Source organism: Muscardinus avellanarius, assembly GCF_963383645.1.
Source record: "Muscardinus avellanarius genome assembly, chromosome: 4".
Taxonomy (NCBI): Eukaryota; Metazoa; Chordata; class Mammalia; order Rodentia; family Gliridae; genus Muscardinus; species Muscardinus avellanarius.
Window position 1 is genome coordinate 118,998,716 of NC_137789.1, and position 108,396 is coordinate 119,107,111.

Here is a 108,396-nt window from a genome sequence, read left to right on the forward strand (position 1 = left end):
CAATCATAAAGTCTCAGCAGACATTTCTCAGTTGAAATCCATAACCTGTCTTAAAATATAAATGAAGCCAAGCATGGTGGCACATGCCTATAATCCCAGTATTTGGAAAGCTGCGAGAGAAGGATCACCGGTTTGAAGCCAGCCTGGACAATTTAGAGAGACCTTGTTTCAAAATAAATAAAATAGGACTGAGGCTGTAGCTCCAAGATAGAACATTCATGATTTGAATCTCCACTTTCATACTCACCAGAAAAAAGAAAAAAAGAAAAAAAAAGAAGTGCATGGAAATGTAAAGGACTAAGAATAGGCACAAAATACTTAGGAATAAAATAGGCTGGATGTGATGGCATACGCTTGTGATCTCAGTACTTGGAAGGCTAAAACAGGAGGATCACAGGTTCGAAGCCAGCCTCAGAAATGTAGTGAGGCTCTCGGCAATTTAGCAAGACCCTGTTTCTAAATAAGAAAAAAAAAAAATAGGTCAAGGAGTGTTGCCAGGGGGTAGAAGGTCCTGGGTTTCATGCTTAGTAACACACACACACACACACACACACACACACACACACACACACACACGTTTATTTAGCTCACAGTTTTGGAAGCTGCAAGTTCAAAGGGCATGGCACAGGCTCTTTGTTGTGAACTAGGAGCTCAGGCAGGAGCAAGAGATTATTCCTCCCAATAGCGGTCAAAGGAGGGAGGAGCCAGGTTTACTCCTTTGCTGCCCTCTGGGGAAACCTCCCAAGGGAATTTCAGAGAGTTTCCTTAAGAGAGCAGCAGCTAGAACCCCCAGTAGCCCCAGTACCTCCCAGTGCCTCCACCCTGAAGAGCAGGCCTTTGCTCACAGAAACGTTGAGAGGACACACAAGTAAGCCAAGCTGTAGCAAATAGCATGCCAGTATTTAAAACTTTAAAAAACATACATAGCCACTGTCAGGTATGGTGGCACACACCTATAATCCTAGTATTTGGAAAGCTGAGACAGGGGGTTGCTGGTTTGAGGCCAACCTCAGCAATTCAGTGAGACTGTTTCAAAAATTAAAGATAAAAGAAAAAGGCTGGGGGTTTAGCTCAGAGGCAAAATGCCCCTGGATTCAAGGATTCAATCCCCCATAACAAAGAAACGACAAATATGTATATAAAATATAGTCCTGGGATTCTATTCCAAATATTTACTGAAGGGAAATAAAAGCATCTAGCCACATAAGGACTTGTACAGAAATGTTCATGGCAGTTATATAGTAACCCCAAGCTGGAAACAACCCCAATGCCCACCAATAGGTAAACGGGTTAACAAATTGTGATCCGTCCATCCAATATATTACTACTCCACAAGACTACGTAAGTAAGCATTAACTACTGGCACACAGGGCAACATGAATGAATCTCAAAAGAAGTCTGCTGAGTGAAAGAGACCAGGTGAAAGAAGAGTTCATATTTCCTGGTCCGTGTTCATAAAATTCTGGAAATTGCAAACTCACGCGCGGTGACAGAAAGAAGACCAGTGTCTGCTTGGCAGGGACTGAGAGGGTGGCAAAGGGTGAGCGAGAGAGATCACTGTGGGACGGGGGACACCTACAAACGATGGATATGTTTACCATCTTGATTGGCGATTTTGCAGTGTATACATATCTAAAATTTAGCAAATTATAACATGTTAAATATGTGCAGTTGATCACAGTCCATTACATTTCAATAAAGCTATTCATATTTTTAAGTATGTGCTGTGGTACATATGTACAATGGATGCTTAAATTCACACTGGTAATTTATCCTGTGTTTTATTACTCAAAAGTAACTATCTAGCCGGGCGTAGGGGTGCACGCCTATAATCCCTGTAATTGGGAGGCTGAGACAGAAGGATCGCAGGTCCGAGGACAGCCTCAGCAAGTAGTGAGACTGCATCAACCAAACAAGACCTTGTTTCCAAATAAATAAAAATCAGGCTGAGGTGTAGCTCAGAGGTAGAATGCCTCGGTGCGTAATCCCCAGTATCACAAAAAAGTAACTATATTTTCTATTTGTGTAATATTGTTTTATAATATATTAAATAATTGTCTTTATCATAGAAGAAAAAACTGATTTGTGTGTGTTTGGTGGTAGGGATTGAACCCAGGGGCCTTCTACCTCTAAGCTACACCCTATACCCACAGTCCTTTACATTATTTATTTGGAAACAGTCCTTTACATTTTTTATTTAGCCTTACTATGTTGCTCAGGCTAGCTTGAAATCTGGGATCCTCCTATCTCAGCCTCCCAAGTACTGGGATTAAAAGCGTGCACCACCAGGCCCGGTTTCAAAGTAGCTTTCAAGACAAGAACTATTAACAGCAATAAAGAGGGACATAAAAATAAATGGTCAATTTATCAAGACGACATGACATTCTAAAGCTCTATGTTCTTAATAATGGAGGCTTAAGTATATAAAGTAAATATTCACAGAATAGAAGAAATATTATGTTTGGAAATTTTAATGGTGATTTTTCAGTATTTGATGGAATAAGTAGATTTAAAATTTTGTAAGGGTATAGAAGATTTGAACAAAACCATCAATTTGTTTTCAACTAGCAAACTACCTAATTGACATTTATAGAATACTATACTTGATTTCAAAATACAGTTGCACGTGCACTTAAAATATATTACTTACATATGCACACATCAAAATAGATCATATATGTTCATGCAGAAAACAAATTCTAACAAATTTTAAAAGATTGAAGTCATGCAAGGTTTGTTCTGTGATCATACTAAGGTAAATTAGATATCAATAGCCGGACATGGTGGTACACGCTTGTAATCCCCGCGCTTGGGAGGCTGAGACAGGAGGATCGCACAGGTTCGAAGCCAGCCTCAGCTACTTAGTGAGGCTCTCAGCAACTTAGTGAGACAGTTTCCAAATAAAATATAAAATAGGTCTGGGAGTATAGCCCAGAGGTAGAAAGCCTCTGGGTTCCACCCCAACACCACCAAAAAAAAAAAAAAATCAGATATCAATAACAAAAATATATCTGTGAAATGCCACATATTAGAAAATTAAATACTTGTAAGTAATTTGTGGGTCAAACTAAGTTAAATTATTTGAGACCTTCTCTTTCTTTTTCAGTGTAAATGACTCAGTGTCATAAATTTCCCTCAGTACTGCTTAAACTACATCTCATGTGAAATTTGCATCTCATACATTTTGATGTATTTTCATTACCATTCAGTTCTAAGTAATTTTTTTTCTTTTGAGACTTCCAGTTTGACTCATGGATTTTTAAATACTTATTCCCACATGTTAGGAGCTTTTCCTGTTATTTTCCTGATATTGATTTTCAGTTTGATTCCATTATGATCAAAGGATGGCTGCTTTACCATCTCAATTCTTTAATTTGTTGTTATTTGCTTTCTAGCCCAGGATCTGTTCTATTTTTGTACATTTCCCATGAGCACTAGAAAGAAGAGCACACTGTGCTGTTGTTGGATAGAATATTCTGAAAACCTTCAATTGTTGGCCGATGCCGTTGCTGATCCATGTTGATTTTCTGCCTACTACTTCTACCCGTTAAGAGGGAGGCGACAGTCTCCAACTAATTGCAGATTCGTTTGTCGCCATATCTCCTTTCAGCTGTATTCAGTATTTGCTTCGTGTGATTTTAAGCTCTAAACGCACATGTGTGTTTCTGTATTTCCCTGGTGTACTCTCCCTTACCATTGTTATCTAATGTTCCTCTTCATTCCTGCTACTTTTCTTTGCTCTGAAGTCTACTTTACCCAATATTAATGTAGCCATTGCTGCCTTTTTAAAAAGATGAATGTTTGCACGGTATATTTCCTCATTTTTTTAACTTTCTACTTACCCATATTGCTATATTCAAAGTGAATTTTTTTGTAGACAGCATATAGTTAGATGACTTTTTATATACCCTGACAATATGTTTTTAATTGGTATATTCAGATTATTTATATTTAAATTAATGATTGGAGGTTGGGCATGTGGCTCATTGGTTGAGTACTTGCCTACGTGTATAAAGTCCTGGGTTCAATCCGCAGTACTGCGGAGGGGAGAGGAATGATTAGGATATCTTAAGTCTGCCATTTTATTGTTGTTTTATTTGTTCATTCTGTCTCAATCTTTTTTGTCCTTTTGTAGGTTATTTGAATGAATTAAATAAAATTAAAAACAAAACATATCAAAATTTATAGGGCATAAGTGATTCTAAAAAGAAATTATAATAAGCCAGGCATGGTGGCGCACTTCTGTAATCTTAGTATTTGAGAGGCTGAGAGAGGATCACAGGGTCAAGGCCAGCCTCAGCAATTTAGCAAGACTTTCAGCAACCTTGCAAGACCCTGTTTCCAAATTAAAACAGAGGGCTAGGAGTTTATCTTAGAGATAGAATTCATCTGGGTTCAACCTCTAGTGTAAGAAAAGAAAGAAAGAAAGAAAGAAAGAAAGAAAGAAAGAAAGAAAGAAAGAAAGAAGAGGGAGAGAGGAGGGAGGGAAAAGGAAGGTAGGAAATAATTTAAAATACTTAGATAAGAATAAAAACTTAATATCAATATTCAATCATCTACATTTAGAAATAAGAAAAAGAGGGTCAGATTTACCCCCTTGGTAAGTGGAAGAAAATAATTTTAAAAGAGTGAAAAACATGAATATAGAAAATAGAGAGATAATAGAAAAATGCATCAAAGACCAATTTGATTGTTTGGAAAATTCAATACCATTGATAAACTCTTAACTAGATTAAACAAAGGGAAAAAAGAAAAAAAGCAATAGGAAGTTCAAATTCCCAAATCAGAAAGAAAGGTGTGATATCACTGTAGGTCCCAGACATTGTAAAATTTTGTGTGTGTGTGTACATGCACTCGTGTGTGTATGTCTTGAGATAAAATGGATATATTCCATCCAAAACTAATCCAAGAAGAAATGGATAATACTAATAGTTCAGATAGTTCAAATAATACTAATAGTTTATTAAAGAATTGACTTCATAATTAAAATCTTCCATACAGAAACAATAGTCCCAACTTGCATCCTCTGTAAGGAAGAAGTAATACCAATCTTAGACAAACTTTCCAAAACTAGAAAAGAAGGAAACGCGTCTCTACTTGTTTTATAATTCCAACAGACCCCATACCAAAGCTTTACAAAAACATTATGGAGAAAAAATAATAGATGATATATATCCCTCATGAACATGGTTGCAAATAGCCTCAGAAAAATATTAGCAAATTGAATCCAGAAATACAGGGAATGCTGCATCCACAGCCCAGTTGTGCCAGGACAGAGGATAGGCTATGGGAAAGCCAAAGAAAGGGTCCAGAGACAGCATGGGAGGCTTATGGTGTATTAGGGGAGCTTACAAAAGATCAGTGACTGCTCCAAGAATTCAGCAGTAACAGTCTGACAGACAGAACCTCTATCCCTCTGGGTGGTTTGCCAGGCAGCGCCCCCCTCCCTCACAGTGTTTTGTCCAGTGGCAGCCGGCTGGACAAGTGGCACGTCTCCCTTCCACAGTGCCCTCAGTCCCACGCCTGTCCCCACTCAGAGCGGGGCCGCGTATGTGAGGCTGCAGAGGCAGTAATGTCACCAGCATCGGCTTGTTTAGTTTGCTTTAGTTTAGACCACCATCTCCAGGAGCAACTGTCCTGTGCACATGTAAGAAAGTAGCTTCCTGCAGACAACACGAACTTGCCCCGGTTCCCAGGGTGCAGAGGAGGAAGCTTTCAAGATAATATGAATTGGACTTCTCAGCCCAGGTTATGCTCACTGTTCCCTTAACTTGGCTGGGTTTCTGGGAAAAGAAAGGGGGCATTCGGGGACATGGTGTTTTACTGTCCTCCTTTACTTCAAAGATAATACAAAGACAATATATCATAACTAAGTGTGGTTTATCTTAGGAATGAAGGCTAGTTTCATGTTTGGAAATCAGTGTAATTTATCACATATACAAAAGACATTCAGGTGTGGTGGTGCAGCCTAGTACTTGAGAGGCTGAGCCAGGAGGAACATAGGTTCAAAGCCAGTCTCCACAACTTAGCAAGGCTGTCAGCAATTTAGCAAGACCCTATTTACAATAATAATAATGATAATGATAATAATAATAATAATAATAATAATAATAATAATAGGGTTGGGTGTATAGCTCAGAGGCAGAATGCCCCTGAGTTCAATACCCATTACCACACCAAAAAAAAAAAAAAATTAGAAATGGATAACAGACTTATACATACGGCTAATTACTATAAAACTTTTGGAACAAAATGTAGAAGAACATTTTTACAGCATAAAAGAAATACTTAACAAACTGTTCTTAATCAAAATGTAAGACTTTAGCTCTTTGAAAGACACTGTAAGCAAAATGAAAAAGCAGATTACAGACGAGGAAGAGAACATTCATGGTGCATATATCTGACAGGATGTATATTCAGAAAATTTAAGGTGCTCCTACAACCCTATAATAAAAAGAAAGACAACCCAATTAAAACCGGGCAGTAGGTTTGAACAGATCCTTCATATAAAAGATTATCAAATGGGTAATAAGCCCACGAGAAGATGCTCAGCATCCCTAACCATCAGAGAAATACCAAATAAAACCTCACATCCTCTGGTCATGGTAGTGCACACTATCATCTCAGTACCTGGGAAGCTGAGACAGGAGGATTGCAGGTTTGAGGACAGCCTCAGCAAGTAGTGAGATTCCCATCAATCTAGCAAGACCCTGTTTCGCCGGGCGTGGTGGCGCACGCTTGTAATCCCCACGCTTGGGAGGCAGAGACAGGAGGATCGTGCAGGTTCGAAGCCAGGCTTGCTGGCTTAGGAGACCCTGTTTCCAAATAAAAATATATTTAAAAAAAAAAAAGGTCTGGGAGTGTAGCCCGGAGGTAGAAGGGTTTCCAGGAACCCTGGTACCATCAGAGAGAGAGAGAGAGAGAGAGAGAGAGAGAGAGAGAGAGAGACCCTGTTTCAAAATAAAAATAAAATTGGGTCGGGAGTGTTGCTTGGAGGTAGAATGCTCCTGAGTTCAATCCCCAGTACCACACACATACACATACACACACACACACCAACCCAAACTTCACACTCACTGTGACATCACTTCACACCTACTGGCCAACACAAAACAAGACTGATAATATGAAATGCTGGCGAGGACATGGAGCAACTGCGTGCTCAGACATCTGAGAGAATAAAATGCTAGAGCAACATCAGAAAACAGTTTTGACAATTTCTACAAAGCTACATAGATACTGTCCCAATGACCCAGCTGCTTTACTTGTAGGTATCCACTGCAGAGAAGTGAAAACCTGTGTCTACATAAAAATATTTGTTCAAGTGTATTCACTGGAGTTTTTTCATCCTAGACTAAAATGGAAAACAACTCAAAGGTCTATAATGAAAGAATGGATAAGCAAATTACAGTGTATTCAACTAATTAATATAATTCAGTAATAACAATGAATGAACTTGCATTATTCCCAACAACCTGGATGAATGTGTTATAATGCTGAGAGAAGGAAGCTTGTCACAGAAAATGGCATATTATCTGATTCTGCTTATTCGAGAATAAACAAAACTCACCCGTGGTGTTAGAAATCAGAATAGCAGCTGCCTCTGCAGGGCAAGGCTCGCCGGGGCAGGAGCACGGGGGATCTTCTGAGATGATGGAAATGTTTCTCTCGAGTGTGTTCACTTGTCAGATATCATAGAACTTTAGAGACTTCAAATAAGTGTGGTTCACTGTATATAAATTACAACTCAATCAATAATTTTATTTATTTATTTATTTTGCAGTACTGGGGATGGAACCCAGGGGCATTATAGCTCGGAGTGACGCTCCCAGCCCTATTTTTTATCCCTTATTTTGAAACAGGGTCTCACTGAGTTGCACAGGGCCTCACTAAGTAGCTGAGGCTGGCCACGAACCGAACCATGATCCTCCTGTCTCAGCCTCCCAAATGCTGGGATTACAAGCGTGCGCTACCATGCCCGGCTTCAATCAACAATTTTAAAAGAGAAAGAGAAGAGGAAGCACCAGGCAGTAACATGGGTGTGCTAGTTCTTGAGCCTTCTTTTCCTTGACCTTGACCTTCTCCACCACTGAGCTCTCCTGGCCCCGGCAGATGTCACCAGCCAACGACCGGCCAGCCTGAGTCTTGGTCCTCCTTCGTTCACATGTCCTTGGTGACAGTGCTCTGGGCAGTGGGTATTAATATTTTCATGGCTCTCTTAGTTTGGAGCAGAAGTCTTCACTTGTTAAAAATATATATATATATATATATATATTACTTCACACAACTGACCAAGCTGACTGAGAGAATAGTACCATTTCGAAAGGCTTAGCCACATTCAGAGAGAACACATGTCTCTGTACAGACACACATAACTGAACACAAGTCCTGCTTAAAGATACCAGCAGTGAGAAACAGAAATCAGGAACAGCACAGCCAGAAGCAGCCAATGGAAACCTAGACAGGACCAACCTCAAAGACCAGGCAGAAGAAATTTTATGGCAAAAGAGCAAAGCCAAGAGCAATCTAAATATTCAGAATCAGAAGAGCTGACTGCTGAAATTTCGATGAGGCTAGGAATGCCCCTGATATGGCCTTTCCTCAAGGGCTCAGAATACAACAGAAAGAAAAGTTTTTCACTCTTCCCCACACACATGTGTGCATGCATGTGCGCACACACATAAAGTCCACACACAACACGCATGTATATAACACATAAAACACACAGCATACACAATATCATACCTGAAAATGTGCACACACATACACATAGCACATCATACACACAACATACACGGCACACAACACATACACATACACATTCATAACACACGCATGCGCATATGCTCTACTTTGTCTTGAGGTTTCTTTCCTGGACCTCTTCATCCAAACAGTATATAATGTCACTGAACTGTCCACTTAAAATGACTATGTTTTGTTATGTATGTTTTATCAAAATAATAATAAGAGGGTAAGCCAGGTGTGGTGGCACACGCCTATAATCCCAGTATTTGGGAAGCTGAGACAGGAGGATCACAGATTTGAAGCCAGCCTCAGCAACTTAGTGAGACCCTGTTTCCAAATAAAAAATAAAATGGGGCTGGGGATGTAGTTCAGAGGTAGGATGTCTCTGGGTTCAATCCCCAGTACTATTAAAAAAAAAAAAAAAAGTCAGCTGGCCATGGTGGTGCATGCTTGTAATCCCCGCGCTTGGGAGGCGGAAACAGGAGGATCTCGCAGGTTCGAAGCCAGCCGTGCTGGCTTAAGAGACCCTGTTTCAAAAATTAAAAAAAAAATAGGTCTGGGCCGGGCGTGGTGGCGCACGCTTGTAATCCCCGCGCTTGGGAGGCAGAGACAGGAAGATCGCGCAGGTTCGAAGCCAGCCGTGCGTGCTGGCTTAAGGAGACCCTGTTTCCAAATAAAAAAATGTAAAAATAGGTAGCCCGGAGGTAGAAGGGCTTCCAGGAACCCCAGCACCACCAAAAAAAAAAAAAAAAAAAAAAGTCTCTGTAACCATGCACCCAAAGAGGACAGTTCACAACACAAGAACCTTTTTTTCTCCTTCCCTTTCAGAAAGCACAGATGAATTGGCTCAAGAGTGCTCCCCCTGCAGGGTTTCCTTGGCGCTTCTTCCCAAAACGATAGTGACTTCTTCAGCACTGGCTTAGCCTTCAAAAGAACTTCCAGCAATACCAAGAATCCAGAATCATGAGAAATGCAGAGATGTTGTCTCTGCCAAATCCATTTCGAATCATCTCTCATTTTCAGTTTAAAGAACTGCTCTACCTTAAGTGATAATACTTTTGCCTAAATGAAAGTTTTACAGATTTATATTTCTCTATTTACCATTGTGTAGATGTAGTTGTTTTAAATATGAATCTCGTCAAATGAATTATTTACAGTACCTTGTACTCTCTGGATAATATAAATATTCTGTTTAATTTGATTAACAGCTCATTATTATGTGAACTGTATTGCAAACATTGTGTGAACAATACTGAAATTGGGCATACTTGAAATGGCAAAAGGCATTTTTATGTGCCAAGAGCTGTATTATTACTGTAGCTTTAAGACAAATGTGAAGTGGTGTGATATTTTTATTAGAGAAAATCACTTGCTGTTCACAATGTGAATGCTGTGTGCATGTGTGTGTTACTGGGGACTGAACCCAGGAGCATTCTACCTCTGAAATATACTTCCAGTTTTATTTGTTGTTGTTGTTGCTTTTGTTTGTTTTGTGGTTTTTTTTTTTTTGTTGTTGTTGTTGTTTTTTTTGGGGGGGTTTGGTGTGTGTGTGTGGTACTGGGGTTCCTGGAAGCCCTTTTACCTCCGGGCTACAATCACAGACCTACTTTTTTTTTTTTTTAACAGGGTCTCCTAAGCCAACGCAGCTGGCTTTGAACCTGCGTGATCCTCCTGTCTCCGCCACCCAAGTGCGGGGATTACAAGCGTGCGCCATCACGCCCGGCTTGTTATTGTTTTGAAGTAGGGTCTTGCTAGGTTGCTGAAAGTATCCCTAAATTACTAAGGCTGATCTTGAACCTGCAATCCTCCTGTCTGAGCCTGCAAAGTACTGGGATTACAGGCATGCACCACCACACCCAGCTATTTTTTGTTTTGAAAAAGAGTCTTGCTAGATTGCTGAAAGTTTCAGTACATTGCTTGAGGCTGTCCTCGAACCTGTTATCCTTCTATCTCAGCCTCCTCAATACTGGGATTACAGGTAGGGACTAACACACCAGGTTCACCTGAGTGCATTTAAATTGGAATGTTTAAAACAATACAGTATGAGAAAGTTTAAGGGGTCTCTCTTGTTATTTTTAAACCTCTCCTATTCTTCTTACCCCTACCAAAATAACTTCTGGTCTGCAACACAGTGTAAACTGAGAAAGGACCACTCATCAGAACACAGTCTAAATCCTTCAGAGTCCTACTCACCTGCCGACCTTAGACAAGTCCTTTGCCTTTGAAACCTTGGTTTCCGTTTTAATATGGCCACAATTAACATGCAACTCCAAGAAGAACGGAGAGGACCAAAGCGAAATTTGGCTCCTAAAATGGAAGAACTACAGGAGCGCATCTAGAGTGGCAGCGTGTTACATTTGCTAGGTTACACATGTGGACTGTGAACCCAGCTGCCTGGATTTGAATCTGGCCTCTGTCTCTCTAGCTAGGAGGGGAAACTTGAGTCTCAGTTGTCCCAGCTTTAAAATGAAGATGATCAACCAGGCATGGTGGTGCATGCCTGCAATCCCAGCACTTGGAAGGCTGAGATAGGAGGATTGCAGAGCCATAATTTAGCGAAATCCTCAGAAACTTAGAATTGTTTCAACAGAAAGAAAGAAAAATAGGGTTGTGGGCGTAGCTTGGGTTTAATCCCTAGTACCAAAAAAATAAAAAATAAAAATAAATAAATGGGGATGATCACAAGTTCTACCTCCTGGGATGTCACCAAGGTTGATGAAGCTAATTCATGCTAATTCACAGGTAGCTCTCAGCACAGTGTCTGACTTGCTTTAATTGCTCAGAAGGCACCAGCCGGCCGGCACTGTTATTTTTTAAGGTGGTAACTGCTGCTGCAAGCATGCCAGTCCTGTGTTCACAGCTTACCACATCCACCCCGTTTCACCACCTCTCACCAGCCCCCTTCCCCTCATTTTACTGCCTCTTCCCTTGCAGCTCCCACACCCACACCCAAGTCTCTAGCTCCCCTTCTCTACCCAAGTCCCCATGCTCCAAGACGCACAAAGTCCAGAGATTGCTCTTTTTCTCTGCAGGACCCCCTGTCCCCACCCCAAGTCCTAGGCCAGGGTCCCATTGTCCGAAGACTACACATGGCCACCTTGATGACCGTCCCCTCAAAAGAAGCATCCTGATGGGGCCTCTCTCACACTAGGTCAACACCCAGGACTCCCTGCTTTCTACAGAATCAGGTCTCTAGCTCATCAGGCCCTGCCCTGGCTGAGTGGATTCCTCCTCCTGTCTTTTCAGACTCTCCTTACCCTGGGTATCTGGGTAGGTTGTTGAGTCCAAGGACCAGGAGCTGGCAGCTTCCTGACCACACCATCACACTCCTGCCCCTGGGCTTTTGCTCATATTCTTCCTCTGTCTGGGGCCCCCCTTCCGTCCTCTTCAATGCCTATGGTTGGTTCCCTTTTCAGCTCTGTATCTAGCTCACCTCAGAGCAGTGAGGCCCCAGGTCATATCAATGCCCACTGGCTCAGCCTGCTGCAGGCACCACCTCAGGTCATCCTGCCCACCCCTCTCCACCAAACCGGAAACCAGACCCATTCACAATTTTCAGGGCCCTCTAGAAAAAGAAATCAGTGCCTCTTATTAAAAATTATTATACATGTTGAGATGGATGAGTCCCAGTTGAGGGATACTCCACAAAATACCTTCCCAATAATCCTCTAAACTGTCAATTACATCAGAATCCAGGGAAGGCTGAGAAACTACCCCAGCCAAGAGGAGCCTGCAGAGACAGGACGCTATTAGCTGCATGGTGTCCTGGTTTGGGATCCCAGAAGAGAAGAAGGGCATTACGCAAAAACCAAGCAAGTCTTAATTAACTCTGGCTCATAATAACGCATGTTGGCCCATTAATGGTAGTAAACACACCACATTAATGTCAGATATAATAAAGGAAACTGCATGAAGGTTATATGGAAACTTTCTGTACTATGTAATTTTTCTGTAAATCTAAAACTGTTCTAAAATAAAAAGGGTTACTTTTAATATAAATTAACAACAATAAAATGATCTTGAGAAAGTGGTAACAGAGATGAGTAGATTGTTCAAGAAAGACAGGACTGGATGTGCCTGTCCTCAAAGCCTTAGAGACTAAGTGCTCAGTGCCCTGAGAAGGCCCTCCTCAGGGGGGCAGAGGGAAGACGGGGTGGGGAGCATGATGGAGGAATGTTGTTGCGGAACTTAGAGGTTATCAGTCCAAGTTGAATGACCCAGGCCACATACTGGATGCTTCCATTTATATACAATATCCAGAATAGGCAAATCCATGGAGACAGAAAATGGATCAGTGGTTGCCAGGGGCTGGGGAAGGAGGAGTAGGAAGTGACTACTTAACCGTGTGGGTTTTTTTTTTCAGGGGGGGTGCGATAAATAGCTTTTCCAATTAGATATTGGTGATGGTTGCACATCACAAATACACGAAAAATCACTGAACTGTAATGTACACTTTAAAATGGCAAATTTTATGTGATATGAGTTTTACCTTAATTTTTCTAGAATGAATACCAGCAAAAGATCCATTCTCTTTGGATATGAGAGTGTCCACTGCACTATTAGCTGTATGTGGCCTCGGACAAGCCATCTTTCTGAGCCTTCTTTCGTTCATCTGGTATATGGGGGTAAGAACAGTTCCTATCACAGATGTCAACTTGTGAAGGCCTTAGGGCAGCACTAGACAGTGCTCTTCCAAAGGCCTTCCACCTTGGGCTCCTCCCCTCTGCAGGGTCCAGGCATCTGGGATTTGGGGGTGGGACCTGGAACTCTGTCCCAAACCTTCCCACCTAAGATCCTGAAGCATTGCCTGAGAACTCTCTTCCCATGACTACCCATGGCAGAAACCTCTACCAGGCGGCCTCCAGGTGGGCCGGGAAGGGGACCGGTCTGCCCAGACCTACTGCCTTTGGAACAACCAACAGACAAGCCCAGACCGCGGCCGCTTTGGGGAGGTGTCAGTAGTCGCGCGCCGCCTAGCGGCACTGGTAAGCACATTGGGTCGGTCAGTCTGTCTGGGAGGGGGGTGAGGAGCCCAAGGGCAGGCATGCCGCTCCTGCAGAGAGCCCCTAGATCTGCTTTCAAATCATAATTGTTATAAAATAGGCAGCTTTTATTCAGCTAGATTAGAGGATTTATGCATATTCTCTTTAATCCTAGGAGGTAGTTATTATTTCTCTTCTTACAATGAGGGAACTGATGCTTGGAAAGGCTGAATAACTGGCCTTGGGTCTTCCTGCAGGTGAGATCAGCCCTGGGTGAGGGCCATGTCCAGCAGTGTCACTCCAGGTTCCAGGTCACAGTTTCCTGCACTCTCTTCTGGTTTGGGCGAAATGAAGGCAGCCCCTGGAAGCATCTGCAGTGTCCGCTAAGGGGCTAAAAGCTGGTTCTGCAACTGATTTCTAAGCAGCTGTATCCCACATAGTCAGCCTGGCCTCCAGACCCCCAAGAAATGAAGAGGGGCTTTCTGAGGCCCCCTCACTTGGCAAGTCTGCAGGCCCTTAAACAATTCATATGACCCATGTAGTAATGCACTCACTCATCCAATTTCAGTTCTTCCCTACTATGTGCCAGAAAAGTAGTCTGGGATACATCATGGTGACAGGCAGGACAGAGCCTGCTTGCTTGGCTTCCTTTTCTCGACCCACAGCAGGGCCTCTTTGCAGTGAGTCCCATGGCACAGGGTGTGGGAACACCTTGGTGAGTAAATGCAGGCATTCCAAAGTGTCACCCGAGGGACAGGGGAGGGGACTGCCCACCCTTGGTCCACAGGGGCAGAGGTGTGGCTCAGGGCGGTCTGGCTCCCTGTGGAGCCTTTTTCCTGGTCCCAGCTGAGGGCCAGGACTGGGATGCTGCCCACCTACAGTGGTCACCCAGCTTCCAGTGGTTGGAGAAGGGAAAGCCCCACTTAGTGAAGAGATTCCCAAAGTACTAAGGACCATACCCAAAGCTGTGGTCCCAGAGGGAGAGCCAAGCCCAGGGTTTCCCGTAAGCTTATGTAAAGGGTAGAGAGGGTTCTTAAGCTGAGGAGGGAAGTGGGACAGGAGAGGGGGAAATGACTGCCTTCCTTTTGCTTGCCCCCCCAAAAAACTCCCAGTCCCCTTTCCCCCAGGCAGGAATTAAAGCCATGAAGCCTGAAGCTGGGGCTAGCTGGGCCTGGTTGGAAGAAGGGGGAGGGTAAAAGTTACTACCTAACAGCAGAGTTACAAGGACTGCAACTTTGGTAGAAAAACTTGCAGTATCCCACTGGGAGAAAGAAAGAGAGAGAGAGAAAGAGAATGAATATGAGTGGGTGGTTCCTGCGGGCCATGTGTCTGCTGGGGTCCCTTCTGAGCTCTCCAGCATAGTGTCCTTGACCCTGTGCCTGGGTCCAAGGGAAGTCTTGGCACACATGTGCCTGTATGTGTTTCCTGGCACTACTTAGGGGTATTGAACCTAGGGGCATTCTACTTTTGAGCGACACCTCAGCCCTTCTTATTCTTTTATTTTGAAATGTTGTCTTGCTAAGTTGTCGAGGCTAGCCTTGAACCTGCAGTCCTTCTAGCTCAGCCTCTCAAGTACTGGGATTACAGGTGGGTACCACCACACCTGGCCAGATTTGTCTTTAGAATCATCTGCCTACTTATGTTTTTAGATGCGTGCACCTGTGTGAGTCTTTGCTTTTTTTAGCCACGGATCCTTAGTCCACAGGTGTCTCTGAGATTGGCTGTCTGTGTATACATGGGATGGGTCTAGGAGGGAGGATTATATTGTACCTGCCTGTCTCTGCTGTGTGTTTACTTGTGTGTAGCTTCGTGGGGATGTATGGGGGTGTGCCTGTAACTGTGTCTGGTGGTGTGCAGATACCTGTGCTTGTGGTTAGTGGACAGGTGGAGCTGCTGGGTGTGATCAGCTATTGACTCTCGTCCACTGATCTTGCCCTGTGTTGTTCCAGGCCAAACTAAAAATAACCCACTTACCTTTGCCTACAGAGGCCTTTCTCAGCTGGCCAAAGTCCTTCCCTAGAGGATTCTACTCCACCCATATCCACCCTCGGGTACCCAGCCAGCGAGGGCTGGGGAGGCTGGCAGATCACAAGCACCACTCCCCTGGATGCTCTGGACCCTTCTGTGGGGGCTGGGCCGGCCTCTTTCATGGGTTCCCTGGGGTCCTTTGTCCTCCAATCGATGGAGCCCCTCTAGGCACACTTGGTTCTGTTGCAGCTCACCCTCAGTCCACGTTTGGGCCTGGCTGGGCCTCTCACTTCCCTCGCCTTCCTGAAGCAGCATGCTGCGTCAGTATCAAGAAGTGACTCCAGATCCAGTCCCCAGAAAGAAGAAAAGTCCTAAGCAGTGAATAGATCAGGGCCAGGTGGCAAGGTCATTCCTGCTGGCTGCCAGCCCTTCTCATAGCCAACCCAGCCCCAACAAAGGCGTCCAGGAGGATGGTCCCCAGCGCAGAGGATTTCTTTCCAATCCCTTCTCCTCTTTATTCATCACTCAGTCACTCAGAACTGTGCGATCTTGGGCAAATTAGCTTTACATCTCTGTACCTCAGTCCTCTCATCTGTAAAATGGAGATATAATTGGTACTTAACTTCAGAGTTGTAAAACTTAACTGAGATGCGATGTATAAACTGCTCAGCCCTGTGCCTGGCTCTCTGGCGGTCTCTGTCATTAGCTGTCTTAGGCAGTCTGCTGTCTCTGGATTTCAATCCTAGGACACTGGAAAGAGAGATTACTGGCATTTGTGCTAGTTTCCATATACATATATTCCACAGATGTATTTCCCATTCAATTCTATAGTCCCTTATGGAATAGTTAATATCACTATTCCCTATTTTTACAGATGAGGATGGCGATAGGAGCATCAAAATAGTTCAGTAACTCATTCCAGGCCACACAAGGAAAGGGTAGAGACTGTTTGCACCGAGCTGAAAACAACAACCCTCCACTTTGCCCCTTGTCACTATAAGGATCTGATTTTAGGACCAGAGTATGGGAGGGAAGGAGGGGTTCCCAGGGGTCTTCTGTAACCCCAGAATTTGGGAGGCTGAGACAGGAGGATCGCAGCTCCCAGACAGCCTCAGCTACTTAGGGAGGCCCTCTGCAACTCAGTAAGACTCTGTTTCAAAACTAAAGAATAAAAAATAGGGCTGGGGGTGTAGAATGCCCCTGGGTTCTATCCCCAGTACTGAAAAAAAAAAAAAAGTTCTGCCAGTCATACCAGCAAGTAGCGCCAACCAGAGTGATCTAAAAAAATAGGTGTTCAAAGTCACACAGCTGTAGTAAGCACTAGCTTAACCAGGGCTTGGGTATTTGAGATTTTTCTCATTTAGGGAACCTTATTTTGTAGAGCAGGCCCAAAGAGAGAGTTCGGAGATAAAGGCTCACATAGCCAAGCCGAAGGAGAGCTCGAAGATATATTTTCTTCGTTTTTAGAAACGAAAATTAGGGGCACTCCACTTCCAAGCATCCTCCAGCGGCCGGGTTTTCCAACGTGCTGGGCCCAGCGTTCCTCGAGACCCCCCTCTTGAGCCCCCAAATCTGCCTGGGCTGCGCCCGTGCGGCCCTCCGGGCCCCCCTCGAGGGCCCCTGCAGGCTCCGCCCCCACCCGCAGGCCCCGCCCCGTCCTCGCGAGTCCCCGCCTCCGCGGAGGACTCTGTCGGGCTAGCGAGCCGCGGAGCTTGGCATTGTGGCAGGCGGCGGAGCCGGCTGGGGCTCCGGGGCCGCGGGGAGCGGCTGGGCGCGGAGAGGCGCGCTCCGGGACTCGGACAGCGCGGCTCCGGGCGCTGCGAGCGACACTGAGCGCACTCCCCTTGGGTCTTGCAACTTCGCAGCCAAGGCGCGGGAGCCCGGGGGGCGCTCAGAACCCCGGCGCCGCGGGAGCGCAGAGGGGCGCGCCGGAGCCTGGCTCCCGAGCAGGCGCCCGCACCCATCGCCCCGAGCGCCCGGCGGCCCTCCGCGCAGCGTGGCTGCCGCTGCCCCCACGGAGGGCACGGGCTGGCGCGGCCGGGCGCCCGGGAGGACGGCGAGGAAGAGGCGGCGGCGGCGGAGACGGCGGCGGCGAGGCTGGGGCCAGGGAGAGAGCCCCGGGGGAGAGGCGCCCGACCCGGGCTGCGGGAGCATGTGGGCCCGGAGCGGAGCGCGGGGCGCGCTGCTGCTGGCGCTGCTGCTGTGCTGGGACCCGAGACTGAGCCGAGCAGGTAGGCAGCGATCGGGCATCGGGGTGGGGACGAGAGACCCCTGCTGCTCCCTGCGCCCAATCCCAAAGTTGGGGTGGTTCTCGGCCGAGTCGGTGCGCACGAGGAAAGCTGCAGGGTGCCGGAGTTAGGAGGTAGGTTTCTCTGTCCCATCAAAGTGGGCGATGCCGCAGCCGACTCACCGGGGCACTGGCCATGGGGTTTAGCGTAAGCTGGAGGCTCCCTGCTCCCGCCTGGAAGGGATCGCTTCTTTTCCTTTGAATCGGTGTCTGATTCGGGGCTGACCCTCTGCGAGCATCCGCCTTCAGGGTACCCCTGTGTCCCAGCGTGTGCTTGGTGAGGGCAAGAGGAAGAACTGTCGCTCCATGGGCCAGGTGTGCGCTCGCCGCCGTTCGCCTACAACTTCCTAGTCCAGGTCCCAGCTCGCCCAGGCTCCTACGCGCTGCACCGACAGGAATCTGCGGACCAGAGGGAGGCCGCGAGAGTCCTAGGGAACTCGGGTAGCGCTGGTCCTGCCGGGCCACAGAGGGAGGCCGGATTGGGTTTGGGCTATTAAGGAAGGAGGGGCCGAAACTGCACGTGCGGCTTTCGGGAGATGTGGGGCTCGAGGTTCGGAAGGTTGCTGTTTTATTTTTTCCTTTTTCCTGAATGTTGAAGTATGTGTTGGAAGAGGTCTGGGGTGTGCTGTGCCCCTGCCGAGTTTTCTTTTAAATGGGTCACTAACATTCTTGCTGTCAGGGAGCACACCAGACCAGGTGCGCTTGCCTCCGTACGGCACCTATTCCAGAACCAGGAGGATGGCTGAAGGATTGGTGGGCTCCTGATTTAAAAATCTCTAACCTGCCTCTCCCGCGTGGATGCATACATGTCTCGCTCGCCCTGTGGCTGGTCAAGGCATCGCTGAGCCGCGTTTTGCGGTTTTGCGCGTATTGAAGCAAACCTCTGTAGTACCTTATGGAAAGCAGGTGGACTGACCCGGCCGCCGGGCACCTGGACTCCCGGAGCGCGGTGGGGGCGGAGTGGGCAACCTGCTACGAGTCCTCTTTGAGTTGAGTCTGAGAATCGGCAGGAAAACTGGAGCAAAAAGTGGACGAGATGACGCAGGCCCCCTCCCCCCTTCCGCTGCGATGTTGACATCCGCTCCTCTTCCCTCTCCCCCTCCAGAAGCCGAAGATCCCTCACTCTGGAATTAATGATTCCCACGGCCAGGAGTGAGAGCTTGGTTCGAGCACATCCTCCACTTTTTTTTTTCTTCCAAGCTGTACTGTAAAGTTACGACACAATCATTTGATCCGAGTTAATTATGATTTGGGCAGACTCTGGTATTTAAAGCAGTGTTTTGAAGTTGGAAGGTAATGATGGGGAAGGGGGAGGAAGGCTGCTGAATGACCAACCTTGCTTTAAAGAGTGCATTTAGGTGTGGGAGTGCTGGATTGGGGTGTTGGCTTCTGGTTTGAGGGTGTTTGAGCAGGTGATTGAAGGGTAGGGTGAAGTCTCTGTAAATGGCAGTTGGGCAGGGTTCCGTCTTGGGAAGCTTTTTCTGTACCAGCAGGGCAGTAGGATCAGGAATAAATACCAAGGTTACTGAGGGTGGGGACTCAGTTAGGAGAAAGACAATACTGGTGGGCCTGGAGTTCTCCGGGTGGGTGGGCTGGGCCGGGAAGACTAGGGTTAGCCTGCTTTTCCAGTTTAACAAAGCATCCAGCCCCCACCTTCCCCAGAAGAAACCCCAGGCCCAGGGCTTTGATGGATTTGGGCATGAACGATGCCCAGCCAGAAATGGCCTTTAATACCGGGCTTTGATTTCTCACCAGCGAGCAGAAGCAGTGTTAGAATTGTGCTCATTACTTAGCACAGCAGGGGCTGCCTGCCCACCAGCCTGGAGAGGGGCCAACTAGTGAGGTGGGCCTGCAGCCTTCCCTGTGCCGGGAATGTGCTGCCCTCTCTTTGGGGAGGAGAACATGCTCCTTCCTCCCACACAACCATTCTCTTCAATGCCATGGCACAGAGCATCTTTCTTTCAGAATGTTCTTTTTTTTTTCCCCCAATGGAACTCTAATGAGTCCCATTTCACTGATGGGGAAAACCAAGGCCAGAGTGTTGGCTTTCCCCAAATCCTGCCACACAGATCACAGACTTGTGTGCAGGGCTTCTGTCTAGTACCCAGACTGATTTAAGCCACACTAGACCCCTTCTTCCATCCTCATCTACCCAGCTGCCATGAGTGTCCTGCCCAGATGCGGCAGGGGAAGCTGTCCCTATAGAGGGCTCTTTCCTGGGGATGTATGTCCAAGCTCCCTTGAAATGGCAGGTACCTCTCTCCTCTCTTTCCCACCCATCCCCAGAGAATATGGCAGCAAGCTCCTTTTACAGCAGGGAGAATTTTTTTAACCATAAAGTTTGGTGGTGGAGAAATCAAAACAGGAACCATAAAACCTCAGACCCTTAGAAGAGGATGTCAGCAAGTGACTGACTAAGTGGGGGCCACTTCAAAGGCTCTGGGTGGCCCTGGGAATCTCTTTTCCCCCACCCCCTTCCTGAAGTTTTTAATGAGCCCTTCCCTGGCCTCTGGCCTGGATGGTTGAAAAGGAGCTAAAGTGTCTTGATCATACTTCTTTTAAGGTGCAATTAAAATCAAAATCGGATCTTTGCTAGTGTCTCTGCTTAGTGTGCGTGTATGTGTGTGCAGGGCCAGTCCTCATCTCCCTCTACACTAGAGCAAGCACCCATCTCACTTAAACAAATGGAAAATCAAGTGTCTTAATGGGTTTTCTCATTAATAGGAAAGTACCAGGCAGGGAAGGAATTTCTCTTGTAATCCCTATCCTCAGGCTCCGTCCCCTCCCCCTCACCCAGCAGGGAATTTTGTGGCTCAAGACAAAACAATTCCCCTGTTTCCAATCCACTTGCTTAACTCAGAAGCTTTGGGACAGGCCCAAGGTCACTTTGGGATTCTGGGGCAGAATCAGAGTTTGAACTCAGACCTCGCACACATCAGTCTAGGGCTTCTTTCCTCTTCCTTCCCGTCTGAAGACGCTTAGTCCTTGATTTGGGCTGAGATGCTGAAATTGAGACACCACCTAAGGCAGGCAGCTAAAGATAAAGATTGCTTTGCTGGCTGGGTTTGACTAGGACTTATAGCAGGGTGGGGGAAGGAGGGTCCTTTGGGAGCTGGCACCCACTAGGGTGGAACAGGGCAAGGCCAAAGGTCAGGCACAGGCCAGGCTGAGACCTGGCAAGTTTCCAAAGGTGGATCCACCCTCCCCACCCCACCCTCTCCCCAGCATTGATCTTAGCAGTTGTCCGGACCTGGGGAGGGTAAAACCAGTGGTAAGCCAAGCTTTCTGGGTGGGCGGGGCTAGACCTTCGAATTTTAGACGTCTGCCCATTTGTATATTTGGACTTTTACTTGCTATCTTGACACTTTGGGGGCTCATGCCTTCTCCTGCCCACTTTCATGTGGAGTTTCTACTGGACAGAAAGGACTGTGGCCCCTTTCCTGTCTATCAGATCCAAGATGAGGTCTGCCCTCCACGCTTCCCCAGAGACACAGAGGTTTCCAGGGAATGTTACAGTGAGGATGGGTTTGGGGCACACTGGACCCCTTCCATCTCCATCTCCAGAGTTGGAGAGCATAGTTAGTGATTCTGAATGGACCCTCCCACCCCCGCTGCTGGCTATAATACTGTACACAGCTTGCATGGACCCCACTGAGCCTAGCAGGAAAGGGCTAGGTCCTGGACTGGGCCTTGGGATTGGTGGCCCTGGGCCCTGAGAATCTGCTGCCTGGGCAGATGACCCTCAAGGGAAAGGGAGGAGAAAGGCTGCCCAGGCCTGAGCTGGCAGGCACCTCTGCCGCGCTCCTTCTCTCCCTCCCCCTCCACTAGTATCCTAAACAGCTTCCACAAATGGAGTCATTAAAGCTGCGAAGGCAAAATGAAACCAAACAAGTGCATTCTGTGCTTCTGGGTTTTTTTTTTTTTTTTTTTTTTTTTTTTTTTTTTAGGGAATTTGAAATACCCTAATTAGAATAATACAAGGAGAGAGTCAGGGCTCCTGGAGTCCGGGCTGGGTCGGCCCTCCAGCTTCTTCTGACCTGCCTTCGCTCTAGGTGGGGGGCTCCGGAATTTCCCTGGCCCGAGGCGTGTTGTGGGGCGGGGCCAGCAGGGGAGCACCACCTTCGGCTTTCCGGGAGGGTACTGAAGTTGGACGGGAGCTGAAGCTCTTCGCTGGGAGTTGGCTGACTCGCGGGATGGGAACTCCAGCCCAGAGCCGCGCAGTCGCTGCGCCCCAGGGCCGACAAGCCCGGGCGAGCCACAGGTCCCCGCGGCGCCCCTTTCTCTGGGCTCCGGTCTTCGGCGATGCTAATGGCAGCGAAAACATTTGCTGAAGTGCAGGCATTAATCAGCCGCTTCCCCCGCCCCCACCGCTTTTGTTTCCTCTCGCTTCTCTCGCGAAGCGCCAGGCTGCTAGAAGCTCCCGAATGTGCCCTTCCCGACAAAGCCGCCTGATTAGCATCTCCTGCGCAGCCTGGGGGCTGGATTGGGCGCCGCGCACCGCGCAGTCACCTGGTGTCGGTGGCGACGCGGCGCTCTCGGTGCCCGGCTCCCGCCCCTCTCTTCTTCGCCACCTTCCAGCCCCAGCCCAGCTAAATCGGTCCCGCTGCAGCCCGGGGAACTCTAGCGCCACGGAGGAGCGAGTGAGACCCCTCCTCTTTCTCTCTGAACTGGCGCCCCCCACCCACCCGCCCTTGCAACTTCCCCAGCGCGACTCTGGGCTCTTGGGAAAGGAGACCTTGTGGGTGTGTGTACTAAGGAGTGTGTGGTGGGGGCGGGGGGGGGGGTTGAGGATGCCTCTTAGGAGATGGGAGGAGCAGAGAGCTATCTGGCTTTGGGTGCCAGTGTGTGTGTGTGTGTGTGTGTGTGTGCGTGTGTGTGTGTGTGTGTAAGTGTGCAGGGGATGTTGCAAGGTGGCTGTGTCAGGGTTTGAGGTTCTGCATATGAGGATGTCTGGTGTATGCAGCTGTGTGTGTGTCTGTGTGTGTGTTTGGGTATGTGGGGGTGTGCAGGGTATGGTTCTGTTTGGGTATAAATAGGTGCGTGTAATTCGGGGACACTGAGTCACCACCAGGCTTGGGAGGCTCCATGATTCCTCCTCTGGATGGGACCCCCCCCCCCCAGCCATTTGCCCTTGGGCACCAGGGCTGTGAGCAGGGCTTGGCCCAGGAGTTCAGGTGCTGCTGTTGGGATGGCAGTATGCCTTCCCCTGCCGAGAACCCATGGGACAGGCCCTCCAGCAGGTGTGTCTTGGTGCTTTAGAGAAACAAGGAAGGTTGGCCACAAGTTCCTTAAGCCCTTCCAGGAATCCAGGCTACAGCCCCAGAAGGACAGGGGTCCCAGGCCCTGTGTCCCTGCAGTCTGCACCCAGCTTTTCCAGAGCAGCTGCAGGGGCTGTGATTTGGAAGTCTGCTCCCTGACCTGAGTCCTCTCAGGCTTCACCTCCTCTCCCCTGGAAAGGAGGGAGGTGGGGGTGAGGGCACCTGGAATTTCCTGGTAAAGGGGCCAGCAGAGTCTGAGTTAGTGGTCTCTATAGAAAAGCAGCATTCAGGCAGGTGTGCTGGGCCTGGGCTCTCAGTGGAAGCCACTGAAAGAGGACACACACATTGGACTCTACTGCCCTTTGGTCACAAAGGTCCTGCCCATACTAAGGACCTACAGGAAGGTCCTGGCCCCACCCATGTGCATACTGTCTTAGAGTTAGAAGCCATGTGGAAGTGGGACTCACTGGTCCCTGTAAGAGCACCACCAGGAGGAGGAGTAGAAGCCCACCTAGGAGGCCACACTGGGGCCCAGGGCAGCGGCCAGCCCTGGTCCTCTAGGAAGTCAGTATTTGTGGAGACGCTGATATCCTCCAGAAGAGCCTTCATGCCACACAAGGGTAACCGTGCATGCAGGGAAGCGCACAGGGGGAGTAAACTTCTCACCCTTGGGACTTCCTGGAGGCTGTGACATGAGCCAGGCCTTTTCAGTTTTTCTAAGAACATTTTCCTGGAGAGGATGGGATGGGGTTACCTGGCTGGCTGGGGCAAATGGACAGGGAACCGGTCCCAAGCTTTCACTCTTGGGAAATATGGCCCTATCAGCATCCACTCTGACTCCACCTTAGGGCAGTCACTGGACCCTCAGGCCACATTCGCTCCCAGCTTTTGGGTCCCACTGAATGGCTGTGTCCTCTCAGTTCCTGCTGGCCTGGGGACTAGGACCAGGGGCAAGAGTTTGAGACAGAAAGGATTCTTATTCTTAGATCCCTCTCAGTGGCTCCTGAAAATGGAGTGGGCCCAGCAAATACTTCTAAAGTACTAGGGGGTATCACATAGAGGTGGGGCCGTGGGAAGCCTTTCCTTGCCTTCTTCCAGCTCCTGAGCAGAGAAAGCAGCATGGGGGATGGCCTCCTCAGCCACTCTGTGCCAACCAAAGGGGGCTCATTTATCACAGCCCCTCTACAGACCCCTCCTCAAATAGGCCAATCAATCCCCAGGGCCCCAGCTGCCACTGCAGAGTGGTGCATGGTGTGACCAGCTGGGATTTTGAGGTTTGAGATTAGTGTAGACTCCGGTCACCACTAACTCAGTAGCCAGGGGTGGGGGGATGGCTCACCTAACTGCGATGTGCCTCAGTTTCCTTGTCTGTCAAATGAGGGTAATAACATCTTCATAGGGTTTCTTTGAGGATCGTGTGACTAATGTACAATAAAGCCCTTCGAACAGTGCCCAGCACACAGTGACCACTCGGGCTGTGGCCACGCACCTATTCTGTACCTGAGGTGCAGAATCCTCTTCCTCCAGAGAAGCAGGGGTGGCCAGTGGTGGTGAAGGAGGGGCAGGGAGGCTCAGGCCCAGTGGCCCAGCAGCTCCTAGCCTAAGAGTTGAGACTGATTCTTGCCCCTCCCTTGCAGTGTGACCTTGGGCAAGTGCCTTGCCTCCTCTGGGTCCAGGTTGGTTGGTTTCCCTCTCTATAAGTTGAACCTTGGAAGGCTGAGCCTTGAGGGGAGGTAAGAGGCCAATGATCCTTAAGAGCTGCAGGCTTTCTGTCTGGTTCTATCCGGTGAGGCCCCAGCAGCCACACAGAGGTAGCTGAGGCCCAGAATCACTTGTGTTTACCGAGGCCCTTCCGGAAAGTCAATATATCGACTGGAATGCCCTTGTGCACATTACGTGGCCCTGGTCTCTCTCTCTCTCAAGCCATAAATCACCCTCTGAGACTTCAGTCCCTTTTTCCTGCTCCATAAGCATCTCCTGCTTCAGAGAGCAAGAGCCCCAGATGCCAGGTGGAGCCCAGAGGCAGAGAAGGACCCTTGGGCAGAGGCAGCTCGGTCTCCCCACCAAAGCGTGAGGGGGCCCTGCAGAGGGTGTGGTTGAACAGGCTGCCCAGGCCCGCCCTCGTGCCACTCAGGGATGAGGGAAGGCTGATTTCAGGGTGGGAGCTGAGCATTCCTGTCCTCACATGGGATATTGGAACCCCAGCCCGGTTCTAAAACTCACTGGCCCCAGAAGTCTTGTTTTACCAGATGATGGACCAGATGGCACACACGCATTCCTTCACTCTGCACAAGTGCTGGGCTCTGGGGTCAGAGATGGATAGAGCTTTGGTTCCACCCTTGAAGGATTGACGGGCTTTGTGTCCCTTCTTGAGTGAGCCTTGGCAGTCAGAGGACTTGAGTTCAAATGTTGCCTGCACCACTGTCTGGCTGTGTGTCTCAGAGCAAGCTGCTGAGCCTCTCTGAGCTTTCGTTTCTTTACCTGTGAAATGCAGTAGTAATAGCATCCGTCTCATCAGATTGTTGTAGGGATGAACGGGATAATGCATGATGTGCTCAGATCCTAAGGTGCTCAGTAACACTGGCTGTCATCACCATTATCATGAGTACCAAGTGGGACAACACTGCTGTTCACAGGAGACTCCGGCGGTCAGGGAAGGCTTCCTGGAGGAGGGAAGGATAGCGCTTGACCAGCCCTTGCAGGATAAGCAGAGGTTGGGCAAACAGAGAGGGAGGGCGGGGTTGGCAGGGGCGGGTCCGTGAAGGTGTGGGTGGGAGGTCTGGTACTTCTACCCAGGACATGAACTCCATTTTCAGCTGCTGGCCCGGATCTGATCATCTAGTAAAATAAGACTTCTGGGCCCAGGGCTTTCTTCTCAATACTGGAAAGAGCCTGAAGTTTTGGAATTGAAAGGACTTGAATCTTCCCCAGTACCTGGGTCAGGTATCTCCACCTTTCGCCCCTCAGCTTTCCTCCAGAGACAGGCCTGCGGGACCACCTTTCTGTAGGCGTGGTGACACCTGAGTGGGGTTCCATGAGTGGGGCTCCATTGATTACCACCGTCCTCCCTCCTCCTACCCCATCCGCTGACCCCTGCCATGGCTGGGCCTAGCTCTCCCCCTGCACTTTTCTGGTCAGGAGAACAAGAGGACAGAGGGTCCCCCTTGGCAGCTTCCAGGTTGGCCAGAGGACCAGGGGAAGGGGCAGGAAGAGGAGAGGGGCTGTGTTTTCTGTTCCCTGTCCCCACCCTGGCCGCTTGGTCCCTAGGAATCACCAGGTCTGGGAGGAGCATTTGCTGCTGCCTTCCCAGGAGCCTGCGACCCCCCAGAAGCCCCAAGCGGTGTCTGGAGGCTGCAGGAGACACAACCCAGGGAAAGCAACCCTGTAATGTGATCAGAGGCACCCACGCGCATCCGCCCAGCCTAGGGCCTGGGCACTGGGCACCCATGCAAGATGCAGAGCTTACAAGAAGTTGAGTCAGAAATGCCAGGAAAGTTGTTCCCGGCCCCTCCCCCACCCCACCTTCCCCTGTTCTGGGACACAGCAGGGCAGAGGGAAATTCAGAGATAGAGAGACCTGGAGTGGGCTGGGGTCTGTCATATGGGGTCGCCTGGCACCCTTTTCCGTCCTTGTCATAAGCCAGGGTCCTAGGGATGGGAGGCAGAAAGGGTGGAAACCACCAGGTTGTAGGAGAAGAAAAGGGGAGGGACACCCAGTGACTATTGAGGCAGGGTCTGATTTTGCTCTCCTGCATGTCTGGCTTCAGCACAATGCCACGCACAGGGAAGATGCTCTGGAGATGCAGGAGGATGAGTCAGAGCCCCCCAGGTAGTAAAGTCTTTGTTCCTTAAATCTAGGGGAGCCACAAGGAATTAACCAAGTTTTATAGTCAAACATCCTCTACCCCTTTGTGTGAAGAAAGCAGGCCGTGACGTGACACTTGCTGGGCTGCTATACTTTGTACTTAAATTGCAAGGTGGCCCTGCATGGTCCAGGCCCCTTTAAAATGTTTGTTTCCTACTTGCATGCCCAAGACAGCTGATCATTGCTAGTGTTCCAAAGAGTACCCTGCAACCAGTAAGCAGGTGTGGGCTGCAAGGGTATATTTGAGGCCTGTGGCCAGGGCTGACTGCAGGCCCCTGCCCTCCACGGCAACAGCCACCAGGTCCTCAGCAGAAACAGGGCTTGGTGTAAGAGAACCGTTCTGGCCTCAGGGTCTGGCTGCACCAGGCTCCACATCTAACATGAGTGTTCAGGAAGCATCCCCAGGCCCTTGGCAGGAGCGGCACTCAGCCTGGCCCTGCTACTGCCCTCACAGCTGGGCACCTGCTGGTCCTGCCAGGAGCCCCTGCCACACGCTGATATGGAATTCCTGCCTGGCAGCCTGCTGGGCACAGTGACCCCCGCTGCAAATTTGATCTGGCCCCACAGTTTCCAGCTGGTTCCTCTCACTTCTGTACACATGCACCCACGCACGCACACACGAAAAAGTTAAGAGTTGAGAATTGGGGAATTGCGGAGCCTGGAATCTGATCCCAGCCAGGAAGCTAATTATGCTGGGTGGCACTGGGCTGGTCTCCCTCTCCCTCTCTGAGCTCTATCTGTTCAAATGAACAGAGTCCACCCTGGAACTGTGTGGTTACGTGTATAGGGATAGTTGCTTCTCACCCAGGAAGGGAATCTACCCACAGATGGCTTTCCCCCTTCTAATTCTGCTTGACATGGGAGCAGAAGACATGAGGTGGCATGGGTCATCCCAGGACTCCTGAGAGTCCTTCCAGCCACCAGAGACCACACAGGCACTGTGGGGTGGTTCAGGATGGCCGAGAAGGTTATCTGGGGGTTATCAGCGAGAGGAGAACCTGCAATGTCATAGGAATTTGGAAAGATCTCTGGACTAGGTGGCCGGAAGCTTTGGCTTTCAAGCCAAGTTTGTCTCTATGGGATAGGCAAAACCATCATCCTCTTCGAACCTCAGTTTACCTATCAACAAAAGAAACCTATGAAGCTGAATACCAGGCAGGGCCAAAGGGGAAAACACCCAGAGAGGGCTTTGAAAACTGCCCTCCAAACTCCTGGTGCTGAGATCTGACATGGCCAGAGGCTGATGGAGCGGGGCCGTCACCCCAGGGGCCGTGCCAGCCTTCTGAGTCCTGGTGGCCGGGGCTGTGAGGAGGGGCTCCTGCGGTCCTCTCCCTGGCTGGAGCCAGCGCCCTGGTGGGTGGGCCCTGGCTTCTCCTGTGCCTGGCTGGCCTTGGCTTGTTTAGCCAACTGACGATTTGGGCCACGTCCCATCCCTCCCTGTGCTCCTGTCCCCTACCGTGTGCCCTGCACTCCAGGGCAGAGGAGGCCCGGGCGCCACGTCAGGGAAGGTTAGTGTCAGAGCCTGTTGGACCCTGGCTGAGCATGCACACCATCTGCTGTGCCCAGTAGAAGTTACATAAGCCTCGGCCTGCTGCCCGTTCTTAGAAAACGGAGCAGGGCGGATCAGAAGGCAGGGCAGAGCTTGAGTCTCTGTGCTTTCTTTTCTCCTGCCCCACCAGGTCCCTGAACAAGTTTTCATTCTTCAGGTTGCTCACACTCCCTCCAGAGCCTGAGACACTCTAGGGCTGAGGCAGTGAGGCTGAAGTGGGAGGGTTTGTGATGGGCCTGCAGGCTCCAGGTCATCCACAGAGTTGGCTTGCTGACAGTACACCTGGCCAGCAGCATCTTACCGGCCCCTCACACCATTTCTGTGTTGAGTCCGGGAAGGGCTAAGGACCACTCATGCCTCTGCAAAGTAAGGATAGAGACCCTTCCTTACTCCTAGTTCCTAGAGAGGTAGTCCCCTTCCCATGTCTGGTCAGCATTTGGATGACTTTAAAAACCAGCCAGATCATGCTGTTCACATATCATTAGGGTTCCTGGAATCACTGAGACTCAAGGTCCAGTCCCACCTCTTCATTTGCTAGCAGTGTGTTGACCAGGCTGCCTCACCATCCTTGTTCTCAGTTTCCTCATCTGAGAAATGGGAGTGGCAAAGCCGACTTTGCCTAGCCCTCTGTGGACTGAATCACGTCATTCCTATAGAGGACAGAGAAAAGCTTCCGCAGTCGTGGCTCTGATCATTGGTATCTAATTCCTTTTTCTCTCAAATACTACATCCTCATAAAATATCTGATTTATTCCAGGTGTGCAAGGCTGGCTCAAAATTAATCCATCCATATTGATAACAAAGGCCATATTAATATCACAAGCCATTATTAATGAGCCTAAGGAAATAAAATCATAATTATTTCCAAATAGGCTGAAAAAATTCTATACCCATCTCGGGCTACATTCTATACCCATCCATTGTGTAAGCACTCAAGAAGTTAAGGAATGCTTTTTAGCACGATGAATATAGCCCTCATACCAGCAGTGTCTTATCTAAGGGGGAAACACTACAGGTATTTCCATTAAGATCAGAAATAGATGGATACACACCATCTCTCCTAGAGGCATTAAACAGGAAGAATCAATTAGAAGCATAAACAAAGCTTAAAGAACAAGTAAAACTATGCCTACCAGATAGTAAAACATTTTATACAGCCTCTGTGATTTAAACCATGGGGCATGGTTCATAAGTTGCCAAGTGGGCCAAAGATAGTAGAAAGTCCAGAGTCAGACCCAAACCTGTGTGGAAATGTAGCATATGACACAGGCAGTGTGTCAGATCACTGGGGCGAAAAGAGCTTTTAATAGATGGTGCGGCCATTTGGAAAAAGGTAAAATTTGGTGCATAGCTCACACCATACGGAGAAGTAAGCTCCATGTGGATTAGCGAACATAACTGTCAACAGCGACACAGCTGCTGAGTGAAAACATGGGTGCGTTCTTCTTTCACTTTGGGTAGCAAGAGGCTTTCTACTGATGACTCAAAATCCAGACAGGAAGATGAAAGATTGATCACTTTTACATAAACTTAAAATATATACATATATATTTTTACCAAAAAATAAAAAAAACCCACACTAAATACCTTAAACAAAGTCAAAAGACTGGACTGGGAATGTAGCTCAGTGGTAGACCACATGCTTAGCATATGTGAGGCCCTGGGTTCAGTCCCTAGCACCACCAAAAAAAAAAAAAAAAAAAAAGTTAAAACATTATGTATTTGAAAACAGGCTGGTATCTCTGATGTATAAAGTATTCTTAAACATTAAGGAACAAAGGATTAAAACCTAATAAGGTGGGGTGGGGAAGCAGCCAATTCGCAAAATAAGATGTAACGATGACTTTCACACTCAGAATTAGAGAAATGCAAATCCTAAACACTCTGAGACACCATTTCTCACTTAGACTGGAAGACATTATACACCGTGACCAGGTGGTTCTTCAGCTGGGGAGGAGCAGGTGACGGGCACCCCAGACATCACTGGTGGGAAGGCAAATGGGTAGAACCCTTTGGTCAGAAGACTTGGCAGTAACAAAACTACATACCTACTTACCTTTCAACTCCGCAGCCCCACTGCTAGCATTCTTCCCTGAAGATTTCTCTTTCTTCAACACAAAAATACATCTACATGTAGTTATTCACTGTAGTATTGGGAATCACCCAATACTACATACAGGAGTGCCTCAGACAGGAGTGGTACCGTGCAGTGGTTAAAAAAAAGGAATCCTGAAGCTCTCCAGGCACTGATGCACTGATACAGAGAGACGGACTTGCAGGACATGCTGACCAGGGGAAGAAGCAAGGCACACACACACATTGCCTCTCCTGTGAGAAAGATGGGGCTAGAAGATAGCCCTTCCCAGTTGCTGTTAATGGCAACATTCACAAAACAATTCGCTTATTCCCCCTCCCCCCAGTGCTAGAGATCAAAACCAAGGCTTAATAAATGCCAGGCAAGCACCACACCACTGAGCTACCCTGCCCCCTGCCCTGTTAGTGGCCTCTTGAAAGCATCCCACTTCCTCCTGGGATGTCCCTCCCCACTCTGCTCATAAATGGAAACCTAGGGGCAGGTTCTCCATGCCGCCCCCGCAGGAGCCTCCCTGCCCATCCTGTGTGCTGGTGCCTGCTTCGTGGTTGAGCACATTCCTTCCACCCCCTGAAGTCAATTTCCTCTTCTGTAAAATGGGAATAACAAGTCCCATGTCAGTCACTTCACGGATGGGAAGGGAGATTGATATCACAATTAATCCATGTGGGTGAGAAGGCTTTGCTCAATGTGGAATAAAATTTGAATTGTCATTTACCTAGGGGGTCTGCAGGCTGCCTGTTGGGCCTGCAAGAAGTCTTAGATCCTGCTTTTCCAGTCCTTCCTATCTCTATTATAATACAGCCATTTCCATTAAGATCAATAATAGATTCTCTCTCACACATGCACACACATATGCACACACATGCACTGGCATGTGTGCTGCTGCTCTATAGAGCTGGAGATGATGCTGAAGTGGGCACTTCATAGCTAGCCTCTTGACCCTGAGGGTCTATCCACCTGTCTCCACCTGTGTGCCAGGTGTGTCGCGGGCCCTCCAGGGCCTGGCTCCCTCCCACTGGAGCTTGAACACAAAAGGGACACCTGCCAGGCCTGCTCTGCCCACGTGGGCCATTTCACACTTAGTGTCTCATATAGTCCTTGGGAAGAGGTTAAGTCTTAACAGACAGAGCAAAGCAGGGCTCAGGAAAGTGAAACAAACTATTCCAGTCTCCCAGCTTTTGGCTCCAGAGCCCAGTCCAGGCTTAACCTTGATCTGGGACTCCACATTCAAGTGCTCCTTCCACCAGCCAACCCTGTGTCCACTCCCTGAGGCAGGGGCCAGGTCTTCTTCCCCATGTGCCTACCTCCATGTCCTAGGAAGTGCTAGATTGTGGGTGGTTACTTGTGGAATTATCAGGTGCTACATGAACAGAATAACTTGGAATTGTCTTGTGAAATGCAGACTCCTGCATGGTGCAGTTGTGGCTTCAGTAAAGAGCTTTCTATTGGTGGATGAAAAGGGTTCCCACTGGCTGATCCCAACCAGCATCAGTCAGCCTCTTTGCCATTTTAAGGATTGGTCATTTGAGAGTGTATGTTCCCTCGGGTGTGTGGGGGGCAATCTTAGCCTTGGGGCTGGGTCAGCGGGGCCAGGAGGGAAGGGCTAAGCAAGACCTCAGCACCTATACAGGCCTGCTGAGGGCATGGCTGCTGGAGGTCCAGCTCCATGTCTGAGAACTCTGTCTACCAGTCAGTAAGTCGTTTATTACACCCTGGACAGTGTCCTCCACCCCCGCCCTGGGTTCTGGGAGCTTGCAGAGGGAGGGGCAGGGCCACTGAGGGTATATCCTCTTGATGGAGAGGGCCCACTGGAAGCCTGGAGTCTACCACTCTCCCTCTTTCCCACATTGCCCACTGGACCGGAGCATCGCCCCATGCCCCCACGGCCCTGATTTCTGCTGGAACTAGTGGGTGGAACAGCAACTCCCATTTGGGGCATGTCTGTCTCACTTCCCTGGACTTCCTTTCCAAGGTTCCTTCTAGGAAATTATAGTACTTATGGGCAGGTCTTGGAGCCTCCTGGAACCATTGCCTGGCCCATCCAAGCAAGGGGTACTTGAAGGCCCTCTTCCCCTTGGCTTGGGTAAGAACTGGCATGAGAATCAGTAAGTTTAGCCTATAGGGGATTATGAGGAGCCTTGGGGCTGTAGCTCTGATCTTTCAGAGTGGGGGCAAATGGCTCAGAGCCGGAAGCTGGCAACCCCACTGTTCAGCAAAGTGGAGGCCAGGCAGGCTGGAACCCCACCCTGGGTTGCACCATGAAGGTGGAAATTGGAGCTGAGCCAGAGCAGACTAGTGGGCATGTTAGCAATCAATTTCAGTGGTCCGTCCACTGAGCGACCTGGTCACCCAGCTTGCCCCTTCTGGACATGAACACTGCAAAGGTGGCCAGCCACTGTCTCTCTACCAACTCTGGCCTCTGTGCACATCAGGTGTCTGACCCTGGGTCTGTGGGCCACCCGTTCCATCCCCAGAGTTTGTCAGTCTCTCCCATGGGATGCTCACATGGGTAGACAGCCGGGACCCAGCCTTCCCTATAGGGGAAATTCCAGATCCCACCAAATCCCAGATTGCATGGCCTTATCTGGCACCATTCTGTCTGGCTTTTGATGGGCTTCTCCTATAAGAGGAAAAGCCTCCCCACCCTCAGAGACTGTGAAGGGAGGTGGTGGGGTTCCCCCACCTTCCCACCACCCCAGCTCCCTGGGTGTGTTGCAGGCCTGTACCCTGGCTGGAACACAGGTTGTTTACACAGAGCAGCTAGAGTCAGGGATGGGGGGGAGGGATAGAAAACAATGGGCATGACCTCAGCAAGCAGCAATGACCATGACACCATCCTGTTTAACCCTTTCAGAGCTGAGTTCCCTCATCAAAGCTGATCAGTTCCTCTCTGAGCCTCAGTTTCTCCAACTGTTGAAGGAGAGAATTGGACTAGCAAACTCAGGTTCCTTCCAGCTTTCCAGCTGGACACTACTAAGCCCAGCATCTTATAGAATTTCCTAGGAATAGAGGAAGAAGTGACCATGATGCCCGCTGGCCTCTCCTGAGCATCTCTTGTCCACCCAGGCACCCTGTAATTATGGCAAAGAAGCAGCAGGTGGCAAGAGTGTGGGCTTCACTTGTGGAGAGAGGTCCTCCACATGGGTGAAAATGCCGGTGTGGGTGCTCTCCCAGTAAACCTGTCATGGCTGGCTCCTTATCATCCAGGTCTCAGCTCAGAGCTCCCTCCTGAGAGAGGACCTCCCGGGGGGCTCCTGCCTCCTTCACTTCCCTCCTCGAATTACTTCCATCTGGAATCATGTTTGCAGACTTATCCTGGCTCCCGCTCTGGGAGAGCAGGGCCATGTCACTCATTTGGTAATGTATCCTGATACCCTGAGCAGTGTCCAGCTCAGAGTGGGCTCTATGAGCAGGTGCCCGGGCCATGTGTTCTCCAGAAGAGTCTCCTAGAGTCTGTGCACAATTCACATGCCCAGCCTTCTTCAAATGCTTCTGGATTTGGAGGTCTGGGCCAGGTTCCGGCCTGGGGATTTTAACAAAGCACCCCCTGGTAATTCTCTACATTAGGTGAGCAACTGGACCACCTGGCACCTAGGTTCACCCAGAGATTCTGATTTAACTGGTGGTGAGGTTGGGCCTGGGTGTTGGGGCCTCTCAAGAGTTCCTTCCGTGGTCTTGTTGGGCAGCTGAGGCCGAGGACCCCAGAGTTGTGTGATTCTCAGAAAGCCCCACAAAGTTAAGTCACCTTGTTCTACATGGCCAGCTGGATTCCCCAGTAGGGTAACCTCTTTGCCAAACTCTCTTAGGAAACTGCCCCACTTGACCTTTGTAGATGAGTAGTGAGTGTCACCAGGGCCCAGTGGCTCCTCTCATGACTTCCCAGGAATGGCTGGGCACCAGCCTCCCAGCACCTCCTTTTCCTGGCAAGATAGCTGAGCTGTGTTGGAACCTGTCTCTTCTCCTCCCCTGATAGCACACGGTTTTAAATAAGATCTTCATTTACCAGAAGTTCACACCACAGCGTATGTGTTATATGAGAAGCAGCAATCTCGTGTTCATGGGGGATGCTGTTGTGAGCCGCAGTTGGGGAGCTGGAGAAGAAGCCATTGCAGGGGTGCACGAGGAAGGAGGAGCTTGCAGAACCTGAGCTGGCAGCCCGGCCCAGCCCTGGCAGTGCCAGGCTCCTCTTGGCTCAGCATGTGGCTGATGGGGGAGGTGCCACCGCGCTGTGAGCTGACCTCAGGCTGCTGGAAGGCTTGGAGCCTGGAGCCGGATGGGCCTATGATGTCACCATGAGTTCCGCCAGTTGGCTCCCCCAGCATTGCTCTGGGTCATTTACATGTCTTCAGCTGGTTAACAAGGGGCTCTTGCTGCTGATTTATTAGTTGCCTCCCGCCTTGCCTTGGAAACCATGATAAGGAAGGGATTTGGTGAACATGGATGGATCTCAGTCCCTGTCCTGCCTGTCTTCTTTCCACTCAGCCCTGCACAGTCCAGTCACACAGGACTTACAGTTCCCCCAGGACTCTGCAGTTTGCCAACCAGGCTGTGAAGTAGACATGATCACCTTGCTGTGCAAAAGAGGAAACTGAGGCAGGAGGAATTGGAGTATCTCGGACACAGAGCGGTGACGTCACAGCAGTATATCTGCCAGCTTTGCCTGCATCTGGTTGGGGACTGTGGACAGGTCACAGTCACTTCTGAATGTGTTCTGGGGTGTTTTCTCTCCCTGCTATTTATCTGTTCCAATGGCCTACGAGCAGAGAGATGATGGATGGAGGACTAGTGTGCCCTGTGACTTTGAGCTAGGCCATTTCTGCCTTCGACCTCAGTTTACCCAAAGGTAAATCAAAACCTGGCTTTGGTTATCTTTCAGAAAAGGAGAGCCCTTCATCTTCTCTTTGTAGGTTTTCGAGAGTATGTCCTGGTACTGAGAATATGGGGGAAGGGGACCCCGTGGCAGCCCCAACTCAGGGTCCGTAGTATAAGGCTGATGCATCAGTAATAAATATTGAGCTGACAGGTGCTAAGCCACATCCCCAACCTCTGAATAAGTAAAAAGTCAAACCTCTAAATAAATAAAAAGTTGCCCAGAATAATAGCCCGGAAAATGCTGGCAGCTTCAGCCAGCTCTCCCCCTTTGCCCCTCCCACTGGGCAAACCTATCCACCCCACCCTTCCCCCACCTCTACCCCTCCCCTACTCCACCTCCCTCTCCTAGACCCCAAGGCCACACTGTTAGTTCATGGCTCTGTACCCCCACCCCTTATCTGCCACAGCAGATGACCACTGGGTTAGACTGGCTATGCCCTCCAGGGGTACATGCCTTTAAGCCCCAGCCCAGCCAGCCAGAAATCTTCCCCTCCCCTTTTTTGTAATACCGGGGGATTGAACCCAGGAGCAGTTTACAAACTCTGAGCTATATCCCCAGACCTATTTTATTTTTTATTTTGGAACAGGGTCTCACCAAGTTGTGGAGGGCTTGGAAAGGTTGCTGAGGCTGGCCGTGAACCTAGCTAGATCCTTCTGTCTCAGCCTCCCAAGGACTGAGATTGCAGGCATGCCACACCACACCCTACTAAGCCTTCCCTTCTTGGTCAGGATCCTCTCTGGCATTTTCTCCTCAGCCTTCTCCCTGGGAGATAAACTAGCCACTGCTCCTTGCTGAGGCCACCAGAAATCGGGACCAGGGTTAGAATAGGTGGCCTGGGATGCCCAGAATACACTTTAACCTTTATTTTCCTTCCTTCCTTCCTCCCTCCCTCCCTCCCTCTCTCCCCCTCTCCCTTCCTTCCTTCTTGCTTTTTTCCTTCCTTTTTTTCTTGTACATAGGATTGAACCCAGCAGCATTCTACCTCCTAACTATACCCCAGCCCTATTTTATTTTTTTATTTTGAAATAGGGTCTCATTAAGTTGTGGAGGGCTTTGCTAAGTTGCTGAGGCCTGCAGTAAAACCATGAAATCCTCCTATTATAGCCTCTCAAGTATTGGGATTATAGGTGTGCACACTCCCCCCCAGTTGTTTTGACTTTTTTTTTGGTACTGGGGATGGAACCCAGGGACATTCTACCTCCAAGCTACGCCCCAGCCCTGTGTTTTCTTTACTTTAAACCAGGGTTTCACTGAGTTGCAAAGTATGTAGCTGAGGCTGTCCTTGAACCTCATCCTCCTGACCTCCTCAGCCTCCTGAATGCTGGGATTACTAGCGTGAGCCACCATGCCTAGCCTTGACATTTCTTTGATGTTTTGTGAGGGTGTGTGTGTGTGTGTGTGTATGTATGTCTGTTTCCTGGTTCTCTTGTTGCAGTTCAGTTTTCTCAACTGTTAGGTCAAGTGTAAAGTCATGGGCCATTAGAGTCCAAAAGACATCTCCTCTGTTTTACAGATGAGGATAATGAGGCCCAGGGAGGTGGGCCACATTTGTCCTGGGTCACATAGCCGGAAAGTGGTAGAGCCTGGGTTTCAACCCAGACCTGCAGCCAGCCTATGTCCCTGACCTCCACTTAAACTGCCCGTATCAGGGGCTTTTGCTGGGGCCACACAGGGATATTGCCTGTTCCTCCAGATTTAGCCCAACCTAAGGAAGTCCAGGCCAGGAAATCAGCACTGCTCCATCCCATGGCTTAGGAAGCACCCTGGGGAAATAGCACCCCATTAGAAAAGCTTTCCACGGATGGACCACCACCAAGTTATGGGGGTCATGGAAAGTGCTTTGGGAGTCAGTGCCAGTCGATCCCCTGCAGCTCTTTTGTGGCCCTCCTTGGGGCCCCCAGACTGTGCAGAGCAGCAGGGACCCTGGGGTGGCAGGTGCTAAGACCCAGGTAAGGGGCACACCATCCCTTTGCATGGCATTTTCTGGATGATTTCTGCAGGGGGGTCTCTGTCTTCATATCGAGGTGCAGGCTCAGTGTGGGGTTTCACCTGGTTTTCCCAACTAGCAGAAGCTCGGAGATGCAGCTAGTCAGAGAACTTGGCTGCAGTCTTGTGGCTCAGGCAGGCTGCCTCCTTGGGGACTTGGGGACCTCAGGCCCCCTCCCTCCTTGTTCTCTCAGTGGAAGCCTCAGGGCCAGTCTGAGCACACTGGGGAGACCCATGCATAAAGCTGGGCCAGCGAGGGCAGAATTTGGCATCCAGATCCCTTCCCCCACCGGCCAGATTCCTGCCCATCTGGCCCAGAACAGGCCCCCTCCCCCTACCCACCCCAGGGGCCAGGCGGGCCCCTTCCCCCTCCCGGGCTGGCTGCAGACAAGGGAGTCCTGGGGCCTCCCTCTGGTCTCCCTGCCCTGCTGCCGCTGCCCTGACATTCCGCCCAGAAGATAAGGATCCTGTCTGGCGCCTGAGTGCTTTTTTTCCCTCCCTCTTTCCGAATCTGTTCCCTGATTATCTGCAGACAGCCCCTCACCAGGGGGGCCACCCGGGGAGGGGGCCCAGACCTTGGAGAGGGGTGGGACCCAGAGGCCTGCAGGAACCAAACCTTCTGGGAGCCTCCCACCCATCACCCATCTGTGCCAGAGCCCCCAGCCCGGCAGAGAGCTGAGGCCTGGTTCCCGGGTGGGACTGACCCACGGCAGTGGGAAGAAGAGCTATGCGGCTGGGGCCGCGCCAGAGTGGGCTGGGATGGGGACTGAGGGTGGGGTCACTTCCGTGGTCAGGGTTCCTCAGCACTGGGCCTGGACAGTGCCCAGAGGGGATGTGGTGGAGGCTGCAGCCAGCCAGACGGCCACATCCTGTGTCTATACTGGCCCTTTCCAAGCCAGATGGGGGCCCGAGGACTCTTGGGGCTGGGGAGGGAGTGCTGGAGGCCCCCAGAGCCCAGCCTACTGCTCAGGGGGCCAGTCTTAGAGGATGGTGGGGCTGGTGAGGCCCCTGGTCTCGGCCTGAAAAGGAGAGCTGCTCCCTGCCAGCTGGGCTTAGGACAGGCACCATCTCATAGAATCCCAACCCAGAGCCCTGGAGAGTACCTGACCTCCTCCCACAGAGAATAGACTTCGAGACCAGTTCCAACCAGTTCCAACTGGAAGGAACCCCCCCCCACCCCTTGCCGTTGGCACATCAACATGCCCTCTGTCTCCTGGAAGTCTCATCAAGGGCCCTGCCACACTGGGAGTTGGGAGCCAGGTCCAGGCCCACTTTCTATCACGACCATGTATATGACTTTGGGCAAGTTCCTTTCCCTCTCTGGGACTCATGTGTCAGCTATAAACTAAGGAGGCCTGGTGAAGACAAGAGGGACAGTGGAGACTGGAGCTCACGGACATCACCTTTGCAAACTTCTCATGGTTGTTGGGAAGGTTGAATGAGATGTCACAGGTAACATCCTGGCTTGCAGTAGTTGCTCAATAAAAGCAAGTCTAACCAATCATAGCAGCTTGGGCTTTGGAACCTGGGACTGGGCAGAGCCTGTCATCAGGAGCCTGGATGGTGAGGGTCATCAGTTTCTCTCCATGAGTACTTACTTGTACAGGTGTTTTTTGTTTTTGTTTTTGTTTTTTAACCCAAAGGCATTCTAACTCTGAGCTATACTCTCAGCCCCTTAGTTATTTTTTGTTTTGAAACAGGGTCTTGCTAGGTTGCTGAAAGTCTCACTAAATTGCTGAGACTGGTCCTGAACCTGTGATTCTCCTGTTTCAGCTTCCCTATTACTAGGATTACAGGCTTGCATTACCATGCTCAGCTTTGTGCAGGCTTTGAAAAAGACCCTACCCCCAATCTCTACTGCCACTGCCCCCCCCCCCCAAAAAAAACAACCATTTGGTGGAAGGGAAGCAACACAAGATCATTTTTTATGGCTTCCTGGCCCCAGAGTTAGAGGGCTGAGGATCAGGTGATGTGGGCTGGATTCCTGAGCCTCCCCCTCAGAGCCTTTCAGGTCTTAAATATACAGCCTGGGGCTGGGAGGAGCGGGCGGTGAAGCCATCCATCCACAGTGCACCCACTTAGCTGTCTATAACCGTCTGTAAAGTGATTCTCTCAGTTTCTCAGAGCGGGGCCCAGGGCTTTTCCACCCCACTGTGACCAGAGGTGGCTTCCTCACTTCTGGGTCTCCCTGCCAGAGCTCTTACCATTACTCACACATCCTCTGGGCTTCCGCCATTAGCTGTGCCTTGGTTTCTCTTTGTGCAAAGAAGTCTGCACAAAGGGAAGCCCTTTGCCAAGACGGATAGGGAGGACCAGATACAGGGGACCTGAAGCTGTGTGGGAGGCCTTGAGAGGCCATGGGGAGCCCTGTTCCCAAGAACACTATTCCCCACTTAGGTGTATATCTCTTATTCCTCTGCAGAACTCTGTGAGCTTCTTGGGGACAGCTGTGGATCCCCCTGGAGCTAGGCACAGAGAAGGGGATTATGAAGAGTGTTCTTTAACTCAGAGAAGGAGGGGTCTCCTTGGCCCGGGGCTTCTGGGAGGAGGCAAAGGATGTGGGTCAGGTTCAAGGAGGTTCAGAATTTGAAGAGAAGGTGGAAGAAGGGGTGGCTGTCCACAGGCCTGTCCAGGGTGGAGGAGAGCCTGCAGCCCAGAATAGATGTGGAGCAGCCCAGGGCCGAAGAGCCAGGACTCGACCTCTTGGGTGTGAGAGCCAAGAAGTCTTGTGAGCAGGAGCCACCTGGGACAAGTAGGACTTGTGCTTATGTGGATAAACTCTGGCAACAGACTGGGCTCAATGCCCACCCTCCCCACTTCTGAGACAAGTTATTTAGCCCACCTGAGCCTCATCTTCAGCCACAAAATGCAGTGAATAGCCATCTATCCTATAATGCCATCATGAAGTTCAAATAAGATTTTACAGAGAGAGCAATCTCATTCAGTGCTTACGGGTCTCTGAGGTCGGTAGCCTGGATCTCAAACTCATTCTTCCCTTTACTTCACATCCCAAGGTCTCAGTTTTCTCATCTGTCAGCTGGGCCTAAGAGCAGCAAGAACCAGTGAGTGGATACACAGAGAGCCCTTAGTACAAAGCCCTGCACATCCTGAACGCCAGTTATTGTGTTAGTTGTGACTGTGTAACGTCACACCCACCCAGTGCAAAGTAGGTGTGTAATAAAGTCTATGTTGGAGGCCCCTGCCTTCATCCTCAGCCCGTGGCTCTGCAGGGTCAGGAAGGAGCAGCTTCGTGAGGAGCAGAAACGGTCCTTCTTAGGACTTGACAAGACTCCTTTTCTGTCTTAGGAAACCTTCAATAAGTAAAAACAACTCCCCAGCCCCCGTCTATCTTCTCTATGGCCCCAACCCTGTGGGTCTGAGGGGCAGAGGTTTGGTAACCTGAGCGGGCAAGGGGAGAACAGCAGGAGGGGGACAGGCCCTTGTAAGCAAGTAATTTGGGGACCTCCTCCTCTGACTTCCCACCAGGATGGGGGAGGCGGCTTCCACTGAGTAGCCTCATTAATTTCAGCACAAACAGTGCCTGCCTGTGAAACCCTCAGGCAGGAATATGGGGCCTTCAGAAACAGAATAAATAGTAGTGTAACCATTAAAAGCAAGAAGGCACCAGTGGTCCCCAAGCTCGTGGAGAGCAGGCTTCTCGTTGGAGATCCCAGCCTGCCTCCCTGCCAGGCAGAACTCTAGGCAGGATGGATGGAAGACTCAGGGTAAGCTGTCCTGGAGCGCGCCCCAGGGAAGCCAGGCCTGGAGGGGCAGGGACACAGAGCTGTGCGTGGGTCATTTCCCCAGGGCTGTCTACTCTTGCACGCTCCACGAACTACATCTCCCCACTCAGAATGCCAGGGCTTGGCAGTGCACATAGACCTGGTGGAAGGTATCCCATATGTTCATGGCTTTGGAGAGAAGGGTTTGGGCCTCCCCAGAGTCAGGCTCACAAAGGCTACTAACCCCTCACCGAGTGCCTTCCTTTGAGCTGCCCTGGGGTGATGGAGGGGAGGGTGAGGTTAGGCTTGAGCACCCAAGGAGCCCCCTAATCCACCCTCTGCTCCCAGGGTGCCTGTGACCCAAGAGAAGGCCAACTGCTCCCCATCCTCCAGGTGCTGAAACCTTTTCTAGCAGATGCTATCTAGATTCCTGTTACAGGTAGTAGGAGGCTTTGGGGGCAGTGGGGTGGGGTTCAGGAGCAGCCATGAGAAGGGGGACATCTCCCATAAATGAATGTCTACTCAGACAATGCCCCCCACCCCCAAGAAAGCCTGGTTATGGGGAAGGGTTTCCTGCATGTCAGAGAGCCAGGCACAGAGAATTAATATGACTTGACAAGATGGGCAGAATGAGAGATGGGTAGCAGGCTGTGACCCTAGCAGTTAGGGTCTTCTTGGGTGGTTCATTGGCACATCCCTTAACCTCATAGTTCCCCTTGGACTTCATGGGAGGCTGCAAGGGTCAGCAGGAGGGCCCTGGAACCATGCTCACGAAGTGCATGCCCTGTTCTTCCCTGTGCCGATGGTAGGAATTGGTGCTTAGCTGGGTTAGCCAGGGTTGTCTACACCACTTAGGGTCAGAGCAGGTGTCCCCCAGAGCTGGGCAGGTGGTAGCTGGTGCCACACGCTTCCAATTCTTCAGGACAGCATCCTAAAGTTCTATCCCGTTGTCTTCATATGAGCGGGCACAGCTCCAGGCTGGCATTCAGTGTGAACGGTGCACATAGAAACCACTGGGCTGCCTTCAGGGAGCTGCGATCCCTGGGGCTCTGTGGAAAGACGAGGGTGGAGGGAGCTCAGGCAGGTAGGAGAAAGCGTGGCCCCGTAGATGCTGCCCCAGGAAAGAGCCACAGAGATTGCAAGCTGCACTTCTCGTGTGCTACCCTCTGCTCCCTGCCTGCCCAGAGCACTCTCGCTCGCCTGTCAAGAGGCCTGCTGCACTTTTGGGTGGCTTGGGAGGCTGTTAGTATCCAGCCCAAATCTGCATCCCTGCTTGTACACCGGCCTGCTTGTACACCTGCTTGTAAACTGGCCAGCCAGTTACCACCAAGGACACATCAATTTCTCTCTGATGAAACCTTCTGAGTCCCCACTAAGGGGGACCCAAGAACCCCAGGAAGGACTCTCAGGGTAGGGTGGTTGGTGCCCCAGGACCAGTGGCCAGGCGGTGGAGGGTGGTCTATAAGCCATGGGCCTGGGGCCAGCAGGGCATGTGTGGGCGGCAAGGCCTGGAGGGCCCAGGCTCTTTCTCTCATCCTGCTTTCTGCACCTCCAGACTCCAGTCTCCCAAGGGCCCACGCGATCGCTTCCTGTTAGGGTCACAGCTAAGCAGAGGCCAGCAGCAATGATTTCCTCTGGCCCAATGGACGCCTACCCCCCCCCCCCCGACTCCCTACTACTCTGTCTCATTTCTAAGAGACCAAGGGGAGGATGGGAGCGGGGGGTTGGGGAGAAGCAGAGGCGTGTTTGATATTTCTGGCTGGCTGTCTAGCCTGAAATGCCTGTGGCTGAAAAGCCAGAAGTTTTCTTAGACAGCCCTTAGGGGAAAGATGAGGCTCTTGAGTACCAGTTCTCAAGGACCAAGACAAAGATTCTGGTGGGGAGTCCTGCCTGGAGGGCGAAGTTTGGCGATTGTCCTCTAAGCCTGTCTTTGTTTAATAGGTTGGGAGTCTGAGATTCTGTGATTTTTCTTTGGTTTTGAACTTAGTGGATCTAAGAGTCCATCATCAGGGCAGCCCACCTGAGTGCCAGGAATAGCTCTGAGCATACTATATTGACTCCATTAATCTTCAAAGCCTCCTTAGGCAGGAACTATATTCCCATTTTACAGATGTGGAAAGTGAGGCTCAGAGAAGTCCAGCAACCGGCTGGGACTTTGCATCCTGTCTCCAGACTCCCAAGGCTCCTGTGTGTTGACCCATGTGATCCACTGCAGCTGGGGGGAAGGTCACCATGCAGGTCACCTGGGAAGCTCCGTGAGGCACAGATGCCATAAGTCCCTAGAGGGACTGTGACTAAGGCACTGAGCCACCACTGCAAGAGCCCCCCACAGATGTCCTGCACAAGCCCAGCATGTCACAAAGGCATCTGAAGGCCTCTCAAGCACTCCCTGTCCCCATTGCAGCTCAGCCCTGTGGAGTCAGAAAACCAACTTGTGTTGAACCCCGTGGCTGACCATATCCAAGGTGGGGTAAAGCTGGTCCAGAATGAGCCAGAGGCTGTAGAGAGCACCAGGGCCAGGAGCTGGGCCTTGGGACTGGCCTTGCTGTCCTTCCCCTGCATAGAGCTCCCAGGGGCCATCGAGGGGGAAACGCTTACCTCACTTTGTCCCTGGGAGGATGGGCTGCTTGTGAACAGTGGTCACTGGCACCAAGACAGCAGGCCTGCTTCTCCTTGGCCTGGCACCTCACCAGGAGATCTCTATCTGTAAATCACAGACTGACTGAGCTGGAAGGAGCCTCCTGCTACCATGCCCAAGGCTAGGTCCCGAGCTGCTAAGTGCCGCCCAAGGACAAGATGACGGTGGTGCTCCCGGGCCGTTAGTGTGGGTGAAAGCCAGGTTTGTAATAATCATAAGCTTCTGACCATGGGAATAATGATGGCCTAGACTGTAGCCCGTCATCCCGTGCGTCACTTGGGATGTGATCGCAGTCTGGAGGGGCTGCCACTGGCCCGGAGTCCCCAGGCACAGAGGTGAGAATTGCTGGCTGGCAGTGAAATGCTCATGTGCTGCCTGTGCTCGGGGAGGCTGCAGAGAGGTCCAACCTACCCATCTGCTTGGTGAGGCCTGAGTCCCCTTCCTGGGCCAAACCCAGCTCCGTGGAGGGGGAGAGGGTGTCAGTTAGCCAGCTGGTCTTAGGGCTCCTCTGCCTCCCTCCTGGATAGCATTTATTCACTAGTGCCAGACCCTGAGCTTTTTGATTCTCGCACATGAGTGTGCCCCTTATTGCCCCTTTGTATGGCCAAGGAAGCCGAGGCTCAGGGTGCTCCAAATGACATGGCCAGGAAATAGTGGAATCCACCGTGAGATAATCTGAGGTTCAGTTAGCTAGTTTAGCCCGAAGAGGGAAGCCCACCAAGGGAGAGGAGATGCTTGCACAGTCAAGCAGGGTCAGGACTCTTCTCCTGGGGGACAGGGGACGGTGCCAGGAACTACTCTTTCTCCTTCCAGCCCTCTGAGAGACAGCATGTGGCACCAGCTCCCAGGGAATCTCCGCATCTGGAATATGGTGGCTCTGCAGTTGAGGTCCTTGTGTGCTGCCGTCCCCTGCAAGGTCCCAGCTGTCCCTACGGCAGATCCGGGCTCCAGCATGGGCGGCCAAGAGTACCTGCTTTTTCTGCATGCTACATCTGTTCCTGTTGACCTGGGTCTGAGTTTGTGGCTAGCACCTCCAGAATCACACACACAAGACAGGAGGCACATCAGTGAGGCCAGGGAGAGGATTCAGGGGCCACACGCGCCACCTTTCCTGCCCTGAGCTTGGCCCTGCCCACAGTGGAGCACCAGGTATGGCTCTGCCTTCCAGCAGGTGGGCCATGGGACACTTGATGAGCCTCCAGGTCATCCCCTGACCAGTTGCGGCCACTGTGATACTGAGCAGAGGCAGAGAAAGCCTGGGCTTCGGGCTCAGTTTCCTCATCTGTGCAGTGGGGCTGTTAAACCATCTTGGAGGCCATGCTGATCTGCAGGACTTCTCATTATGATGGCATGTTCTTCAGTATGGTGGCCCCCAGCCTTGCACAGCTGCTGAGCATGGGGGCTGCGCTAGTGCAAGGAGGTGGGGAGGTTTACATTTGAAGTAAGGTTTAGTAACAACATGTGGCCAGTGACCATCACGTTGAACCATGCAGTTCAGGCTCTGGGAATGATGCCGTCCATTGCATGTCCAGCACAGAGCAGCTGCTCAGCTGCCTTTCCCTCTCCCCTGAAGGCTTGGGAGTCCTTCTTCAACCCCCCAGCCCCTGACTATCCACCTGAATGGTCAAGGTTGGAGAGAGCAGACAGTCCAAGGTGGACTGAAAGGCCTCTCTGCTTGTCCCAAGAAGACCTTCTACAAAGGGGAGAAATGTAACACAGCAGTGGTGACCACCTAAGTCACAGGATGGGGACCACTTTCAAAGACTGTGGCTCATGATATTAACATTTTCTAAGTTCTAAGCAAGAGCTAGGAACTGTATGAAGGACCTTACAGGTTATGCTACTTAAATTAACCCTTGGAGCTAAGAATTGTTCTTCTCATAGTTGAAGACACTATGGCCTAGAAAGCTGAAGCAGCTTTCCCATCACACTAGTTGTGTAACTAGTGACTTGCTCGGGGTCTGCACCTGAGTGTCTATCTTCAGAGTCAGTACTTTTTTCACAGACCTCTGTCATTCTACTTATTTACCCACCACCTATACTGCTATGCCTAGTGCTGGGGACATGGAGAGAGAGAGAGAGAGAGAGAGAGAGAGAGAGAGAGAGAGAGAGAGAGTGTGTGTGTGTGTGTGTGTGTGTGTGTTACTGGGGATTGAACCCAGAGGCTACTACCTCTGAGCTACAACCCCAGCCCTATTTATTTTGAAACATGTTCTCACTAAGTGCCTTGCTAAATTGCTGAGGCTAGTCTTGGACCTGTGATCCTCTTGTCTTAGCCTCTCAAGTACTGGGATTACAGGCATGAACCACCATGCCTGGCTGGGGACATGGAATTTATAACCACAAGGTCCCTGCCTTCGTTGGAGGAAACCTCTGTATACCACTTTGCCATACAGAAATGATGAAGAATGTGCCCTGGTGCACAATTAGTGATGCTTTAAGCCTCTGTCACCATAAGTCTGTACCTGCAGCTTGGAACGGTGTCCACTGGGGGAGAGTGGCTCCCCACCCCAGGGCCATGCAGGCATTAGACTGAGGGTTTGATCATAATCTCCTAAAAGGACACCTAGCCCACCCCGCCCTGTAGAGTGCTTGCAGTAGATACCAGCTGGATGAATGCTCTCCAGGGTCTCCTGAAAGTCAGGCAGAGGAGGAAGCAGAGACGTTTCTAGGTCTGCCCCAGCTTTCCTGATGCTTCCTGGCTATCTTGCACTTCCCTTAACCAGGGAGCAGGTGGAAGGAAAACACTCAGCCTGTGTACTCAGAGTGGAGAGTCATAAATACAATGGCATTTAGGAGCAGGGAAGGATGTCCGTTTCCCAGTGTGCGTGTTCTCCGGCCGCTGTGCATGCTCATTCGGTGCTGTGTGGGGGTGGGGGCGCGCTGGCGTGGCAGCGTGTCACTGTGGGTGACCGTGGCACGCAGACTGGCTCCGGCTCTTTCTGGCCCTCCCCTCCCCGCTTCCAGCTCTCCAGCAGCCAGATGTCTCCCAGATGTTGCTCACTTCCTGCCTGGCTCCGTGCAGTGCATGTGTGTGTTTATTTTGGACGGCCCACTAAATAATAACCATTTTAAGAAAAGCTTTTCATAACCCCGTTCCCACGAGGAGTCAGAGTTCAGGAAATAATCCCGGCTCTATTCACTATTGTCCCTGGGCTCCCTTCTCTCTGACCTCCATCCGCCCACCCTATGGGACCACTTTTGAAAAGACTTCTTCTTTTTATCCTACGTGATGTGGGCTCTGTCTGAGAGACTGGCTCTCCGGGAAGCTCAGAGCTGGGAGCCCCACAGAGCTTTGCTACCATCCCCACCTGGGAATGTGTTAGCAGTGTGAAGATCCAATGCTGTCCCAGACCTAGTCTTGGAGGCTTCAGTCTGATGGGACCCCAAGGGATTGATTCCTGCCTAGCTTTAGGTTTAAGGGCTCAGCTCTGCCTTGTTGATGGGGCCGAGCCCGTGGGCCCCCATCAGGCCATCCCTAGCAGAACCCAGTGAGGGCCTGACGGTGCAGACTCAGAGGAGGTCTTGCACCCACAGAGGTTGGGGTCTGAACTGGGTGGGCTGAGGGAGGAAAGGAAGTGTTGTCTGAGGAGTACAGGCAGTAGGGCAGCAGGCCAGGTACCACGCCAGCCCAGCCATGCAGTGTGGTAAAGAGGATCTGGGCAGCCCTACGCCTGCTTCTTGCGCTCCCTTGGTCCCTGCCGCCCTTAGCTGCCCTCTAGAGACTGGTCTGGCTCCCTCTGTCTGTCTGCAGGCGTCCCCGGCTCCCAGGGCCCCTCTGTTCATGCGGTGCTATGCAGTTTGTATTCTCCGTCCCTGTGTGACCCTGCCGTGGCCCTGCCTCCTTTAACAGTAGAGCAGTCATGTTGGCTCGAGCAGTCGTGTTGGCTCTGCACTCGTCACGGGGGACCGGAGGATCCCAGGCTGTGGCCGTTCCATAAACAGTCCAGTACCCACCACATAACTGTGGTTTATGCCCCCACCCCTGGCTCAGTGCGGGTGTGTGGAAAGCATGGCAGCCCTGGCTTGGGTGGGGAACAGTAGAGTCCTGAAAGGACAGAGACCAGGCCAGACTTCAGCCAGCTTGTGGCTTAACTTGGAGAAAAAAATAAGGTGGAGGGTGAGTGAGATTGCTCCGTAGGGTGGGCCTGACAGGGCATACTTGGTCAAGGTGGTGGGTGGAGAGTGTGTGTGTGTGTGTGTGTGTGTGTGTGTGCGCGCGTGGGTGCAGAGGTGTGTATGTATTGCTACCCAGGAGAGGGGAAGGAGGGGGCAGGGAAAGGTCTCAGCAGGACAGAAAACCCCAAGGGGAGAGGATCTTTCGCTTCCTCGAGGGGTGGCTTCGGAGAGTCACAGGTAGCTGAGATCACAGGGGTGGGGCTTCAGAATGGTGGGAGCCCTCGGATGGTAGGGCTGCCCTGTGCTCTGAGCTCCTCTCCCTACAGTAGGCAGCCTGGTGATGTGTGGGCGCAGGTTCACATCCAGCCTCTGTTTGTCAGTAATCAGCACTTAATGACTGGGTGAGTGGCTGAGGAAGGAAGGGAGAGAAGGAGGGAGGACAGGTTGGTGGATGGATGGATGGATGGATTGGTAGATTATGGACGGAAAGGGGGGAGGGGGAGTGAACAGATTCATCCCAGCCTTCTACGATTATCAGAGCTTTGATGCCACGTCCTTCTGACCCTGCCCTCTTGCTCAGACAGAGATAAAACCAAAAGACTAAGACCCAGGCCCAGAGAGAGGCCTGAAGCCAGCAAGCAGCGGCAGCTCCCTCTACCGCTCCAGTTCCACTGTGCTCCTTGCAGCGGGGAGGGCTCACCTGAGTCATTCACACTGCCCAGCCATCCCTGTGTGACCAGGGACCGCCCTGCAGGCCACCCTGCCTGATCCTGTCCCTGCTGCTTGAAGCTGGGTGCCAGCAGCCTCTCAGCCCTGAGCCTTTGCCTGGATTCTAGCACAGACCAAGTGGAGAAATTAGTGGCCTCAATTGTCCACGGGGCAAGTCCAGGCCCAGCACGTTGTCCAGGATGCTCAGTTATTAGGCTGTTAGACAGAGGTGCCTTGAGACAATAAGGAGAGTAAAGATGACTCCCTGCCCCAAAGGCACTGCCATTGTCAGAGGGCAGAGAGGTCAGAATGACAGAGGTGGGTTATGCTGCTGAGTGAATGTCTCGGGTATCTTGGAGCAGGTGCCAGGGTAGCTGCCTGGAAAGGGTCTCAGGGTGCAGGGAGAAGGCACCGCTCCACTGGCTAGCCATACAGTGTCCTCCCGCCCCTACCTGGCCAATGTGCGGGATGGGAGAGGTGACTGACAGGCACGACCTCTTTCCCTCTTAGAGGTTACAGACACCATGAGCTGGAGGCCTCGCCCTCTGAGCACCCTAACCTGGCATCTGCTTTCCAGCGGTCAGGCTGTCTCGGGGGCCCTTGTGTGGGCCTTCCTCACCTTCACATCTTCAGGTCCTGGCCAAGTCATGAGAAGTGACCACGCCCCCATACCGGCACCTTTGCATGGTCAGGAGCTCTGTGCCGTAGACCCTCATGAAAACAGGCTGTAGGTTGCACAGAAGTCAGAGGGCCCAAGGAGGGGCCTCCTTCCTTCTCTCTTTTGCCCTGGCAATTGGGACCCAGGTGGAGTGAGTCTCCTTAGTGGTTTGGGGGATCTTCCTTGTGTCCTGGGAAGCCCAACACCCAGGAAACCCTTCTGAGACCTAGGGGAGAGGAAGAGAGGAAGGGAACTCCTGTTTGCTTTTGGCTTGTGCTGACACCTCCTCTTCATGGCCTTTCCTTTCCTCCCCTGTGCAGCGTTGGGGGAGGGGGGCTTGGCGATGCCCCCACTTCCTTATCTAGCACCGCAGTGAAGGAGGATTTGCAAGCACCCAGGCCTCTGGCAGCAGCTCTCAGCTCCCTGTGGCAGCATCCTCGGTCCTCCTTGGGTCCCGCCTCCAAGGGCAGAGGCGGTAGAGGCCTCCACTCACTTGCTCCCATCCCTCATGCAGGCCGCCTTGTCCATGGCCTCATGCTTACCCAAGCAGGAAAGCCCTCCCAGGAGGCTGCGTAGCCAGGAGGGAGGTGATGCAGACAAGAGCCCAGGGTCGGAAGTCCTGGGGCAGGAGGCCAGAAGGAGGCCACCTTGCCTGCCTTCCCCTGAGCGGGCACTTTCGTCCCTGGGTGTTAAACTCAGCTCTTCCTCCTCTCTTCTCCTGTTCCTGACTGCCTGCTAAATAATTTAGGTATTTGGGCCTAAAGGACTTCAATTATCCTTTAATTTACATTAGTAATTTATGTATTAGGCAGAATGGACACGCGGTTAGTGTAACAGCCCCCAGAAGACCCACTGATATCTGCTGCGCTCAATGTTCCTGAGAATCTCGTCATTTTCTCTGTAGCCCAGGTCTTTGTCTTAAAAGTGGCTCCTGAACATGGACATTTACACAGACAGGGGTACGGGCTCAGGGCACACACAAGAGGGTGTCTACACACAGCAGCAGCTGACACGTGCCCAGTTACCTGCAGGCGTATTGAAGCAGTAGAGACCCCCCCATACACCCATCAAACGCATCTCTACTCCCGCCTGCATCCTTTTCTCACCCCACAGGCCATGTGCACACACATGCTTGTATTTGCACCTGTTGTCCTGGTGGTCCTAAACGTGGCTCCCTCTGTCAAGAGGCCAGTGGGCACCGGCATGGCATTTGGATGGGCCATCTTGTGTCTGAGCTTTCGTTCCCTCCTCCTGCAGCCTCGCGGGCGCCTGACTCTAGGATTGAACATGCCATGAGAACACGGGGTGGCCGCATGTCCATCCTGTGCACGTGCCTCAGGCCGCTCCACCTGTGAGCTCCTCCTGTGTTTCTCAGGCAAGCTGCCTACTCCGGACCTTGGCACTGGAGCCTCAAAGCCTGGCACCGGAGCCTGGCACAGCCGGAGCTCTTGCCCCGACCCATCCCTGCTGTCAGAAGGAGCCCATTTGGAATTGCCAGCTCCCAGCTGCCCCCTGAATCCTGGCCCGGCTGCCCCAGCACCAGCTTGCAAGGGCTGAGGGCTTCCCAGGGAGTGGAGACAATGGTGACTGAGAGTGATGTCCCTGTGAGTCTGTTTCTGAGCTTGTTCAGCTCACATGGCCCCTGGCCCTGAAGGCAGGCACCCTGATTCCATGCTGTCCAGGCAAGGCCTTTGATCTGGAGCAGTCCCTGAGGATGCAGCTTCCCAGCTGTCAGTCCTAGCTCAGGAGAGCCACTGGCACAGTCTCTGACCCCTCCTACCTCCCATCTCCCCCTGACACCCTGCCGAGAACAAGGAGGACAGGAGGCAGGTGGCCCCGTGGGCAATGCAGCCATCTAGTTGGTGGGATAATCCATTATATGGTAGTAAACCAGAGCTGTAGGGGGGTTGGCTTGCAGGGAAGGATGTTCACTGAATCCTCTGGAAGTTTCTTTGTATGATATTGGTCTCCTATCCCAGTGCCCATAGTGCCTTTTGGAGCCCAGATTTCCCTCACCCCACTTGGGTGCTCTGCCTAGGTGGGGTGGGGAAGCACGAATCCACATTCAGAACAACCTATGGGAGCAGGTGCAAAGAGTGTAAGCCACAGGTGCCCATCTTCCTATTCCCTTGGTGACGGCTGTGGCACCAGGCATCCTGGACCAGAGCCACCCAACTGCTGAGGCCAGAGCCACCCAACTATTGTGGCCTCTTACCATGAGACCCAGCCCTGCTCCTCAGGTTTCCTTTAATGAGGAGCTCTGCCCGTGGCCAGATGTCAGAACCTTTGCCCTCTGGGCCCCAGCAGGGACCCTGAGGTCTCTGCAATCCTGCTGAACCCAAACAGGATGCTCCCCTGCTCAGCCACACACTCCAGCCCTGGCCTAAGAATCCCTGCCCTGGCCCTCACCAGCCTTCACCTCTCTCTTTCTTCTCCTCCTCTGATTGGCCTGGCTCAGTTGTCCGAGGCCCAGCCTAATCCTGACTCTCTCTAACCCCAGCCTCCCCAGGCCATATGGTGTGTACCTCCAAACTAGGGCATCACTGCAGAAATGGGTCGCCCTCAGGTGGTTTGAAAGCCCGAGGGCAGCTGCCTGGTAGGCCATGTGAGGATTCTTGGGCCACATCTAGACTCATTTGCAAAGATCAACATCAGTGATCTCCCTGTGATGTTGGGTGGGGACGTGGTGGCACACATGCCAGGCGTTTGCCACTGCAAATCCTGGTGCAAATGACAAAGTCTTGTTATTGCTTTATATTGGTTTCCTGAAGGATTGTCCCCCTTCTAGTTCCCAGCACCCCAAAGTAGATTATGTGTTTTTGTTTTTGTAGTACTAGGGTTCCTGGAAACCCTTCTACCTCTGGGCTACACTCCCAGACCTATTTTTTAAATATATTTTTTTTATTTGGAAGAAGGGTCTCCTAAGGCAGCAAGCCTGGCTACAAACCTGCGCGATCCTCCTGTCTCCGCCTCCCAAGCGCGGGAATTTTGAGTGTGCGCCACCACGCCTGGCTAGAGTGTGTTTTTTATGAGAAGGAACATTCTTCTCCAGCCCACAGATTCTAACATGAGTCTAAAGCCACAGTACAAACCAAAGAGGTGTATATTTCTGCTAGAAGCAGAAGAAACATTAGAGATCATTGAAATCAGGGATGGCGAATAGGTGTGCTCTTGCCTACCAACTCTGAACCCATAGCTGTGCTCAACAGGCCAATAGTCTCAGAATTGGCCTGTTGTAAAGAGTGCTACAGTTGTCTGTGTGTGTGTGTGTGTGTGTGTGTGTGTGTGTGTTACTTGGGGTAGAACCCAGGGGCTTTTCTACCTCCAGGCTATACTCCCAGACCTATTTTATACTTTTATTTGGAAACAGGGTCTCACTATGTTGCTAAGAGCCTCACTAAGTAGCTGAGACTGGCTTTGAACCTGTGCAATCCTCCTGTCTCAGCCTGTCAAGCGCTGGGATTACAAGCGTGCGCCACCACGCCCAGCTACAGTTGATTAATGATGTCTGTTATAGGCTCAGCCATGTCAGCAGGGGTGCCATGGTATTGCTGACTCTGTTGTATTTCAGACTTCTAAATACACTCAGTATGGAAACTAGGACCCAGCGATGGGTAATCTGTCAGAGTCACTCCACTATTTGCTTGAATAATTAGCTCCTACAAAAAAAGAAGAAGAAAAAACCTTCTGGGGGGGATCAAAGTAAGAAAGGCAGAAGCTTCTTCAGCACATGCTCCTAGGTGTTCACTTATGCTTAATACCCACCCTCAGTACCCCCAGGGTACAGTCCAATGTCCCCAGCTGATGCCTGAAATGGCAGATAACACGGAACCTTATGCAATACACACACACACAAACACACACACACACACACACACGCACACACATACACAATCTATGACAAAGTTTAATTTGTAAATTAGGCATAGTAAGATACTAAGAACAATAACTTATTGTAGGTCTTAGCAACCTCTGCATTTGATTTTTTTTCTTTTTCAGTTGATAACTTCCAACCTTTTTACTTAAAAGAAGCACTTTACAGCTTCTCATTGATTTATCTAAATTCCCAGCATCACTACTGTTGGTCTTTGCAGCCATAATTAAGTAAAATATGGAACTATGGTAGTCTATCTAATAATGGAGATAGCTAAGTAACTAATAGGCAGACAGCATATACAGCACAGATACACTGGATAAAGGGACACCTTCAACAGGATGGTGTGAGATTGTACCATGCTGCTCAGAATGGTGTTCAATTTAGAATTTATGAACAAGCCAGGTGTGTTGGAGCACACTTGTAATCCCAGCATTTGGGAGGCTAAGACAAGAGGGTTGGGGTTCGAGGACAGCCTCAGCTACTACTTAGTGAGGCCCTTTGCAACTCAGTGAGACCCTGTTTTAAAATAAAGAATAAAAAGCTGGGCGTGGCGGCACATGCTTGTAATCCCAGTGCTTGGGAGGCTGAGACAGGAGGATTGTACAGGTTCAAAGCCAGCCTCAGCTACTTAGTGAGGCTTCTCAGCAACTTAGTGAGACCCTGTTTCCAAATAAGTATAAAATAGGTCTGGGAATGTAGCCTGGAGGTAGCAAAGCCCCTGGGTTCCACCCTGAGTAGCACAATAAATAAATAAATAATAAAAAATAAGGCTGAGTGTATCACTCGGAGGTAGAATGCCCCTGGATTCTATCACCAGTATGGCCAAAAAAAAAAAAAAAGTATGTATTTCTGGAATTTTCCATTTAATATTTTTTGTGGGTCTGGGGATGGAACCCAGGGTCATTAGACCTCCGAGCTAACCCCCCTGCCCTATTTTGTATTTTTTATTTTGAAACAAGGTCTCACTAAGTTTCAGAGGGCCTCACTAAGTAGCTGAGGCTGTCCATGAACCACGATCCTCCTGTCTCAGCCTCCATTTAATATTTTTGGACCACCATTGACTATGGTGATTGAAACCATGTAAAGCAAAACCATAGATAAGAGAATCTACCATACTCACACCCATTGGAACACGTATGCCCACATTATATATATGTGTGTGTGTATGTGTGTATGTATGTGTATATATATACACACATACATACATACATACACACACGCGTGCACACTCTATTGCTTTCTCCTTCAGTGAACTTCATCCTTCTAGCCAGTCTGTGGGACCCCAGGACAGCTCAAGGAAACCTGGGCAGATGCACTGTTGATATGTTGTCTAAGACCCATCCATACGGTTATAGTCATCTCAGGTCTTTGTGCAGTTTTTAAACTTTTACTCTTTCATCTTGTAAGTAGTTAGGGTGTTAAAAACACTCTAAATGGCATTTAAGGGCAAATTGGATTTCTCCTGGCAGCTGCCCTGCACTTCGGATTTGCAGGCCACTTAGTACAGTTTACTTACCCATCTTCAAGGGCGATTTTCCATTTGCCCCGTGATGGGAAATGAGAATCCTTCGTGCCACGGAGGTGGCCTCCACTTTAATAAGTTTGCTTTGAACTGCTGCCTGTCTCTTGAGACTGTTTCCCACATGCCTGCAGACAAAGTGATTAAAATTACAGAGTGTAGCTGGGCATGGTGGCACACGCCTGTAATCCCAGTACTTAGGAGAGAGAAGAAACATAGGTTCGAGGCCAACCTCAGCAAGTTAGCGAGATCCTGTTTCAAAATAAGAAGGTCTGGGGCTGTAGATGAGTGGTAGAATGCTCCTGGGTTCAATCCCCAGTATCAAACAGAAAGATAGAAAAATTTCAGACTGTACATGTGCATGGTCCTTACAAAGATTCTGAGCTGATCTGAACCACACAGTCATTCTTGGGCAGGTGAAAGAATGATCGAATCAAGATATAAGTCATGTCCTTTGAAAATCTCACAGCTCACGCTGCGGGGCGCAGGGGGCAATGAATTGAGCATGATATTTATTTTTCAAGATCTTTTTTGTTGTGAAGAAATTCAGACTGGGGATGTTTATTTTCAGCCACTCATTCATTTCCTTTCAAATGGATCATACTTGTACTAGGTGTGACAGCTTTGATAAGTAAATACAGTGCCATGAAGCACTTCCTCCAACCCCCAACACAAAAGTGACTTTAAGTCCTGGTTAAAATAATTATCCTTTGTATCACAGTATTTCCCCATAGTATTTTTTAAAAGTCTGTGCTTTTTTAAAAAGATGTAGTGAGCCGGGTGCTGTGGCACACACCTGTAATCCCAATACTTGGGAGGCTGAGACAAGATGATCATAGGTTCGAGGCCAGCATCAAAAAGGCCATTTCAAAATATAAAGGCTGGGGGGTGTAACTCAGAGACAGAATTGAACCCAGGGGTTCAATTCCCAGGACCAAAAACAGGGTAGGGAAGACACAATCACGACCCTCTTTTGTGGTATCCAAGTCTTGGGTTTTATCTTTCCAGATCTAACCCCTTAAGAATTTCTTACTCATTGTGGGACTGTGGGTGGATCTATTGTCCTCTCTGGGTCTCAGTTTTTCATCTGTCATATGGAACTACTTTGGATCTGGGGTAGTAGACACCTCCATAGAGCAGCAGGCCACAAAGGCATTGCCATTTTGTGGCCCTGTGCCAAGGCAGGAAGGGTTTGACCTGCTGCCTTCCAGGTGGTCCAGCACCACCATCCACCGCTATTCCAGAGGGCTTTCAGATCTCTCATCTGATCTCACAATTGCCCTGTGGAGGCAGGACTGGTATTGCATGGTACAAAAGAGGAAATCGAGGCATGGTGAGGTTGCTGATAGTGATGCCAGTAGCAGTTTCTTAGCTCTTATTAATGTGCCAGGCTTGTCTGATCCTTCGCCTAATTTAATCTGCAGAACAACCCTATGAGATGGGTGACACTTCTCCCATTTTGGAGTGAAGGACCGAGGGTTCACTGGAGAACTCGGGAGAAAGGAGGAGAGAAGGCTGTTCCCATTGAAGACCCCAGCCTCAGGGGGCTCCAAAGACCCGGCCTAGCCTAGCACTGAGTATCAAAAGCGCCATGGTCCTGCCATCACAGTTCCCTTGCCCCTTTCCCCCATAGCGTGGTCTTGGCCCTGCTGGCCATGCCACTGCAAAGCCAGGCACCGGAGCCCACAGTACCCGGAGTTTCAGATCCCGCCCTTCCCCAGACGCCATGCCCAGGAGATCCTGATGCAAGGCGCAGCAAGAGCAGAGCTCCTCAGGAATGAGGTTTTCTTCTCACTTCCTCCCCTACCATGGCCCAGAAATGCCTGTAGCAGGTGGGCAGGCTTGCAGGCCAGGCCAGCAGGCAGACGTCAGGGTGATGGCCTGGTGTTGCTGTTGTTTCAATCCAGGCTATGGGTGGTGGGTGGGCGTGTTTACGCCATGCGTGTTGAGTCCACTCAGACCTAGAACAGCCTCTGGAGCCTTGCCTCCTGCTCCCTGGGGGCCTGCCACGCTCCCTGACACCCGGCTGAAAGCATTTCCAGGGAGTCAGAGCTGCCAGGTTCCCCAGGGCTGCCTGGGGAGGAGGGGCAGAGACAGGTATCTCCACAGCCTGGGGGCTAGAGATGGGTGCCCCTCGCATGGATGGGGAAGGATGCACAGGAGACCATACAGTCTGGCTTGCAGATGCCTCCCAGGAAGTGTTCAGAGAGCACCCGCCTTGTCACCTCGGCTCCAGCCATCGCCCCAGCCAGGTGCAGACTTACACACCAACAGTCCAGCTCCCCATTTCCGCAGGGGGGAAACTGACACCTGGGAGGACAGAGATTTGCTTAAGCTTACGGCAAGTAAGTCAGGTGGTTGGGACTGGACTCCAAGGTCTGACTCTTGGTTCAGTGCTCTTTCCACTGTGGCAGGTGGTTATGCAAATTAATGTGAATTCTATGCAAATGTTTATGGGTTCCCACACCTAGCATGAGGGGGCCCATGCATCCTAGCAGAGCTGACAGGGTCTCCTCCCTTCACTGACCGCCAGACCCCAGAGGCCTGTGGCGATCTTCTTACTTATGGCCCACACCAGGGCCTGGGCTCTGGTAGTCTGTGGCCACCAGGGAGGACTATACTTTGGGCCTGGGACTGAGCGCCTGGTGTCCTGCTGCTGTGGGGGCGAAGGGCTGACAATGCCAGGAAGCATAGAGGAAGCCTCTGGGATGGCCCCCAGAGCCTCCAAGACGCCGGGCGCTGGGGCAGGGAGGTTTTCTCACGAGTCCTGGGAAGGCAGTTCACAGCCCCCAGCCCCCCTGGGTCTCCATCAATAAGCTGACCTGAATGGAGACGCTGGGTTGGGAGAAGATTTATTTCCTGGCTTTGGAGCCAGCCATTCTCCCTGCCCCCACTTTCCTCCTGGCCTGAGAACAATAAGGGATCCCCAGAGAGCCTTCCTGCTGCAACAGGTGCACAGAGCAGGGTTGATGGCCGCCACAGCCCCAGGCTTGCTCTGTGCGCCACCAGCCGGGACTTCATTCTGCCAACCATGCAGCAGCTTGAGGCTCACTTGCCAGAATCCCCAGTGTCCTTTGACACCGGGCTCTGACATTCTCCCCGTACCTCTAGGTCCAAGAAGTGACTGGTTTGCATATATAGTCCAGATAATGTTGCCACTGTTCTCCAAATGACGGGAGACCAAGATATGAAATCACCCATAATCTCCCCCAGCCCCAGCCCCAAGCACCGCTTGCACCACCGTGTTAGTATGCTTCCTTTCAGGCGCATGCCTGGCTTCGTTTTATGGTGTAATCATGGGTGTTTCATTGCACGCTCTGGCCTCCTCACGTAACATTATTCCAGGAGCCTTTCTTGTATGATCACATAGACTTCATAATTGGTGTCATTAATACCCGAGAATAACCCACGCTGTGGGTGTACTTTACTCAACCAGTCTGCCCACTGTTGGGTATTGCACTCTGGTAAATAACGCTGCAGTGAGTGCCTTCATGCTTGGGGCTTGGTGGAGCTCTCTAGGGGGAGCTTTCCAGAAGTGGAATTCTAGGTAAAAAGACATGCGCTTCTTTATACTTTTGTTCTGTGGCTTTGGAGTGAGTGTCATCTCAAGTTCTCATCCTCAGAAGTCCCAGCGGTGTGCAGGGTTCTGGGAGGTGGTCACAGGCATTTCCCAGAAGCACAGACTTGCGTGCCTCTCCAGGACCCAGTAAGCATGAAGGAAGGGGCTATGTATGAATCAGAGACAAAGGAACTTCCAGAGTCCCTAACTTAGAAGCACTGGGTTCCTCGGGGACCCGCTTCTTCTGCGCGGGCCACTCCTCGTTCGTAATTAGCGCTATCCATCTGTAGGCAGATCTGGAATGAGCGGAAGCCCTTTAAAGTAATTTGCTCTTTTAATATCACCCCTGTGATCTCGTTTAATTCTTTCAACCAAACTTTGCACACTGAGGAAGCCAAAGGCCACCGTGCTCCACCATCCCAGGCTGAATTCTCCCCTTCCTGTGGGTCTGACTTTCAGAAGCTCTGCTGAGATTCCTTTCAGCCCTGCAGTCTGGATCCCAAACATAAGTACTATTCCTGTCTAGCTACAAAAGGGGAAGGTGTGGGGTAAAGATGTGGCTTTAAGCATAGGCGAGCAGGCTGTTCCTCTCTACTCTGAGCCCTCATGGGGCGGAGGAAGAGCAAAACCTAATGTCACAGGTCACACTGGGCATTTTTTGCTGCAGGACGACAGAGTCTCAGGTAGTCCTCCCATGAATCCTTAGAGCTTGGTACAATCACCCCATTTGATAGCTAAGGAAACTGAGGCTGGGTCTTCATGGTGTGCCATGGTACTGGCCATGGTCCCTTTCTCTAGATAGCCAGTTGACACTGACAGGGATCAGGGATGTTGTACGCACAGAGTTGTACCGGGGGTGACTGGGTGAGTGGCGCAGTCCTGCTGGCTACTCTAGGAAGGAGGCTTGGCTTAGCCAGCAGTGCTCTTAGGCTGTCAGCGGCAGGCTGGGAGAGAAAGGCCTGTGATTTATGGCTGCCTTAAACCCCAGCTCCCCGCCTGGGCTCTGTGTACTTACCAACTAATGGAAGCCACTGCATGTAGGGAGGTGATCTGCAGGAACCGGCTCCAGGGGCAGGGGGACCACCATTGCTTCAGGGTGAGGACAGGATGGAGGACAGAGGTAACTTGGCAGAGGCCAGAGATGGAGCACAGAAAGCTCGGAGAACAGATGGCGCCCAGGAGGGGACTCGGGTACGAAGGGTGGCGGTGCCTGGCAGTCCAGTCCCCAGACCGGCTTCTTCAGGGCCCCAGCAGAGAACTAAAAAGAGAGGCAGGAACCCAAAGTCCCAGATGCCTAGCTGCAGCACAGCCTGTTGTTCAGTGAATGGATTATGGTATTCATAGAAAATCAAAGCTTCGAATCTAACCCTTTTGTGACAGATGGGAAAGTAGGGGCCCAGAGAGGGCTGGGGACTTGTTCCAGCTCACACAGTATGACAATCACTGGGCTCAGACAGGAGCCCAGGTCCCTGTCACAAGAACACCCCATCAGTGCGGGGCAGAGAGGAAGACCTTGGAGAGGGCAGTGGGTGACAAGGCAGATGTGGGGTTGAGGAGGCCACCCCCACATCTGTCCTCAGATTAGAGGCTTGCTTAGGGGCAGGATCCGAGGGGTCCTTGGATTAAAGGCTTGCTGAGGGGAAGGATCTGGACAACCCCATAGCAGGATGCAGAAAGGGGCCCCATACCCAGTGCAGAGCCCCTGGCAGGGGAGGGATGCAGGTACACACAACCAGCAGGTGCTTCCAGAGGCTCCTCCCAGGCACTGACGGGAGCAGGCTGAGAGTCCCCAGAACCTTGTATCTTGCCTGGCTCCTCTTCCCGGGCGTCTTCCAGGCAGCCTGCCAGCACTGGCCCACCACTTGCCTCTCCTGAGACTTTTTCCTCATCTGGTAAATGGGACCATTATGTACACCCTGCAGGGCAGGAGTTAGAAGGTGCCAGAGAGAGTGAACTAGGAAGCTTAGGTGAAGATTCTGAACCTAAGGAGGAGACACATGCCTCCATTCAGGCTCCTCTCTGGGCCCCCAGAAGAGGCCCATCAGTGGCTGGTGGGAAGACGCAAGGCTGCCTCCCCGTCCCCTCCTCTGCACACCAGGTGCTCCTTGGCGGGGGGGGGGGGTGTGGGTTTGGGAGGTGTTATCCCTGGCCCGGGGCCCAGCAGCCATCTGGGGCCTGACAAGGAGTGAGGAAACAACCAGGCCTGTCGCAAGGCAGAGAGGAGGCTGTAACCGGGTAGGCCACAGCCAGGTGTGTGGGGAGCTCTGCCAGGTCACCTGGTCTCCGTGGCTCCCACAGATGCTTAGAGCCAGCTAGCTTAGGTGCCAGGCAGGGGCCTTTTGGAGGTAGACCATATTTTGACACCCATTTTATGGGCGAGGAAACAGACACCAGCAGAGACTTGGACAACGTGCCCCAAGGGAAGTGAGGTTTTCACTTTTGATCATTCTCTCGCCCACTGCCTAGCTAAGGATCCCGCACACCATCGCACTTAGTGTCCTCTTTATCGTCTGGGCTAGGGACCATCACCCCACTTTATCAGTGAGAAACTAAGCCCCAGAGAAGCAGTCACCTGCTTAAAATCCCACAGCTGCTGCTGCCTCCAAGATTCTGTCCTGGGTGTTGGGCACTTTGCATCTAGATCACCCCCTCAACCCCCCAGTCTCAGCCTACGTGGGTACCCTGCCTGGGCAGGGCTCCTGCTCCCTGCCTAGGCTGGAGGAATCTGCTTCGCATCATGCTCGGCTCTATGCACCTGCTGGCCAAGATGGAAGAAGGTTCGCAGATTGTAGAAGCCTGGAGTTCCTGCTGATAGTCTCACCCATTCTTGTTTTGAGGATCAAGGGGTTATCCCTGTCCTTCCACCTGCAGCATCTTCAGGCATCTTGGCCTCTTCCCAAGCTCTGCACAAAACTGTTGCTTCTGTACCCTTCCCAGAACCCTCTGCTCAGGCATCCCAGGCAGCAGGGCAAGCCCTGTACTTGAATCAGATCTGGAAGTCCAGAGAGGTAAAGGTCCTTCTTCAAAGTCACATGGCTTGTGACAGCCCAAGTAATGCTTCCAGATTTCTTCAGAGAAAAGGGCAAAAGGAACCACGGATGGCTTTGTCTGACCAACTCCTTCCCTTGCCTATCTGCTGCCAGGGACACCAAGGTTTCCCCCAACACCTGACTCAAGGGCCTGATTCCCAGCCCAGCAGATCATCTACCCAGAGAACTGAGCGGGCATCCAAAGCCTCTCTTCCTCCTCTCGCCTGAGGATGTCCAGGAGGAGGCTGAGCCTCAGGGTGAGCAGCCTGTGTGGGGCCATGTGGGCAAATGTCACCAGAGTCCCACAGGGCAAGCTGGCATAGACGTAGCTCATCTTCCCCGCATGGGCAGGGTGGAGGAACATGAAGTGCTCATTAGAAAAATAATCATGACTGGTCTCAGCCCTTTTCAGTTTACAAGGCTCTTTCACATCCCTAAGAAGCATTTCCTGTTGTTCATCCATTCAAAGATTAAGAAAGTGAGACTCAGAAAGTGGCTGGCCCCGGTCACACACTCAGAAAGTAGCCAGCCAGTAGTCCATGGGAAGCACTTAGACCTAAGCCAAGTGCAGCATGAGTTTCCTGAGCACAGGTCAGACCTTGTGCTGGTTATCTTCACAGTGTGACTCTGTTTACCTTAACAACAGGCCTGGAAGACTCATACAGATCACCTCATTTTATGGAGGAGGAAACTAGGGCACAGAGACTGTGACTTGCCCAAGGATACACAGGGAGGAGGGTGGGGCATGGGCTGCAACCACAGCCCAGGCTGACGTGGGGACAGGCAGCCAGGGTAACTCCATTTCTGCCCCTCTTGATGTGGGAGAACATTGTTTGCTGGGAAAACACACAGAACCACAGTTTAGGACCAGGCTTGAGCCAGCACCTCTGGCTCAATTGCTAAGCAGGACATGTACCATCCTTCCTTCTTGGGGGGAGAGGTGGGCACCCGGGGCCAGGGTGCACTGGCACCTGTTTTCTCCTGTGGCCCAGCACACGACGGCCACTGCTCCTGCCCCTTCCCAGATGGCAGCTCTTCCACTCTGTCTCTGGTGCCTGAGACGGAGAAGCCACACCAGGAGGCCGTGGGTGAAGGCGAGAGGTGCGGGCTGGGCCTGGGAGCATAGAGGCCTCTGATGGCATTGGGTGTGGCCCCATAGTCTACTTGGCTGGCTGCCCTATTTTCTAATTAAAGTGTCCTTCAGAAAATGCCCTTCAGCCCTGTCCCAGCATTGCCAGCAAGGCGGCCCCTCCCTAGATAGAGTCTCAGGGGCCTTCCCTGCAGGCCTCTGGGCCGAGGACTTGGGCTGTCCAGGTGAGGCTGGGACATCCAGGCTCTGTCTGCCCTCTCCGACACTGCCCTCCAGAAGAGGCTCTCTCCCACACCCCTTGCTGGAGGCAGCAGCCATCCTTATTAAAGGGCCCAGAGAGCTGGGATCAAAGGCGCTATTGAAGAGGTTCATGACAGCGGGCAGAGAGGAGAGATGGAGGAGGAGAAGGAGGTAACACACACACTGAGTCACCTTGGGCCAGTTGTGGTGAGTGGGCAGTGGGTGGCTAGAGCCAGGTTTTCAGGCTGGGAGGAAATCCCAGTCAAATGGCCCAGGAAGGGCAGGTGGGCAGCTGGGACCCATGGGGAGAGAGGTGCTTACTGCTGCCCTGGGACACCGGCTCCTTGCAGCCACTTATGAGAGCCGCCTTTGGGTCAGAGGACACAGCAGCTTTTGGGTTAAGCGAGGGTAAATAGGGACCAGTTGGCTTAGGGATGGTGGGATTCCATCTTCATCACTTGACTTTTTGTGGCTGGGTGTAGTCCTGTGCCAAGGAGTCTGAGCCCTGTGCAGACATGTTACCATTGATTAGTAATGGCTGCCATAGCCTGGGGATGGGCCAGGAGGCTGTGAGTTAGCCTCTGGCCTAAATTTTTCTGTAACCTTACACACTCTAACATCCTGAGCTGAGGCCAGGGCCTGGTTTGGGTTGGAGACAGCCTCTCCTCTGCCTCTTCTGCCTCTATGGATCCCAAAATGCCTGTAGGGATTCCAGACTCAAGTTCTTCATCAAAGTCTTTTACATTTATTTATTTATTTATTTATTTATTTATTTATTTATTTATTTATTGCTGTGCTGGGATAAAACCTGGGGCCTCCTGCAAACTGGGCAAGAACTATACTACTACAAGTTGACACCTGAGAGGCCCCAGCCCCAACTCCTTCTCTCTAAAAGGGAGAGCAGGACCTCCCTGGGCCTCTCAGGTGTCAACTTGCAAACCGCATCATGCTCAGGTTGAGCAGAGCCCTTCTTGTGTCGGCAGTGAGGGGCGCTGGACGGAGTATACTACACTCTAGAGTCTTCCCATGCGGGCCGGCTAGAGTGCTGGGTGAGGGCAAGTTGTTAAGCACTGGACCTGTGTTAGTAAGTAGGGGTGATAGTACCTGTCTCGCAGGGTTGCTGTACCCATTAAATAAAATGGTATAAAGCTCATGGCCTGGGCCTGGGACAGAATGTTCAGCCCTCACTGTGGGCTCTTCCAGGAAGGCAGACCCCGAAGCTTGCTGGCATCTTGCATGGGAATTCTGCTGGGTGTGGGGTGGGGTGAGGTGGGAAGATAGTTTCAAAGCAGCACAGGCCCAAGACCGCAGCCCCAGCCTGAGCTGGCTTCCCCACCAACTCCCAGTCCCTCCCTTTAACCAACCCCATAAAAAGGGAGCGGGCAGGAGGGAGTCCGGCTGCAGACTTTGTAATTTGGCTTGGAGGCAGCTCCCGGTTCGTTTTAACCAGGCTGTAATTATGGCTGGCACCAACACCCTCTCATTACCAGAGCCTGGAAGGAGGACTCTAATTATAGCATGCTGGGTCCCGGCTGGAGCGGGTGCAGGGAGAGGCCGCAGAGGAGGCCTGTGGAGGCAGAGGGGACCCTGAGCTTGCTGGGGGTGGCAGGGCTGCCCTGGGCCCCAGGTGCCTTCCCCAAGGCACCTCATTTCTCTTGCTTCTGTGGGAAGGGTGGAACATGACCGGGCTACTCCTCTTTGGGGAGAAGAGAACCCAGAGGAGCTCAGGAGATTCATTCATGCCAAGAAGCATTTATGAAGCATCTACTATGTGCCCGGCTGACTTTGGGGGTACAGCATTGGGCAGACAGGTGCCCTCCAGGCAACACAGTGCAGCCAGCAGGGGGTGAAAGGATCTGAAGCTGACCATGTTGGATGGCAGATGACCCCCTCCTCCCGCCTGGAGCACCCCCTGGTCGCCCTAGGCATGGCCCTGGGACTCAGTGGCTTGGTTGGCACAGCCGGGGCCGCAAGACCCTGGCCCTGGGCCATTAGACCATGTGGTACTCACACAGGTGGTATCCTGTGACAGTCACTGCGCAAGTGTCCTCTGGGGCCTCCGAGTCTGGTGAGGACCAGGCCTGGGCCCTCTCGGGAAGTGACCTTTAAGGTGGGAGCTGAGGAAGGGGCAGGGCTTAGCCACAGAACGGCAGGTTGGTGGGACGTAGCCTAGGCAGGCAGCACTGATACGTGCCATGCTGGGTGGAAGCAGTGGGATTCCTCCTGCCTCTTCTACATACAGCACTGGCCTAGGTGTCTGCAGATTCCCAGTCCAGACATAGCCTGCCAGAGCGCTGTGGGACGTTAGGCCAGCCTCACCCTTAGCTTCCACACCAGTCCGGAGGGAGGCCCCTTAGGCCACAGCCCTCCCTCTCTGTCCCCAGCCTGGGGATTTGAGGAAACCGGCAAGTTCCATAGCCAACAAACACTACTTTGGGGGGGATGTTTCTGACTGTCCTTTGTCAGGGCAGGGGTGCGGGTAGAGAGCTTAGGCTGGGAACTCAAGATTGTCCCATCCCATCTGAGTTATTAAGAGCCACCCGGAAGCAGACACAAAAGGAATTGTCCCGCGCTAGAGCCAGCCCCCAGCTCCCAGCTGAGAACAATCGGGGAGGAAAACCAAGGCCATTTGTCCAGGCCCGGGAGGCAGGGACGGTGGCTGGGAAAATGCAGAGTGTTTCTCAGCTAAAATTAGCCACCCACTAGACCTCTATAGCAAGGGCAACCCGAAGCCTCTATTGTTTTGAACTTGGGATCCCAGGGGACTTGGGGGCAGGGGATCAGGAAAAGAGAGTGATCCTTTCTCTCCTGGCCAAATGGCTGATGCTGAGCCAGCTCTCAAACCTTGTACAGGGCCCACAAGGTGCCAGAGGACAGACAGACAGACAGGGAGAGACTGTGGCTGCCCAAGGCTACCAAAGGTGGGGGCTGACTCAGCCCATGGTTCCCCGACTTGAGATCTTCTCCCCATGACAGTGGCATTAGTGGCACCCAGGGCTGAAGTGGGTCGGGGAGGCTGAACTGGAAGTAGCTGCAGGAAACATAAGGAAACCCCTTCCATCCTTTCCAGGAGAGACAGGCAGGGGGCATCGCTCTTGGCTCCTAACAGCTCTGACCCCTGGGGTTTATAGTCTAGAATCTTTCCTCTGCTACTTAGTAACCTTGTGACTTTGGGTGACTTTAGATAAACAATAGAGGTGACTATTGGCACCCACCTCACAGGGTTGTGGAAATGATTAAATGAGATCATATAGCTGCTATAGATGATAATACAATAGTGGCTTATATTCATGAAGCCCTTTTGACACGCCACACACTGCTCTGAGCTCTTTATGTGTATTAAGGTCTTTAAAACTTATTAGAAGTACTACATGGTAGGGTTCCCATTTTGCAGATGAGGACTCAGAGGTCCAGAGAGGACAAGTAATTTGCAGGAACATGGGTGATGGCCGTCATCATCACTTTCCATACTCAAGGTCCTGATGCGGCTAAGAAAGCATAAGCCTGTCACCATGTCATTTTTAACTTAATTAATCGAAACAGGGTCTCACTAAATTGTGGAGGGCCCCACTAAGTTGCTGAGGCTGGCCCTGAACCTGCAATCCTGTCTCAGCCTCCTAAATACAGGGATTACAGGTGTGGGCCACCACACCCAGCTCTTTAGAAAAGACTCCATGGCTAGCGGAGGAGCTGAGGAACATTGAGCACCGGGCTATACACTAAGTATTTGATGTCACCTTTGCGAAGCAAGAGAGAGTGAGCAGTGAACAGACACCCTCCCCTGGATACCTATTAAAACCCACACTCTCAGCCCACCACACCACTGGATGGACTCTACGGCAGTACTCTGGGTCTGAACACCTGCACCCCATGGCCCTGGGGCATAGGTGGTCTGAGTACCTCTGCAGAGGGCTTTAGAAGCATGGGCTTCGAGTCACAGAGACCCAGGTGTAAATGCTAATACCCCTACTCCTTAACCTTAGGCAAGTAGTCTGACCTCCCTGTGCCTCAATTTCTTCACCTGCAAGCTGCAGAGGAGGATGAGAATGCCCATGGGCAAGGGTTGTTGCCTTCCAGGAGCCTAGATACCACGCTGGGAGATGCATGAACTAAGTTTTCTTCTCCCTCTTGCAGGGAAAGGGAGAGGGTGCTCAAGGGAAGCAAACTTTGAAAACTGCAGCCTTGTGTTGCTGGGGAATAAACCCAGGGCCTTGCACATGCCAGGCAAGTGCTGTACTGCTCAGTTGCACCTCAGCCTTCCTGCATGTTTTTGACGGCTCTTGGAAGCCTCCAGGGAGCCATGAACTCCTCTTCCAAGCCTTCCTTCCCAAGCAGAGGCTCCTGGGGCCGGCTGGGCAGAGCATAGCTGACGGGCCCCGCCTTCCCTGCCCAGCCACTGCTTGGGCAGAGCCTTCCCAGCTTCCTTTGGAAGCCCCAGCCTCCTAGTCAGCTCCCCATCCTCTATGTCCCCAGGCCCCCAAGACATCCACAAGCCCTAGTGTCATGTCACCTCTCACACCTCTGGCCCCCAAATGTCTCTGAAGTGGGCACGGTGTCATCGTGCCCATTTTAGAGACGAGCAGACCGAGGCCCAAGAGCTAAGGCAGCTGGCTCAGAGCCTCCCAGCTGGCAGCTGACACAGGACTGGTTTGGTGTTGTCCTTTGGCAAACCTACCCTTCTTCCATTCTTTCTTTTGTCTCCCTTTTAGGTTCTTGAGTGCCAGGCTCAGAGCTGGAGACAGCTGCCCTGAAGCAGCTGTGGCTCCTGCTGGCTCTAGAAAGTGTGCTCTTTGGAGTCCTCAGGCCCTTTGCTCCCCTTGGTCTTCAGGTTCAACCACTCCTCTCCCACCGTATAGGTGCTGCATATAGGTGCTGCACACCGGCTCCCCTGCCCTCACGCCCTTCCCCTGGCTCCTCACTGGAGGAAGAGGTGAGCAGGCCAGCCCTGAGCCAAGGAGGCCCAGCGATTACATCAGCAGGTGCAAACAAGCCGGCAGGGCCGGGCAGGCGCCCCATGGGGCAGGCAGTGGAGCTCCATCTGCCCGCGCGGCCTGTTTCACTCCCTCCCTCCAGCTTGCATCAGCCTTTTGCAGCTCCATGTCATCACAGAGTGGGCCAGGGCAGTGGCCAGGCAGGGGTGAGAGTGGGGCTCTGCCTGACACCTCGAACCCAGAGGGAAGCCCTGGAGCTGTTGGTTGAGGTGTGAGCCACAGCCCGGAAGGCACGCCTACCATTTACCATCATGAGATACAAAAAATAAAAATGAGTGTGGGCATGAGGCTGCCCAGCTGGTGAAGCGTGTTCATACTGCTGACCTTGACGGGCCCGGCAGCCCTGAGAGCTAAGCAGGTAAAAGTGGTCTCAGGAGGAGCGGAGGCCAGAGGGAAGCTGCTACCCCAGGTCACTCATGAATCAGTGGCAGCATCAATGTGTTTGGGGCCAAGAAGTGTGTGAGATGCGGAGAGCCTAGAGATAAGCGGTCCTGGCAGTAAGCAAGTGGCCGAGGCCTACTGCCCCGAGGAAGGCCTGGGTCTTAGAGGAGGAGGTCGCTGCACACAACGCAGTAGATGTATTTCTTCTGGCAGTGGCTCAGTGGGCAGAGGGGCCATGGTATGACTGAGGGCGAGGATGGAGACAGGCTGAGCACTGGTCTGGATGTTGCATGGAGTTCTATCACCGGCAAGCCAAGGAAAGGCACTGGAGATGTCTAATGAATAAATGATTAAATGAGGCGACTCTCTGCCCACCATCCCACCCCTGATGCACCCAAGCACCCATCTAGGCCTTCCTCTGGGCCCAGGCCACCTGACTCCTCATCACCAGCCAACAGCTTACCTGGCCCTTCACGGCCTGCTCTTCCCCACCACGGGAACAGAGTCAGGGCAGGCGCACTGGGCTGGGTGCCAGGGTGCCCACATTCCAGTCCTAGCTTTGCCTCCAACCTGCTGTGTGTCCTGAGGCAAGTTACTCCTCCCCTCTGACCCCAGGTGTTCCTGAGAGCCTGAAACAGCCACAGTCTGGGCCTTGTGAAGAGAGACCAGAGATGGCTGCCTCCTTCCCTCTACCCTGGGGACTGAGCCGGAACCCATATGGATTCCAGGTTCAGAAGAGTACAAGCCCGAGCTCCAAAGGCCAGTCTCACCCACCCGCCCCTGCGAGGTGCTCCCAGGGCATGTCCTTTCTCCCTCCCCAAGACTCCATCTCCACCTCCATTCTTCTTGCCCACTCCTTCTCCTTCCCAGGCCCCTTTTCCCAGATTGATAAAGGCCAGAACCCAGGCATCTCTTCTCCTTTTATGTCCACGAGATGTCCAGATGGCAGGGGCACTGCTGTTTGGCCAGGTCACTGCCTCTCTCTGGCCTCGGTATCCCCATCTGGAAGCAACAGGGTTGGACTCAGGTCTGAGGGCCCCGTAGTCCTAGATCCAGTGACGGAGCTCACGGCAGTGGGCAAGGGTGCAGCAGTTTTTCCACTTGGCAATATGTTGGACAGTTGCCTCCCCTTGCAAGGAAGGGCAGCCCCATCCCAGGGCATGGTGCAGTACAAAGCAGGGGAATTCGTGTCCCTGGGTATCTCCAACAGACCTGAGCCTGGACTTGCGGGGCGGTGAATGGACAAAACCACTGTCGTGTCCAGCCCAACCCAGACAGCTGCTGGGCCAGAGGCTGCACCCATGGATGTCCTGACTTCTCCAGGAGAAAGGGGCAGACACCAGGTATCTTTCTGCCCCGTGCCCAAACCAGCAGAGCCAACGGGATGTCATCCTTGAGCTGCCTTCTATGTCAGAGGGGCAGTGAGCCCAGCTGGCCTGCCCTGCCCTTAATCTGTTGACTGTGTATGTATGTGCATGTGAATGTGTGTGTGCATTGTGTGTGTGTGTGTGTGTGTGTGTGTGTGTGTGTGTGTAGTATGAGAGAGAGTGTGTGTGATCTTAAGAGATGGATAGATCATCAAAACAAGAGCAGGAGATGGAGATTCCTGATGCATTTTGCTTTCAGCTTAAAAGCCCTTAGTTAACAGCTTTGACAGGAAAATGTAGAATGCACAACTATATATGGTCAGACCCCATTTAAGTAACAAAATATGTATGCACCCCCTCAGAAAGGGTCAACACACTGTTATTCAGCTGTGGTTGGAATGGAGCCATTTTTATTTTCCTTTTTTTTTTTTTTTTTTTTTTTTGGTCTTGCAATGGAAAGAAAGTCCTTTCCCCACTGAACCCTCAAATGCCAGACACCCACTCATCATTTCTGTGCCCCCCAGCCTCTCTGGAAATACCTGGGTGCAGATGAGGATAGGAGGGACAGCACCCTTACAATGCAAAGGGCTTTGCCTTTGTAATCAGAAAGGGCAAGAAATAAAAATTTATGAGAAGCAAAAGGATTTTAAAAAATGAAGTCCCCTCTCCTCGCCTGGGAACCTCGTGCCCAGTTTCTCTCTTTCTGGCTCTGCTGCTCAGGTTCGGTGTGCTACGAGGCCAGGCCACACACCCCGGCCTCCTTTCTGGAGGACAGTGGCTAGGTTCCACACGTTGGTGGTGTCCCACAGGATGGGGCTTCCAAAGGGGTAGCTTCCTGGGGTTCAGGTCAGCCTGGCCCAGGCCTCCCTCCTCTGCCTGCCCCTCCCACCCCACCTACCACACAGGTGTTTCCAAAGATGCTGGGGAGCACAACAGCCATAAGTGGGTGTCTGGCGTTTGAGGGTTGGGTAGGAATGAGGACTTCCTTCCAGGTGCAGTGGGAGCCATGTGAGCCACCAGAGGAGATGGCTAGATCTCACAAGATCGCTCCAGCTGCTGGGAAGAGAGTGGGTTTAAGGGAGAAAAAGGGCAAGCAGGGATCGCTATGGGGGAGGGCCCAGGCAGGCCTGGAGAGCCGGGGGTGGTGGTGGGTGGCTCTGAAGCATCCTTCAAGGTCAATTTGTCAGCATCCAGGTCCATCTGTCATGGCTGGCTTCAGGGTGAAGGCAGCAGGCACCAGGGGGCCTCCCCAGGCTGGACCGAGCAACTGAGTTTTTGGTAGAGTCTGAAATTCCTCCTCAAACTCAACTGTGCCCCATCTCTAGAGGGAGAGAGAAGCAACCAAATAAAAAGCAGGTCCCCTGAGGCCTGAACCTCAGATAGGGGCAGCAGTGTTGACGTAGCTATCCCTAGAAAGGACCCACTGCCCTGGTCTGGTTGGAGCTCTCGGCATGTCCAGGGAAATACTCGTGATGGGCTAGAAATGGGGTGTGTGTATGTCTGTTAGTGTGAGCATGTTGGGGCTGGGCAGGCTGCTCCTGAAGATCTCCTCAATTGGGGCACCCATTAGCTTAGGTGAGTCTTAGGTGGGTCAGGCCACCATGGAAGAGAGGGCTAGTGCAGGGTCAGGAAGCTGAGACCCCTCCCCTTCCCCCTCAAGCTTATGAGTTTTTTTTTTTTTTTTTTTTTTTTTTTTTGCTGGTCTGGGGATAGAACCCAGGGGCATTCTACTTCTGAGCTACATCTCCAGCCCTATTTTTTATTCTTTATTTTGAAACAGAGTCTCGCTGAGTTGCAAAGGGCCTCACTAAGTAGCAGCTGAGGCTGTCCGTGAACCGTGATGCTCCTGTCTCAGCCTCCCAGATGCTGGGATTGCAAGGGTGCACCACCACTCCTGGGCCCCTCATGAACTAGATGGGACCCAGGGGCATTTGACCTCCAAGCTACACACCCCTGCACTATTTTTTATTCTTTATTTTGAAACAGGGTCTCACTAAGTTGCAGAGGGCCTCACTAAGTAGCTGAGGCTGTCCATGAACCGCCATCCTCTGGTCTCAGCCTCCCAAATGCTGGGATTACAAGCGTGCCCCACCACGCCCGACTCCATGAACTTTTAAGAGAACAGAAACAGTGAGCTAGCTGCTCATTGGTCCCTCAGGGCCGCTGTGGTTGAATATAAGAGCTGATTGGGTTTCTTAGCTGTGACCTTGAGCATGGAACCTTAGGCTTCTCTGAGCCTTGGTTTCCACCTCTATAAAATAGAATACCTATTGAGGCTGGTTGCATGGATGACATGTGTTATCCCCTTAAGACATAGATTTTTGAGTGCTGAGTGTGGGATTTATGGTCCTTATCTGAAGCAGGATGGATGAGAGGGCTTTGAATTCCTTGTCTAAGAGATGGGGAAGGGTAGTGGAAAGACCTTCCTCAGGGCCTAGGTCTCCAGGTACAGTGACCATCAGACCTGTCATTGATATAGGCCCTAGAGGGACCGAGGCCCAGACTGCAGGAGCCCAGTAGCCAGAGGAAGTGTCTGGAGGGAGAGGGGGTGGAGGGCAACCTTCCCAGATGCCACTGGAGGCTGAAGTAGACGTGTCCCTCCTTACTCTGACAGTAATGGGGCTCCCCTGGCCAGCTCCTGGTGCCTCGTTCCAGCCTCCGTCAGCTCCATCACTTGCCTCTGGGTCCTCAGAGGGAGAGACCCCTTCAGGATGCAGGCTCCTGGCCCCGCTGGCCATCTCAGCAAGGCCAGTTTCTGTGGCCAGCACTGGAAGTGGCCTCCTGGGCAGGGACAGGCCTGTGGAGGGTGTGGGAATGGTTGTGCAAGGGGCCTCCTTTGTTAGGAGTGACTTCGCACCCTTCAAGCTTGCCAGCCAGTCCCCATTCGTCATCGGTAACAACGGCCATTGTAACCACCACTGGGCGGGGGCTGCTGAACCCCTCCGCCACAAGGAGCCAGGGCCAGATGGAGGAAGGGCTTTGTGTCCAGGGAGGGGTCTGTGCATGTGGGGCTGTGTGTTTTTAAAACATAATAATAAATGGGCTCCTCTCCCCCTACTCTGCGCACCCCCCACGGTGCAGGGCAGCCAGGCAGTGAATGGAAGATTTTCCATGCCATGGGGGGTCAGGCCTGGCGAGAATTAGCCCGTGTCCAGGAGCTAGAGAAAGACTGATTGCAGATGATGAATGTGCCCGGCGTGGGCGCTTCTCTCTCCTCACCTCCTGCCTGGCCCCTTCTCCCCTCCCAATCCCTCCACCAGCCAACCCTGGGGACACTTGGCCCTGCCCAGCTGCAGATGCCCTCGCTCTGGGGCTGAAGAAACTCAGCATGGGGTGTTAAGGCCCTACCCACCAAACCACAGCAGCCTGGCAGAGACCAGTTGCATTGAGTTCTACCCTGGGCCCAGCAAATAAGATCGTAAGCACCTACAGCCCTGTGTGGCTGGGCTTTTTTCTGGGCCCTGTCTCCTTTCTTTAGCCCTAAGTCAGAAACAGGGTTCTGATGCTGAGCTGTCCATTCGCTGTGTGACATTGCATCAGTCTCTTCCCCTCTCTGAGCTGGCAGAAGCCAGGGCTCAGGGGACCGTACACCAAGGAACTTGGCGGTGTGGGGTGTCAGGGCTGCCACGCTCAGCTAGGTAGACAGTTGCTGCCTGTCCCTCGATTGTGCTACTAGTAAAGCACATGTACATCTGCTCTTTTGGCTGACCTTCACAACATATCCAAGTTGACAGGGCAGGAACTGCCTCCCCTTTTATAGATGGGGAAACTAAGGCAAGGTTTCCCATGCAGAGCAGGGGTTTGAACTGGGTCTGGTGACTATACCCATCCAGTTTGGTAATGGCTGGAACCTCACATCCTCATATAGCAAATTGCAGCTGAGAGTAAGAAAGCCTTTTCTAATGGGTGACTGTGTCTAAAGGAGAACTTGGCGGTGGTGAGCTCCCCACCCCTGGAGGTATGTAAAAGTCGGCCAAGGAGTTGCTGTTGGATGAGCTGGCCCTTTAAGTAACCTTCATAGATACCTCATACAGGTCCAGGGAGATTAGAAGGGAGGTTTGAATGGCTCCCCTAGGAGGTCGCACCCAGGAGCTGGTGGGCATTTTGATCCTGGTGGGCATTTTGATCCGAGGCCAGGGATGGGTGGCCGGGGGCGTGACTGGAGACCCCTGTAGCCAATGTTTTCTCCCCCAGACCCCACCCAGGCCCTGTCTTAGAGCCACTGAATGTGCCGAGGTTTTGAGCAAGGAATAGCAATGGTGAGAAAGACAGCCCTACTTTCAGCACATGCGCTTTATGAAGAAAAACGACTCACCAGGGATCTGAAGACCTTCAAGTGTTAGAAGCAGCCGGGCATGGTGACGCACGCTTGTAATCCCAGCATTTGGGAGGCTGAGAGAGGAGGATTGAGGTTCACGGCCAGCCTCAGCTACTTAGTGAGGCCCTTTGCAACTCAGTGAGAACCTATTTCAAAATAAAGAATAAAAAATAGGGCTAGGAACCGAGCTTGGTGGCACACACTTGTAATCCCAGCATTTGGGAGGCTGAGACAGGAGGATCGCGGTTCACGCACAACCTCAGCTACTTAGTAAGGTCCTTTGCAACTCAGTGAGACCCTGTTTCAAAATAAAGAATAAAATATAGGGCTGGGGTTGTAGCTCAGAAGTAGAATGCCCCTGGGTTCCATCCCAAGTGACACACACACACACACGCACACACACACACGCCCCATGTTAGAAGCAGAGTAGGGCTTGGGAGAGTGATGCGGCCATACTCCTCATTTTAAAGATGGTGGCCTGAGAGGAAGGCCACCTAGAATGTCAGTCCTTTCGGGTGCCGGTGCAGAGCTCCGGCGTCAGTGGCTAGCTTTGCCTCCTGTCCCTGTCTCGTAGCTACATCTGTGCAGGGGTGCGTCCTGGTTCATCGCTTCATCTTAGGATAGCTAGACCATTCCCATATGCAGCTTTAAAGGCAGGTTGCATTTTTGCAAGTGAGTTCTACTAGTAGAAAATAAAAACTTTACATGGAAGATTTTCATGCCAGCAGGAAATCCAGATCCGGCTGGCAGAAGCCAGGTCTCCTCCTGGAGGAGCCCGTCTCAAGGGTTTATGCTCCTTTATAAAGATGGAGCCATGGAGAGGGTGTCACCAGGGAGGCGGAGAACCAACAGATGTGGCTCTAAGCCTGGCTTCCTCCCACTGGCTGAGTGACCCTTGTTGTCCCCAATGCCCTGTGTCTTCATCCATAAAATAGAAAATCATCCCCACCTTGTGAATCGTGAGGAGGTGAAATGTTCGAAGCGCCTGGCACACGGCATCTATAAATGCCAGTTTCCAGTTCAGCAGAGTTCAGGAGACACATTCCCGTATCAGATGACCTGAATCTGCTCCCAGGCTCTGCCACTTCCTAGCTTTATACCTGGGTGACAGCTATTTAAACACTGTGATTCCCAAACTGTGGGCCAAGTCACCCCAGCATGCTGCAGGATATTTTTAATCTCTAAGGGAAACAGTACGGGAAGCCGTCAGACTCTGCAGCGACTACTAGCCCAGTGTAGCACACAGTTTCAACATTACATCACTCTGCCCTCCCTGATTTGGCACTGTATGTTTGCAAAGCTGAGATTTTGGCACTTGGGAGTACCCTGCAACAAACAGGGGTGGAGGTGGCTACTCCGAGGCCATGGTTTGAGAAGTGGTGTAGCCCCTACAGGTGCCTGTGTTCTCATTAGTGTGACATTGTGGCTACTTAGCAGAGATCAAAACATACTTTTTTGCTTCAATTTATGCTAAGTATAAAAAAATTACTTGAGATACTAAAGATCAAAAAAGTCTGGGCATCTCCGAGGCTGGGGGCTGTCACTGAGGGGATAGCAAGCATCCTCTGAGGGGTATTTGGCAGGATGAGTCTCCAGGACCCCTTATTCTACCCCCAGTGTGGCACCATAGGACCTGACTTGGGTCACTGCCATCTGGACCACCAATCGTGCCCCTCTCAGCCTCCAGGACCACGGAGAAGTCAGCAGGGCCAGCTCGGCTCTGCGCAGGCCAGCATCATCCTCACACATACACACACCACGTTATTTAATTTGCACTCATGACATCCCTACTATACACCAGTCAGCACGGAGTCCCCCACGACCCCTCTGGGGAAGAATCTCAGGTGACCTTGATTTGTTTTCGGGTCTCCTGGCAGTGTGTGTCCCCCAGGACACCTGGGCTGTGGGTGTATGGGCAAGGGGACAGCAGCTACGTAGTGAGGCACCGCGGGCACGTTACAAAGAGGTGCTGATTGTCACAGTTGGCCCACACCCCTGCCCTAGCGGGGATGAAATGAGCACGCCTGTGTGGGGCAGAGCTGTGGGGTGGGGCGGGGCGGGGCGGGCAGGCCGAGGCCAGCACTAATGGATGTCTAATGTTTGCTCTCAGTCGTATCTGCCCCGCTTTATAAATGAGCCGCATTAGGGTTATAAAATGAAGTCATAAATACGGCCTGCAGTGCCGCAGAGAACCAGGGCAGCCAGGGCTCGGGTGGCATGCACCCACTTAATAAATTCCTAACTGTTGGGAAATTCTTAGTGGTCTTGAGAAAAAATTTAAAAATGACTAAGCTACCGAAAACCAAAAACAGCCTAGGCACCTTTGGCAGGGCCAGCTCCCCCTATTTCATAGAAGGGCTGCCTGAGGCATGGAGAGGCTAGTTCACACCTGGTGCCCCAATCTGCCTGCTCATAGGTGCCCGACTGGCAGGGAGACTGCAGTGGCTCTCAGGGTGGGCCTGGTGGCCCAGGCCACTGGAAACAGTTTACAGCACCCAGGGCTATGACTCAGTCACCGTGGCCTCTCCCCCTTGGCTCCCCGCGCACCCAGACCTTAAAGCCCTTGATGTCCCCAGATGGAGTGCGTCTCCTGCCTGGCAGAGGGGGGCAAGCATGAGTCCTGCCTGGCCTGGCCTTGGGAGTCCTCAGTGTCCACTAAGCAGGTGGCCTCAGGCCAAGTCACTGTCCCATTTGAATGGTCTTCATTTTCCTCAGCTTTGAACAAACACAATGGTCTCAGCCTTGCTGGTCATTTGGTGAGAGAGGCCATGGCTGTAGAGTCTTGGCCAGGGTCAGGCACTGTGAGGATTCCCAGGCTTGGGGATAGGCTGTTACAGAGCACATCCGCCCCAGACAACAAGTCCCCGCTGAAGTCGGTTTCTTAGGTCAAACCTGGACTCTGCCTTTTGCTGGCCATGTGACCTTGGGCAAGTTTCATCTCTCTGGGGACTAATGGAATACACCTCACAGAGTTGTTGCAAAAATAAGTTAACTACTTTAAAGTACTGCGAACATAGCACCCCTTGCCTGGTGAGCATTTGCTCTTATTTCAGTGTAGCAACAGGCGCCTACTATGTGCCAGGCCCTGCCTGGGTATTCATGCCATCCTCAGAGCCGCCACCCAGAGAAAGATGGAGAGGGCTCTTCCTGCTGCCTTCAAGGGGGAAGTAGCAGGGCAGGGTTGGGACACACACTCACTCACTCACATACACACACTGCCCAGGCCTGGACCCATTGCTATTCCATGTATTTTCTCCAGAAACCCCCAACTCCAGTGTTAACAGGATGCCCTGATCCACCAAGAGAAAACATAGTCAGCAGTGTTTCATTTGTTTTGTTCCTGGACAACCAGGTGTCCCCTGGCCCTCTGCCTGTGTTTGTTGGGGGAGGGGCTCCCGAAGGACACACATATCCTCCTGGACTAGGGGACCCCCTTTTGGTCTCCTGTACCCCAGCCTTGCTCCCAGAGACAGACACTTGGCTGGCGGGAGGACATCACACCACCCCACAGCTCCCTTCATTGTCTCCTCTGGAGCAGAGGAGGACAAGCACCCCACAGCTTGTCCCCAGCCACCTGATTGTTTGGCGTTTGGCGCTGGAAAGCCAATTTTCCTAAGTGAGTCCTAAGCCAATCGCAGGCCTGGCCTGGTTTCCCTGCTGAGCTGCCCTCTCCCTTCCTGTTTGTCACACCTCCCGAGGTGCTGTTCTTTCCAGGGACACAGGCGTTCCCATTTGGCCCCTTTGGGGGAGGAGAGTGCCCCGCAGGCACAGCCTGGCCTGTTCTCTGAGGTTTCCTCATCCATAGCTACTGCTGGGGTGGAAAGAGGCTTCCAGAGAGGCGAGGTTCTGGGTGGAGGCTCCCCCATGCTGCCTTTGCTGAGGCCTTGGGCTTTGTAGAGGAGCAGGCCTTCAGGGAGCCCAGCACCCAGGACGCCAGGCCTGGTGTTGTCTCCAGCCCATCCTACCCCATGCCTCTGCACACCCTAGCTGTCTCCCCACGTCGTCAGCCTGGCTGGCTGGGGCTGCAAAGGGCAGCTGTGGCTTCAGGGCAGAGCTGGCCTGGTTTGAGCTCGGCCTCTGCCGCTTCCAGCCCATCAAGTACTGTGGCATCACTAAGGGAAACAGGAGTGAGCCCAGGCAGGGCCAGAGCCCAGGTCAAGGCTGGGAGGGCTGTCCTGCCCTGAGCTTTTGCCTCACCTCCCTGCCCTCCCTGCCCCCCCTGCCTCCCTGCTGTGAGAAGTAGGATCCTGCAGCATCCCAGGCTGGGACAGGCCCAGAAGTACCACCTCTTAAAGCAGACAAGACGGGTGTGGTATAATTTTGGTGGCTGAGGAGACTGGGACAGGAGGAACACAAGTTTCAGGCCAGCCTGGGAAACTTAGCGAAACCCTTTCTCAAAATATAAAAGTGTGTTTTAAAAGGCCTAAGGATAAGCCAGGTGTGACGATGATGCATGCCTATAATTCCTATAGCCTGAAGGCTGAGACAGGAGGATCACAGATTTGAGGAGAGGCTCGGCAACTTAGTGAGAACCTGTTTCAAAATATTAAAAGGCTGGGAATGTAGCTTCGTGGTAGAAGACCCTGAGTTCAAGCCCCAGTACCAAAAAAGGGGGGTGGGTGTAGCTCAGTGTTAGAGGTCTAGCACCCTGGGTCCAATACCGGTAAAATGTGCACACACCCACACCCGCGAGCATGCAGCAGAATGAGGCCTTGGGGGCGCAGGCCTTGCCTGGCTACAGAGTGGCCCTCCACAGGTCCCCAGCTGTGTACCTCCGGCTTCCCTGGATCTCTCCACGACAGTCCCCAGGGTGGGTGAGGGGTGCCCAGGAGCCCCAGGCCTGTGGCCTTATGGACCGTCTCCCCCACTGCAGGCACTGAGGCTGCCAGCGAGGTGCTCCCAGACTCCTTCCCATCAGCGCCTTCCGAGCCACTGCCGCACTTCCTACAGGAGCCGCAGGACACCTACATCGTGAAGAACAAGCCCCTGGAGCTGCGCTGCCGCGCCTTCCCCGCCACACAGATCTACTTTAAGTGCAACGGAGAGTGGGTCAACCAGAATGACCACGTCACGCAGGAAAGCCTGGATGCAGCCACCGGTGAGTCTGCTGCGGGCCAGAAGGAAGAATTCACAGCCACGCAGCTCTAACATTCCTGAGTTTCCTATCTGGGAATCACTCGGGACTGGGATTTCCCCAAGTATTTGCCACAAGTGCCAGCCTGACCTAGGGTGACCATCTCCACTGCGTTCAATAGCACAGGTTCCTGGCTTGCTTCCTCTCCGTCTTGCTTTCTGTCTTTGCTGAGGGGAGCTAGCTCCAGCCTGGAACTGGGATTCTTTAATCTCCTAGTAACAGAGGGGCTAGGCTCCATCCCCCAGCCTGGCAACCAAGGCACCAAACCAGGACTCCCTGCCATCCTTGTTTCACAGGTTCTGTCTGTTTGTGGAAATTGATACTGTTTTCCACTCACAATAATGATCCATTTGCTTATAAAAATAAATTGCAACTGGGCGTGGTGGCACACACTTGTAATCCCCGCACTTGGGAGGCTGAGACAGGAGGATTGCACAGGTTCGAAGCCAGCCCCAGCTACTTAGTGAGGCTCTCAGGAACTTAGTGAGACCCTGTTTCCAAACAAAGTATAAAATAGGTCTGGGAGTGTAGCCCGGAGGGAGAAAAGCCCCTGGGTTCCACCCCCAATACCACCCAATAAAAAAGTAAATAAATAAATAATAGCTTAGGTACTAAAAAAAAAAACCAGAAAAATCAAGGTTAAGACAGGTTGAGTATCCTTATCCATATGCTTGGGACCAGAAGCATATCGAGTTTTGGAGTTTTTCAGATTGGATTTTGCATAGACTTCACCAGTTAAACATCCCTAATCCGAAAACACAAAACTCAAAATGCTCCAAAATCTGAAACCTTTGGAATGCCATTTTTATACACTCAGAAAGTTTCAGTTTCTGGTGTATTTCCAATTATAGACTCGGGATGCGAGAGTCTTCAATGTTAAGTAAATAATCATACCAGTGGGGCTGGGATGCCCCCACATCCTGAGGAAGAAAGGATGGGACCCAGGAAGCACAGGGGCCCTTCCCCTGGTGCCGGAGGAGGCAGGACCCCACTCCTCAGCCTCCCAGAGATGCACCCCAGGGCTCAGCAGGGGACCCTATTTACAGCGCAGAAAGCCTTTCCTAGCGCTGAGGATAGGGGCCCCACTGCTGTCCCCTGGTGGACTCCTGCCCATACAGGGTGCCCTGCGCCAGCGGCTCCCACCTACACAGCCTGGCCCAGCATTGCTCAGCCTTAATCTTGTTATTTCCTTCTTTTCCAGCTCCCTTCTTTGCCTCCATCTCACCTCCTCTGTTATTTCCTTCTTTTCCAGCTCCCTTCTTTGCCTCCATCTCACCTCCTCTCCTCCTTCTTTTTATGTGTCTTTGCATAAGTGTTTCTGTGTGTCTCTCTCTCATCTTCATTCTTTTTCTCTGTCTCCCCTCGACGTTCTCTCAACTTCGTTTCCTTCTCTCTCTCTCCTTCAATTTCCATTTTGCCACAAAAAGTCCAGTTTTCAGATCCATCCAGGCTTAAAACCATACCCCAGAATGTGCATAACGCCTGAACTGTTAACCTCAAAATGGTAAAAACAGGCCAGGCGTGGTGGCACACGCCTGTAATCCCAGTACTTGGGAGGCTGAGATAGGAGGATCACAGGTTCCAGGCCAGCGCACAGTAACTTAGCGAGGCCCTGTTTCAAAATAAAAAATAAAATAGGGCTGGGGGTGTAGCTCAGAGGCGCAGTGCCTCTGAGTTCAATCCCCAGAACCAGATACACACAGACAAAAAGGTTAAAGTGGTAAGTTGTATGCGATGTGTATTTTACCATAACTTTAAAATAATTTTAAAAAATGGATTTGAAGTCCCATTTGTACCTCAAATCTAAAAGTCAGAAAAGGAATTTTTAAAACAAACACACAGAAAACCCTCAAAGCCCACGTGGTCCTACCCTCTGGCTGTGTGGTTTGAGGCAGCCTCTCCAAGCCCTGGGTCCTTCTGTCAGTAGAAGGCTTGAACGAGGATGGAACCAGGCAGCGTCTGTGCCTGCCGAGCAGGAGTCAGAATGCAGCAGGTACCTGATAAGCACCATGTGCTCTGTCTCCTTTGTGGGTTGTTCTTGGCCTCTTTCTCTTTCTTTTACAACCAATTCTTACTTTTCTCTTCCCATGCCCCTCTGGCCTATATTAAAGGTCAGCTGTGGCGGTCCAGGCAAAGCAAGGAGAAGTGTGCCTGCTGGGGCCCCTCGTGGATGATTCGTCATCGTGATAATAGCCCTGTGGTCATTAGTGAGAGCAACAGAATGGCTCTAGCTCCCCTGCCACCAGGCACACAGGGCCTGCCGGCTCTGGAAATTGGGGCACTGTTGTGGGCCAGGCCAGGAGGCACCGGCCAGCTGCCAGCTCCTACCACCATGGGTGTCCTGGCCCAGACACTGCCTGCCACTTGGCCACCAGAATCGGCGGGCAGCCTGGTGCTGAGCCAGCTTTGGGACACCGGGCCACACCGTGCCCAGCTCGCCGCATCTCCTTGCTGGTGGTGTAGACCAGGTGTCCAGCCTCGCTGGGCAATGGCCTCCCTCTCTCTGCCAGTAAAGCCTCAGATGGGCAGTCCCTCGAAAGGGCCCAGGCCTGGATTCATAGCCCAGAAAATAAGAGGCAGGGGCCCTGCTCTCCAGGCCACCTGGTACTGGAGCCCAAACTCCAGGCAGACCCTGCCAGTAAGCAGAGCTGCTTCCGCACCACCCATCCTGCTGCTGGAGACCCCCAGCTGCTCCGGAGCAGATCCTTGGCTCTCAGAGTGGGGCTCTCCTCACTGTCTGGGATCCTGGGGCAAGGACTATCCATGACAATGGAGGAGTCCCAGCATTGACTTCACTGGGAGGGGTCCAGAGAGGCACCTGGTGTTCAGGCACAGAACTGCAGCCTGGGTAAGACACCTGCTAATTGTCACTCAGCTAGCACTCTAGCTAGCAGCTTGCTGGGGGACTTTGGGTCTGCCACCTACCCTCTCTGGGCCTCAGTTTCTCCAAACATAAAAGGAATTTCTAGATGAGACCCAAATAACTTGCCAGAGTAAATCTGTATCTAGCCTAGGCTGGGCGGGGTGCTATGACGAAGTAATGGCCTTGAGTCTTTAGAGCTTACCTGGGTGTTTTGCTGTGGTGAGGGAACTGAGGCTTAGAGAGGTCATGTAACTTAGCAGTGGTTGCACAGTTTGGGGTGAGGATGGGACCAGGTGTCATAGGACACAGCCCAGCAGGGGAGCACCTTAGAATTCTGAGACAGGAGAAAGTCAGGGAGGCTTGTTGGAAGAGAGGGTCTTAGTCCTTCTCCTCCGGGACTAAGTCAGGGAAAAGTGTCACAGAGAGAGTAGAACTGGAAATGGCAGCTCTGAGTCGTGTGTGTGTGTGTGTGTGTGTGTGTGTGTGTGTGTGTGTGTTACTGGGGATTGAACCCAGAGGCATTCTACCTCTGAGCTACACCCTAGACCTATTTTATTTTCTTTTTTGAAACAGGGTCTCGCCAAGTTGCAGAGGCCCTTGCTAAGTTGCTGAGGCTGGCTGCAAACATGGGATCCTCCTGTCTCAGCCTCACAAGTACTGAGATTACAAGTGTATTCTACCGCACCTGGGCCCAGATCTGGGTCTGTACACTGAAGAATCTGGAGATGTTGCCGGGTGGGGCAATGACGCACCGTGTGTGCATTTGAAAAGTGTACCCTCGCTGCAAATGGTTTAGAGGGGAGCGAGGGCCTGCATTAGCTACTGCAGCGTCCAGGCCGGGGCTGCATGACCAGCTGGGAGCAGAGGAGAGAGGAGCAGGTGGAATTGAGAGGCACTGGGCAGAAGAGGCTGCAGGGCTCAGGTGGGAGAGAGCTGTGGTGTCTGTGGCCCCATCTTCCACCTGCCCTGACCGCACTCTCCTCCCCAGGCCTGCGGATGCGAGAGGTCCAGATCGAGGTGTTGCGGCAGCAGGTGGAGGAGTTCTTCGGGCTGGAGGATTACTGGTGCCAGTGTGTGGCCTGGAGCTCCGCAGGCACCACCAAGAGTCGCCGGGCCTACATCCGCATTGCCTGTGAGCCTCCCAATCCCCTACCTGATTCCCAGGCCCTTCCCTTCACCATGAGTGCAGAAAAGGGGATTCCACATCTGCAGAAACCTCCTCCAGCATTGCTGGCTGAAGATGCCCACCACAGAGACGTCGGGTACCTGGATGCTAATAGATGGTTCCTGGACTCAGAACCTGGGCTACCTCAGGCCCCAGAATTTCTAACAGCCCTTTAAATTTCAAAAGGAAGCTAGTGGCTTCCTTCCCCATCCTGGGCCACATGTAGTTAGAGCATCCCAGAGTCAGGGTGAAGAACTCCCTTCCCTCAGCCCCACCAGGTCAGAAAAGAAACCTCCCAGGGTTGAGGCCCATTCCCGGTGCTGCACTGCCCCCCAGTGGCTACAGTGGACACTTCAGGTTCCCATCGGGTGGGGTGTGTGTGGGGGGTTCCTTCCTGACTATTTTCTGGGACCCTCTCCTTCTCTCAGACCTGCGCAAGAACTTTGACCAGGAGCCTCTGGGCAAGGAAGTGCCCCTGGACCACGAGGTTCTCCTACAGTGCCGCCCACCAGAGGGGTTGCCCGTGGCTGAGGTGAGCAGGGAGAGAGGGAACCAGGCAAGGCAGAGGCTGGCCAGGCCTGGTGCTTCCAGCAGCCAGGACACCATTGCCTCCCAGTGTCACAGACGGGGGAGGAGGGGCAGGGTTTGGAGTCTCTGCAGAACCTGGCACATGCCAGATCCCACAGCGACCTCCATAGGTGTATCCCGCAGAAAGGGCAAAGCTCGGGCAGGGATCCCTACCTCCAACCCCCTCCCATCCTGAGCCCAAGGCCCAGCTTTATGCACCAAGAGGTCTCGCAGTATGTGCCTCCACCCCATAGGCTGGTGACCCCTTCCCCATGCCACACAGCCTTTGGGTCCCTGGACAATGCCCACACTGCTTCCTCTCTTGCCACCCTGTCTCTGCTGGAGACACACTCCCTCTCCCCACTCATGCCCCTGCCCTGCTGATCCAGGAACTCCAGCAGGTGGTGGAAACATGTCAGCTTTGCTCCTGGGAACCCAGCAGACATCCAGCTCTGGATCAGCCGGTTGGACCCCAAAACCTCACACTAAGCTTTCAGCCTCCCCTCAGTTCTCACTGGAGAATGGGGTCAGGGGGGGAAAGCACCCTGTGCGCCCCAGCACAGCTGCCCTGAAGGCAGATGTGGCCACCCCTGTGGAGCTGGGACACAGCTGGCTGGGTGACATGGCTACCAGCAGGTGGTGCTCCTGAGCCCAGTGACTTGCCTACAAGCCCCAGCAGCAGAGCTGGTACCACGGCTGAGCTTGTGTGATGCTCGTTCTGAGCCAGGCTTGTGAGCCCCACCAAGGCCAGTGCGGGGTGCTATGCATTTCCCATCTCACAGGTGATCAAATGGAGGCCCTGGTGCTGTCTCCTTCCAAAACTGCCTACTGGTGAATGGTGCTCGGCCAGGGCGCCTGCCCCATGTACATGGAAGTCCTACCTCGCTGTCGCCACCGTGTGGGGCACATGGACAGAACTGTACTGCTCTCGTTCAGACCTTGCCTTCCCCTCTGTAGTGGACCCACCCCAGGTGCAGGGGAGCAGCGCTGGGTCCTCACTGCCCCAAACCCTCCTGCAGGTGGAATGGCTCAAGAATGAGGACATCATAGACCCCACGCAGGACACCAACTTCCTGCTCACCATTGACCACAACCTCATCATCCGCCAGGCCCGGCTGTCAGATACGGCCAACTACACCTGTGTGGCCAAGAACATCGTGGCCAAACGCCGGAGCACCACCGCCACAGTCATTGTATATGGTGCGGGCACAGCCAGGGCGGGGCCAGGGCCTGGGCTGCCTATTCCACCACCCTTCCCCACCCAGAAGACCCTTTTGTCCTGGTAGAGTTAGGCACTGCTGCCAGCCTCTTTTGCTGATTCCCTGGGCCTCGTGGTGAGAGGGACAGAACAAGGTGACTATAGAATGTTGTGGGAAAAAGTCCTGTCCTGGAATCCAGGCCAAGTCCCAGGTCCCCTGTCACACCCCTCTGGGCCTTCATCTGTCTCGGCACAGTGGTCTGGGCATAGACAGTGACCTCCAGGTGCCCTGGTGCTCACCCTGCAGCCAGGGGTGCCTGCCAGTGTCCGTGCCTGGCTCTGCAGGCGAGAGGGGCCCAACTGGGGAGGCCAGGTCTCAGCAGTGGGGCCTCCTGGCAGGAGTAGTCCAGGGGGCAGCGTACTCCAGAATCCAGCCAACCAGGTGGTACTGCTGTCCCTGCAGTGAATGGCGGCTGGTCCAGCTGGGCAGAGTGGTCGCCCTGTTCTAACCGCTGCGGCCAGGGCTGGCAGAAGCGCACGCGGACCTGTACGAACCCTGCCCCGCTCAACGGAGGTGCCTTCTGCGAAGGCCAGGCCTTCCAGAAAACTGCCTGCACCACGGTGTGCCCAGGTGAGGGCCACTGGCCAGGATGCCCACATCCAGCCCCTCCCCAAGCCTCCCCACCTATGCAATATGCTCCTGAGTCAGACACCACCCGCTCCCCAGCACAGGCAGGAAAGGCACTGGCTCTGGGCTAGCCGAGGCGCTCAGCCTCTCACCTCCTGCTCTGAGCTACAGCCTGGGGGTGGGCTCTTGTCCCTGCCTCTCTGGCCTGGGTTCTTCCCTGTCCCCGCCAAGTTCCGGGAGAGCTCATACGCTGAGCATCCTCTCATTGTTAAGATATACCTTAGCCATTGGCCCCACCTGTCTGTCTTCCTTTTCCTGTCTGTGTGTCCCCATCTACTTACCTGTCTTTGCATATCTAGCTATGGTTTTCTCTCTTTGGGTGTGTGTGTGTGTGTGTGTGTGTCCGTGTGGCATCTTTACCCTGGGTCTTTGTCTTCCTGCCTGCAATTGTGCTTCAATTGCACAGGCTGGCTGTGCCAATGACCTCGGGCACCTCTCTGGCACAGGGCAAGTGTGTCATGGATTTCCCCGTGTGGCATGCGTGCAGCTCTGCTCCCTCCTTCCCATCATGGGTTGTGTGTGTGTGTTGGTACATTGCCACATTCTGCATGAATAACCGTGCGCGTGTGCCATGCTCCGCAGTGGACGGGGCGTGGACGGAGTGGAGCAAGTGGTCGGGCTGTAACACCGAGTGTACCCACTGGCGCAGGCGTGAGTGCATGGCGCCACCACCCCAGAATGGAGGCCGCAACTGCAGAGGGGCCATGCTGGACTCCAAGAACTGCACCGATGGGCTGTGCATGCATAGTGAGTCCTGGGCGCGGGGACAGGAGCGGGGACCCTAGAGCCAGGTGAGGGGCCCTTCCTCCCACCGCCAGCCCCGGCCTCTGTGCCCAGCCTGCAGTGGAGCAGCCCAGGGCCTCTGCCCACCCCACATCCATCATCTCATCTGCATATGTCTCCATCACCAGCTCTGCCACCTTTCCCTGTCTCCTGTGTCATTGCTTTCCCTTTATTTTCCTCAACAGATAAGAAAATACTAAGCGACCCTAAAAGCCACCGTAAGTTCATTTCATGACCGTCTTCTTTCTTGGGATTTGTGGTTCTCCTTGGCTGGTTTTCCTGGGTGGAGGGTACAGAGTAGGGAGAGTTCATGGTGTCCCCTACACCAAACCCCATGGGATCCTCTTGTACTGGTCACTGCCTGCGTCCCTGTCCTGTGTCACAGACAGGCAGACAGACTCTTGGCTGAGAGAAGGACCCTGGGACACCCCCTGGCCCTCCTGTTATAGGACAGGAAGCTGACTCTCAGAGAGAAGGAACTTATCCAAGGACCCAGCCAGGAAGTAGCAGAGCCAGGATTTGAACCCAGATATTTTTTGTGGCCAAAGCTAATGCTCTTAACCCCATGCCCTTGGCCTTCCTCTCTCAGAAGAAGACAGGAGATGGCCCCACCCCAGTGCCCTGCACTGTAACCCTAGCAGCTGGGCCACACCTCCTAAACCGCCGGTGACTCTCGCCACCCTGCATCAGCACCCCAGAGCTTGTTCTCCGGCCTCAAGAGGCCACGCTGCCGTGTGCCGCAATAATACTAGAGCAATAAAGCCTCTTCTGCAGATTGGGAATAATTAAACCACAATTTCCAAATAATTCTGAAATCATAAAATCAGAACTGAGGCCCTTGGCCCAGCCCACTTAGGGACCAGGCTGCTGGCTGATTAGAGTATAAGTCACCAGACAAGTGGCCCCTGAGCGAGCGAGGACATCGCGATGCACGGCCAAGCTGGGGAGGCCCCTGAGAGGTGTGAGCCCAGGGACGAGGGCTACTAAGGAGAAAGAGGGGTGCAGGCAGATGGCAGGAGTGAGCAGACATCCATGGTAGAAAGCCATGGCTTACTGTGCTGCAAGGCTCAGGCTGACCCCAAGGGCTTGGAGAACTTCAGGCAGGAAAGCCCCCTCAGGGCAACAGAGAGTAGACCGGTGCTTCCTGCTGCCCCCAAAAGAAGAAAGGGGGAGGCACAGCCATGTTGGCTCTGCCTAAGCTGGCCAGTGGTAGCCACTAGCCACATGTGGCTATTGAAACTCATGTTAACTTAGTTAAAATGAAGCCACATTTAAAATTCAGCTCCTAGTATTTGGGAGGCTGAGACAGGAGGATTGCAGGTTCATGGTCAGCCTTGACTACTTGTTAAGGCTCTCAGCAACTTTGTGAGACTCTGTTTCAAAATAAAGAATAACAAATAGGGCTGAGAGTGTAGCTCAGTGGGCAGAATGTCCCTGAGTTCAACCCCCAGTTTTGCAAATAAAATAAAATAAAATTCAGCTCCTCAGTTGCATCGGCCACAGTTCACTTGTTCAGTAGCCAGGCTTCTAGTGGCTGCATCCGGGACAGGGCAGATGTAGGATATTTCCATCATCATAGATGACCTTGGCCTTGCCTTCTTGGTCTTGACACCTTCTTGCCTGGCCATAGACAGTTATTTCCAGCTGCAGCCTTCTGCTGGGGCAGGATATGGGTTGCCCTGCCCCAGCCCCATCTTTCTCATCATCTGCTCAACCCCCCCATTGCATCACATCTCATTCCACTCCTCCCTCTGAGAGCTTAGGAGGGCTACCTACAGAGCCATCTGGGAGCCAGGACCTTTGGTCCCATAGAAACTACCACAGGCTCAGAGTGAGCTTCTGCAGTTTAAGTCTCAGCCCCAATAAGACAGCTGTATGTCCCCGTGTGGCTGGCGCAGACCCTGCCTCCTACTCGTGGGCACGAGTGGGCAGGTTGGTTCTTTCACTTCTCATTGCCACACCGGGAGGATGGTCATCAGGGCAGGAGCTCTGAGGCCATTTTACTGGAAGAGGTGGATGTAGAGAGGACTGAGGCTTGTGCAAGGTCACCAGCCAGCCACAGCTCAGCTCAGGCTGCCCAGCCCTGCCCCTCCCCAGCGACCCCGGGTCTGCTCCCCCCTCACATCGCCCTCCTGTACCTGCAGCCTTGGAGCCCTCGGGTGATGTGGCGCTCTACGCGGGCCTCGTGGTGGCCATCCTCGTTGTGGTAGCGATACTCATGGCGGTGGGCGTGGTGGTGTACCGCCGCAACTGCCGTGACTTTGACACCGACATCACCGACTCTTCTGCCGCCCTCACTGGGGGCTTCCACCCAGTCAACTTCAAGACTGCCCGGCCTGGTAAGGATCCAAGGATGCCCGGGGTGGCGGGTGTGGTCAGGTGCTCAGGAGGACATGGCAGCGGCCAGAGCTGGGGCTCCTGATGCCTCCTGGGATTCCTCCAAAGCTTGCTGCAGCGGGTAGTAATTGAATCTATTGCAGCTAGACATTCGGGTTGGCCAAGAGGGCCCTGGGCAGGAGCAGGGTGGAACTTGGCCAGTGTGGCAGGCCTGGGTCTGACCATCACCCCTGCCCACTCCTACAGGCAACCCGCAGCTCCTGCACCCATCCGTGCCTCCTGACCTGACAGCCAGTGCCGGCATCTACCGGGGGCCAGTATATGCCCTGCAAGACTCTGCTGACAAGATCCCCATGACCAACTCGCCCCTGCTGGACCCCCTGCCCAGCCTCAAGATCAAGGTCTATAGCTCCGGTACCACCAGCTCTGCACCTGGCCTGTCAGATGGAGCCAACCTGCTGGGGGTCCTGCCACCTGGCACGTACCCTGGCGATTTCTCCCAAGATGCCCACTTTCTGCACCTACGTAGCGCCAGCCTTGGCTCCCAGCAGCTCCTGGGCCTGCCCCGAGACCCGGGGAGCAGCGTCAGCGGCACCTTTGGTTGTCTGGGTGGGCGGCTCAGCATCCCTGGCACAGGTAGGCCCCTTCCCTGCTTGCCTGCTGGCCTGGCCTCAGCATCCCCCCTCTGAATGGCCCCAAACACCCATCTGACAGAAGATAGGGCTCTCCTGATCCCGTTTCTTAGATGGGAAAAGTGAGTCTCAGGGACAAGAGAAGTCCCTCTATAAAATAGAGAAGTCTGATTAGAAGACCTGGAGTTCAGGCCTACTTATGCCCTCTATAGGGCAGGGGAGCCTTGGGCCAGCCACTTTCAAAGCCTCAGTTTCTCTCTCTGTCCGATAATTAAGGAAGGATACTGCTACATAGTTCAACAATCTTACAGAATGCTATCCTGGGTTCTAGTGGCAGAAGGGGCAGGGTACCCATCTCAGTTTGCAAAAACAGCAGATAATTCCCCATGTCTTGCTTTGAGCTAGGCATGGAGCTGGCACTGGGACCTTCAGACCCCCAGAGGCCCCTTTGTTACAGGACAGGTCAGCTGTGGTCAATGATCTGGCCTTTCTTTGAATTCAGCCCCTAGATCCTGTCTCTTTACCCCTGGCTGGAGGACCACCTAGAGCTCAGATGTCTTTCAGCTCAGATGTCTTTCTCTCTGTGCCCTGAGCTAGAACTACTTTCTAGTCCCCTATTCTAAGCTCCCAGACATCCTCCCCCTCCCTCCACTGACCTTTGTCTCCCTGCAGGGGTCAGCCTGCTGGTGCCCAATGGAGCCATTCCCCAGGGCAAGTTCTATGAGATGTACCTGCTTATCAACAAGGCAGAAAGCACCCTGTGAGTAGAGACCCCAGCCTGACCCAGGCCACCACCTCCTCTTTCTTTCTCCCTACTGCCTGCCCTGACTGGGCTCAGATACTTCTATTTCCCCTCCTAACCCTGATCCTAAGGCCAGAGGTTGCCCTCCGTGGAGAGTGTTGATTGATCTCACCCTGCATGTCCACACTTACTCATTTTTATTTATTTTTGTGTGTGATCCTGGAAATGGAACCCAGGGGCATTCTACCTCTGAGCTACACCCCCAGACTGATTTTATTTTTATTTTGAAACAGAGTCTCACTAGGTTTTTGAGTGTCTCGCTACTTGATGAGGCTGTCCTTGAATGTGTGATCTTCCTGTCTCAGCCTCCCAAGTACTGTAATTACAGATGCGGCCCACCACACTCAGCTTCCATGTCCACGCTTAAAATGTGCAAAACCGTAACTCATAAAACTGAAAAGCAGTTGACAAACAGACTGCAAGGGGAAAAAGAGCTAATATCTCTACTATGTAAAAAGGTTTCAAAAACTAATAAGAAGAATTAGTATGAAAATGAGCCAAGAATATGACCACCAAGTGATGCTCTCTCCCTTGAGTGTACACACACACACACACACACACACACACACACACGGCCTGTAGTTTATGAGAAAACTGGAAGCTTTTTTTTTTTTTTTTTTTGATACTGTGGATTGAATCCAGAGGCATTCTAAACTTACACACCCAGCCCCTTTACTTTTTTTTAAGGATTTTACTAAGTTGCTGAGGCTAGCCTTGAACCTGCAATCTTCCTGTCTCAGCCTCTCAAGCACTGGTTACAGGTGTGCACCACCATGTTCAACTACAATCCACCTAATTTGTAGTCAAAGAAAACGATTGAAACTGCCATGAGATATGGGGATGGTTTTGTTTTGTTTCTTTTTTGTTTTTTTGTTTTGTTTTTGCTTAAGGAATTTGCAAGGATTCTTTTTGTTGTCATTACTGTTGTTTCAAGTGACAGTACCTTCTTGCTTCCAAGTGCCCAGGCACCCCACCCTCCTGACATGCTTGCAGAAGTGCAGATCAGAACCAGCTCTCCAGAGGGTGGTTTATCAAGAATGTTCTAAAAGTGCAGGACTTTTGAAACTGCACACAAAGATTCAGAGAATCTTTCAGGGAGAATATGACAACATGATAGCAAAACTCTGGAAATGACTTCCAGGTTTCTGCCATTTTCTGTCCCCCTTCATCCTCCTGGTGGAACTAAGCCCTGGGCGGCAGAGACCTGCCCTCATCATGGGCTGCGGGCAGAGATGGCGATGCAGCCGGCCTCCTCACCGCCTCCCCCTCTGCCCTGCCCCAGCCCTCTTTCTGAAGGGACCCAGACAGTATTGAGCCCCGCGGTGACCTGCGGGCCCACAGGCCTCCTGCTGTGCCGCCCGGTCATCCTCACCGTGCCCCACTGTGCCGAAGTCAGTGCAGGCGACTGGATCTTCCAGCTCAAGACCCAAGCCCACCAGGGCCACTGGGAGGTAAGGAGCCGGGCTGGGAGCCGCCAACTATCCCCACCTGCACCGGGGAGCCTGGGGGAGCGCCCCTTTCTCCCTGGCCCAGCTGGGATAACTATGCCCATCCCCTGCAGGAAGTGGTGACCCTGGATGAGGAGACCCTGAACACCCCCTGCTACTGCCAACTGGAGGCCAGGTCCTGCCACATCCTGCTGGACCAGCTGGGCACCTACGTGTTCACGGGCGAGTCCTACTCCCGCTCGGCAGTCAAGCGGCTCCAGCTGGCCATCTTTGTTCCAGCCCTCTGCACCTCCCTGGAGTACAGCCTCAGGGTCTACTGCCTGGAGGACACGCCCGTGGCACTGAAGGTAGGGCCCCCCAAGCCTGGCACGCTGTGTCTGCATCACCCCCAGCCAGTGTGGGACCTTCCAGCCTGCCCTCCCTCTCAGCCTCATTCAACCACTCGCAAATTCCACATACATTGAAATGGCCTCAGATCCTCAGGATGCAGATGCGGCCGCAGCGCCTGCCTCACCAGGCTGGACAGGGCAATCTTTTGAGGGCTGTGATGGGGGTCTGCCAGAGGCTTAGGAAGCATGAGATGGGGAGGGATCTAAGACAGCTGACCTCGGCCCCAGAGGACAAGAGCAGATGGGGCAGCCTCTGCTGAGGCACATGTGGAGTTCAGTAGAGCAAAGCGTACTAGGACATGCGAACGTGCAAGGGAGGGAGAGACAGCAAGACTCGGCTTCCCAGGGCCGAGGATTTTAGAATCCACCCTGCGGTGAAGGGGCTAGGCCTCTTTACAGGTGTTCTGGTGGCTAGGCTGCAGGGCTGGGTGGATGAGAGGCAAGAGGCCAGTCAGGAAGGTGAGGCTGGGCCCTGGGCAGTGGCTGTGGCTATGCCCAGAGATAAGGGCTGGATTCCATGGTAGGTCGTGGAACGGACAGACCAATGGCTGTTGGAGTGGGAAGGGGTGGGGGCAGAATGAGCAGAGGAACCCCTAGTGGGCAGGGGGAGGGGACTGGGCCTTCAGTGCCTCCAGGCTGGCCATGGCAGACAGGGAGCCTGTGTGAGCACCACCTGTTCCCACCAGCCTCAAAGCCCCTGCCCCTTCCTCCCCCAGGCCCCACCCTGTTCCCTGGGCTTCAGTCTCATCCTAACACTGGAGAGCACAGACTTGTGCCTTTTTAAACCCTTTCCCTCGGCATCCTTCCATCCACCGCTCTGCGAAGCCTCCTGGTCCTTTCCCATGGCCCCTGCCTCCCCTCACCAGGATGCTGTTCCTCCTTGTCTCCTATGACTGTCTCAGAGGCGAAAAGCCCCGTGGCTTGCAGCAGCAAGGACCCATGGCCGTGTGTGATGGCCCCCCTTCTCACTGCCCCCTGCAGGAGGTGCTGGAGCTGGAGCGGACCCTGGGCGGCTACCTGGTAGAGGAGCCCAAACCCCTGCTGTTCAAGGACAGTTACCACAACCTGCGCCTCTCCCTCCATGACCTCCCCCATGCCCACTGGAGGAGCAAGCTGCTGGCCAAGTACCAGGTGAGGACAGGCGAGGGGAGGAAATGTGTGCTCCTGGCCAACTATCCACACTGGTAGTCGCATCCCTGAGTCCCTGGGGTGTCCCAGCCCTGACACACATGCACACACACATCTTTAGTGCTTTCCCCTTCCCATCATGTCCAGCTTTCTCAGCTCCTTTCTGAAACCCAGGCCCTAGCCCCAGCCAGTCAGCTTAACAGAGGCTCCCCTTCCTCTTTCTACCTGGCTGGAAAGTCCTGAGCTCCCCCTCCCCAGGCCCAGGGCTCAAGCCTGCCTGGTCCCTCACCCGCTGCCCCTATTTCCTGGGGAAGGGGTGGGGCAGCTCCCTTGTCTTCTGGGCCCTGAACTTTGCCTCCTGCAGGAGATTCCCTTCTACCATATTTGGAGTGGCAGCCAGAAGGCCCTGCACTGCACTTTTACCCTGGAGAGGCACAGCCTGGCCTCCACAGAGTTCACCTGCAAGATCTGCGTGCGGCAGGTGGAAGGAGAAGGGCAGATATTCCAGCTGCACACCACGCTGGCTGAGGTAAGGGCTGGGGAATGCTGCCAAGGGCCCGGGGCTGTGGCACTTGGACTAGATGGAAATACCATCTCCCAAGCTAGAGGAGGGTCTTGGTCATTGTGGCTGGCAACCATCCTTTCCTGCCTCCGTTTGCATGCATGGCACACACTAGGTGGCACACATTGTCTCTCTTAAGTCTTCACAGCCACTAGAGAGACAGTTGTGATTATCCATCCAGAAAAAGAGAAACTAGGTCTTAGGATGGGCGAGGTTCTACACAATCACACGAGTGGTGGGACTGGAGTTGAACCCAGGTCAATACAAGGACCCAGCTGTGGCTCTCAATCTGTAAATCAGATGGAGGTTTTAAAGCCCTCACTGCCCAGGGCAGTGATGCTTGATCTTCTTGGAGCAATTCCAAGGGCACTGAAGATGGCTCTGGACCCCGTCCTGCTGCACACCTGTCATGTGACACTGGACAAGCCACTTTTCCTTTCCAGGCTACATTTCTTGCACATATAAAGCCAGGTCCACATGGATTATACTATGACCAAGATACCTCGGGGCTTCCGAGTTGTGCGACTGCTTCAGTATGCATCAGCATGGCACCCCACTGGGGCTGGGGCCACATAGCCCTGGCCCCTGCCTGGGCAGCTGGACACTGCCCAGAAGTGGGGGTGTGAGGCCTCTGTGAACTCCTGGACCTTTACCCCCTGCCCTTCCAGACACCTGCTGGCTCCCTGGATGCCCTCTGCTCTGCCCCTGGCAGCGCTGTCACCACCCAGCTGGGACCGTACGCCTTCAAGATCCCACTGTCCATCCGTCAGAAGATCTGCAACAGCCTTGACGCCCCCAACTCCCGGGGCAACGACTGGAGGTTACTGGCGCAGAAGCTCTGTGTGGACCGGTGAGCATCCAGACCCCAGCCCACCCACCTCCCCTCGTCCTTGAAGCCCAGCAAGCAGGAGGGGTGGGCATCTGGGTGGTATGGCCCGACTTCCCAGTCATCACCATTACGGGCAGGTTGGGAGCTTGGTTAGGATACACTAAGTCTGAGGAAGCTTCTCCTTTGTGGAGTATCCTGCCCAGAGCACTGGCCATGAGCCAGGCGGGCTGTAGTAGCCTGCTCTCCTCGCGGGGTGTGGGGCAGCCTGGACCTAGCTGAGTATGGTCACCATCAGCACCCCAGAGTCCAGGATGGAGCAGGTACTCCAGTAATGCTTGCTGAATGACAGACACACCTTGGTGTCAACTCTTTTTGGAGAACTTTAAATGCTGACTACATGTATACAAGGACAATAGTAACTGGCAGTATATATATATATATATATATATATATATATATATATATATATATATATATATATATTTTTTTTTTTTTTTTTTGTACTGAGATTTGAACCCAGGGGCACTACCTCACAGCTACACCTCCAGCCCTATTTTATTTATTTATTTTTTTTCATTATTAGGAATGAAACCCAAGGGCATTCTACATCTGAGCTACACCCCCATCCCTATTTTCTGTTCTTTATTTTGAAGTCTCACTGAGTTGCAAAGGGCCTCACTAAGTAGCTGAGGCTGGCCTCGAACCAGGATCCTCCTGTCTCAGCTTCCCAAATGCTGGGATTACAGGTGTGTGCTACCACACCCAGCTCTATTTTATTCTTTTATTTGGAAACAAGGTCACACTAAGTTGCTGAGAGTCTCACTACTTGCTGAGGCTATCCTCGAACCTGCAATTTTCCTGTCTCAGCCTCCAATTATTGGGATTATAAGCATGCACCACAACACCTGGCTGGCAGTATACTTATTAAAAAGGTATTTAGTCAGCCTGCCATGAGCAGATGTATGGATAGGATGTCTTACTAGAAACAGGACCTGCAAAGGTGATAAGGCCCTGTTCCTGCCTGCTATCAGGGGAGTTCATGGGGCAAGAGGGCAGGCTGAGCGTGGTGGTGCATGCCCATGATCCCAGTACTTGGGAGGCCGCACAGGAGGGTTGCAGTCTTGAAGACAGCCTCAGCGAGTAGTGGGACTCTTATCCACCTAATGAGACCCTGTTTCAATATAAAATATAAAATAGGCCTGGAGGGGTATAGCCTCTGGGTACAATCCCCAGTACCATGGAAGGGGGCAGGGAGATGGGCAGAGGATAAAGGTAGAAGAGGAGAGACAGTGGTGTGCTGGCCTCGGACGCTCCTTCCTGATGCTAGTGTGTCTCGATGATAATGGCAGTGACAAACGGTGATGACTGACTTGCCTAAGTCCACACCGCCTGCAAGCAGAGGAGCTGGGGTTCAGACCCAGGACTGTGGGACCCTGAGGCCCACAGTCTTCCCACCTCCCAGTGCTTCCTCCATCCCCAGTTCCTGGGGACGTGCTAGGTTCCACAGGGGTCCCAATGCCCCTCTCCTTCCCTCTGCCAGGTACCTGAATTACTTCGCCACCAAAGCGAGCCCCACAGGTGTGATCCTGGATCTCTGGGAAGCTCTGCAGCAGGACGATGGGGACCTCAACAGCCTGGCCAGTGCCTTGGAGGAGATGGGCAAGAGTGAGATGCTGGTGGCCATGGCCACTGACGGGGACTGCTGAGTGCCCAGCACCACGGGCCAGCAGGGACGGACAGGAGGCAGTGCAGGGAGGCCACATAGCCTCTCCAGGAGCCTGCAGTTGAAGCGGCCTCTCTCCTCCTCCTCCTCCTCCCTGCCCAGCCCCTAGACCACGACCAGCCTTAGGAATCACTGCTGCGTTGCTGAGTTGACCAGTGTTCCTCCACCGCCCCCATGGCCTCACTCCTCCCTGAGGGAGCCGGGACGGGCTGAGGCCTAAGGCCTCAGGGACAGTTAGGGGGCCAGCAGGGGCCTCCCTCTGCCTGCCCACCCTCAGCCCTGCAACTCCGGGGCCCCTGGTTAGTTCCGTTCTCACTGGCTCCTGGCTGTGGCCCCCTCCCGGCCCCCCTGCTTTCACACCCTTTCCCTCTCTGAAGAGTCAAGTTCACTTCTGACAAACGCACTCTCCTCACCACAAGCAAAAAGGAAAAGGAAGGAAAGGAAGAGCTTCGGATACCACCGAGGCTCGGAGAAGACACCAAGACCACAAGGGGAAAAAAAAAACCCAGTTTCCTAGGAAACGCAAACCATTTATTATCCAGATATTTGGATAAGTCCTTTTTAAGAAAAAAAAAAAAACAAGAAAAAAGAAAATGAAAAACAAAAAAATAGAAAACTTTTTTCCTGAATGTGTGGGTGAGAGTGGGTATACTCATGGTTCTGGCCAGGAGTGTGTGCGTGTGCATGTGTTTGTGTGTGTGCCCGCACATACGTGCATGGGGAGGGGGAGACAGAACAGGAAATGCTTTGCTGCTAATGGATTCGTCTTGGACTAAATTCTGACCAAGCCTCAGTTTCCCCGGCTCTGCAGGAAGCGGGTCAGGCAGGGTTTTAGCCATGGCCCCAAGTTGCCCTCTAGAAGCTTACGCAGAGGCTGCATCCATAAAGCCAAGGAAACGGAGGACTGGGCTGGGGGCTTCCTTCCACAGCCCCAGGCAGAAGCCCCTCAGGGCTCCTGGGAATCCAGATGCAGAGACCCTGGGGTGGAAAGAGGGTGCACCCAGCCAGCTGCAAGCTGGGGAGAATGTCCTGGTCTGTCTCATTCTAGAGACAAGGTATAGGAAAAGAGAATCATCCACCCCTGAACACCTCCTGGGAGAGTGGGGGCTTTCTCCCCACCCCAACCAGCAGCCTCTAGACCGCGGGACTCTTGAGGCCCCAGAATCCAGAGTCTGCCTTCCCTGGTCTCCATTGCTCCTGCTGTACAGAAGAGTGATTGGAGGGTCGGCAGATCTGCAGAGTCCTGAGCAGCCAGCCTTGGGCACCCCAGAGTGGATGCAGAGGCCAGAAAGCCTTTGCCCAGCGCTGGTTTCTGCAGGCCTCCAGCCTCCTCTCCCCCTCCCACTGGCCTGGGAGGTCTGGAAGTGGCTTTCTGAATGGAAGTGTTTGCCAGAGTGGAGGAACTGGTACACACACACGCGCACGCGCGCACACACACAGCACCAGCCTGCCCTTTTCAGCCAGCTGATAATAGCTGGGACCAGCACCTCATAGTGGGCGCAGGGACCTCATCACAGGCCGCTCCTTGGTGCCTAGGCAAGTCCCAGCTGCCCCTGCCACCTCTGGCGCTGACCCCAGGGCTCGCCCAGCAGGCCCCCTGGCAGTCGCAAGGACAGCCTCAGCACACCTGGCCTCCTGGAAGGGGAGCCAGTTCAGGCCTGCAGTTCCCGCCATCATCCCCAGCCCAACTTCTCTGCCGTGGATGGCAGAGCCTCTCGCTACCCACCACTGGGGTGGGAGCTGGTTGCAACGGACATGGTCTTCCCGGAAGCTGAACTGGGCTTCAAGGCTGAGACCAGGGCTTTCACACCCTAGTGTCCTGCTGGACTCTGTTTGCCCCCGTGGATTGGGTCGCCCTGGCCACTGCTGGCCCAAGCACAGGTGGGGTTGGTGTCATGTATTTGAGCCACCTGACCAGATTAGGGCCCTCATGTCCCATGGTGGGCTTTGCCAGCTCCCGTCTTGTCAGGCTTCGATGTGCCCACTGCAGCCTAGGGGCCAAAGGCCAGGAGTCGAGTTCTAGTCCTGCTATGAAACTGCTGTGTAACCTCAGGGACATCACTGACTTGTCTGGGCCTGGGTCCTTTTTACGCCTAGAAGGCCCTTTGGTTTCTGACACACCATTCATTTTCTGGGCTTTGGAGGGGAACCCAAGCAGTTTGACCAGGGTCTGCTGTGCCAGGTCCTCCCTGCCCCACCCACACGAGCCTGCTTATCCAGGGAGCTTTTGGCCAATGACGCCCAGCCAGCCATTTCCAATTTGACATCCAGAAATTATATACCAGGGCCTGGAGCACTGAACCAATTGTGTAGAGCCACCTGAGAGAGTTCAAACTGCCCAGCTTTATAAGAAAAGCCCCAAAAGTGTTTGCCAACTCATCAACCTGCCAAGTCTGTGGTGGCCACAGCGTCCCCTGCCGCCGGCCTCAGGCGGACCAGAGCTTTCTCTCGCTCTTTTCTGAGCAGCAGCCTGACGGCCTTGCTTGTCAGCAGTGACCAGGGTCTCTCCACCTCTGGGGGGTGTGTGTGTGTCCATGTGTGCGCGCGTGTGTGTGTGTACCGTGCTTTTCTCCTCGGGCACATCAGGGCGCCCTCCGGGATGGGCCCGCCTCTGGGGGTGTGGCCATCTGGCCCAGGTCTGCACACCTGAGAGCCACGTGCCTGCTCCCTGCCTTTCCTTCAGTCCACAGGGTGTCTGCATCTCCTACGTGCCTCTCCCTCTGCCTCTCAGAGCCCCAGGCTTCAGTGCTTGGGGCCTCGTTCCTGGATGGTCCTGGACCATCCAGGGCCTCCCCCAGCTCCCAGGCAGCTGAGTTGGGTCCCTTAGCTGGCCTCAGGGAGGTGACCAGGGCTTGGGTGAGGGGCAGCTCTCCTGGGGGTGAAGGGCTTGCCCCCTGCCTGGGCCATGGGCATGGTTACATGTCCAGAGGGCACAGGACTCCAGGGATGCCTCCCAGCCCCACCTCTGTTTATTCTGTAAACTACAACCTGTAAATAACGTTTAGCATTCCTATTGTAACAAATTAATTTTTATGAAATAAATTATATTTCCTAGTCTAATAAAAAATCGAGGTTGTAGTTGGCTGTCTTCTTGGCTATTTTTATTGGCAATCGGGAATGACTGTCCTGCTCTGATCTCAAAATTCCATGGGACTGGGGTGTCACTGTGGGTCACAGCTCTGAGCCCCTGCAGATGATTGAACTTAGCAGCCACATTTTTGGGAAGGGAAAACTGGCCCAGAGAAGGGGAAAGGACTTCCGTACCACATGGCAAACCAGAGACTGTCAGAACCCAGTCCCTGCTCTCTGGATAATGGCTGGAGAGATGGCATAGAGATGAGGCCCACCGGGGCTGGGGCTGGGACTGCGGCCGGGGCTGAGGGGTCCATTCAAAGCCCTCATCTGGGACCTGAGAATGTTATGCAGGGAAGATGTGCAGGTTGGGATCATGTGGCTTTGATCCCAGAGCTGCCATTCACGGTTGGGCAGGTTACACACTGGGCAAAATATCCCAAGGGAGAATGTGGCACCAGTCCCACACTGTAGATTTGTGCATTTACTGTGCTTCCAGCAGATGGCAGTAACGTGTTGTGTTCTAATGAAATCAACATACTGGTGGTAATTGTTCCCACAGATGGGGGTGGAGAGCCTTGTTTTCTAATTTGCACAAAGGGCTATGTGACTGTCAGCAGCCCCATTTGATCTGATCCCCTGCCCCGCCGTTCTCAGATCTCTGTGCGAGTTGAATCTGGACCCACATTTCCCAGCATGTGTGGCCTGCTCTGAGAGTAGGTCCTGTGATCTAATGTCTGAAGGAAGTACCTTTGTCCCATCATGGAGAGTCACAGTGCCCTTAGGCATGATATCGGCTCTGAGAAGTCCCACATGAAGAGGCTGGTCTCCTAAACAAAGGTGTCCCCAGTGCATTTGCCCACAGAACTTCACACCTGGGAGTATGTGGCGCCCACAGGTCCTGCCAGCTCTGACTTCCTGGGATTTGTGACTGGGGCCTGTGCCAGCTATCACCCAGCCCCATCTGGGCTCAGGAAGCACCTGTGGCTAGGTAAGACAATGGGGGAGCCCTGCTGTCCTGCACTCGGCCTGGTGAGGCGGCAGCCGTCTGCACACATGCAGACCCACAGCTCGGACGCCTTGTTACCCAGGCACACAGAATTCCTGAGCAGCCGCATTCAGTGAGGACTTCAGCAGAGAGGGCTTGGGGTGGGGATTGGTAGGAGGGGGAGGAAGGGAACAGCTCTGTGTGTGTGCATGCATGAAAGGGACAGGAGGTAGGAGCTGCAGCCCAGGAAGGCTGGGCAGTCATTTTATATGCGTGGCCTCCCAGGATCCCCCCCGGAACAGGCATTCAAACACCCTCTCGTCCAGGTGCCACTAAGCCAGGCAGGCCAGCTCCCATTCCTCTCTCAAAAGCCCCCCTGCAGACAGGTTTGGGCAGCAGGTAGGGTACAAAGATCTGCGCTATAGTCCTGCCTGATGCTGCAGGGGCCACTATCCCTCCCAGCCTCAGTCTCCCCATCTGTGAAATGCAGAAATGAGACCCACTGCCTGGCTGGTTACAGTTTGGTCATTTGGGGGTTCCTGGTTTTAGGCAGAAGTGGGACCTCCTTAGTGTCACAGGCACGGGGGGGGGAGGTGAGAGGAACCAGGAGAAGGCAGAGGGGGGATGCTCCACCCACAGGGCTGGGTGACACCCAACCAGGTGCCAAGAGCAGGGCAGTGAGGCCAAAGCTGGTGCAAGTGCCCAGTGGCCACCAACCTCAGCCACCGCCACTGCCCACTAAGACTGAATTTGGTGCGGCCAGCTCGCTGCCCTCTCCTCTGCTGGGGGCACTAAGAAGGGCAAATGTACCTCAACACCAGAAAAGGCTGGAGGTCAGATGCAGGAAGACTTCTTCCAGTTCTGCTCAGAAATTTTTCAAATCTTTTTTTTTTTCCGGTGGTGATACTGAGGATTGAACCCAGAGGCACTCTATCTCTGAGCTATACACCCCCAGCCCTTTTTTATTTTTGAAGCACAATCTCACTAAGTTGCGGAGGCTATCCTTGGAATCCGCACTCCTCCTGTCTCAGCCTCCCAAGTACCGGGACTGCAGGCATTTGAACCAGTCCATCTTGGAACTGTCCCCTCTCGAGAGCCTGAGTTCCTTTGGCCCTTGGGGACTGGGTTGCCCGCTCCCCAGGCCTCTGCAGCTTCTCCTCCCCAGAAGCCAGCCTGTCCTCTCAGCCATGCTATCGCCTCTTCTTGGAAGCACAGGTCTCGCACGGAGAACCCAGTCTTCCTAGAACTGCGACCCAGAATCCAAAGACTTCCTGGCAGCAGTTTCTAATCCCTGACCTGCATCAATGTTTCAGTGACAAGAAGACTTGAGAATAGAAATTCCCAAGCCCTGATTTTTCAAGATAGAAACTGGGGAGGGGAATGGGATTTCTTCAAGGGTTTCTTCAGAGTGTGGCCACCTCCTCGGTCATCGGGGATGGCACCCTCGGGAGCCGCAGGCTGGAGGGAGACAGGTAGATAGCAAGAGGCTGTGAAAACTCAGATCCTCCACTAAGACAGGGGCCCAGAGGACTTTCTGAAAGCCTGGGCCCAGTGCACTGCAAGCCTCCCTGCCCATGTGATGCGTGCCTGAGTCAGAATGGCATCTGCTATCCAACCTGATGTTGGTGGAGACAGACAGCATGTAAATGTGATATGTAAAATATGCTATGTTAAAATTAATAAAGCAGTGTTATGAGGCAGGATACCTGGGGAGTTCTGGGGAAGACTACTGAAATAGCGTTAGTAAAACAGAGACACGAGGGGCCAGCCTCTCAGAGAGAGGGGTGGCTGGGAGAAGTTCCGATAGTCTCATACACTACCCCATACTGGGATGGAACCCAGGGGTATTCTACCTCTGAACTACATCTTAAGCCCTATTTTACTTTATATTTTATTTATAAATCAGACTTTAAATCTGGTTCTAAGTTGCTGAGAATCTTGTTCAGTTGCTGAAGCTGGCTTTGAATCTGTGATCCTCTTGGCTCAGTCTTCCTAGTACAGGGATTACAGGCATGCACCACGCCCAGCTAATATTCAGTTTCTTTATCTGGTTGCTGAGGGTGTGGATCATTCATAAACTCTAGCCTGACGTGTCCTTCTTAAGGAAACTGTTGAACCTGCCAGCAGCAAGGAGGGCTCATTGGAGTGAGTGGGAGGCTTACATTAGAAGTAGTGATGTGGGAGCGAGCTGGGCGTGGTGGTGCATGCTTGTAATACTAATGCTTGGGAGGCTGAAACAGGAAGATCACAGGTTCAAAGCCAGCCTCGGCAACTTAGCAAGACTCTCAGCAACCTTGTGAGACCCTGTTTCCAAATAGGATATAAAAATTGGTGCTGGAGGTATAGCTTGGAGGTAAAACGTCCCTGGGTTCAATCCTCAGTACCAAAAAAAAAAAAGAATTAGAAGTAATGATGTGAGACAGAGGAGTTCCGAGTCAGCAGTTGTGGGTGATATCTCATCTCCCACTGTGACTCAGGAACCTGGGGACTCAGGAACCCTGGAAAGAAAGACCCTAGTAAGCCAGCCCAGCCTGAGAGCATTGCAGTCACAGGGAAGTGCCACGAGATGGCAGCATCAGCCCGCAAAACCCAAGCTCACAGCTACCATCTTGTGGGCTGACTTCCTTCAGAAACTGGAGACCATGGGAGATTAAAACCCCCTGCACAAACTAGCCAGTAGGATACATACAGGCTTTTCCAGACTGATTGATTACCTGCAAGGCTAAAGAATCCAGGTAGGGGAGGAGAGGGGAGCTGACAGGGCTTCAGGTTTGAAAGATGGGAACCCAAACATTTTTATAGGAGCCTCTGCGTGGGCTCTGGGGGCTTGAAGGCATCCGTTTGAAACTTGGCTCTGTGGCTTACTAGCTTGTGACTCTGAGCAAGACACTAACCTGTTCTGCTCAGAGCTCAGAGGTATCCCCCACCCCAGGCTCAATCCCCAGTACCAAAAAAAAAAAAAAAAAAAGACAAATTACTAAGGGGAAAACAGAAGTTTAATAACATGCACACCTGCAGCAAAAGAAAGGTTAATAAGAGCTTCCTGTCTCCGCCTCCCAAATACTGGGATTTTAGGCACCACACTTGACTAAACCATCTTTTCTTACAAGGGTCTTTACCTACTGAGAACTATGAAGAGTAGAGAGAGAGTTATTTTTCTCTCTTGAAGCACTTATCAGAAGGGGCAGGTATGGCCTGCCCAGGACAACCCCAGTAAGGATACATCTGCCCAGCCAGCCCTGGGACACCCACATGGCCTTCCCAGGGCACCCCTCACCCCTCCCTTAATCGCTCCCAGAGTTCTATCAGATGCCAAGTTTGCCTTGTAAAAACACTCGTGTTCAGCCAGGTGTGGTGGCACATGACTGTAATCCCAGTACTTGGGAGGTTGGGACAGGAAGATCTCAGATTCAAAGTCAGCCTCAGCAACTTAGTGAGGCTCTCAGCAACTTAGTGAGACTCTGTTTCCAAATAAAAAATAAAATAGGCCAGAGGTAGAAGCCCCCAGGTTTCACTCCCAGTACCAAAACCAAATAGCCACTGGTGTTCTGCCTCCTCCCTGCTCCCCCTTCTGGCCCTGTCTCCCTCTTTTCTGATTCGCTGTCTCATTACCTCATTGCTGAAGTCCCAAGAAGGGACTTACTCGACATCACTCAACTGGTCCAAGTGGGACCAATGAGAGAGCCAGGCACCTGTCACACTCTCCATTGCCTTGCTGGTCCCCCTCCGTCCCAAACATCCCCTGGAAACCAAGAGTACTCAATGCTTAACTTGTCCCCAAGGTGGCGCTGGTGCCACCACTGTCCAGATCTTGGAGCCAGGCAAGCCCAGCCAGCAGGAGGCTTCCTGGAAGACAGAGGATGCACCAGCAACTTGTTCCTTCCCTGGCTGAGGCCCTTCCCAGCCCCTGTCTGGCCCACCCTCGCAACCAGCTCATTCCGAGAAGCCCCGGCCTCTGCTCTGGTGCCTCGGATTCCCTTAGCAGGGGTCCTGCAACTGTCTCCTTCACAGATATACACACTCTTCAGTGTTAAAGATAAAAATGACTATGTGCTGCTGTGGACTCTGCAAGGAGAAAATGCAATCAAGTTTTAAAGCACGGGAGCTCCAAGGAAAAGCCATCATGTCTGCAGGCTGCACCAGCTAGCCCTGCACTGTAACCGCCCTCCCTGGGCCCAAGGACTCCAAGCCCTCGTGCCGCCCCTCCCTCCTCTGCCTCACCGGCCTGCTGCACAGGACACGGAGGACAGAATCTTGTCTCTGAATGCTGCCACACCAGCAGCACTAGCTGGGTGCCTTGGGAAGCCGCTTTATCTCTTTGAGCCTTGTCTTCCATATCTGTAAAATGGGCTGTCCCATTTCATTGGGTTTGGGGATCAAATGATAGAAAGCTCATAAAAAATGTTTTTATAGCAGATGATGTCTCAAATGTAAAGAAGGCGAAAATTATGGCCTAAAAACTCTCATCGCCAAATGAACTCCAACACCTTTGGGGGTGCAAGGGGCTCTTTCTTGGGCAGGAAGGAGAGTTCAGTAAGGCCTTGTTGTGTCCTCATCTCGTCTTCCCTGGGGCTGTGAGAGGTTTACTGCCATCTCAGCTCCCAGTCATGGGGCTAAGACTCACACTATGGGCTTCAAGCCCCATCTTCCCCAGGGCCAGGGGCCTTCTGACAATTTAGGGTGCTGCTCCCCAGACTTGTCTGCCAGGAAAGCTTGTGGATAGGTCAGTTTCCAAGCCCCAGCCCTGACTGACTGAAAGACTGATTGCATTCATTCATTAAGTATTTATTGAACATTTATTTTTATTCTTTTGTGTGTGTGTGCATAGTACTAGGGTTTGAACTCAGCAAATCCTTTTGTGGTTAGGGTGACTTTTGGGATTCCAAGGAGAATTTGCATATGGCATTTGCAAGTCCTTTGAAGGGTCTCCTTTCAGGAATGCCAGACTTGCTCGGTGGGTTTGTTGATTAGGAAACTCAGGATGGCTTTGTGAAGCTCTGGCCTTCTTATCTCCTGAGCCTTTGGAATTTCAGGCATTTGTGACCCCTCAGGAAACTCAGGAAATTAACTTTTTTCTACCAAGGCCTTTTCCCTATCTGCCTATTTCCTTTCTATCTCCTCACTAGGGTCCCCGGAGACACTTTCCCCCAACCCATAACAAAAACCCAAAAGGACCCCAAACAGAAGAAATACCGTGGATTCTTGTCCTAAGCTAAGAATAAATATGCATAGCTTGGACAGTTGCTGAAGATTTAAATAAGTTTATTAGAAAGACAGAAATACAGAAAATAGAAATACAGCCCCATGCCAAAATGGCATGAGGGAATGACTCGAATGAGTACACCAAAGGGCTTACACGTGGACCGGACTTTTTATACCCATGACCTCCATCTTGTTTGCGTGCCTCTGACGTAGTGAACTCCTTGTAAGTTACCTCCCCTTAACCCTGTAAGGTACCTCCCCTAGCAAGGTGTGGTGAGGTGTCTCCTTTCATGAAGGGCAAGGTCAAACCCTGCCGTATCCTCTGTAGATCATCAAGTAGATCTCTTTAGAAAGCAGAAGTCCTAGCTCTCCTCTATTGACTGGTTAATTGCTTTGAGCTAGGTTGATTTACATTGGAATAGCTGCCTGTTTTAGGCAGAAATCAAGTCCTTTCTTTACCCATGTCTGCTGCCATTTTGACACAACTGTAGGGGTGCTGACCCCTACAACAACTATTTTGAAACTTACCAATTATTTTCTTTTGAAATATATTAATAATCAGAGCTTTCCCAAATCTTCCTAGGTCATTCCCAATACTGGTACAACAGGGTCTTGCTAAGTTGTTGAGGCTGATCTTGAGCCTGTGATCTTCCTGCTCCCAAGTACTGGTGTGTGCCACCATGCTTAGCTTTTACTGGACATTTATTATGTGCCCAGTGCTGAGTAATATAAGGCACCCTGCCTCCGGGGGCAGGGTCGCCCTCTGGAGAGGGGCCCTGGAATCTGGTGCAGGCCCAGGCCAGTGTTGGGGGACCAAGGGGACGCTGAGACCCTCAGGACACTGCAAGGTCGGGATGTTGACTGCCACACCTTTAGGCTCCACCACCTCCTCTGGATCCCTGCTCTGGACTGTTCTATAAGGCCAGGAATGTTCCAGCTTCCTTACCACGTACATTTTATTTTCCTATGAAAATAAAAGGATAGTTCATGCTACATGCAGGCTGGGTGTGGCTCAGTGGTAGAGCTCCTGCCTAGCATGTGCAAGATCTTGGGTTCTGTCCCCAGCACCACTACGGGGGGCGGGGGGCTCACTGAGAAAGCAATTGTTGTAGCGAGCATAACTGTCCATAAGCCAATTATTAGTCGGTCAAGCCACACTTTATTACAGGTCCGAACCTGGACCCAAGCGCATGTGCCTCCACATAAGCGGCAAGGGCCAAGATCGCCACTTGGGGGGGATTTTTATACAGTTGTACAACATCTTGCAAATCATTCTGTTACATCATTGATGATGATTTTTGAATTTACAGCTTCCATCCAATAAGGTAACTTGTACAGACCGGTTTTAAGATAGCAGGGTAGGGGTAGGAGGTATTCTTATCTATTATTGTGTTGCAAAGTCATTCTTATTACATCAGCCTGGACTTTTAACATTTACAACTCTATACATTAAAGCAGCTTACACAAAGCACACAGATGTTACCAAAGATAACAGGGTCACATGAGAGAAGGTCACTTGAGAGAGGGTCACCTCAGATCACATGAGATGGTCTCTTATCTAAGGTATGGACCGGACTCTGCTCTCATCTAGGGCGGATGACCTTAACTAGGGCGGATGACCTTAACTAATAGGTAGACTTAAAGTTTAAACTTATTTAGGACTATTTAACTTAAAAAATACTCTTGTAACTATTTAATTATTAATTACCACAAACTTATTATTTAAGATTTTTACTATTATTGATTTATAATTATTATACACAATATTATTGATCAACATTATTAGTTTAAGCAATTTCTTAGCAACTACACCGCACTGCACTCTCATAGCACACTTTGTTATAAAACTTTAACCTAAAATTTTAAACACAACACAATATTGAAAGAACTTTTCAAAATGCAGTCAGAAAGTCATTAAGAAACAGGACTGTGTGAGCCTGTGATTGGCTGCTGCCTCAGATGTGAACTTCGGCCACCTCCACCCTCTGACTGGGGGCCTCAGAACGCCCAGACAATTGTCCTGTGCCCTGCGGCCCAGGTGCATGTCTAGGTGATCCCTCAGCACGAGCACTGTGGCACACACCTGTAATCCCAGCACTTGGAAGGCTGGGCAGGACTGTGGACTTAAAGCCAGGCTTAATAATTTAGTAAGGCTCTCTCTCTCTCTCTCTCTCTCTCTCTCTCTCTCTCTCTCTCCCTCTCTTCCTCTCTCTCTTTCTCTCTTCCTCTCTCTCTTTCTCTCTCTCTCTCTCTCTCTCTCTATATATATATATATATATATATATATATATATATATATATATATATGTGGTGGTACTGGGGTTCCTGGAAACCCTTCTACCTCCGGGCTACACTACCAAACCTATTTTATATTTTTTTATTTGGAAACAGGGTCTCTTAAACCAGTGAGGCTGGCTTCGAACCAGCGCGAAACTCCTGTCTCCGCCTCCCAAGCGCAGGGATTACAAGCGTGGGCCACCACGCCCACCGTAAGACTCTATCTTTTAAAAAAATTTAAATAAAAAAGGCTGGGGATGTAGCTCAGAGGTAGATGCCCCCCCTGGGTTCAATCTCCAGTACACCCCCCCCCCCACACACACACAGGTTATCCCTTTTCCTGGCTCCTGTTTGACAGCAGCGTTTTGCAGGAGACCTCCTTTTTTCAGACCCTCACTGAGCCTGTTCTGCACTTGAAAAGCAGCTCCCCAGGAGGGACTTCCCTCAGCCCCATTTTCCCCGGCCTCCTTTGAACACTTTGTGGAGCAGTCTGTGTTTCCCCATTTGCAGTTCCTAAGACCCCTAAATAAAGTCCCTCCCACTTCTGCAGGTTCTGAGCGTGGCCTGGACTCTCCGGTTCCTGCCCTGGTCACTTGCAGCGAGGGGTTGGGGTAGGTGGCTGGATTTGCTGGCCGCCACCAGGGCGCTTCAAACTCTGAATCTACGGGAAAGTTCTGCCCAGCCCAGAGTGGGGGGCTCTGTCGGGCTGTGGGAGCAGGCGAGCTCTTCTAGATCCCGGGGGGGCTGCGGGGTCTTCAGGGGAGACCGCGAGTCCGGGCTGGCTCT

The 108,396-nt window shown here is 52.3% G+C and overlaps 1 protein-coding gene across 2 annotated transcripts; it reads left to right on the plus strand.

The window, feature by feature from the left end:
- Window positions 1-17,847: 17,847 nt before the first annotated feature.
- Window positions 17,848-96,054, plus strand: UNC5B (unc-5 netrin receptor B; the record flags this gene model as incomplete). Of its 2 annotated transcripts, XM_080694675.1 has the most annotated exons (17): window positions 17,848-17,926; window positions 78,697-78,921; window positions 82,809-82,952; window positions 83,414-83,517; window positions 84,572-84,752; window positions 85,214-85,381; window positions 86,021-86,185; window positions 86,407-86,439; window positions 88,366-88,560; window positions 88,805-89,194; window positions 89,863-89,950; window positions 91,275-91,443; window positions 91,554-91,787; window positions 92,811-92,960; window positions 93,322-93,486; window positions 94,188-94,369; window positions 95,889-96,054. In XM_080694675.1, the coding sequence occupies 17 exons, from the start codon at window positions 17,848-17,850 to the stop codon at window positions 96,052-96,054; spliced, it is 2,838 nt and encodes a 945-aa protein (XP_080550801.1). The 2 variants fall into 2 exon arrangements, with proteins under 2 accessions (XP_080550801.1, XP_080550802.1); XM_080694676.1 differs by lacking the exon at window positions 86,407-86,439.
- Window positions 96,055-108,396: the final 12,342 nt, after the last annotated feature.